The sequence below is a fragment of the Gobius niger genome (genome assembly GCF_951799975.1).
Source record: "Gobius niger genome assembly, chromosome: 1".
In the NCBI taxonomy this organism is placed as follows: Eukaryota; Metazoa; Chordata; class Actinopteri; order Gobiiformes; family Gobiidae; genus Gobius; species Gobius niger.
In genome coordinates, this window is record NC_136852.1 from 59882092 (window position 1) to 60003987 (window position 121896).

At 40.6% G+C, this 121896-nt stretch overlaps 7 protein-coding genes across 9 annotated transcripts; 3 read left to right on the forward strand and 4 right to left on the reverse strand.

Moving 5' to 3' along the window:
* The first annotated feature begins 9869 nt into the window (after nt 1–9869).
* LOC306967992 (homeobox protein orthopedia B-like) lies at nt 9870–13142 on the forward strand. Of its 2 annotated transcripts, none has more exons than XM_079563219.1 (3): nt 9870–10050; nt 10252–10637; nt 11783–13141. In XM_079563219.1, exons 1-3 carry the CDS (start codon nt 9975–9977, stop codon nt 12278–12280), a joined length of 960 nt encoding a protein of 319 aa, XP_079419345.1. In that variant the 5' UTR covers nt 9870–9974; the 3' UTR covers nt 12281–13141. The 2 variants fall into 2 exon arrangements, with proteins under 2 accessions (XP_079419345.1, XP_079419346.1); XM_079563220.1 differs by having other exon boundaries at nt 9891–10011; nt 11783–13142.
* Nucleotides 13143–24272: 11130 nt separating this feature from the next.
* On the forward strand, nt 24273–28868 carry LOC306980428 (corticotropin-releasing factor-binding protein-like). Its single transcript, XM_079579796.1, has 7 exons — nt 24273–24388; nt 24465–24552; nt 25084–25241; nt 25921–26131; nt 27088–27242; nt 28170–28290; nt 28434–28868. The coding sequence occupies exons 1-7, from the start codon at nt 24305–24307 to the stop codon at nt 28586–28588; spliced, it is 972 nt and encodes a 323-aa protein (XP_079435922.1). The 5' UTR covers nt 24273–24304; the 3' UTR covers nt 28589–28868.
* A 7957-nt stretch (nt 28869–36825) lies between these two features.
* On the reverse strand, nt 36826–40028 carry LOC306967405 (creatine kinase U-type, mitochondrial-like). Of its 2 annotated transcripts, XM_079562419.1 has the most exons (9): nt 39586–40028; nt 39304–39502; nt 38941–39036; nt 38651–38872; nt 38479–38564; nt 38149–38272; nt 37950–38084; nt 37763–37888; nt 36826–37438 (listed from the first exon to the last, which is right to left on the reverse strand). In XM_079562419.1, exons 1-9 carry the CDS (start codon nt 39828–39830, stop codon nt 37322–37324), a joined length of 1350 nt encoding a protein of 449 aa, XP_079418545.1. In that variant the 5' UTR covers nt 39831–40028; the 3' UTR covers nt 36826–37321. The 2 variants fall into 2 exon arrangements, with proteins under 2 accessions (XP_079418545.1, XP_079418544.1); XM_079562418.1 differs by lacking the exon at nt 36826–37438 and having other exon boundaries at nt 37478–37888.
* A 1450-nt stretch (nt 40029–41478) lies between these two features.
* Nucleotides 41479–81266, reverse strand: LOC306967325 (ras-specific guanine nucleotide-releasing factor 2). Its single transcript, XM_079562308.1, has 28 exons — nt 80576–81266; nt 69997–70103; nt 66727–66874; nt 62500–62589; nt 62294–62430; nt 60096–60212; nt 59905–59984; nt 56544–56737; nt 56352–56461; nt 56174–56292; nt 55702–55862; nt 54826–54892; nt 54324–54457; nt 53920–54002; nt 53440–53688; nt 51391–51881; nt 50343–50468; nt 49380–49469; nt 49164–49270; nt 46882–46994; nt 46743–46803; nt 46013–46116; nt 45657–45741; nt 45377–45574; nt 44299–44378; nt 43450–43567; nt 43299–43367; nt 41479–43148 (listed from the first exon to the last, which is right to left on the reverse strand). The coding sequence occupies exons 1-28, from the start codon at nt 80849–80851 to the stop codon at nt 43056–43058; spliced, it is 3807 nt and encodes a 1268-aa protein (XP_079418434.1). The 5' UTR covers nt 80852–81266; the 3' UTR covers nt 41479–43055.
* A 2111-nt stretch (nt 81267–83377) lies between these two features.
* msh3 (mutS homolog 3 (E. coli)) lies at nt 83378–109117 on the reverse strand. Its single transcript, XM_079560794.1, has 23 exons — nt 108905–109117; nt 108536–108820; nt 108253–108465; nt 108021–108137; nt 107830–107947; nt 107584–107720; nt 106145–106311; nt 103982–104091; nt 103345–103459; nt 103170–103254; nt 102440–102549; nt 101947–102079; nt 99244–99431; nt 98993–99161; nt 98848–98912; nt 98544–98660; nt 98303–98410; nt 97559–97673; nt 96671–96828; nt 90358–90544; nt 85122–85251; nt 84883–85048; nt 83378–83639 (listed from the first exon to the last, which is right to left on the reverse strand). Exons 1-23 carry the CDS (start codon nt 109031–109033, stop codon nt 83516–83518), a joined length of 3246 nt encoding a protein of 1081 aa, XP_079416920.1. The 5' UTR covers nt 109034–109117; the 3' UTR covers nt 83378–83515.
* A 4096-nt stretch (nt 109118–113213) lies between these two features.
* On the reverse strand, nt 113214–118461 carry LOC306980102 (myogenesis-regulating glycosidase-like). Its single transcript, XM_079579342.1, has 6 exons — nt 118388–118461; nt 116777–117142; nt 115963–116494; nt 114972–115776; nt 114654–114769; nt 113214–114416 (listed from the first exon to the last, which is right to left on the reverse strand). Exons 2-6 carry the CDS (start codon nt 117043–117045, stop codon nt 114069–114071), a joined length of 2070 nt encoding a protein of 689 aa, XP_079435468.1. The 5' UTR covers nt 117046–117142; nt 118388–118461; the 3' UTR covers nt 113214–114068.
* Nucleotides 118462–118830: 369 nt separating this feature from the next.
* izumo1 (izumo sperm-oocyte fusion 1) lies at nt 118831–121424 on the forward strand. Its single transcript, XM_079573023.1, has 9 exons — nt 118831–119043; nt 119510–119581; nt 119651–119731; nt 119800–119820; nt 119907–119996; nt 120177–120304; nt 120384–120525; nt 120955–121114; nt 121215–121424. The coding sequence occupies exons 1-9, from the start codon at nt 118842–118844 to the stop codon at nt 121276–121278; spliced, it is 960 nt and encodes a 319-aa protein (XP_079429149.1). The 5' UTR covers nt 118831–118841; the 3' UTR covers nt 121279–121424.
* Nucleotides 121425–121896: the final 472 nt, after the last annotated feature.

Consider the following 121896-nt stretch of genomic DNA (forward strand, 5'->3'; position numbering starts at 1 on the left):
TGTATTTAGTTTGACTCCCAGAGTGCAGTGACTGCATGTGTGCCGGAGTGTGCCGGTGTGAGGGGTGTGTGAGGGGGTAGAGCAGCCAGCTGGGCTGAGGGGTAATAAAGAAGGAGAATCAATAGGCCATGCAGTAGAGCCAAGGTGCTGCCATTTATCACAGCGCCTCTCTGACTTCCATCATTCATCATGCCCAATGAGGCAGCAAATAGGAAAATGACTATTTGTATCAAACACATCTGCACTCATCCACCGAGGTATTTTATTCCCATTAACTCCAAGAGTAGAATAGGCCAGTTTCAGTGGTGCTGCCTCTATGTTCGCCAGTGTTTATGTGTGTGTGAGATTGTATTTGTTCAGCCTTGTACCTGCACAGTCATTGGAAACACGCTCAGGCTACTGTTGTTCTTTTCCTCGGAAAAAACAAACAAACAATGCTGTCCTGATGCTCGCTCTGTTTGGCTGTTTTATCTCACCAGTCAACTCCTGCTACAGAAAAATTCCAACACAGTAGATTTAATAAAAACACACCATTTTAGCTGTTTAGGAGTTCTTTACACATTGCTAATTGCCCACACACATGCAAACTTTTTTTGTTAGATGAAAACATGTTTGCAGTCTGTTTTGATAATAAAAATGTATAAACTCCATCAAATTATGTTAAGAGACTGTAAAGTCACAATAAATACTTCATTATCAAGATGTTGTCAACTTCAGATCTTTACCACTGTTTTGGTCTGATTGTTTGAGCTGGAGGATTTAGCCTATTATGCACGTTTAGTGCCTAAAGCCGAAGAAACCTATCAAGACTCGAGGAGAACTTGCAAACTCCTCTCAGACAGGCACACACAGTCTGGAAATCAAACCCGAGTCTTCCTTATTGTGAGGCAGGAGTACTAACCAGCAACAACTCAACCACTTGCTTATGTTTATTTATTTAAGTTAATGAAGACATGCCTGACCATAAACATATTACCTCTCTACGCTCTGTACAGAGGTACCGTACGGAGGGACCGAGTCTCTCAGCCATTGACATTCCAAGTCCTACTGCTGTTTTGTCATCATCACTGTAAGTTTTGTGTTCTTTGCAGATAATAGTTAGAAGAGATCAAGATCGTCTAAAAAAATAGTCTAGTGAATACAAACTTAGACAATTTTAGGCACATCCTTAAAATGTCAAGCTGAAAAGTCTGTGCAGGGGCTAAAAATGAAACTTTCACAAGATTGTAAATAATGTGTGGCGCACAAACCTCCTATATTGGATGGCAAGGACTTGATGGCTTCAAACCTTGAAACTTTTCTTAATGTAAAATACGGAAAGTATTGCAGGTATTTTTTACACACACACTGACTTGCTAATTTGGTTGCATATATTTTTATCACACAATAAAACAAACTGCGGTGCATAAGGTTGGTCCTATTGAAGCGCAACTTTTAGATTTAAACCTAAAGCTTACACATTTTATCATTATTTTGCTGGTTAATGCTTTACACCTCGGACAGCTTGTTAAATGCACTGCTCCTGTTTTCTCCTCTAAAAGCGAGAGCCGGTGCAGATAATGGCTGTAGGAGTCGTTACATTAAGCTTGCCTTTCATTTTCATCTATAAATTAGGCCGACACAGCTCTGCCCAGGGGCTGAAGTGTATATCTGCTGGCTCTAGTGCTATGGGCTGTAGAGGGGTGGACTATGCTCATTATGCTCTAATATCCCATGAAAGAGCGAAATCATTATGCACTGGTTTTATGAGCTGCCCGCTTCCACATTTTTTTTTGTTAGATGTTCATAAATTGTTCAGGTGAGTGTGTTGGCCTCTTTTTAGTCTTTGTTTTAAGGACAAGTAAACCGTATACAAGTTCACTTAACATCTATCTGGAAGATGTCCATCAGGGCCTGCACATGTTTTATGCAAACCAGGACACTTTGCTCCGATAATTAAGACTCAGCCTCAGTTTACATTGTTGTATAAATCGGCTTCTAGGTGGCGAATGGGGTTAATATGATTTTCTACTGAGTGTCATATCACTACTAATAGGACAAATTTGTAAAATTACCTTCTTTATTACCAATTACACAGAACACTTAGTTTTTTTCAATATCATCTAGGACACTGCCATAATGTATAATTAAGTCTCTCACACCAATCTAAAGCTATTTAATACAAATTTAATAACAAAATCAAAGGTTTCTTGATAAAACATATCCACATATTTATTGGCTAACTGGTGTGAATTGAGCAAGATAATAGATCAGTGAAAGAGCAAATATGGCTTCTGTCATAGAGCTGCGAACAGTGCTGTAAAAATGTTATGCTTATGTTACTCTTTTATACTCATTTAAGTGCGCGTTGCCTCACAATGATTCCCCCCCATATCCCGGCTCTCCCAAGTGCACGCATAAAGACGTGCCCGCGCTCTGGGAAAGTCACCCAGCGTAAGAGGTCGGCTTCACATTCATAAAATTCATAGAATTTTTCACAAACGAGTGAACACAATTTCTTACCAATTTTCCCATTATGCAAATATGCAAAATATCAAATCTGGCGCAATTAGAGGAAGCCACTGCTTCAAATTTGCCGCTTTGAGCCGTAATTGCAGAAACCTTCAAATAATTACGCAACTAATTGGAAATATTTTTGACAGATACAACAAATTGTCCCCACAAATTACATTTCATTCGCTGAAGCTGCGTGCCCCACGAGGTCTCATTTTTGCTACATAATGAAGGGAAGTGGAAGCTTGTTATCGCATTTGAGCATTACGTAGCTTTGTAATGTGGAATGATCAAATAAATTAAGCTGAAATTCATACATATTTCTCTAATCCCCTTCAAAGGCACTTTATTGGGGCAGGAAGTGTGGTTTTGCTGATTTAGCCGCGCCATAATAACGCGCAGTTTCAGAGAGGCAACCCCCGGGGGGACGCACGCTTTAGGACGTCACCTTCAGAGCTGCACGCGGTGTGCACACATCCGGGCCTCTCTTTGACCACGTCCTCCTCGTGACCCCCTCCAAGGTCAGCGGACTGTCTGCGGCCCTTCTCCTGAGCCGCTGTGTGCACACGCGCGCGCGCACACGGCTCAGAAACGCTGAGTTCTGAGCTGCGCATGAGCTTCCAGATATCTCCATTGTTTCTCTTCGCGGACGGGTCGGGCACAAACGCACAGACACCAGGCCAGACCGGACTCTTTCATTGTGTGTTATGTAAGACTGCACTATTCAGGTCATTGTTGAATTTGACATGGTCACTGTGGGATGGGGTGGTTCATAAACGTGCCTGTGCATCTTATCAATTCTTGGTGAGCTGCTCTCGTGCTCATTTACCAATAGATGTTTGAAATCGACATATTTTCATGTTATTTATTCAATTAGCCAAGTCTTACCACAAGCTTACCGAAAGTTGTAACATTTTTGAATACAGCCTTTGTTTATTTTGTCGCATTGCTTTAAGGTGTTTGTTTCCCCAAAGTCGATTAAAGACACGCTCACTTTTCTCTGATCAAAACTTTTTTCTTTTTCTTTTTCTTTCTTTCTTTTTCTTTCTGTTGGGAAATAAAATCCCCCTTCAGCTCTATGGCAGAACTTGGTTTAAACAAAACGTGCTTACACTACACACAGACCCTGTTATTTATGGACCCAAATATCACTGTTGTATGTCCAGCAGGTCTGATTGATGAGCAGACAGATCGGGATCCAGAGGGACAGGATGTGGCTCCAACTACAGGACAGTCACGTGCGCTCGGTGGCTGTCACTGCACCGCAAATCCATCCTTCCAGCGCCACATTCCCAGCACCACAGTCTGTCCAGCGCACTGTAAAAAAAAAAACACACGATATCCTGATGATATCAAATGGCTGGAGTTAAGCTATTTCGCCATAATTCTGACTTGCAAAAGTAAAAAAAAAAAAAAAGAAAAATGCAAAAAATGTTTTTCCTCATTTTAACTGCAAAAAGGCATCCATTCAAGATCAGCTATTTCAAGAAAGTGTTGCTTTTAATGAATAGATTCGTTTTTGTACTGTAGAAATCAGCTGGAATGTGGAACAGTTCTCACAAACGCGCCATTTTTTTTTTTTACATGTTTGGTGCGTGTGCATGAGGCGCATTGTACCAATTAGTTGACAGTGTTCGTGCACATTTTTCGCTTCCTGCATCCACATATCATTAGGCTATACGCTGTCCACTCGCATATCCTATCCGTGCCAACTCGCACCAACAATCGTCTCGAGTAAGGCAAGCCTGTAATCATGATCGGCTGCACATCACGCTCTACCTGCGGATAGAACCTTCAGCACCACGGACAGCGCCTCGGCCCCACTCGGCGGTTTCCTGGTGCTGAAGGACAGCGCCATTAACTCGCCCACTCCCTGAATCTCAAAAGCCAACATCTAATGGCGACAATTAGAGGCAATATTTTCCCACGGAGGCTGACAGACGTTACTTGTAAGTCTCTTTTCGTGCGCGTGCCGCCACTCTCATTACACGCGCTGATTAAAGCATAGATTAGCCAGCAGTGGCCCCTTGCGCTTCTCACCACCGGCGCGCTCAATATCAATTAGCGGCTGCGCCAAAAGCGGCGTGTCCACAGTGGTCCCGAGTCGGGTTTAAGCCGATTCACCGTCAAACCGATAATAGTGACTATCAGAAGAGGAGATCACATAGGCCAATAGACAAAACCCATATAGGGGTACACGCTACGGAAAGGGTGATTTAAGCCGAATCACATATCCCTTTAACTAAGGCGGAAGATCTCTGCGGGCCACTGCGTTTTAAGCCATGGGGAGAGCACACGCCTTCCTCTTGGTCCTCCCATGCAAAAACGTTGACCTTTTGAACTCGCGAATACACCCATGATAAAGTAAACTCTCGGTCCCATGAGCGAGCGCTAAATGAAGTTCCCCTTGCCTTTTCCGCGGCTCTCGAACAGGCAGCCTGTCCAATTAAAAGTGGCCATTGATTATAGATAGCTGCTCGTCTGTATAAGGCAGGCGAGGTTGGGTGTTTCGCCTCTGCCAATACAGGCCTGGAGAGCGCGCGCTAACCAGAGCTGACACGAGCATATCAAATGCGGACTGGGTTAATTCGCGCGCACTTGGCCCCTGTGTTTGCTTCTACCTGCCCAGCTTAAATGCTCATCATCTGTGTGCTTCCAGCGCCTGCCGACGAGCCTAGGGGAGATTGTGTGTATAGGCTATATTGGCAATGTCTTTTTAATATTAATTTGAAAGCTTTCAGAAATATTAAAGTCACATCCATCTGTAAGACCTACCATGACATGTAATTAAGCATTTAAAAGCATTTAAAACGGACAAAAAAAGAGATCTGAGATTGTATCATCGTATGGTTATGGTTGTTGGTTGGTTGTTGGTTATGGTTGTTGTATAAGCCTATAAATCGTCACCCATTAGTTTTTTTTTTTCTCCTTGCACCCCAGACCCGAAATCCTGTCCCGGTGTGCAGCTAAATAAAAGCTGAGAATCACAGTTGGTTAATAGCATGAAGAGATGACAGCACTAATTTGTATGTGTGGAAATAGGCTCGTGGCTCATAGTTATCCCCTGTTATCGTGTGTGAAAGCCCCTGAACCTAATTCCAATTGTTCCCTCGCCTATTTTCCAGCGAGCTGCTTTTCCATTTACTCTGGGAAAACACGGTGGCAGGTTCATTTAAAAGCGCGCGCTCCACCCTCGCCATAAGCGCTGCAGCCGAGGAGGAGCGCAAATTAAGAGCAGGGCCCGTTTCATCACGAGCCCCATGCGCGGAGGGTGGGACAGACACACGGCTTTACCTTAGCATATGTTAACTATTACAACGCGGAGTGATGGAACACAACGGGATCACCGCTAATTGACGTAAAAGATGACAAAGCGTCGCCGAGTTAGTGAGAAAGTGTTGCGTATTATGCCGTATCAGCCCCGTAATGCGACTGATTAATGAAAGATCGGCCCCTACTCACTCAACTGATCCGGTGAAAAATGACTTTTGTGTTGTCTTTCCGACAAGCCGGCAACCACGGCCGGAAAAGACTATTAGCTGGAATCATTATCAATAGCCATATTTTCAAACTCTATTATGGCAATCAGGCTTGAATTTATTCAATAGATTTAGTTCATTTGGCTGTAATTGATAAATAATCAAAATTTATCAATGTACTTGCACACATTTCACTAACAATCAGGGAAAACTGGCCCATTTACCAGCTGACTTGGTCCAAATTAGAGCTAAATTGATGATCAATTAATCTTGGGAGGGTAGAATGGTGTTCAGCAGGAAGCGGCAGCAATGTGTGGAATGGGAGGGGACGAACAACGTAAAAAGGATGGATGAGTGTCAAAGCCAGGTGTTTTGTGCTGCACATCTATATGTCTGTTTTGGAGATGTGAATACAACTTACTCCACGAGTGAGAGCAAATAAAAAGTCATGGACAGTCGTACGAGCGAGGCTAAACCCGAGGCGTGAGGCAGCTTTACTCTGGATTGGATAAGAACCACAAAAGATACAGTTAATGTGCTCGATTCAATAACAACAATCTATGAAATTATATAAATAGGCCTAAATGCACTTCAAATAAAAAAAAAGGCCTTTGAAACGTAATCCTGTAAATCAACAAACAGTTGTTTCACATGGTGAAAGAGATTAGAGAGTTAATTTATTTATTTTTAGAAATTCTGAAATTAACAGTCATGTTCATGACGGAAAAAAAAACAAGTGGTTCAGCAATTTGCATATTGCAAAGAGCAATGTTGAACATCAGTGTGCGCATTTGCAAAGGAAATCAACGCCTATCAAAGGTTTTAGGAGAATGTATCAGAGAATGAGAGATTGCTCCTTTACTAAGTCATGGTGCTTAAATAATTCGTGCTGTATTGTGAGTGTGTGAATGAATGTACTTTTGAAATATATTGGTACACATAATGTGTAGTAGTGTGATGAAATAAATGGTAATACCATGAATACAGACAGTGGCCTGAGCAGTGTCTGCGACTCACTGGCACCTGTAATATAGCACTCATTACCTCCAATGATGCATTACAGCCTCATAATGACAGAGCCACTTTAATGGGGCTAACTAATGAGCAGACTTAAGAAAGAACATATTCTAACAGCTGGAGCAGAACTGGAGGGGAAGTCAAGGTGCCAGAGAGGAGAAGAGATTATCCACAAGACACTGTTTTCTCCAGAGAAATACATATTCCCCATTGATTTAATAAAAAAAAGAACATTTAACAAAACATATTACATTGAACATGAATAATCCAGAGCTATGGCTGAATCCTATAATGTGGTAACTCCCAATAGCTTGGCACATTGTGTAATAAGAGGCTTAGGGCATGGGTCTTATTACATTGCTTGCCTCCATAGGAAACACTTCATTTTACACTACCCTTGTTTCATTGTGCCTGCCAAACTTAGTACAATGTATTGTGCTATATAACAATGCATAATAACTTGCACCTATGGGTTAGATACATAATGAAATAATGTATATTAGTAGTTGGGTGGGAAAGTGTAAGACCCTAACCTTAAGTCCGAACTCTTAGGGTCTTATTGCATTATGGAAATACTACTACTAATACACATTATTCCATTGTGTATGTGGGTAAAAGTTATTACACGTTGTTACAAAGTAGATGACATTGTACTACATTTAGTTAAGTACATTGTATAAAGGTAGTGTAAAAAATAAAGTGTGACCCAACATTAATTTTTACGTCCATTAAATCGTTTCGTGCACTGTATTAATTAATGTTGACTTTGTAGCAGTTTATCAGAGCTCACACTTCTAAATTCTAACTTTTCTTTTCTTTCTTTCTTTTTTTTTTTTTTTTTTAAAGATAGACCTATTTTACGCACCTTCAATCACTGGCAACAGAACACAGGCGTTCAATGGGACATAGGTGCAAGCTAGTTCCTCAGCCCCTTCTGCTCACCCTGTGATTCTCATTGCCAATTTAATAAGCTTTTACTGGTACCATTGCACGCACGCGCACTCACGCTGCCACCACATAGCACTATCCGTGACGCACCCCTCTGCTACCCCATTAAGGAAATGGCCCTTGTTTGCTTATTATTTTATTTGAGACCATAATTAAAGCGTTGCGCAGCACATCACGCAGTGGCGAGAAGCGCACGCAGAGCAGGCGCATAATCAGGCCGTGATATGAGCGCGAGCGCAGCAGCGGCAACTGACCCGTGCGTGCGTCACTGGGCCACTGACACTATTCCTCCCCATTGGTTTCTTGCATTGTACCATCTGCCACAGATGGATCTTCGTATACCTAAAACGACGGATTGCCTTCTTCATTGCTCCGACTGTAGCTTCCGTTGGCTGTTTCCCCCCTTCCATTTGTTTGTTGACATTTTGTATATTCGGTTATAATATGGAGGAGTGCCTTGTGAAACAGATTTAACGCAGTTTGATTACTAAAAACCGCGAAAAGAGTGGACACGGAATTCTTGATCTCTGAAATTGCTCTACAAAATTGCATTTGTTTTTTGTGCGCTTCCATTAAAAGTGTCTCCTCGCGTGTAAACAGGCGATGCGCTGCATTAACCCGAAAGGATTGTGCGTGAGAGCTATTTTACAGGGACAAGATTGATGTGGTCCACTTAGAAGGTTGAATGAGACATAGAACAATTCAGCGTTTCTTTTTTCAGCAGGAAACGAAGACAGCCTCCCCTTGGGTTAGAGAATCACACCCAAACACATAGCTACATTAACCCTGTTGGTGGCTCATGTACACCTTCAAACCAAAGTTGAACTTTTTAATCGACTTAACGTCCTCCTTGTGTGTCCGTTTGTGGCTATGTTCAGTTCGGTTCTCCCAGAGGCATGAGTAAGCCCTTGGCTCTTTGGGGTAGTATTTAATGTGGGGTAACCCATAGAGATGATGAAATAGTGACCCCAGTGGTTCTCAAACTTTTCACTCCAAGTACCACCTCATAAGATATTTGACCTTCCAAGCACCTGGCCTGCTTCAAGATCAAATCAGGACTAAAATACACCTAACTTAAATGGATAACCAAAGCATAAGTTAAATGTATTTTTTTTTAAATAGAGTGTCCAATACAATTGCAAAGGACGCTGCATATATGAAGAAGCCTACTGCCGTAACACAATTTGTGGCCCACTGCTGTGTGGTCTGTCTGACATCTGGCAGCAGCGAGCTCCGATCGGCTCACCCTGGATACGCACTGATCAATGTCTAATTGTATAATAGACCTACTGATTGTACGCTGCTACTGGGGCGCAATCGTTTAGCTGTGTGATTTTGTTGCACCTAACAGGCCTGAATACCATTAATTGCTTGGGCACTTAAAGGTCGATGGCAGTTAAAGCACCGATCACTAACATGACTCGGTCATCCATCTGTATTCGTTTATTATTGTTACTTATTTTTGTTTCTTCATCAGGTTTACTGTCTTTGAGACGCTGGCTTTTGGGCCATGTAAGTCATGCGTCACATGGAATTCCCTAAAAAAGTGATAAAACCAAATTAACATTGAAATAAAGGTTTAATTTGCAATCGAAGTAGGATCAATTTATGTGTTTGCAAACAACGTCAATACAAATACAGAGATGTTATACAAAGAACAATTTAACCATGAAACGACAATAAATCAGAGGATGGAATAGCACAGCTTTAAATTCAATTGTAGCGCTTCGTTCATGCGCGTGATGGCGTGTGCCTGCACTTTGAGTTGCATAGAGGGGCGAGTGTATAACATGCGGAGGAGGGGGCTCACGTCTCTGACTTTCGTGAGGCTGCACTCTGATTGGCTCTTATTTGAGGAAGCGCAACACTCTTTGAACTAATAAGCGCCTCCCCGTCGCTCTAAAGGACATTATAATGCAACGGACCCCCTTTTTAACCACAAACCGAATTTTCCTTCATTTAGAGCATATATATTTTGTAAATTGCTTCAAAGTTGCAGTGTAGCTTTTGAAACGGTTCACCCTGGAGCGTTACGCTATGCTTTCTCATGCCGACCTCCTGGATGCTCGGCTCGGTGAGTTATCAGCTCTAAACACCGGCCCTAAACTCCACTGTAAGATTTCAACTTCTTGTTTCATATTTCAATTGATTGTTACTATTTGTTGTTAATGATGTTTGTGTCTAACTGCTATAGCTTTAGTGGGATTTTGTTTAGCAAATAAAGCTGATGATAAATATATGGTTTGCCTCTAACCAGCTTTTCCTTGAAAGCGTTTAAAGGGCGTGCGTTTCACTGTGCTGCTCTCCTTCTCAGGGATGAAGGATGCCGCAGAGCTGCTGGGACACAGAGAACCGCTCAAGTGTCGGCTGGGGGTGTCAGAGCCAGGCCACCCGGGAGACATGGTCCCTGGAACGGACGCTGTGGAAGGCACCACAATGCTCCCCAGCGAAGACATTGCCACGGTGGGCTCCAATTCGGGGAACCTGACTGTCAATGGAAAGGAGCAAGAAAAACAGGCGCCACCGCCGCAGAGCTCCAGCCAATCTGCCAGCCAACAGAAACAGAAGCGGCACCGGACTCGCTTCACCCCCGCACAGCTCAACGAGCTGGAGCGCAGCTTCGCCAAGACGCACTACCCTGATATTTTTATGCGCGAGGAGCTGGCTCTGCGCATCGGCCTTACTGAGTCCCGTGTCCAGGTAAGCCGCACATCATACTTATAATGCAATGCATTCATCTTTCATATGGTAGCAAACGAAGAAAAAAAATAAGACATGGTTTAGTTTGCAAATTATGAGGACTCACCCTAAAAAGGGAGCCTAAAAAATAAACAAAAAATCACACAAAACATACTCCCTGTATGTTTTGTGTGAAAAATGTAAAACTGCAATTATATGTGGCTTCATTTTTTATAAGAAAAATAATTCTCTTGCTCTTTTTATCAACTAATTTAAAGAACTTGTAAAATGTAGCGTCTAATAACTTAAATTCGAGGTATAGCAAAGTTATTTTCTTTAAATAAAACAAAGTAAATAAAAGCCCATATATCTGTCAGTGCGATTTTAAAATGAGTCAAATCATCTTTTCACAACATCAGGCTGCGGACTGAATGCGCCTAGTCTTGAATCTCTCATGAGCCGCTGATGTGACATTGATGCAAATGATTTCATTGAAAGCAATCAAAGCTACGCGACCATTAGTCACATTCACAAAAGCTGCTGTTGCTGGGATTGTGAAGAAAAGGGCAGTCAGTTTTAGAGGACTGGATGTTAGTAAACACTGAGCAGCTCGGAGTGCGCGTGAAGGACCGCGTGTATCCCGCTCTTGTTCTAAAAAAAAAAGCTCCATCAGCGACGTCTTAATAGGACTCCAGAATATATTGTACTTTTTTTTAATGGAATGAGAAATTGCATTTTCTTTCCATGGGTGTAATGGCTTTGCGACGTTTCACGGATGGCTGAACGAAATGAGAGCGAGATCTCACTTTTAATACAGGCACTGTTCACAGCCTCCCGTGCGCATTAATCACACTCGTCGTGAAATCTCTATAAAAGCTCGATGGCTGCGCGTGTTGGTATTTCTATTGAGCGTGCTCATGGTTTTATTGTACTACACATTAGTAGCCTATATACACGTTATTTTTTTGCGTATTTCAAATGACGGTGTTTTATAGCCTGTCGGAAACATTTGAATCACGAGGTTACACATTTACAAACACGAGCATACCAAATTGAAATGATCTGTGCGTATGCTTAATATTTAGACTCGAAATGTAACAATAATTTGTTCCTGTGAATATCAGTTGACGTAGGACGTGAACGTTCAACTTGTGTTTGTTTTGCAGGTGTGGTTTCAGAACAGACGTGCGAAGTGGAAGAAGCGGAAGAAGACTACCAATGTGTTCCGCGCGCCAGGCACGTTGTTACCTACACCAGGCTTGCCCCAGTTTTCAGCTGCCGCAATGGAGAACAGCTTGTGCTCGTTCCACGCAAATGACTCCCGTTGGGCAACGGGCATGCCGGGCGTATCCCAGCTGCAGTTGCCGCCAGCACTGGGCCGTCAACCCTCCATGGCACAGTCTCTGTCCCAGTGCAGCTTAGGCCCTGGCCCTCCACCTAATATGGGCCTGTCCAACGGTCTATCCTCAAACGGCTCAGGCTTGCAGTCCCATCTCTATCAGTCACATTTCCCTGGCATGTCGGCGTCTCTTTCTGGCCCCACAAACGTCTCGGGATCACCACAGCTGTGCAGCTCCCCGGACAGTGACATGTGGAGAGGGACGAGCATCGCGTCATTGCGGCGCAAAGCACTGGAGCACACAGTATCTATGAGCTTTACTTAGTGACTCCTTAAGTCTCCATGACCCGGTTCTCTTCTGCTTCTGGACGTTCATGAGAGAGAACACGGCCTAAAACCATCAAAACTGACGCACGGACTGAAGCAGCTGTGGTTTGGGGCTCTTAATCTTGTAATTCAAATGGATTTTAACAATTACTGATGATGAATACTATTGTAATGACATAGACTATAGGCCGTTTTTGCGAAGAGCCAAACAGTCGTTGTATTTACGTTTTTGGTGCGTCATGACGCACACAAGTTGTTGTGTTCAGGTGAAGTTGTGTTATGTCAAACGGTTTCTTATGATGGTGACTGTAGGTTACATACTGCACACGCTCCACCAGCCGTGCACGTGAAATGTATGCTCTGGTTATTTGGACGAAGTCAGCCGAGGGGCGCGTCTCAAGAATGAAAAAAATAAATTGAGCAATGAGCGTCCGTGGCCTGCGGTATGTGCGGATGTTGTGTGTACATAAGACATTCTGACTGTGTTCCTCTGGTCTTTTTGTGACATGTTTAACTTATTGTATGTGCTATTATTGAGACATTTCCTAAATGTTTGTTCTCATATCAAAATGCACCACTGACGGGTTTGTACAAATTTAAAATGGCAAACAATAAAAGTAATTTTCAAGATTGTCAAATCGAGAATGATTTTTCTGCACGTTTGTGACAGCTTGATGGTAAACTCTGTCGAGCTTAGTTCCCAGTTTTATTAAAGACCAAACTGAGCCAACACCAATTGCCTGACCAGCGCACGGCCCTCCTCACTCCACGAGAGGCGTGCTTTAAATTCACATAACAGGGGTCATCGTGTCTCACCTTTATCAACACACAATATGCATTTGGAGAGTTTTATTATTTTCATATTGGTTGTCCTGAATGTCAAAAATAAGGGCTGGCATTACAACAATGTAAAGACAAGGACTATATTAAAAAAAGTCAATAACTTAAAATGAATCCTCTATAGGCCCGAACTTTCATCATAGCCAACAACTGTCTCGTCAAAATACAATAATTAGTGAGATCTTGATGGTTGTTCTTGTTTCCATTGTGTGTAAGCTGCACCATTTTTTGACCTCTTGCACAGACCAATTGTAGAAATAAACATGCTCAATTGGAAATAGATTTGAACGTATATTTTATAGCATTCTCAACTACGCAAAAACTATGGTTGGTGTATTGGCCAAAATCCCGTTCAAAGCGCAGCCTTACAATTTTCCATTATGAAAGTGAGCGTCCCTCGCTGTCTGTGTCAAAGATTATAAGTGTCAACTTGAGGCTGAAATCACAGCAGCTCGGATTAATCAGCGTGTTAACCTCATCTCGTTGTCAGCGCGAGGCCAATTTATGGTCACGCAATGGTAATTGATGAGATACGGCTTAGAGCAAGCAGCTCGGCTGCCTGTAAACTTATAATTAGACTTTCTGTAACAAAGCAGCGGGTTAAACAAAGAATTAATCACAATTAACAAAAGTGTATTACTTTTCTCATATTAAACAGTCGGCTCCCACCTTTATTAGCAGAAAATGTTTGCAGTAATTTACTGAATTATTGAAAATACCAGCCTAAGTCGAGACCCAGGAATAATTCATTTATTCCTCACAGTTTTCTCAGCCTTTACGAGCCCCGTGTTTCTGTTGTACCCAATTAGCCAGAGAGAATGCAATTGCAAAACAGAAAATCTATTTCTGATAAGTTTCTGGCTACAGATGCACAGGGTCAGTCGCATAGTTAATGATCACGCGCCAAAAGCCACATACATTATTTTTTATAAACAAAATGAGAAATCACATGTGAAAGTTATTGCTGAATACGACGATAGTTATTTAGCTTGTAGGTCGTATAAAAAGTTGTATTATTATTATTTATTTATTATTATTATTATTACTATGATTATTATGATTATTATGATTATTATGAAAATGTTTAACCTGTAGGCCTAGCTAATGGAGATTTTGATGAAAGTAATGCTGATTTTGTGACATCTCAGAGAATCCATAAACATTAACGGAGAGTTTAAAACAATTTGGCCAATAAGCGCGCTCGTGACAGTCTTGTATAGGCCTACTGCAGTGCAGCCTATACCTCACCTGTCTCTGTAAGTCGTTTTACCCACCACATTCTGCCCAGTGCTGCTGACTGTGTCCTGGGCTGCAGTAACAGATGTGAAATCACATTACCCAAACGCTGCAATTAGTTTCACTCGCTTGTGGGTTAATGAGTTTGTGGAAATGTGCGACCCATTCCTCATTAGGTAATTTCTCATGCACTGACGAGAGAAGGAAAGAGACACATGGATGGAAAACTCTGTAGTTCTTTCTACAGTCAAATGCATGCGTCCATATGTAAGGGGTGCACCTGGACAATTTGGCCATGCAGTAGAAGGCTTGCAGAACATGTACCTGAAGTAAACGTGAAATTCCAACACTCAGCCCTGTTTAGATGGTGCGATGTTGTCAGTCATTAGTGAGGCTTGTGCTTCAGTGTTGTCTGTGAGGCCAGTGAATAAGGCCCAGGGCAGACCTCTGTCAAGACACAGTGGGGAAGTACAAAGGAACCAATTAGCAATCAATTAGCGACATGTTTGTGTCCTGCACCCTTTACGAGCGGGGACTTGAGAGCAGGTTACCACTGAGCATGTCCCATTGAACACACCAGCTGCTAACCCCACACATGCTTGTCTCTGAATCAGGGTAGCCCTGTGATACTGTACTTTCAACCGGATATATGTAACATTCCTGCTTGAAATGTGGGGGAGAAATGATGATTTAGTTTATTTTGAAGAAATTAGAAAGAGGACCTGTTTTTGTTGCTACACAAACACAATGGATGTTTTTGATTAGGCTCAGGCCACCCTGACAAGAAAAGTCTAATAACTTCAAGCACGTTTAATACATTTGAAAACCTAAACAAATATGTGATTGAACACAATGTATGACAACACCAGGCAACATTAGCATTCAATGGATTCTTATTTTATTATTTTGTGGCATATTTCATGTTCTGATTAAGCATTTTAACATGATGTGGGTATTTCTATAATACAGTCTGTGTTTGTATAACGTTTTATTTATGATATGGAGGGTAGTGCATATCAAATCAACAATAGGCACTTGGGCTAATTTATAGTTTGGTTTGATTCTGCTCTTTCTGCTCTGTTATATGACAAAATGTATTGCCATCCATTCTCTTAAAAGGTATCAAATAAGCAAATATCTTGCTGATGCTTAAAACAGTGTAACGTGTGATACCAGTGGTCAGCTCTTATAACCATATAAGTGATTCCAGCACAACGTTTTGTTTGTTTGTGTTCCTTTTCCGCAATAGTTGAGTAAAGAAAGTGTATTTGGAGCACACACACTACAACACTGAAAGATTGAAAGAAAGCACAAGCACAGTGACATCTGGAGGAGAAGTACCAAGAGAAGCCAGCGATGCCTCTCATGATAACAAGTCTGCATCTCAACCAGCTCCATCCATCATCATCAGGACCAACATCTGCTCTGAGCCTCTGCCCCCTTAAATCTCTCCCTAGCCCACCTGCACCCCACACCCCCTCGCTCTCCCTCTTCTGCACTTCTGTACCCTCCTTTTCCTTCCATTCTTCCTATAGCACTCCTTCTCACCCACATCCCCGCGCAACAATCCCTGACTCACATCCAAAGTAGCTCCATTACAATCAGTGGCATGTGTGTGTGTGCGTAGATTTGTTTTGCTTGCAACCATCCTTAAAATCAATATTTAATGATGATGTTATCAGTGCTTTTATGTGTAATTTAGCCCAAGTGTCAGTATGAATGAGACACTGTCAGCTTTATGGCGTCGAACATTTATTTTCTGTTAATGGCTGCTCCTGCTGCTACACAAAGCGAAGCCCAGTGGAAGTTTGATGGATCTGTCTATTTGATCTGCTCATGCATGCATACACAGCCATGCTGGAATAGACTGCATATTCCCATATTTCATCAAGTATAAACTTTTAGATAGGATTGTACAGCATGTGATGGAGACTTTAGAGTAGCTTTATTAGTGTTGATGCAAACAACAAACAAACAAATGGACAAACAACTTGCTTACACATATCATTTTCAGAAGTACTTTAGCTATTTCAGGTGACACTAGGGTCACTTTTTTTTTTAACTTTCTTTTTATTGTTTTTAAGTTTTGAACAATACAAACATGGGACACTTGGGATATTAAAGTAAAACTTTACCGACAAAATGGTTTTAACAATGTGAAGTTGAAGTGAAAATTGTCCATTTCTCCCATTTTTCTTGACACTGTTCTTCTTGAGTCCTCAGTCTATGGGTCAAAATCTCCATCTCCAAAATTCCTTTCACAATTTGTAGCCAGTCTTTACTTGTTGGTGGTTCCATTCTGTACCATTTTTTGGTAATAGCCTTTTTACAAGCTACTAACAGTATTTTCAGTAAATATTTATCTTTTTTTTTTCCACATTACCCTCCATAAAATAACCAAAATATAACAGCAAACATGTTTTAGGGATTATATAGCCCAATATCTTCACAATTGTTGAATATACATCTTCCCAAAATGATATGAGTTTTGGACATAACCAGAAAATGTGTGCATGATTTACATTGACCTCTCCACATTCTCTCCAACAAGGTTGAACCCTGGATACATATTTGGCTGTAATTTTAGAAGTGATAAAAAATCTAATTATATTTTTCCAGCAATGTTCCCTCCAAATTCTCGAAGAGGTAGTTGATTGTTGTATTCTCCAGATATATATCCATTGCTCTTCTGAGACAGCAAATCCTAGTTCTTTTTCCCATTTCTCTTTTATGTCCAAAGTGTTACAAGCCCTTCTCCCCAGCAAGTGCTTGTAAATAGAAGATATAGTTCTATATTTTTTAGAATGGTATATTCCGACAATCATTTTAATAAGATCATTATTATTGTGTTCGACAATGTGTTTTATTTTCTTACCATAAAAGTCCCTTAATTGTAGGTACCTGAAGTGGTCTTGATTTGTTAAGGCATACTCCTGCTTTAATTCTTGAAAACTTTTAAAGTAGCCATCCTTAATCAATACGCACCAAGCTGTTATCCCTTTGTTAACCCATTGTTTAAATATCAGATCCTGAGTATCTGGAGTTAATTTTTTATTATAAGCAGGCCACTGAAGTATAGGGAGTTCTTTTTCGAGTATGTATTTCCGTATTACACTTAGCCACATTCGTAACGTAAAACGGGTCACTGTATCTACTTGGTTAAGCATATTCTTTATTGTATCAGTATCTGCAATAATACTTCATCTGTAATTTTCAACCTTTTTAATATCAATTAGAGATAATTTCATTAAGGCAATAGTGATGTATTGAAGTGAGGTGTTCTTGCACCAAGTTTAGAAAGAATTCAGTCCACTTTATACCTGCTTTAACTCCTTTTAAGTTTGATCTGGATTTAAGTTTAAGTTTTAGGCCTGGTGGTATTTGGAAGGTCAAATGTTTTGCTTGGAGGTAGTTAAGCTTGAAAAGAGAGAATCATTGTTTTGGAGTAGACAAACCACTGTTGGTTTATGTTTCAGTCATTTTACAATATTCAGTATTGGTTCAGTATTGGATATTTGGAATCAATACCCAATATCGTGTTTTTCATTATTGGCTTCAATATCCGATACCAGTATTGGATCGGTGCATCAAACATAATTGAATAAATACATACATTTTTAGAAATGGAAAATTGTTGCTGAAGTGGTGATACTGAATGGCCTTGAAAGATTGTGAGAGTGACTGTGTGCATGAAAAATAATGTGTCAAAAACCTAAATTCTTGAGTTGTAATTTTCTGCCTTGTGCACAGTGACATGTTTGGATGGGACGGCAGATTAATCTTAATTGTATATGTGAATATCCAACTTTTTACATACCCAGTATGAAACATTTGCAGTGAAACTGTTTTTTTTCTCTCTCTCAAATCTACTGCAATTACTTTTCCAGCTCTAGAGGTGCTGGCCAACACTGTTGAGAGGCAATAATCATGATAGTTTTCTCAGTCATTTTTCTCCCAATAACAAGCCATTTTTAATCCAATTAGAAGCAGTAGCGTGAGAGGCATAATACCACAGCCCCTGGGACAGATGAGAGAATATGCAGGACATTTATCCCGACAGTCAATATTGAATTTCTCACCAAGCAGCTGTGCCTGACATTCTGTACCTCTGCACCGTGATCCGTCCTGATTAGAGCAGCTTTTCTACTTTATCAACATTCATTATGGGAGCTGCTCATGCACAACCACAAAAGCAGCAAAGTCAGACCTGTCACATATGTGCATATATATATATATATATATATATATATATATATATATATATATATATATATATATATATATATATATATATATATATATATGGTAGTTTTTCTTATGCAAAAAGCATAAGTTCCTGTAAATTCCTGTGCTGTCTTGCAAGAACATCCAAGTGCGTCCTATGCGCAGCTTGCAGGCAGATGAGACACTTTCCCTCCAGTATTTTTAAATAACATGCTGCTTTCATCCTGAAGTAAATTTTGACCAAGTTTCCTGTAGCTCACACATCCCCAAAACATCAGTGATCCGTCTCTGTGTTTCACTGTAGGAATGGTGCGCTGTTCATCACAGGCCTTGTTGACTCCCTTCCAAATGAATGCCAAAAAGTTACATTTTGGTTTCATCATTCCAAATGACTTTGTTTCAGAAATATTGATGCTTGTCTCTGTGCTGTTTGGCATATTGTAAGTGGATACTTTGGAGCATTTACGAAGTAATGGCTTTCCATCAAGTGCCTCTATATTGTGCATCATGAAACAGCTACACCACTTTTTTTTAGGGAGTCCTGTATTTCAGCTGAAGTTATTTATTTATATTTCTTTGCATCCACAATTTTCCTGCAACTTGTTCCTTTTGTTGGTCGCCGTGGTTTAGTTTAAACAGAATCCTGCATTTTCCACTTAGAGTATAAACACTGCTGATTGATACTCTCTGTACCGTGGATAACTTTTTTTATAACCCCTTCCCATTTTATACAGTTCAAACTATCTTTTCTCGCAGATCCTTTGATAATTCATTTGTTTCCTCATGACTCAGAAGCCAGAAACAGCAGTGCAGCACTGGTTGAAAGATGCAAGGTGTCAGGAGCCCAAAAACTCAGGTCACAGGTGAGGATGCTTCACCTTTAGTAGCCATTCAAACCCGTTTGTGTCACATTGTGGGCATATTATCAGGCCAAGATCACCATCAATCAAACAATCAATCAAACTTCATTCATTAAGCGCTTTTCATACAAAAATGTATTACAAAACAGAATAAAAGATAAATAAATACATTTACACAACCAGGGTATGTAAACCTTTGATCAGAATAGTTTTGGCAGTTTCATTTGTCATTATGATTTAAAAAGAGCAAGCTCAGTTGTTTGACTATAAATGTCTTCACACAACCACTAACTATGAGTGGAAAAAAACAAAATACCTCTTTTCCTAAAGGTGAACCAATAAATTGAACAAAAGCACCGTTTTAAATCGCATAAGTCTAACGCACACCAAAGCGCAACACTGCCATCGCGTGGGCACTTTGTGTCTGTGTGGAACTGTATAATATCCATGTGTATGCATTATTCTCCTTTTTATTCATACACGAGACAGATGATCAATAGATTTGATTCCATCTCGGTTTTCCCTTAATGAAATGTGTCTGTTATCCTAGTAGAGAGTGCTACAATTATGCCCCATCAGAATAAAGCTAATAAACTAGAAACTGTATGAAAAAGAGCCTTCTGTTTATAGCTGCTTGGTCAATACATTTATGCAGTGCACTGAATCAGTGTCATTGAGTGCATTGATTAAGTGCGTTAATCAATGTTTTTTTATAGAGGCCAGGACACAGTGTAGGCTGAATGATGAAAATCACATTTAAAACGGGTCAAAGGCCCACCCACCTAAAACTGCTTTTACTCAAGCTACATAAATTATGATTAGTTCAACAGCTTTTCTTTGCAAAGTTTAAGGTGTTGTTTTGTGACATATGCCCACACACAAGATACACGTAAACATAACTTCTTAGTGTTTGGAAATACTTTATTGTACTTAACCAACTTGGAGTGAAAAGCTCAGTTTGTGCATTAAAGAAAATGTCTCTATAAATGTGTGTGAAATCCGTGTCTGTTCACGCATTAGATCATGTTGGCTTGTTGATTCTTCATCTTGTCTATTCATAAAAAGCTGATTCAGCTTGTGCCTGTACAATTGGTCTGTGCAAGAGGTCAGAAAATGATGTGCTTGATTGGAACCTAAATCTGACTTGGAAGGTAATTAAAAGTAGAGTGTGTTATCCATCGCTCCTCATTAATATATTTGAATTAGGCACATTCTGGGGGGAGACGTGGGAGAAAATCTATGCCGCTTTTACGCTCATCTCTCTTTGTCAGCTCGGCCCAAACGGGGAGTGTCGGCTCATTATCCCCCGCAGGAGATGAATGGGTCGGTCAGTCAGTGCACGGGGCTCTGCGATGCTGGACGAGAGCTCTGGCAGCCCTCTCTTTCTCCTCTCACCTACAGCACGAGTGAGTGTCTAAAAGGCGGTAAACACACGCAAACACTCGCGATAGTGTACGTGCTCGTGGGGAGCAGGTGTCAACACTGGCTAAACAGATGAAGACGATGGACACAGGCGGCACTCACTTCCCGTGGCTGATACTAGTAACCAGCACGTGCATACAAAAAGCACATCAGTGTCTGACTCCGGATTAGCAATAGTCTATATCCGGGATACGTAGTTTTAAAGACTAACACAAATCATATATTGGCATTTGTTTTCAGTCTTTTCCAAAACAGACACCGAACCTTTGAAACAATACAGTGGTGAATTGTTCTGATCCAAAACAGGTTACATTTTGTTTTAGTAGTTTTTTTCCTTCACCGCCAGAGGGAGCTCACAATCTGATTTCAAATTGACCACAGATTCAAATAGTGAACTGAAGCTTACATGGATCAAGCCTATATATATATATATATATATATATATATATATATATATATATATATATATATATATATATATATATGAGAAAATACTGTGCTATCTATAATAAAATGGTTGTTTTATTATTATGCAACCAAAAGAGAGAGATAAAAAGCAAAATATAGCATTGCTTTTACCTGAAGAAGATGTAGACTATAATCTTATTTTGTCTTTATTCAACCTATTGAGAGACAAGGTTTCAAGGAGTCCTGCGTAGTGGGCAGTGGATTAGATTAGATATTCTTTTTCTATTCTATTCTATTGCTGGGTTTCAGGTGACATTACAGTGTTCTAAAGGCCTATAATCCTATAATATTTAATAAGATGGGGGGTTTGTACAGAGAGACATTGACGTTCATACATTTTCTTTTTAGATACGACTTGTGAAAGTGTGATGCAGTTAATAGGGAAAACTGGCTCCTGCCCCCCACTGGGTCCTGTGACATCATCACATTCTAGACCCTGAAAACAACCAATTCTATTCTATGTAAAGTTCACTGCATTACATGTGCAAATGTGGTAAACCGTTACTGAACTAATCCCCTTCGACATCTTGCGCCGAGCATTGGTCTTAACAAATCTAACGCAGCTTGAATAGGTCATAATTATTGTTAGCCCTCATCAGTCGAGGAGGTTGTTCAAATGAATATAGCGCAGCCCATTCAGAAGTGTGGCCTTTTTGCATATGACGTCACAGGCCTGCATCATGTGGGAGAAGTGTCCGCAGTCATTACCTCGAGCACATCTCACAGCCAGCATTGAGCGCAGCCTCTCCACATGGCTCCAGATCGATGAGAGCGGGCGCAGGTGATCAGAAGCAGCATCATCACGGCCAGCTGCAGCGCGTGACCTTTCACTGGGGCACCTCGGACATCAATTATTAGCATCTTTGTAATGAATACACAGCAAACAACATTACATCACAGCAGCGCACCTCCACAAGCACGGTTTCCTCAATTAGAGCAGCTCCACGAGAGACTAACAAACCTCATTCAACACATTCATTCATGAGGTTTATACAACAGTTATGCACATGGCTGGAAAATACATTCAGAACATAAGTAAATAATGATACAGAGGCAATCAGACTAGTAGTAATATGGTGGATGAAGTGTCTTGGACCTGGGTTTTTGAATAGCTGACCTTGGGATCTGGGGTCAAATGCTCCAAACAACTGAGCCACTGTTGTAGTCCTCCCATCCCAAAGCCCGCCTGGTGATGTCTTGTCTGACTCTCTTTTACAAATGATGTGTTGTGCTGCTCACTTAACAACATGCACAATCTTAAAATGCTCACACTCACGTTGCAAAACTTTAAAGAACGGCCCAATCGGCCCCTCGGCTTTATAAAACAGGATGGGTGAAAAAGGGTGAGACATTTGGCATAATGTGAGAGCCGGACCTCGATCCCATGGCACCGAGGTTGAAGCAGGGTTCTTTGTATATGGCTTAAACCTCTTGTCTACCGGATGTGCCAGACTTGTATTGTTTTCATGATAAAGACTTGATTCATCATGAGGATCTACTTTGTTTAAACAACTGTTTTATATTATTCAATATTCAATATTATACCTTTTTTTTTATATATATTATTATTATGTTGGATCTACATTAAAACATTAGAACTTAGCTATAACAAAACCCAATCCTGTATCAGTTGTTGATCTCGAACTTTTTACAGCAAGCACCACCTCACCACCATACTCTCAGACCAAGATCAAATCAGGACTAAACCAGGTCTAAAAACTGCAAAATATAGATCTAAATTGGACTGAGTTATATCTAAACTGAGTGTAGACCAAGCAGAAGACACTTATTATACTGAAGTAAGTAATTAAGTTAGTAAATGAAAATATCACCCGAAGAATCCCAAGTACCAGTGGTACATCTACCACAGTTTGATGACATTACAGTATATTACAGATGATCAGACATGCCCGCACCATGAAACCTGTAGAGTAAAGATACAAAGATAAAGCTACAGTTCCATACAGACCCTTTCCCTACCTCTCCTCTATCCTCATTCCTAATTGATTGCAGATAAGTTCATAACAGCTGGTGTAGCCAGTCTGGCTGCATGTTTTTAATCATAGACCGCTTTTATGCATAATTATGATGTAAATCAATGTGAAATATTCAGAATACAGTAGTATGATTGGACAAAGTAACGGAATACGGTACAAAATACACTTTAAGGCACATATTCAGTATTCTGTAACTAAATACAATTGCAAAATGTTCTTCCAAACACTGGTAGGTATTTCACCTGTTATAACCTACTTTTGGTAAATGTGACAAAAATGCTATTAGACCTTCAACTATCAAGGTATGTAGGGGAGAGCTGCCATCCTCATGACATCACACTTTAGGAGTTGAGTTCTTCTTGAGCAGGATCACTCACATATGAATGAAACAAAACAGATCCAGCGAAGCTTTACAATATATAACGTAACTCAAAGAAATGTAAAATGGGCCTCATTTTCCACTGGTGTAGACCAGTGGAGTGTGTAAGAGGTCAGTTCAAGCAGCATGGGTGAAAAAGTGACAGACTTGTGTGATAAGAGTTTTAGCAAGAATGTAAAAAACAGATTGTTATGAGGCAACACATGCATATGTCATACAGCAGCACATAGTTATTGAAGAGAGTACCACTATCATAATGGCATGATAGTTCACTTGTCCCCACAAAACTGGACGTTGATATTTATTAATCTATGCACATGCTTAAAGATCAACTAGAGTATGAGCCTAAACAAAACAGAACGCATTGTGCATAGTGTAGAGCACACTTTATGACGGTTAGGGAATAACTTATGTGTCCAAATGTTTGATCCAGATTCATGTACGGTTCGGTTGAGGAGCCTGGAGCTGGCGCGTCTTTGTTACGCTCATATGCGCTGGCTCGGTGCCTCTCGTTGACCCTGTGATGCGGCCTGCCACAGCGCGGCTATAAAAGCCGCAGCTCCCAGGCTGCGCTGTATTCTCCTCAAACTCACTTCATGATGATGGTAGCTCCGCGCGCACAGCTGCTCCTCTTCCTCGTGTCCCTCTCGTCACGGACGGGTCTCAGCCGATACATAGAGGTAAGGCTTGGCCACGTGACGGTATAGCATCCTGTCATTTAAGTAGGGTAAACTTTGCGCTGATGTTACTCCGCAGGAAAACGATGCCTCTGACGGACTGTACTCCTTGTTGAATCTGGAGCAGAAAAGGGGAGGAGAGGATTTTATTTTTCGTCGACCTCTCAGTAAGTGGTTTAATTTAACAGCTGATTGTGATTAACACAAACATGTTATTTAACGGGCTAGAAACTGGTGTCTGAACTAATACAACTTTTAGAAATGTAATGGGCCGATCTATAAAGCAAACATGGGTGTTACATTTGCGTATTAGGCCTATTCTTAACCTCAAAGTACTGCAGCTTGATTGAACTTTGTGTTTTTGTTGGTTTTGTGAAAGTATGTTTTTAATTAATTTTATTGACTCTTCATCTGACTGAGATAACACTTTTTGCCAACACAACCTACAAACAAAAACCCAGGAGACACTTAAAAATGTGCAAACGCTCTGTTACAGATAGAAGTTCTAATTTAGAGTTGTTTTGCTCCTGAGTTTAAGTCATGTTGATGAAAAAACAAGTTGCTTCAGATTTTTGTTTACATTTAGAATTGAAATTTTGGATTAATTATCAAATATTGTTTTCCCCTCATACAGGACAGATGTAATTTGTGGTCTTCCGTGCTATGAGTGAGAGTGTTATCTCTATTATGTCTTGCAGGGTGCTTGGACATGCTGGCCACTGAAGGCTCCTTCACCTTCATGGCGTCCCATCCACAGCTGGCGTGTGCCACCTTTTTGATTGCTGAGCCCAGTGAGGTCATCAGTCTGGAGCTGTCTGACGTCAACATTGACTGCAGTGCCGGAGACTTCATTAAGGTCACACAAAACACCCCCACACCAGCTTCCCAAATTGGTCTTTATCACAGTCAGAGGAAGCCTGAAGTTATTCCTGTTTCACTGATATGTTGCCGATCGTGTCTAAGGCAGTGTTTTAGGCATGACTTCCCTCTGCATTAGTTTATGACTCAGGGTCAGAGTGGGACGAAAAGTCTTTGCGATGAGGCCAAGTTTGTGTGGGTTCAACAAGTGCCATAAGGTGTTTGGTTTGTTTTTTACCACAAAACCGGAAACAGGTCTCTGAAATGTGGGATGTTCTTAAAACTCAAACTCATCAACCACGCTCTGGGCATCTTCATTCAGCAGGGAAACCATGGCGCATCGTTTCTCCTGAACCACTAATACTTCAAAGATTACCAGTGTATTTATAGAAGAGAATTTGCATGGATTTAGGATGGTTTTATTTCAGAGTGTCTAAGAGCCCTGCGCAGATGATGATGCTGTAAATCTGGAATTCACTTTACATTTTACATTTGGGTTTCTCTCCAAAATTGCTCAAGTGTATCACCCCAGGAGTTTTCTTAAATGGTTGCTTTGTTTTTTTCTATTTCAGTATGTAAGATGTTGTATTTCAAAAGGACACTATAGTAGAAAAACATGTGGCATTCATTATTTAAACAGTGCATAATGTAAAGACGTGTATTCTACTCCCGGTTAGATGTTTGATGGCTGGGTGCTGAAAGGGGAGAAGTTCCCGAGCAGTCAGGACCACCTTCTGCCCTCACACCAGCGCTACACAGACTACTGTGCGTCCAGCGCAGCCGGCTCTGCTGCCCGCTCCTCTCAGAACGTCGCCATGGTCTTCTTCCGTATCCAAGGGGCCGACAGTGGCTTCACCCTCACCGTGAAAAAACTGCACAACCCTTTCCGTAAGTCCTGTTTTTTTTTTACACCAGAGTTTGATTTACGGAAAACTCTGATAAACATGCACCGAGGACATGGCCAAAGTGAGGTGTACATTGAGTTTAGTGTTTAGAGCGTGCTGGAGGTCGTGTGCGCGCATGTGTATCCTTCCTGAACATTTGCGCTTGGCCAAGCATTAATCAAGGCCCAGGGCGACAGCAGGAGATTGAATGAGAGGCATGCACCTGTTTTCCAGCTGCCTGACAAACATGGTGTGAACACTGTGTCAAGCAACGTAACAATCAGAGCAGACACAGAAGACTGGCACAAACACCAAGTCTGAATGGGCTGTGTATAAGTAAGCAGTATAAATCACTTTGTATCTGTCCGCAAGCAGCAGCTGCCCTCTGGCCCCTCTGCTGTGGCGTCATATGTTTCATTTGCGTCATAAGCTCAATAAGAAGCAAACAGGACAGACTACTTCAGTATGTTCTCTTTATCCATTACACAGAGACACACATCTTTAATGCACAAAGAGCAAATTATCACAAATTGATGTTTGCAGTTTTCTTCAAAGGATTATTATGTTAAAATAAGCTGTTTGAGAGTAGTGTGTTTTGCTTACTTGGTATGCACACTCCATAAGAAAATGTTGTTGATATCTTCAGCGTGCCATAATAAAACTGGAGCTTAGTAATAGCCTCATTGAGTGATTGGCATTTCAGTCACAACTGACAAAATGACAACCTCGTGAATAATGTCTTGTTTCAGTCAGTGTAACTAAAGAGCTTTCAGTTCACATTCCATTATTTCCATTTCTTCATTGTCTAAAGTGAAATTGGATTTTCATGCTTAGTGCTAATTGTGCCTCCCCGACAGTCACTTCTGATCAGGTCTAATCTGTACCGCTGGGTGTCAATAATGAGTTTGTGGGGTGAAGGGAAGTGTTAATTTGACGTGGGTTGTCCTTGTGTGTGTGCAGCTTGTAACATCATGTCTCAGAGTCCAGAGGGCAGCTTCACCATGGTGATGCCACATCAGCGCAGGAACTGCAGCTTCTCCATCATCTACCCTGTGGAGATCCGATTGACAGAGCTCAGCTTGGGGCAGGCCAAAAGCAATGAGCTCATCCCACAAGTGAGACACTCACGTGCACAGGCACAGATGTGTCCATTCAGTCAGCGCTGCACAGACACTTGCACACGCATTGCGCACATACAGAGAGATGTGCTCAATACTAGCCATTTTGACTAAGAGGATTCAGCAGAATGTCCAGTATTTATGAATATTAATAGTATAAGCGCTCACTTTAGCACTTACACAGACACCTTTTTATTATTATTCCATTATAAAACTCTGTGGAGGATATCTTAAAATATATTTCTGTGCTGCATAGAGGTCATGGTTAAAGACACAGACACATGTGTGGCGCAGAACAATATGAAGTGTTGATAAACCAGGGAGAAGAAAGAGTCCTGGCAGTGACTCTGACATTCGCTGCCAGACTCTGACATTATGATAAAGTGCCCTAACACAGCCAAATACAACAGGCTGACATTTCCTCTCAAATGTTAGGGGCAGGTATCCAAGGGATCCAAGCCAAGTGTCAGAACAAAATGTGTGTGTTATCCAATTCAAAGCAAATGTGCTATAATCTACAAGAAAAGGGTAAACCCTCTCTTCACGGTGTCTGTGGGCAGTACATATTACTGCTGTGCATACATTTATGTTAGCGCAGTGTGTAGGTGGAGGCTAACTGAGAATTAAGGCACTTCAAACACCACCTTCTTACAATATCTTTATTGTGAGAAAAACGGCTTAATTGGATTATGGTGAGATTATCTTTTTCATTATTATAGCAAATCGTAGTAATAGACATGCATGGCTGCAGGGGTACAGTAATGATGCCAGAGGGAACAACTGCAGACACATTTTTACTAAATCGTGGCATTTAGCACTAGTTGACTGGGTTCTACACATTACTGGAATCATCTGTGTTCCAGCCGTAGTTGGAAAGAAAATAGTAAACAGTGTCTCTGACAAAGGATTGTGTGATGTGTGCAGCGGCAGGTCTGGTCAGCCTGCTCAGGGTCAGGCGACTATGTGGAGCTGTTGGGGGGAAACGGAGTGGACACTTCCCATATGTTTCCTGTGGCTGACCTCTGCTTCTCCCTCAGTGGACTTGGTAAGTTTTAATGCATATGTGCAGTGCATTTATATAGACAAAGCTATACAACGTGAAGACAGAGGTGATATATTTCCCACTGCCAATCAGTATTTTAATAGAAGCGTCCCAGTCAGTCAAAAGTGTTTCTCTTTCTGTTTCAGCTCAGATGAAGATTGGCTGTGATAACTCAGTGGTGCGACTGGTGTCCAGTGGTAACTACGTAAACCGTGTCTCATTCCAGTATCGGCTTCTGGAACAAAACGAGCTGCCCAAAGCTGCGGAGAACAGCCTGGACAACTTCTGCTCTGTGGAGTGAGGGCGCTCTGCGCACACACACTGACTTTGTATTTGGTTTTTCAGCGTGTAAACACCGACTTCATTTTGAATTCACATGCATTCAACAAACAGCATACAGTTTCTTTGCCTGCATTTACGATATCAAAATGTGTTGTGTAAGTTATATTTATTCACAGTTATTTTATTATACCTTGTTACTTAATCAAGTATTTTCTGTTGTTTTATAAAAAGTACATTGCCTTCAAAGCCAATCTGTACAAGACATGTATTATTCTCATTTCAGCTGTCACCTCTGTTTATAATATTATGACAATTAAAAATAAACACTCGCATGTTAAAGCACAATTCCTGTGATTTTAAAAATGCCTTTTGGAGCAGCATGTTATGTTTCGGGTAAAGTGAAGAATATTTTTGGCAATATGCAATGACATACTGTAATTATAGCAAATTGAATGAGCAAAATTGAAACAATTGAGGCTAAAATTGTATCCAGATTGTTTTGAAGATGTTGCTCTGTGGTGGTTCTGGTTCTGGTTTCCTCAGCAACACACTGCAAATGTAAGTGCCTTGCAACCACAGTTTTACAACTAAATTCAGTGATATGCAACCAATCAAATAATCTTAATTACAAGTGAAAATATAATTGTCTGTTGTGAGCATGTGACGCAGATACCACTGTGACGCACATACTGTATTTGCCTTTTTTTCTCATAATCCCATCATAATCCCTTGTTGCATTAAAAATAGCCTCAAGGTCGTTAATAAATTCACGACAATAATTGAAACATGCAGTGATTAACAGGTTTACACAGCTCTCTTGTTACTGGTCACCCCTCTCTCTCTGCAACAGGAGAGCTCTGAATGAACGCAGCTCTTAATGGGATTACAGCCTCAGTGCTTTTATTCAGCTCGACATATTTCTAAATGCGTCTTGCTTTTGATCTCCTCTTTACATGGAATTAATCTCAAACCTGCTCAACCGCAATGATTCAGTTAAGCAGCGGATGTCTATTCACTCCACGCAGTGCAATGTTCTGTTCCGCAACATGAAATATCTATGAGGCCATCGCAGCGACTACATTTGAGAATAGTTTGTTTGTGTTCTAAATTACATGGCTGTTCTCTGTAGTATGCGCGCTTTGGATTTGTGAGAAGCCAAACGTGAAACGCTTATTTAAAGAGACTAGATGGAAGTTGTCTTTTTTTTTTTTTACTCCCCACTGCCACCTCAGGTCTTACGTGTAACTGCAGTCTCTTTGTTAAAGAAAATGTTCTTACCTGAGCTTAGACCAGTTAATGCGTAACTGTCTGGTCTTTATGTGTGCGCTCAGTCACGCAAAAAGACCAAAGATGTTGTTAGCATTTAGCCTCTCCTCCTCTCCTCCATGGACCCACACAGTAATAGGCCACTATTTACTTTAAGCTCGTGCATGGCGATGGACATACAGTGGGTTGCATAAGTATCTGTCCCCTTTAACTTTTTGACATTTTGTCTCACTATGGACCATAAACATAAATAATGATTTTTTTTATTTTTTATTTTGTAGATAAAAAACTGAAAAGTGGGATGTGCCGGTCCCCCTTTTCTTTTAGTGCAACCAATTGCCTTCAGAAGTTGAATGAAGATTTCTGATTGATCACATGGTGACCCAATGACTAAATAGAGTCTACCTGTGTGTAATCTAATGTCAGTTCAAATACAGCTGCTCTGTGATGTCTCAGAGGTCTGTTAAGAGACTATTGGGGAGCAGACAGCATCATGAAGTCCAAGAACATACCAGACAGGTCCGGGACTTATTGAGTTATTAAGTTATTGAGAAGTATAAAGCAGGGTTAGGTTATAAAAAACATTTCCAAAGCTTTGAACATCTCTCAAAGTACAGTTAATTACACCATCCAGGAATGGAAAGAGTATGACATCACTGCAAACCTATCAAGACCCGACCGTCCTCCTAAACTCACTGACCAAACAAGGATGGCACTGACCAGAGCTGTTACCAAGAAGCCTGATGACCCTGGATGAACTGCAGAGAGCTACAGCTCAGGTGGGGGAAACTGTCCACAGAACAACTATTAGTCGTACACTACACAAATATGGCCTTTATGGCAGAGTGGCGAGAACAAGCCATTTTTGAAAGAAAATCATAAGAAGTCCCATTTGGAGCCACATGGAGGCCACATGGTGGCTTTTTTGTTTTGTTTTTTATTCCGTCTAGTCTCTTTAACATAGGCCCCCGACTACTCTTCCAACATCTAAAATTGCACCCTTCATGGGTCAATACAAAACACATGTATAAACCATCATTATTATTTATCTGCATCAATGAACCTTTTCTCTTGACCTTTAGCTGCCAACAACACGTCATCATCACATCATCACGTCTTGGAGAACTTATGTGCGGTGGCCATCAGACAGAACATAAAAAACAAATTTGCTTCCAAGCAGAACTACACAATAGAGTATATTCAGTTCATCCATTTTAACATGCGTTTGATCTTTTATAAACTACTTTTCTGGACTCTGTGGAGATGATTTAAAGAAGCACGTTTGCATGAGATAAAAGTCCAGCTTTGATCATTGTTGTACAAATGGAAAAGGATTGATCACTGTGCCTCACAGAAAGCTGGTTGTGGGAAACCTACGCAGACATGGGGAGAACATGAAAACTCCAACACAGAAAAGCCCAGTATAGGTGGGAATCAAACCTGGGACCTTCTTGCTATGAAGCACAAGTGCCAACCGCTGTGCCACCGTGCCACCATTACGTTGCATGCTTTAGGAACATTAGTTACACTGGTTTATCTCATCAGTACGCCAAGCATGTTAATCTTGAGCATTATTTATAGAGTGTCTCTACATAAGTACAACTCAAAGTACTTTATGCAGTAATTGCAATCAATAAACATTTAATTTATTTATTTATCAGGACAATGTACAGTTACATCATGCTCGTGAGCAAATATGCTTGTACCAGACTAATAATAATAATTTCCATCTGTAGTCCGAGAGGAGAAGCAGAATTACAATGTGAATATATACAGTGTAAATAATCATTCAGTTATCATCATCATCATCATCATCATCACATCACCATCACCATCACCATCACATCACATAGCATCACATCCATACCACAGGCTATGACACATCATTCCTTTTCATGTTCATAAATTAGACTACAGTTATCACATGTGGTCATCATGTATACAGTCACACAGCAAGGCAATGCTCTCAAACCTTACCTTACCAAAATCTAAAATATCCTGTCCTGGTAAAAGAACTTATGAGCAGCAATTGGTCTTTACGTTGCATTTTAAGCTGTACAGTGAATCTAATTAATTTACTCATGAACCATGCTTTCACTTCTTTGGTGAAAGCCCTGCGATCATCAAAGCTCAATAGTTCAGTGGGGAGCTCTTTCCCCACTGAAATCCATGTATAAACAAGTTGGAAGAAACATAGTCATGAAAATACCAATAATTGGTCTCAAAGTGAAGATTTCCAGGTAATGAGTGTCTTAATTGGGAAACATAGCATAGTGTAGAAGGAAAACCACCAGCAGACCAGAATAAGCTGATCTCAGGGGCCTGCAGAGGTCATACAGGGCTCATACAGGGCTCAATTAAGAGACTTATGAACCATTAGTCCTGACCAGGGTCCTTGCTCAAGATCTGAAAATGATTCCCAGGCACTGCTCCTGACTGAGAGCTCCACTGGAAAGAAAGAAGAAAGAAAGAAACATTACAGAGAACAAGTTTTCACTGGGGAACAATAAAGTCTGTCAAATTGTCTTTTCAGGTTAATAATATTGGAAACTAGCGGATTGTGACATAAGTCGATGAAGCAATGAGAGAGCTTGTGTTTTGGACTTACTTCTAATAAACATACAGTGTAACCTTAGCTGACATTAGAATCATTTCCAAACGTTTTCATTGGTGTGGCTCAGAGGTGGGGGACTTAGGGTGGCACCAGGACTGGAACAAGACTGCGGCCTGATACTGGATTTAAATTGAGAACACTTAGACTTCTGCATTCTAGCACTTAAGTTAGTTCTCATTTGAGGCCAACTCTCTATATATTACTTATTGCTTGGTGATATAGGCCCCCTCCGAAATAAATCCCTCCTTCCTTCTCCCACAAGCTTCCACCAAGTCCTCGGTGAAGGCCCCTTCAGAAGTTCCTTCAGTCGAGCACTTGTAGCGGGGTTTTCAGACGGACTTTCCCTCATTCCACGGAACAGACACACCTCTTTTCCTGGACAGTACAGCCCACTTATGTCACAAGATTAATTGAATTGAATTTATCCTTACTTTTTCCTACTAAAAATGCATCATATATACTAGCTTCTTCAAACTGGCAAGTGAGGCCTTTTCCACTGCCAAGAAAATCATATCAAATCACATCACAGCTCTATTTTATGTTAACAAATGTTTATATGGCTGTAAAATTCAAATTCAATTTTGACCCTTCTAAATAAGAGTGAAGAAGGAAGGAGGAATTGGTTTTGGAAAGGGTCTGTCACGCACACGCCTCAGCAGAGGGCATGGGCACCTTAAGGCTTTAAAGCTTGTATGATGCTATTATGTTCTTATTGCCACACCTTTATGTTGATTTTATACTTGACAGTTTCGGCTTCCTCAGAGGTTGTCACGTGGTGTTGCTGTGACGTGTCTGGTCAGCTCATTGAAACCGATTGGCTCTGTCTTCCTGCTTGTAATATTAGGCTGACAGCGCCATTTGCAGTCCGACCTCTTTAGAACTGTGTCCCAGGTGTGGTAAAGTTGGTATGCCCCCTCGTCCCGGTTCACAGTCTGCGGGGCGTGCTTTCGAATCTCGATGGCTTCTCTGATCCAACGGTGGTACTTGTTGCTCTCGGTACCGATAACATGGGCATTGTCCCAATCCATGAGGTGGTTCTCCCTCTTGCAGTGGTCTGATATGAAAGACTTCAGCTGTTCTTGTTATGCTTGTCGTCTGGTGGCTCGTGTGCACGCTTTTGATGTTTCCATATCACATTCTATGCTCTTTCTTCCTGATGTTGATGTTGAACGCTCTACCGGTTTCTCCCACGTATGATTTCTTCCTCTGAGAAAGGCCACAGTTACGAAATCAACATAGAGATCTGGCTATAAGAACGTAAAAGCGTCATCACGAGGAGACCTATTGAACTGAATTGGACTATTTAAAGTTAGCAATATTTTAAAAACTGAGCTAAAACTATTTTTTGCAGCACAAACTATGAGGGGTCAGGTTTACAATGGTCGTAGGAAGAGAAAGGAATCGGTTTCAGAAAGGGCTCAGCCTCTTTGGGTGGGGTGGTGCCTGGAGTGGCCAATCAGATTCCAGGGGTGGTCGATGCAAAAACAATAACAAACTTTCAACTCAAATGTTGACCATGGTTTAAAACATGGATCTGCAGTCAGTCTGTTTTGTTGTTTTAAATGTGATGTAAATTTTATATTCAGATGCTTAAGACATGTACATTTTTATATCAGCAGCTTGCCCTGAACCAACAGATCATAACTAATTTAAATATTTCAAGAGACAAGTTTGTAAATGCACCACAATATCACCATGCACCCAGTTTTACTAGTCATGTTTGATCTAATAAACTCAGCGTTTGATATGCTGCACCGCAAATTATGTTTTTATCAGTGTCAATTCACCTTTATTTGTGTTAAGTCATGAGTCACACAGATTAAAAGTGTTGAATGCCACAATCACTAAAGGGCTCTTTAATGATTGTGGCCAGATACAAACACTGACAGTGGAACATACAATAGCGCAGCAGACTGCAGCACACCCAAGTTGTAAGCCAAACCACAGATGTTGATTTGCTGTTGTATAAGCAGCTCTTGATTTATAGCCATTTAGGTGTGGTTTTTATCATGTTTGCATTTCTCCAGTTGTTACATTTTTCAGTATTTAACAACAGCAGCAACAACAACATTTTTTTTTTTAGCCTTTATTTAACCAGGTTAGTCCCATAGAGATCTTAGATGTCTTTTACAAGAGAGACCTGGCCAAGATGGGCAGCAACAAGGTTTCCATACATTAAAAAAACATACACAACATTAGTTAAAACATTGACACACAGATGATCTGAACTGAATTGACATAACAAGAGACTTGAAACTATTTCAAGAAATAAGGTCCATGATTTCTAAGTCTTTCTGCTGTAAGTTCCATGTAAACGGGGCCGAACAGCTGAAAGCAGTCTTTCCCCACAAACAAAACTCAGTATTATAGCCAAAATACTCAAGAGAAATATGCAGCAAAATAACAGTTTGTGTATCAGGCTGGGACATTATATTTCCTCTCTGGTGCCCTCTACTGATCAACTTTAGCTACTACAAAAAAGTGGCGTTAAAATCGTAAAATTTACATATAGTTTATGATACAGTTACAGTACAGAAATACCAACAATATACATTTAATGTCCCTACCTGATTTTTTCTTTTTAAGAAAGATTTAAAATCTTGCCACAAAAGAATCAAAGCCATGAACATTTTAGGACAACAGCTACATATTAATTTGTTTCACAGCGCACTGGCTGTTGCCAGTCAGTGCAGAATGCTTTTTTTTAATGTCAGATATGTGTTATGGCAATAGCCATAATGGGAAATCCTAACAACAGAGGGGAGTATATCCCATAATGCTGTGCCCCGTTACACAGGTCTCCAGAGCAGCAGCTCACTCCCACAGAAAAGACATTGTTGCAAATATCACTCCTCATGCACTCTTTGGTGATCAGGTTATCTGCAACTGAAAAAGAAATGAAAACATTTAGTAAAAAAAAAAAAGTCAAGTCACAATATTGTTAGGATAAGGCAGTTAAAGGTACATTACACAACTTTTTATGTGAAAAGAAAAGTTGATATTTGTGCAGGTTGAAGGTTTTCACTACTGACAGATCCTCTCACCAGAAAACCTACAAAACAACTGATCCTAGAGCATTGTAGAGACCACTGTGATTGAAAGTAAAGGCCCCATGCTGACCCCTCATACAGCCGCTCGGTCACTACAAAGTCAAATACACACTAATATCAAGTCTTTTCTTTCCGCATAAAAAGTTGCATAATGTACCTTTAAATAAGTGTTAATGTTAGGCTTTTTTGAGTGAAATTATCTCTTTATCTTATCTTTATCTTTTTCTGTTGACACTTTTTAATGACGAAAGCCCTCCCGAGATTCAGAATCAATTGCCAATGAACTTACCTATTGAAGTGCCACAACGGTCATAATGACGAGGACAGTTCCATATCTGAGTACAGGAGCCGGGGTTCACGCTAAAACATGTATAACACTGCAAACCCATGGCTAAAATGGAAGTAGAATTCAAGCACACAACATAAAAAACTGAACATAAATATTTTGAAATGTTTTAGTAGGCCTACTTACCCCCGGACAGGGTCAGGAATATTATAGCTAGAATTACACACAGCCTCATGTTAAATCGCTTAGGCACAGCTCCAGACATACTACAAAAGACTGAACTGGTGTGACATAAAGTGATCTCTGTGTTTATATAGACTTTTGCTGCTGGCTTTGTGTCCTTCAAGTGGTCAGTGTGCACAGCAGGTGTGTCCAATAGAAATCACTCACATCTCCTTTCATGGGCTTCATTCTCCCTCAATTCATCACAGGTTTCATTTTTTGAAGTAGAGCCTACACAATCTTTTTATTGAAGTGTGATTGCGCAAGAATTCTCTTATGTCGGGAAAAGTGTTCACACCTTACACTGACCTGTTACTCAATGCTGCTATTGCTAGACCTGTTGCTTTTTTTTATTTTTATTATTTGTCTCCAGCATAATCCAGTGCAAATCTGTGACATGTTCAGTTACTAATAGGCTAAGAAACAAAGAACAAGGTTTTAGTCTCGATCCTGACCACCACTGAGCAACAAGAATGTCACAAATAATTCACCACCACCACAAAGTAGAGCTATCGTGAATGGCAGCTATGGCCAAACAGTGGATAAACATCTGTACATATGTTTTTTTTGTTTTATTCTTAATTCCTAATTCCTAATACTGTGATGTGAACTTTTGTCATAATTTACTAAAATGGAGGTTCAGTGCATAGGTTTGCTTATCTGAAGCTTCCAGCTTAATTTTAAATTGAGTGTACACTGTGAAAAGACCCACAGTCTTGGAATGAAAATATCAACCATATTAGTGACACGAAATGAGTTTAAGCGCACGGTACAAGGTTTTCACTTTATTGTGGATAAAACCAGGTATAGGAGCCTGATAACCAGTTTCTGCATCCTGCACCTTAAAATGAAAAGACATGTCATAGCATAAACTTATATATAAAGAATACTATCTACCAGACCAGTTGCAGCAGCAGAGGTTCAGACCTGGGTTGTGACATTATGATCTAATAAAGTTGCATCAATCTGATTAACCCTGGTTTGGCCCTAATAGCAGTCTGTCTGAGGAAAAGGCTTGCAGTCAATCCCAGGTCTGCTCCCGCAGTTTGCTGAAGTAATGGCTCAAGTACACAAGGCTTCTTTGCCCTTATTACTGTAATGAATGATAATAATCTATCTTCATATGTAATGCCTTCCATATATTTCTATTTATATCTCAATAAGTAGCAATTTAAAGACGACTATGAGTTTGGTTTTATTGGTTTCAGACAAAGACCACTATGGCAGGTTACATTGCAGTAAATGCTATTCAGTATCTTAAGACCAACTACAGCAGAGAGCAGTTGGAGTGAGTGTGATCCAAATAATCCCAGATCACTTCCTAAACTGGGAAAGTGGGGCAGGGATCTTGATGTCTTGTCCTCTCTCCAGCCTCTTCTCACATTCAATCAAGTAGTTTACGCCATCAACAACTAACTGTACCAGTTCCACCTGCAAACACAGTTACAATGTCATAATAACATAACCAGCTCAAAAACTGTTCTTTGAGGTTTGTACAAATGAAGAAATAGAGCACAATTCTTTGTTGGTAGTACTTGAGCGTTGTTGACCCTTGAATTGTAGTTACTCTTGCTGATCGCAGACAGATTAGCGATAAGGCGCATTGTGGCTACTTCACAGTAAGGGTCATTTGAGAGCAGAGGAGAGATTAAAAACCAGCAGGGGGCAGAGTTTGTCACAGCCTAGGCCTGTTGACTTGTCTATTCTCTCTGTGCTCTCATGTGCTCTTCTCTGCCGCTTTACGGAACATCGTACCTCAGATCGGCCCAGGCGGTCCAGGTTGGAAATGTCGACAGTGTCTCCAGTGGCCGCTGTGTCCACACCTCCAGTGCCCCGTTTCTGTAGCCTGAGGTTTTCCAAGATCTTCTTGAAACGAGGGTCCTAATCAACCATTTTTATAATTAAATGTATGAACAATAATAAATAATTATAACTTCTTTACCTTGCAGAGCATTGGGAGACGGATGTGTACTCCCGCCCTGAGCCCTGTACCCAGATTAGAGGGGCAGGTGAGAATGTAACCCAGGCGCTCGTTCCACATAAACTCCCAGCCCCGCTCTTGGATCAGATGCTCCACCTGCAGCAAGCACCATGTGACTACAAAGATAACCTACAGAGGAATTGATTATAGGAGAACAAACCTCCTTAAGACCTCTGCAGAAGCGCTCAAACACACTCTTCATGTTCCCTCCTTTCTCCATGGAGATGATCCGAGTGTGGTCCTCCTCATTGATCCAGATCAGAAAGTTCTTTGCATTGTTATGCCTGAAACAAAAACAGCCAAAAGTTAAATGATAATAATATAAATAAGAAAATAAGAAACATTTATATGTCAGCCAATGGGGGAATTGTGTGGTAATCTTGTAACAGTAAAATGCATTAAAAAAGCAGCAAACCATACATACTGATGTGTTTTCAAATAACATTTTCTTATTGATATTAAAACATCTGCTCGACGAGACCAGACTCACCAGATCCCTCGAGCATCAGGCCAGTCTCTGGCCATGCCTGCTGATGTGAGCAGAGGGGACACAGGTTTGTCAAAGAGAAAGTGCTCCTATAATGTGAAGGACATCAAGAAATCATTCAGTATATCACTCGGCCCAACCAGTTATAGTCAGACACCATCACTGATGAACATACATCAATGAGCTGCTGCTGCTCTCGCTCAGTCATTTCTCCAAGGCTGTAGTAACGTCCTGCAAGGTCTCCCTTCAGACCAGACAGTGCGTTCACCGTCACACGCTCCACTTCGCGGCGCTCTGAGCGGCTGCAGGCCGGGGGCAGGCTCAGGCCGCGAATGCTGCGGCCAGTGCGCACACGGGACGACAGCACATAGCGTTCATCAAACATGCCTGAGGTCAGCTGTAGAGAGGAATAGTCTGTGAACCTGTGTCCTGCAAATGTAATGAACTCAAAACTCTGTATCAAACCTTGCTTGCATCCAGGTCAGTGGGGTGTTTCATAGTCCGAGGGTCATAGCCATTGTGTCTGTCTTTAATGACCGGGTCAAAGAGCTCTGCAAATACCTGTATAAAGTAATAAAAACATACATTTTAACTAAATAAGAATCAATGGCTTGTATTACAGTGTAGGATGATGCAGGTACAAGGCATCACCACTCTTGCCCAATACCCTTGACAGAAAGCTGTATCACCTCTGAGCCTTATCGGTGCTTCTGCACACGGATAAGACTTTGTCCTTATTCAGACAAATAAAAATCATTTTGTGAGAATGAAAGATTCCTTGAATCCTAGAATTCCATCTCATAAAGCTCCCTACAGTGTAAACTCTACCTCATAGCTCTCCTCATCTCCCGCCACCATGCCCACAGTCTTGATAAAGGGGTGTCCTGGGTTGTCCACTCCGGTCTGGATACATTGGTCCAGAGTCCAGTTGTTTGGGGTCACCATGTCCCTCAGATGGGCGTACATTTTGGGTGTCAGGGCTGATGCCATACAATTGTTGTGCTTCCTCAGGTCCGGAAAATCAGCGCTGCACATCAACAATAGGTGCTTAAATATTCATCTTCCTATGACTACAGTGGTGCTACACCGTGAGTCTATACTGGGACACACCTGGGCGGGTAGAGCCTCCTTCTCTCAGCAGCAGCTGCAGAACTGCTTTCAGTGAACATGTACCCAGACGCCAGAGCTCCAGCTCCCACACTGGCCAACATTAACGCAGTGTTTCGGCCTGACATCACGCGAGTGAATGGGTTTGCCATGGTTACAGTGGGATGAGTATTTCCTGTGGAAAAAAGGGAAGGTGAGCTATCTTCTGCTGTAATCCAGCAGGAGTGTGATGGAAAGGTAATTAGCATAAGTGGTTCAGTTGGCAAGAGCGTTCGTTCATGGATCCAAAGGTCAATGGATGAAATCCCTTTGCTTAGGTATGAATGCGGTGTGTGAGTGGATGACTGGTCGTGGTCAGAGGGATAGTGGGCAGCCTCACCATCCTCAGTCTACCCTAAGATAGCTGTTGCTACAATAGCAGCTTACCACCTCCAAGTATAGTGTGAAAGAATAATTGACTTTAGAGAAACTTGTCAACTCAACCTCAAGCTCAAACTCAAGTGCAATACAGAGTAATATTCACGTAATAGCTGAAAATGTCAAGCAACTCCTTACAGCACTAAAAAACAAATGTATTCACTTGGATGAAACAGATTTTCATTTTATTTTAAATAATAACAACACTAATTGTAAAGCTGTATCAATCAGGAGCACATATGGAAAGAGATTATTACTAAAACAGTCTGCCTTCTTATTGGTCACCTGTCCATTGGGTGACTTAAAGAGTTGTCTTACTATCATACCCTGAGTTCAAGTGGCTTTGTAAATATTACTTGACTATGGCAGAAGTAGCTTGTGTTTTAGCTCGTGGTCGAGCTATATAATATTGGCCAGACTTTGTAGTTAGACCTGCCATAAAGTCCATGCACATGCTGCACTTGAGTTTGGTTTTCACTGCACTTGATGTTCTCTTCGGTCACTTCGAAAGACAAATGTCATTATCTAAGTTGCTTTGGAAGTTTTCCTTTTCTTAGGGTGAGATGAAAGTGAAAACGGTATCAGAAATGCAGGCAGAAGTGTAAGTAAAGCTATATCACTCACCTGTTTGAAGCCGTCCACAGAAAGCGCACGGAGACCGCAGCAGACTCAGAGGAAGTGTCCACAGACGTGGATTAGTCTCTCACACGGTCAATTATTCTAAATCCTCTTAATGCCAATCAGCATGTCTGTATTCCCCTTAAGCTACACCCATACCAAATATACTGTGTAGGTGCTATATCCGTCCAACTAAACGTGCTATAGTTAATTCAGGCAGTTCATGGGTCGAGACAGAAGCAGCAGGGTGCCTGGATAGGCCTAGTGTGCCACTATACAGCAATGAGCTCATAATAAAACATGCAGTAAGATACATATCAAGTTTAGTAATTACAGTACATTACTTTTTATTAACCTATTATTATTTTAATATACGTGCTATATGTTTCCTTTGCTGATATGTGTTAGGCCCATTTGTCTCTGAAGGCAGCCTTAACATGTCTACTATTGTACATTTGACATCCATCTGCTGTTTTCGTGTTCCACTCAGAGTCGTCATCAGCCCCTAGTGCGAAACAAAATGTGTCCATCGGCCCACAAGCAGCAGTGGCACCGAGCCCTCACAGCGCCGTCATCACCTCCAAACTGCCCCCTCTCGCACTCACTATCTGCCCCTCATGCTCAAGCCGCCTCTTCACAGCATATGGGGCCTAATAGAATATGCATTGTTGTTATCATGCATTGCAATCAATAGCCTATAATGAAGACCATAGACTCCAAAGCTGATCAGCTACCAGCAGGGGGCGCGCTAGACTAGATGTTGTGTCACAGCATTCTCTGTACTACAAAGCACACACACATATTTCACGGAAAAAATAACAGTTCCCCACAAAGGCATAAGGCATGTTGAGTTTATTTCCCCTGCTCCAAAATAAAAATGTAATCACTTAAATAAACAAATAAATAACGCACATTCAACAGATGTTATACAGTACAAACAAAGCATTTTGTAAACGTAACAGACATGATGTTGAGTACACACTGTGAAAGCAACAATTCACATTATTCTCCTCTAAGCCTGGGTACATGGTTTGATTTAGAACAGTACTCTGAGGAAATCATGCTAAAGCTTCAGGCATTTAATAGGGGATGAAAGCTACAGAGGCGAGGAAAGAATAGAGCAGAGTCCAGGCACACATGCACAACATGCCACAGGTGTGTGCATGCAGGACAAGTAAAATCTATCAAATATTTCAAATGCTACATATTTCTCAATGTTCAAAACAGCTTTTTTTATTTTAAGATTGTTATTCAACAAGTGTCTTGCCATAAAAGTAACTGGGATGCAAAATTCAACCTAAACACAAAAAGATAAAAGCAATCAATATAGGCAGTGCAACATTTTCACCACTTACAAAAGGAGCATAATAATAACAGTAATCTTCACTTTAGCAAAGCTACATGTGAAGAAGTGAAGGACTGGTCCAAATTAAGCCTAGTCCTCTTCACTGATCACACTGTGCCGCACGAAAACTACACAATGAACTGACTAAACACCAGAGGAATATTGGTTGCTGTGTTTCACTGAATAGACACTAACATGCTACTGGTACCTATGGCCTGTTTAACTGTGTCATTAACGAAAGGCTTCTACCGAAATTACAACTAAGAGCGTACAATTTAGATGGGGTAGTGGATTCTAAAGGTGTGTTGCAAAGTAAAATGTTTATACTGCACAATTTGAAGGCACAAAAATGTATTATATTAAACATCATTCACATGGACATTACTTTTTTTTTTTTAACTGAGCATTCTTAGGTAAAAACAAATCAGACTGTTTCACTTTTTTTCTTATTATCTGTTTGAATGTCACAGAAGCATATCCAACATCAAGGGTGCAGTAGAGGCATAGACCTTTCTGAGTGTGAGGCGTGTAAACTCAGGGTCAGGATGAAGGCCATTTCCACGGTAATATCTTGAGCTCAAATCATGCGAGTTCATCTAAGAGCATCATGAAAACAAGCGTGTTGGGACTCTGAGGTCGTGAAACAGAAAAGCACAGGCAGCAGAACACAGACTACAGACACTATCCAAAACTGCTCTGGCACGCAATCTGTATACGCTACATCTCTGAAAAATCCATAGTGTTGATCAATTCACACCCTGCGCTCAGCCTCTCCAGCTCTCTCTGACAGGCCTTTTCCACCAATCACACGCTGCGCCTGAGAATGATGAGAGCACAGCAGCATGTCATTAGCTCCAAACCATTTACCAGTGCAATAGCATCAGTCACTTTTCCCTTCTCAAAGTGTCATGGCTCTGAAACTCCTTACTCAGCCCAGATCTCAAAAACACCAGTCTCTCATAATGTCCCGTGCACAAAGCCGTCATTACTTTTCATTGCTCTTTCGTCTGCACCGATGAGATGATATGGGCGTGTTGCCGTAGGGTCTTTGTTCGGTCGGCGCTCAACTGGCCAATAACAGCCCCCCCCTCGGTCAAGCTGGAAGCCTGGGCTCGATCTTCAGAGAGAGGTCATACAGCGTGTCTTCATCCATGATCAAAGTCTTATCCAGCAGGTACTGGGTTACCTGCAGAGAAACAAAGAGTCGTATCCTCCGCTTCAGCCTGCTGTATGAATATTGTATGCTGTTTCTGATTTTCAAAGCACTCTTAGAATATTATTAGAATATTAGAACCAAATAATCCTGTTATTTATTCTACTTAATGTAAACAGGTACCTTGACCTGGTGCTCTATTCTGTAAGGAGTCTGCTGAAACTGTCGAATCTCTCTTATGATGTGGGAGATCTGGGGAGAGGAAGCGGATAGTTCTAAGTTATGTTATATATGACAGCATTTTTTTTTTTGCCGTTCAAGTTTGTTTGCATACCATTCTCATCTTGGAGAAGTTGACAAGCCCCTCTTCAGTGAAGTTGGGTGTCCCCTCTTCAATAAAGGCCAGGTCTGTCAAATACATTCCCAGATATGGCACACAGGGAGGGTTGCAGCTGAGAAGACACGGCCAGTATCAGTACAGACACAGTATTGCATTTGGTCAGACTTGACGAGCTAACATTCATTCCGGTGTACCATCAAAACACACTACTTGTCCATTGGCACTGCTTCTCGTTGCTGTGCATGTGCAGAACTATCAAGTCATTTTACATTCAGCCATCGAGTTCCGCTTTTTCGACATATAACATAATTTCATACATTTAACTGTCGAGCTAGGCTGTCTATTCTACATGTAATTAGTAAATGACGTAGCTGCTAAAACAATTTACCTTTAAATATCTGTCTGTTGATGATATAGACTAGAAGCAGGAGCGTTTAATTGTAATAAAAGTTGCACACGAAAGAGTCTTCTGCTCTTTAGTTTACGTAATATTATGCAAGACAAGTTAAAAGGACTATACAGAGTTTAAAAATGTTAAAATTAAATATTTTCCTCCCTCTACATGTTTCAACAATGTCCTAAGGTGTAGAATGAGCCCAGACCTGTTCACCACAACTGCCTCTAAAACCCTGCACTGTCACTCAAAAAGGTGTTAATTCGTGCTGTCATGCACAAGCTTAATATAGACGCTTATATAGACGCTTAATATAGACACGCTAACTTGCATCTAGTCCCGTTAACAAGCTGTTAATAGCTTGTTTATAACGAGAAACAAAGACATGTGCACATGCGCATTGATACTGTAGTGCAGCTCGACGTTACAACGGCAATAATATGCTTTACTTTTTCAGCGTTTCCCTCAGGTTTTTGAAGCGGCCCTCGGATGACACCGTCTTCTGCAGTTTGTCCATTAGTGCTTTAGTCTAAGAGAACACAGGAAAATATACACTTTTAATCTACTGTGGTTATGGATTTACAAAACATGCTATTGTGTGATTAGATGCTTTGATTGTAACTCAATCAAATCTATTCTGTCAAATATGCCTTTTTAATTTATTGTTTCTTCCAAGGCTTGCCAAAGCTGGAATAGTCACTCTGTGTGGGTTGGAGAATATGCCACTGTTTCTACTTTAAAGGAACAGGCCACCCTTTTTACCTACTGAGATATGTTCTTACCTGAGCTTAGACGAGTTGATACATACCTGTCTGGTCTTTGTGTGCACAACGACCAAAGAAGTTATTAGCATTTGGCCCATCATATTCCTATAACAGGGGTGAAGTTGGAAGCTAACACGCTCTTCCACGGGCATGCACAAAGACCAGACAGTTACGCATCAACTCATCTAAGCTCAGGTAAGAACATATGTCAGAATGGAAAAACAGTGGCCAGTTCCTTTAAAAACAACTTCAAAATGGTTGATAGCCAATGAATTATGTATTGATGTATAAAGTGTGTCAATGCTAGTTTTAATTAAGACCATGACCAATGAAATGTCAGCATTCTGGTGATCATTTGCTGTGCCTTTTATGATTCTTATTGATGTATTTAATGTTTTTATTACTTACACTGAGGACTGCGGATGGAAATTAACTTTAAAATAAATCCAGTTTATTTACACTGAAATCTGTGTTTTGCTATGTTCATGCATATTTTAGTACTCCCGCATATTTAGTCTTCTTCACAAGAGCTCAAAATGCTAACCCCCGCCTGCTGATGTCAGGACGTGGTGGCTTTGTGCTTTTGAAGTCGAGACTGCTGCAACAAACTCATTCAGATTGCTCCAGTGTTTCAATTGTTTCTCAATATGAAGCATATCGATCGAGCTGGCAGATGTGTTTTAACCTGATTTAAACTGCTACACTCGAGAACTTGAGCAGATTTCCATGACTTGCCTCGACATTTATATGAAGCATACAGTACCTGCTTACTGACTTTGGCCCAGGTTTTCTTCAGGCGGTAAATGGCACTGCGGTTAAGTGCAGAGGTGATCTCCAGAACCCCGTTGTAGTTGTTGAGACAGCGGCAAATGTCGGCCACAGCCACCCACTTCTCTATGGAGCTGGCCCGGGAGCCGACGTCAGTGTGGGTCATGATCTGAGAAGCCACCAGGTTGCTCATCTATACATGCAGAAAACAACAAAGGGCTCACAGAAAAGGTAAAGTAAGAAAGCGTAAGAGAAAATGCGGTCCACATGCTCACATCATTAAAGTGTTTGCTAGTCTTCATGATGTAAGGCGTGCGCTCAGTCTTATCGACTTTCATCCAGCCCTGGCCCAGGAACTCTCTGTAGATGAGAAAGAGAACCATGTTAAACATTGATAACATTTGCAGGGTCTGATGTTCTCAATGTGGCCTCTCAAATGCTAATGCTCCAAGACGTGGTGAAAATAAACATAATGAATCTTGTCCTTTACAAATGAACTTGACTAAATTGACTTGGGGTTTGCAAATGTCACAATTCCAACAGCTCATAGAAAATATATGTATATACTGTCTTAGAAATTTCCAACTCAAAGAAGATGTGCTGCCTATAGAAGAAAAATGAGGAGACTGACTCATAGGGGATGCTTCTGAAGACAATATGGTCCAACAGAGTGATCTGCTCAGCTAGCTCCATTGCTGACAGAGACTCGAAGCACTCAACCTTTGGACAGTCCGCCTAGACACACAAAGGCAGAGAGTATATACTAACAACCAAGCATGGCATGAATCACTTAGAGGCAGCTCAAACCGCGGCTCAGGCCTGTTTAGCAAGAGGGTTATAAATATCTAATTTAAGACACTATGATAAATGGTTTGTGACAACTGACCATCGCTGTGGGGTCAGGAGACTGCGACAATTTGGACACAGAGAATATTTTCTCTTGTATGTTTTTTTAGATTTTTGTGTCAGTATCAAAAGCATCACAGCAGATTATTACAGGTTAAAGTATGATGTTATGTCATCAGAGCAACTGTTGTTTTAAAGGCCGGATAAACAAACAAAACTCCTAATGCTCAGCCAGCGCGGGCAATGCTTTTTACAACGTGTAATTGAGAAAAACAAACACATTTTTTTTAACCCTCATGTTTGGGAAACATGCTAGTGATGTCCCACTCCCAGCAGAGTTATGAGTCAGGTCTGAGACCAGAGTAAAGATGTATATTTGCTATGGTATTTTTTGCCAAGAAAAAGACCCATAACAATGTACACAGTATGGCTTTACAATACTTATGTTCCATTTATATCATTAACTAACTATTGGTTGAGTTTTATTTTGCATGCACAAAGGGAAAGACTCTCACCATCTGTAAAATGTCCTCAATCTTTAGCTGCACCTCCTCCATCTCGTCCTGAGAAAGGCCACTGAAAGAGCAGTATAGAATTAAGTCTTTTAATCTTTGTGTCGAAATGTATTTCTTATTGCTATTGTGTGCACTGTACCTCAGAATGTTAGCAGTGGCTTTCCTCTCCTGAGGCAGCAGGTCTGGGTCTCGAAGAACCTCTTCCAAGAGGCAAACCACAGACATCTTCAACTCTGCGTTCATCTCAAAGTCCTAACACAAAATAGACCCCAATATTAACACAGGGTCCACACCAATAAATGGTGGCCCAAAAGTAGGCTCAGTTATATATTATATTATATGGTGAAATGTCAACATGCATGTGCTCCAGTTTCTCCTACCACTAAAAACATGAATGCGCATGTGTTTGAGAGTGGGGGACAATGGACGGAAACAGTGTGGTGTGTTTACATTCACAGTTCCATTTTCTATGCACAGCCAGGGGCCAGAGGGTGTCTAGTTTGGGAACCTCAGGATCTCATCTCTGCTGTTTGCAGATGATATGTTGGCATCATCAAATCAAGGCCTACAGCGTGCGCTGGGACACTTTACAGCCGGCTTAGAATGGACAACACCTCCAAATCCGAGGCCACCTCCTGGTCGGTGGAGAGTGAGGAGAGTGAGGAATGCATGATGGCTGACTGCACCCTTAGAGATATGGTGAGAAGATCAGTCACATGGGAGGAGCTTGGAGTAGGGCTGTAACTCCTTCATGTCGAGAGGGCTAAGCTGAGGTGGCTTGAGCATCTGTTTAGGATGCATCCTGGTCACCACCATCAGGAGATGCATGTCCCATTGGGAAAAGGCCCCCAGGAAGACCCAGGACCTGCTGGAGGGACCATGTCTCTGGCCTGGGGCGACCTCGGGACGTCCCCCAGAACAGCTAAAGGAGCTGTGTGTCATTAGGGAAGTTTGGGCATCTCTGCTCAGACTTCTGCCTCTGCAACCCGGCTCAGGATGAAGCAGAAGAAAATGGATGGATGTTAATCATTTGTAAGCACATGTATGTGTTGCCGTAGTAACACTGACTTCACACCGACCTTGTGTCTGGGTTTCAATGGGCTAATTCAACATATTTTTTTCCTAAATATTTTTATAGTAAGATGGTTGAATATAGACATTTCAATTGGGAAAACATAAATAAAAGAAATTAATAAAATTATCATGAGAAGAAAGAGTTTATATGAGTTATTGAGAAAAACGGACAATCTCAATTTATTTTTATTATAGAGCTGTGTGTGTCTAGCCTGGCTAATGCCAGACTAAAATCACAAGTGATATTTGGTCTGGGGACCACCAATTCATTTTCTCGTAGGAGAGGTGTGGTTTACAATCGTCCATAGCTGTTTATTGGGCGCAACGAATGTCTATCATGCATCTGCACGTAGCCACAGCCAATCGCATCATCGTATCTGATGACGTATGATGTACCCGCTGTAAACTTTCGAGCTAAACTATTTAGAACACGGCCTAAAACTTGATCAAAAAATAGCGTCGCGTCTGCTGCTGTCATGTTTGATCCATAAATAAACTTTTTTTTAAAAATCCGTAAATAAACTACAAGCTTCCGTATATCGAATAGCTCGTCATCATCTTGCCGTCCCTCCTCGTTCTGTGATTGGTTTCCAAATCCATGCGAAAATTTCGGCCATGGTCCCCAGCCTGCTGTGCGGTTCGAAATGATTCGAGCGCACACAGCAGTCTAGCGTTAGCCAGGTTAATGTGTGTCCAGAATGCTTTACAAATGTTTCAGAAATGATGGATTAGTATGTAGTTATTATAGTGTCACTGAATCCAGTTCAGTGGTTCAAATCAATAATAAAAAAAACTGTCCATTACATATTGTACCATAAATCTAATGAGCCCACTGGCTCCTGAATTTGCATAGAGCCGCTTAGATAAAATCACTTGCTTTTACATTAAGTCTTTTTTCTGCTCCCTTTGCACTCCTTTCAAAGGTTGGTTTAACAAGCTCTTTGTTCCTCAAGTGAGTGGGTGCACGTATTTGCGCCATGGCCTTTTTGAGTGTTAATAGGCCAATTAAAGTGGACCTGTCAACACAGTGTTTTGAAAAATTGAAGAAAGCGCATAAATCTGATCAATACAGTTGGACTATAGTAGCAGCGCCCCTGGACAGAAGTCAGGCAATTATCTCCTTGTTCAATTCATTAAAGGCAACACTGGCCGTTTAGTACAGCTGGGAGGTAGCTGTACTCTTTGGCACTGGGCAGTAATTGTGTGTGTGTGCGCAATCAGGAATCTAGAGCGGCAGAGCAAGAAGAAAGGCTTTCTAATGAGACCACAGCCCTCCTCTCTCTCTGTCTCTCTCTCTCAGATATATGGTACAGTGCATACAGTAGAGGGAGAAGGCTGGACACCGACCTGTGAGTGCTTGGAAACCCAGTGGCGCAGCACATTGAGGACTCTGTTAGTCGCAGCTCGGCGGATGATGAACTCTTTATCACACGTCCTTTCAGAGTTTGTAAATACTGTAAGGAATATGAATGGGGGAAAAAAGTGATAAGTGACTTTCTGATGGTACAAATGTAAAGTGCAGTTCAACAAATAACACAATGTTTTTATTTAATTGTGGCTGACCTGGTGGAGTCCCATGTCCCGCGGCAGCTGTGGCAATAGCAAAGGCCGATGCTGGAGACACTGAGTGGCGGGAGTTTTCTGCTGACTGGACTGTAAAACCATTAAAAAAAAACATTATCAGCAACTGCACAAATTGATACCCATAATAAGGCCAACTTAAAAGAACTATATCAGAGCAGAAACTAACGATAATAACTGTGCATAGCTGGAGGTCTTCCCAATCGTAGCTACACTGCATAAATGACATTCTAATTATCACTTACAATTCAGCACCAAAATAGACCCAATTAGTCACACCATGAACTGCACTAGACCAGTGTTGCACCACCAACACATTTACAGCTCATTCTTTGAGGCTTGTATCATAAAAGGATCTCTGGTGACTGCTAGTCCATTTCTTAAACTCGCTTGGTCAGCGGGAACTGTGTTGTAATGGGGAGCAAGATTGTTATGAGAAAAAATCGATGTGTAGAAAAGTCCGACTAGAAACTGTGGAGATGGAATCAGAATCAGAATCGAACCATGGCATCACATCTTTGTGACTACAACTAGTATTTTAGTTGGAGCTAAGACTTCTGCATAACATGTGTAAACGCTTGTAGAGCCGTGTTGTCTCTGGTTCTGTTGATTCATGTAATAGAACAATCACAAAATGTTGCAATCCTGATGAAAACAATAATGAAAAAGTTCACTCCCTGGTTACTTAAATTGCTATTTTTATGTGAGCTGATATTCTAGTGGTTAGGGCTGCTGCACATGTGGAAGAACATGGTTATGTCCATAGCGTCATGGGTTTAGGTCCAGGCTTCGACTGTTTGCAAGATGTCTCTACCTGCTCTTTGTCCCCTTTCACCCTGCGCTGTCTATTTTTTATTAAGGTTTTCTACGTTGTTACTATGTGCTGGTCCAGAAAATCACAGTGCACCCCTGACTCAGATAATACTGCTCTGTGTGTAATCTTACCTCCTGGCTGGCGGTAGCGGAGGTGGCGAGGCGTGGAAGGGGAGCGGCATGGAGACATGTCTCCTGCTTCACTGCTCTGCGGGGACTCAGGGAGGATTTTCTCCAGTGACACAGACTCCAGCACCGCTATAGCACAGATCAAGGACAAGAGTAATGATTATGCTATTGCATGCTTCACTGAAGCCATCCTATATCTGCACTACAGCACACAGGCAAACATCTTTATTCACTCAATTTAAAGAACGTTTTTTCAAAATCTAAATATTGGAGAAAAAAAGAGTGAACTTTGCTAAAGGGTATTCTCAAATCACTGTAGCTATTAGAAGAATACAGTGATCATACATGGACTCCAAATGCTATTCTTGAATCAAACCTAAAATTTTATGGCACTTGAGAGTGCCCCAAATGCAACACTTGCTTATGACCCAAATTAAATCAAAGTTTCTTGTCTGCCCGTATGCACAAATACAATAATAAACACTTTTTTGCAGTAAGACATGTACAATGGCTGGTAGAATAAAGAGCAGGAGGATGTAGAGGAGGTTAGGTGCAAATACGTAGCTCTAATGGCTCTGTTTTACTGACTGCTACTGAAGCGCACACACCGCTGTTCTGTGTGTTGGTACAAGTAATGAAGGTCTAACACTGGCCTGTCCTCGATGTGCAGCTTGAGATGGACAGTGTAGAAAGGCGGCATAACTGTGTGATCTGAACAGGACCTCATCATAGTGGACTGAGAGCAGCAGCACAGAGAGATAATGATGTCCTCTGAGGCTGTTTGCTGGGAATACTGTTAATGTACTGGGTTAACAAATCGACTACGATTGCAAAGTGCTATGGGGGAATTAAAAATGCATTGCTTTTGCACTTTAGGTTGAAAAGGGGTTTATGGATTTTTTATGTATGGCATATGACTTAACCCTTTCTCTCTGTTACACGAAAATACGTACAACAAAATATTTGTATGCATTTTGTCACATCAAACAGCATCATAATACCATAACGTGGGTAAATACTTTTCTTTTTACAAGGAAATCTGCAAGCTTACTTCTACGGATGCTGCGACGCAGTTTGCCACCAAAGGGGTCGACCCTGGGCACTTCATCACCCTCTGCACTGGGGCTAGTGCTCTGGTCTGGAGAGGATGGTGAGGGAGGGGCTTGGTCATGGGGCAGCCTGCCGTTGCTATGGGGAGGGGAAGTGGAGGTGGATGGAGGGGGAGAGACAGCACTAAGAGTGGGCGTCTGGGGCGTGGGCGTCTGAGGAGTGCAGGCGGAAGTGGGACTGCTGGCTGCGGACTGTGAACTGTTGTAGTTTACAGCTGAGTTGGACAAAGGGCTGGTCAGGTCTAGGCCTCCCACCTTCGGTGTGATCGGAGAGTGGAGAGACAGCTTACGCATTCGCACAGGGGATGAGGTATGGGACGAAATGGACAGAGGAGGCGGGGAGGAGAACTTGCGGCAAAGACGAGGCGATTTATCATTGACGTGGTCCCCACCTCTGTTGTTTTGACTGGTGGCAAAGAACAACTCCAAAGACCTGAAAAGGGAAATAATGACGACCTTTAAATACTGTTGCCATTTTGTGCATGAAGGAAGTTGTTAGTTAGTGACACTTTCTATACCATACCTGTAATTAGATAATCATTAAGTTTCTGTGTCACATGAAAAAACATGTGATAATATTACTTAGTAAACATTCATGCTTTTCCTCCAACTTTTAGTGCAGGGGCGTCCACACTTTTCTTTGCTGAGGGCCACATACAGAAAAATATACAAACAACTGGACCACACTCAGTAGAGGTCAGATATATAACTTCACCTCTATTGTATTAAAGTTAGCAAATTCAATAAAATGTAAATGTATGCTTTTTAATTGAATAAAAAAAAAAACAGCATTCATCACAGCTTTCTATTAATGGATTTTCATGTATTTTATATTCAATAAAAGCAAAAAATGAATAAAAAAAAAAAAAGTTCTTTGAATTTGTTGCGGGCCAATAAAAAGTAGGCCACCGGCCGCAGTTGGTCCGCGGGCTGTAGTTTGGACACCCCTGCTTTAGTGCAACAAAATCTCTAATGTTTCCACTTTATGTGTATACATGCAGTAGTCATACAAAAGCAGAGAAATATTTAATGTTTGATACAATCATACAATAATTAAATAAAGTGGGAAAGAGACTTTGCGGAAAGAAACATTGAGGGCCCAGAGAAATATCAATATGCATGTCACACAGGAAAAAATGGATGGGAACATAAAGAGCATTGATTGTGTGATGACCAGCCGAGAAAGTATCAATGTAGCCATAAGTTCCTGGATAAAGACTTCTAATCTTTCTACCGCCGAGAGAGCTAACATTGTAACTATTCTACAGTGCACAATATGAATTCATGCATCAGGGACAGGAAAGAGAGCAAAGAGAGAGAGTGTTACTTAGACTGGTCGATGGTTATCTTCTTGATCCGGGTGCTGTAGTCGGGACAGATGGATGAGATGGACAGACGGTCAAATGAGTGATACTGCGTTCTGTAGCTGCGGGAACATGAGGATGAACCATATAAACACGGTGCATGAGACACTCAGAGACTATTGACATGAACACACACACTGTGATTAACATGTGAAATGAAGAAAACAGATAACAGTGTTTATGTCTGAGGGTGACACAGGCTGGAAAAAATAATCACTTAGCATTGGGATCGTAATGCACTCCTTATGAACGACTGGATAAACAGAACAGAAGTTGAAGCGCGAGCTGCCAACTTCAAGGCTTGAGTGCATGCATCAGGCATTTAAGTTGTAGTGGTTTCTAACAATAAATGGCTCTGCACCACTTTTAAACCAGGGTTGGACAGAATGAGTGGCCTGACTCCTCTGATTGCAGAACATCTATTTTGTGCATACTGTCCATATTGTTCAGATTTATATTCAGTACATCTCGATGACTAGTCTAAATGTAAACACTAAACTTTGTACTGAGGTTTGTGTCTTCTCACTGCTGACTTTATGAAGGATTGTGATGATGAGTATGATCCTGCTGAAAGAAAGTTTAAGAATCATGTTCCCTTTGCCTGTTAGAGGAGTGTAAAGTAATGACCTGATGGGAATAGAGGAGAAGGGCTTCTTGTAGATATCCGCCAGCTTGTCCATGACCACAGCAGCAGTGGTGAAGATTCTGTACGTGTGCAGGAAGGTGTTGAGGAAGTCGATGGACAGGAAGCGCAGGTCTGTGAGCCTCTCGAGGAGGCGCTCCACACTGGCGTATCGGATCTGCGGGACCTTGCAGGAGTTGAGCGTCTTACTGAAGCAAATGTCAACATCATCTTTATGGAGACGGACATCGGATCTAATAAATCATGTACACACATACAGACACAAGCAAGCATGGGTGACTGTCGGGCAGGAAAGTATAAGAACATATCAGAGCAAAAGAGTATTTAAAAGAGCAAAACAAGTGATTCAATTTCTGAAAAATAATAAGTGCAAAAATATATACAAAATTACAGTAAATTCACTAATAAAAAAAGGTTGAACAATGTGAACTTAACGTGCTTGGCATGAATACACACAAACTTACTTGATCATATGAGGCACAGTAACTTTGGAATTCTCTTCAAACACACTTGTCATCAAGCCATTACAACGAATGTTATCAATGCACTGCAAGACAATAAGGGAAAACATTATCCCAGTGTTAATTGAAGCTGCAGAGTTTACTTAACAGTGACTAATAATTAGACGGCTCTTTATCTGACTGTTATGTTTGGTTCACACTTGACTTTGTGGATTAACATGATTTGCCAATTGTTATGACACAGACATTTTGTGTATTTTAAACAAGATGCAGTCAGAGAGCTTACCCACTACGGTGTTTTCCAAACACCACGCCTCGCAATGCCCAAAGGAGCTTCTATTTGTAGCTTCTTGCTATCGCATGTTGTCTGGGTCTACGTAAGTGTGAGTGGGTGGGACAGGTATTACCTGGCTAATGTCACTGGTCCATGCAGCCTTTTCTTGCTGTGATGGTGCCAGGAGAACCACAGTGAACGAAGGCAAGTCTGGAGGCTCTATAACAAGTTTAAAGTCCAGCTGACCAAATCCCTGGCAAGCTTTGGCTGAAATATTGAACACATTAAAAGAGCACTGTTACCTTTTGCAACAAGTGAAATGGAAAAGCAAAGAAAGAAGAAGATGAAAACACACACAGGTTAATTATGTTGACCGCTAATTTCCATTTTCTGTCTCTGTGGAAAAATAATGTGTGAGAAGTGAATGTTTCAGTGTTGGGTGAGTGCGTGTGAATTACTGTGAGGCGTGCTCCATTTAATTCCTGAAGCAATAGAAAATTAATGGAGCGGTAATGTCAAAATGCATCTGATATTTAGAGAGAGGCAATTTGTGGACAGTCATTGTGTGACATCTAATTAACCTCGATAAAAGGTAAAGTCTAAATGAGCATGTAGCTTTGGAGGTGCAGACTTACTCTCCTCTTCACTGGCATCTGGCTCCTCGATCAGAGTGCAGTCAATCAGGGACAACACACCACCTTGCTGCGGAGTCATATAAGATGCTTATACACTGAACACATTGAAATTGCCATAACAAAATGTAAAGTAGCCTGTGTGTGTTATGTAGTGTACACTATTGCATCATTTATAGTTAGTTTACTTAATGGCAAGTGAATGAAGAGATATGATGTGGAGGTTTTAAAAAAATTGAAGTTCTGAGTTTGGAGCAAAGTAATTTAGAACTGTTAATTATTTATCTTTACCTAAAATAGATACAAGATACACATTTCTTGTGTCTAAGTGCAAGCACTTTGACTCAATAAATGTATTTGTGGTAAGACAGCAGTAACCAAATCCTTGTAGTAGCACATTGGTATTAAAAAAGGACAGAAAGGTTACAAAGAGCAAAAAAGTGGCCTCCTGGAAGTAGCTTAATGCTGTATGTGCCAGAACTATGTTGGATATTTTTCGAGTAAATGTAAACATACAATAAACATTACAGCATACCTTTCTGATGTTATATGTTTAATTTTGCCAAAGTTTACACAAAGACTTAATTGAAGAAACAATAGTTAATTATGAATTAGGATAAGTTCATCCACTTTTGAGTAACCTGTTGGCAATGACCTATTTTCTTGTGTAACACCACAAGTCCAACCGGCACCGTCTTAAGCCCTTTTAGAAAAGTGTCCATGTGACTGAAAATGCAAGTGTTGAATAGTCTGAACACATGAACAACGCATTGCTGAATGTTTGATTTAATTGAGAGCAAAATAACTAAATGTTGAGCGTGTTCAAACAAATAATTGCTAATTAGGCGGCTGCTGTGTGGTGTTGCTGAGGTTTCTCACCTTGAGCAGGTGCAGCTTTCCTCCGGAGCTGCGTGTGCAGATGAGGAAGTGCTTGGTGAAGAGAAAGCACTGTCGCTCTCCTTCCTTTTTCAGGGACAGCGAGCCCAGACGAACTTTACTGAGTTTTCCTCTCTCGACCGAGGGCAGCTGGATCAGTGAGCCTGTACCGGATTATGTTTTATTCCATTAAGCCGACACTAAGCTGAGGCATGTGCACGCACTGTTTACAGCCATTGACATGTGTGTTCGCCAGAAATTTAACATTGTGACATATTTAAAGAGATTATGAGGAGCGTACATATAGTGAGGGCAAACAGTCTGCCTAAAGTTGTAAAGATCTTTCTCTACTTTGGTGCCGTATGTGGTGCATGCATGTTCTTTAATTGTTCATTCTTTTCAAGGTGAATCTTGCATCAGATATGCTTCAGAGGTTAACTAATGATCTAACTACGAGGATAAATGAGACACTCACCCTGTCTCACAAAAGTCTGACTCGTGTCCAGCAGAATGTCACAGCCCTCTACAATCATCCGCTCTATAGCCAAGTTCTTCCTGATGTTCTCTGTGTCGCTGACCTCATCGTGCATCACCCTAAAAATACATGCATATTACACGTACGGTCCATATATGAAGAGGTTTATGAGCCATACCTTGATAATTCTTCCAGCTTGGATTTGGCAAACTCGAGACTTTTCCGCTCCACATGTTCATGAGGTGTGTGTGCCAGTAGTTCATGCAGAGTGATGATGTAGCGGGGGATCTAAGGGGGGAATAAAGGCATATGTTGTTCTTTTCTTTTAAACAAGACATTGATGCCACTGTTATACATTTGTTTTACTGACTTGGAACATAGGGTAGGTGAGGAAAGTCTCCAGCATGCGGCCTTCACATGCAGCATTGGACTCGTACTGTTTGAGGAGCTTGTCGAAGTCGCGGTTCTGTTTGCAGTTGGCCAGGACCTGCAGGCTGTACTGGTGGTTACGCACAAACTCCTGGTATATGTTCAGCATGGGCAGCAGGATGTCAAACAGATCAGCTGGAAAGACACATTGAGAGTCAAGGTGGTGGTTCTGTTATTCTGTTGAGGTCACCATAAAGAACCAATATAGTCAGTGATAAAGTTATTAAAACACTGTACAAAAACATGGAAGAAGTTTATCCCCATTGTGCTGCTGTACAGGTGGAAATTTCAAAGATTTTCACTTTAGTATTGTTCACAGCAAATATTTCACTTAATACATAATTTGGCTGAACAACTTTTACTTGTATTGGAGTAATATTTTTGAGCAGCAGTATCTGTGCTGTTACTCAAGTAATGAGATCTTTTCAACTACCGTGCTTTGACCACCACAAAGAATATGACTACCTGAATATAGAGGAAGTGATGTCACAGCATAGCAACAGCAGCAACAGAAGCCAAATGAGTGGCATTATGTCTGCATTGTTATATTGTTGTGCAGAACTTCAGTGCAGAACTTCGTCCGTTCATTAAGAGAATGGGTGATAATGTTCGCTGCTAAAATCTGATGTTTAGTAGATTGATATGTGTATAATGTCCAATGTTCATTTGCACCAACAAGTCAACACTGCACCGTTTCTCTCAGCGACCTAAAATCGGCTTTGTATTCATGTAGTAATTGATTTTATCTAGACATTCCCAGTCCTTTGATAACTCATAGGAGAGAAGGAACGGGCATAATTCATGGCGGCGCCCACGCAAACATTCGGAATAAAGTGAATACTCTCTGTATCAGGCTTGCCTAAACAGCGGCCCTCAGACCAGTTTTTGTTGGCCCTTGGACGTTTTGCTGCGGTGGCATTCAGTGCCAGGCACTATTGTTTTTACAACAAATTTGAGACATTTATATACCTGTGCATCCAGCAGTTTAGTGTGAAACAGAGCCTGAGTAAACCTGTGGCTGCGTGGTTAAAACCTTTTTACTTGTAGTTTCACTACTTTGACCTCCGCATGTGGCTCTCTGTGCTGCACTTTGACCACCGCCTGTGGCTCTCTGTGCTGCATACACTTTGATCCCAGCTCCATATGAATGAATTATTACCACCACAGAGCCCAGACCTTAAAGCAGACCTAACTTGTTTACCTTGATAGATCCTAGTCCCTCTGGGGGTAATACAAGTGTTAATGGGATGATTGGGGGGTCGTTCATCTCCCCCTGGTGTCTCTGGCCATAAAACCACAATTGCAAATTCCCTGCCTCTGGGTCGGAGCCACATTGGATGTACAATATCGCTCTTGCCCTTTGTCTTTTCTGTCAGCGTCGTATTTGCTCTCACGAACAATTAATGAGTAAAAAACCATAACAAGCTACAACACCTGCAGTGGTGCTTATGGCCTCTAGGGGCATCAGTTACTTATGCCATTTTTGGATTATAACAGAGAAGACCTTGCAAAGTGACTTTCCCAACATGACTACAAGATCTAGGTGACAGCATTAATGCAACATTGGCCGTGAATAAATTGTGTTTGACAGGTAGATAAAACAGTTGGTCTATCCACATCCAAATATAAAATATAATATATTTTACATATATATGGTGGTTCACTTGAGTATGAAGATATGGTTGAAAGGATCAAATCAACATACTCAAAGACCCAAGAATCAACAGGCGAAGAACTAATCATGCCGTCTTTCGCATTTGTGAGGCGCATTACAACTGAACGGCTGTAAAATCTGATGGTGGAACAATTTTCTGTGAAAGGGTTCCTGGCGCCACTGCATGAAATGTATGAGCAGCTGGCACCCCGTGTGCCAATCTAAAATCATTTATTTCACAAGAAATAAAGGACATTCATTCATCTTCTTAACACAGTAACATTGAGTTTTATAATTCTTTTTCATCAAAATTGCAACAATAAATGCTTGAATTCCATTTTGAACTATCACTGTGCACTATCGGCTCTGTGTTTCTTAAAAAGCTTGAAATAGGACACAGTAACTATCCACTCATGCTGAGATTTGAGATAATTAAAAATCCTCCTCGTTCAAATTGTCAAAAGTAATTTACTGCCTCTGAGCTGTGGTCTCCTTGGTGATGTTTGTCTGACAAGAGGTTTCTGGGAGGTGAAATTATGGGCTGCCTTCTGGCCCAGCCACTCATTGTCTGTCGGACAATGTGCGTGTGCAGTGCAGACAGAGATAGGCAAATGACTCAGTGTGCGAATGGTGCAGTGACGTGTGTGCCATTTCACCACAGACCATGACCTTGATCTACCAGCTTCGGAAAAGGATGGGTGCACTTTGGGGAACTGGATTATCACAGTCTTTGAAAGAAACATTTTTTTTTACCACTTATTAATGCTTGTTAGTTATTGTGGAGGTAATTTACCAAGCATTTGCTCTTGTGCAAAATGAGTAGCACTTGCAAAAGGGGAAGAGCAGCAGAGTAATTTACACATTATTCTAGTCACGCAGCATTCTCTCATTTACATATCAGATTTGGGGCCCTAAAATGACCCCTAGGTCTTCAAACTTACCATGTTATAAGCTTTTAAGCTCCTTTCAACTGACTAACAATTGTTCATGTGTGACTTAAAAATCAAACTCTCTTGCAGATGCGTGACATCAACAATTTGTTTTTAAAAAGAGAAGCCTTTTGGATTTATAATCTCGACATAAAAGCCCAAAAGGTCTCAATGAACAAATATATGATAATATGATATTTTTGTGGGGTTACACACTGCTCCACCGCTTCCTTAGATGTACCAGTTCACACCTCTATTTCTTTTGCCATATAGACATTATGTGCTTGATAATAATGCAAAATATTTTAAAGATCCGTCTTCTAATAATGTCGGGTCATGTGACCTCTCTGATCACATGACACAATCAGGTGTGTCAGACCTGTTTTTAAAGTAAATTGGTGAGCGTATAGTTGTGCTGATCTATTTTGATTTTTTCCATTGACTTAAAAATGTTACCTCTTTTTTAACTGCAAATAATTTACCCCAGAAATTGCAGCAAATGTATCTATAAATCAGACCAAACCTTCACCAATACAGCAGTTAAAAGTCTACCACTGAATTCTGCAATTGCAACAACACGATATGTCCAAGTTTCAAACAATTAATTAAAAAGCAAACAGTTTACCTCTTCATTTTTTAAAAGTCCTACAATTGGCGTCCATTTGAAACCCATGAATATGTGACATTAATGTTTGGAGAAAGACAGAGCCTCTGTTTACCCAGCACTAGGGTGGGCCAGTTGGCGATCCTGGCCTTGAGTCCTTGGTGAAAGATCTCGTGGAGGAACATGATGGTCTCACTGCAGACACAGAGCAAGCACATGTCAGAAACACTGTGTCAGAGGAGCTACACCTGCACTCAGTCCACACTACCTGCCTGAGTTACAGCAGTAAAAGCATTAGAGAAACACCTGTTGAGGAAAATGCTGCTGACGTCGTCGTGGTTGATGGGAGGTTTCTTGGAGCTCGCGGCCATCCTCAACGGCCTGAGGAAACAGTTGACCAGGATGTAGAGCTGATGCACGTATCTGCAAAAGGACATTTCAAACATGTAGTTCAGTAGCAGGTGACACAAACCACAGCACAAAGACGACCTGGTGGGCAAGTCACTATTATGGTATAGTAGATACTTTAAATAACAATGATCAGCGATATTTGGACAAACCATATGAAGAGTACTTAAAGGGTCTATACGGAGTTTAAACATGTTAAAACTAAGTACTTTCCTCCCCCTACATGTTCCACCTATGTCCTTATGTGTAGAATGAGCCCAGACCTATTCACTACAACTGCCTTTAAAATCCTGCACTGTCACTCAAAACGTTGTAGCTTCGGGTCTGAAGTGTCGTCATGCACGAGCGGCACGGTAGCGCAGCGTTTAGTGCTCACTTCACAGCTAGAAGGTCCGGGTTCGATTCCCAACTGGACCGGCCTTTCTGTGTGGAGTTTGCATGTTCTCCCCGTGTCTGTGTAGGTTTCCTCCGGGTACTCCGGTTTCCCCTACCGCTAAAAACATGCACAATAGGCCAGGATGAATGATATGTGTAAGTGAATGTATGGTGGTGGTCAGAGGGTCCGTTGGCGCAGACGTGTGTAGTCGCGAAAGCGCTTCTGACAGTCACCCCCAGGGGAACTGAAGCTACATCACCGAGAATGGAGTGATGTAAAGCGCTTTGTGACCATGTCTGTGAAAGGCGCTATATAAATAAAGATTTTCTTCTTCTTCTTCTTCTTAATACAGAGATTGCAGTTATGCGCAAGACCTGAGGTGGCAGTAGTGAGCATAAAATGACCAACTTGCATCTAGTCTCTTTAACGCATTATGCAACTTTTTATGCGAAAAAAAGAAAGCTGATTTCTGTGAGTATTTGGCCTTGTATTGACTCAGCCGCTGTATTGTAGTTACCTAGTCACCTTTACTTTCCATCATTTAGGCCTCTTTTTGAAAGTTTTCAGGAGAGAGGGTCCGACATCAGTGAAAACCTTCCAAACAATTGATCCTGGACAGTCCTAGAAACCACTGGGAGGAGAAGTAAAGGTGCCATACAGCTCCTGGTTCACTACAAGGTTAAATACGCACAAATCTCAACTTTTTTCCCCCATAAGAAGTTGCATAATGCACCTTTAACTCATATAAATATCGCACTTTAGGTGGTTCAGAAAACCAGTGAGTATGTGACCATCGTTTGCCTCCCGTAGTGCAGCTGCAGCACTTCTCCTTCATAGAGTTGATCAGGTTGTTGATTGTGGCCTGTGGAATGAGTATGCTGGGATGTTTTCAGCTTCTATTAATTGTGGCCTTGCAATAACATCAACTATAACATCAGCAAACCGCTCACCCACATGACTCCACACACACTGCCTGAACAGTGAAAACCGGGGTTCATCTGTGAAGAGAACATCTCTCCATCATGCCATACACCATTAAATGTGAGCATTTGCCCACTTGAAGTTAGTCACATCGCCGAGCTGCAGTCAGGTCGAGACACCGGTGAGGACGATGAGCAGCAGAAGAGCTTCCCTGAGATGGTTCGTGACAGTTTGTGCAGAGATTCTTTGATTATGCAAACGGATCGTTGCAGCAGTTGTCCGGGTGGCTGGTCTCAGACGATCTTGGTGAACATGCTGGATGTGGAGGTCCTGGCTCTCTGAAATGCCTTTGGAGACGGCTTTATGGTAGAGAAATGAACATTCACTGCACTGGCAACAGCTCTGGTGGGCATTCCTGCAGTCAGTATGCCAGTTGCACACTCCGACATCTGTGGCATTGTGCTGTGCGTGAAACTGACCATTTAAGAATTGACTTTTATTGTAGACAGCCAAAGGAACACCTGTGCTATAATCATGTGGTCTAATGAGCATCTTGATATACCAAACCTTTATATGACAAAAGTGAAGTGCTCACGAACACAGATTTAGACAGATTTATGAACAATATTTGTGAGAAATGGCTCGATTGTGTACAAAAGGTTTTATATCTTTGAGTTCACCCCATGTCAAATGAGAGCAAAAACAAAAATGTTGCATTTAAATTTTTGTTAAGTGTATTTGAATGACTTCTTTAAGTTTAATAAAATAGTCATATTAAATGTTTGGCTACATAACATACTCTGTCTCTGCCTCCACCATGTTGAAGACAATCTGGTTCCTCTTCCTCATGCTCTCAGCGTGAGGAGAGCAGATATAGTCCTGGACAATGATCTTCCACTTCCTTCGGCAGAGCCATCCCCGCATGAAACTTTGCACCTGAGCACAAAACATCTTTATTAAAACAAGAACTAACGCTTGTCATAATACACTACAAAGTGTGTTTACCTTTTTGATCTTTTTGATATCTGGGTCTTCATTGTTCTGAGGGACGTGATACGGACGCATCCGTTCCTTAGTTTTGTTCAAAGCTATGATCTGCAACGACATCCAGTACGTTGTTAAAGTAAAAGGAGTATAATTTTAGCACTAAAATGTTCCTGGAGGCAGCACATTTCCATTCACCGGTTGTTATCTGCTTTTTCAGTGGGCTCTGAACGCTAATCGCATTTCTACGGATAACTTACTATTGCATGCACACAGAAATTCAACTGGATATTCATGATCCCTGGATGATACCAATCCTTTATGGAATTACAATTGCATGGCTTTCATCCAGACAGTATCAGTGGGGTATGGATAGGTCTCAATGTACAATTGCAGCTGGTGACAGAATAAGCACGCTCCTGAAACAAATTTCAGGACACAAAAACTTTTGAAGGAAAAAAAACCTTGTGAGACTTGGTAGCAGCATCAAAATAGAGCCTCTTCTGTTTGTTGGACATCACATGATCAACTGTAAATGTGGGCTGAATACCATGTGACTGAGTAGTCCTGGTGTAAACACTTATTTGTTTACACCAGTGGTTCTCCAAATTTTCTCCCCAAATGCCACCTCAGAAAATATTCCACCTCAAAATACCTCCAATCTCAAATCAAGACAAAACAATCTAAAAAAGGGTCTAAAATAAACATTGGACTACATTCGGTGTAAACTGGGTGTAAACAAAACCTAATTTAAAAGCATAACTAATTGAAATTATGTGGAATTAAAATGTGAAAAGTCAACAATTGCATATGACCTGAAGAAGCCCTAGTACCACACAATACAGAGCTACTCCAAAGAATTGTCAGAGCGTTACTTGTTTTTTTGGGACCATAATTATTTCCACCATATTTGCTAAGTTGGATAAAGGTTTTTGACTTTAAATGTAAATAAGCAGTGAAAATACCTCCTTTCTCTGCAGATAATGGGTCGTACTTGACAACACAAAGCCTACAAAGTGGCTTCACTGATTGGGGTTATTATTTTTTCCATAGCTATAAATGAGATTGCTTCTGTGGGGACTATTCATCACAGGTGGGAACACACAAAATGTAAGCTACATACTTTCATCTTAATTTTCCTCACAGTGCGGCAATAGCTGGTAAGTGTTTGCGGTCAGAGAAGCTATTTTAATTATTCATGGACGCAGAGCTGCACATGCAAAAAAAAACAAATAATGGGGCCATGTTTTAATGAGAAAGAGCACTGGCTTCACAGCAGCTCTCAAAGCCTTTCTTTTTATTTTATCATTTTCAGTGGCATCGCACGAGCAGATGCAGACTCTCAAAACAGCCAGCGTCAAACTACACGGCAATGATGTGATCACAGCGTGGAACTGAGACGCACTTGTTGCTTCTGGGTAGACACAAAACAAAAGCTTCGTAAACCATTTGACAAGACATTTTCCCCCTAATGCAAAAACAAGCTCTTCTGCAAGCTGTTTTTGCCAAGTTCTTATTACACAGATGATGAGAGACATTTCTGCATAACAACGTCAGCAGCTGGGCCAATGAACAAATAACTTGCACCTGGGGACGGCTGTTATGCAAACAGTCCATTTTATTTGAGAACCTAGAATTTTATCACCCCAATGATTCAGTTTTATAGTTCAGCAAATGATGATGTACGCGTTCATATCAGAAATCGATTGTCACTTTGTTAGGCTACTCCCTCCAACCAATTCCAGTAGTTTTTATTTTCTAACTTCCTCAAATCACCCATTATGTGTATGTACAGTATAATGTGTATGTAGTTGGTAAGGCTGCAGGGGGCAGAAACTACTACTACTACTACTACTATTACTGCAAAAAATCACATACATTTTCGAACCAGTGTGAAAAGCATTTATACATAAGGAAATCATATGGAATATTTTATAGGGCATTACATAACCTGAATATTTATAATATTGCATACAGTGGGAACGAGATACATACACAATATAAAAAAAGATACATATGCTTTTTTCTCAGTGTCTGACATGAAACCAGAAATCACAATATTATTAGAACTTTCAAAATTATTTCTATTTGCTAAATGTCAGAAGAATGAGAGATATCATTTTTTATAGAATTTTTTTGTGTGGTTATTTTCTACAAAGGCAGAAGTTTACACACACTAAGATTACTATATCTTTAAACAATTTGGGAAAGCCCAGATGACTTTAATTTCACAAGTCTGGTTCATCCTTGGGTGCAATTTTAACAACTATACGCAGGTTTAAAAAAGATGGAAATGTCCAGCCATCATATAGGTCAGAAAGAAGGCGGGTTCTGTGTCCCAGTGATGAACGTGTTGTGGTCTGATGTGAATATCAACCCAAGAACAAATGCAAAAGACCTGGTGAACATGCTGAACCTGGTAAGAGTTTGTCATTATCCAGAGTGAAACAAGTACTGTACTGACATGGGCTGAGAGGGAACTCTGCCAGGAAGAAGCCCTTACTTCAAAAGAAACATGATAAACCTAGATTGGAGTTTGCAAACGCACACAAGGATAAAGGCTTACATTTTTGGAGACATAAATGTTTGGCCATAATGACCATCGTCACATTTGGGGGAAAAAGGGGGAATCCTGCAAGCCTGAGAACAACATCCCAACTGTGAAATACGGGGGTGGCAGCATCATGCTGTGGGGTTGTTTTGCTGCGGGAGGGACTGGTGCACTTCACAAAATAGATGATATCATGAAGAAAGAACAATATGTGGAAATATTGGAGCAACATCTTAAGACATCAGCTAGGAACTTAAAGCTTGGGCGCTGATGGGTCTTCCAAAAGGACAATGACCCAAAGCAAAGTGGCTTAAGGATAACAAAGTCTATGTTTTGAAGTGGTCATTACAAAGTCCAGATCTCAATCCAGTTGAAAATGCATGGGCATAGGTGAAAAGGCATAGGCACACAAGGTGGCCTACAAATGTGGCTCAGTTACACCAGTTCTGTTTGGAGGAATGGACCAAAACTCCTGCCAACTATTGTGAGGAGATTGTTGAAGGATATTCAAAACATTTGACCCAAGATATACAGTTTAAGGCATAGGTGTCAAACTCTGGCCCGCGGGCCAAATTTGGCCCGCAATGTAATTGTATTTGGCCCGCAAGGCTATACCAAATGACTACTCTATTAAGTTTTATATTGAATAGTAATGAGTGTTGCTTGTTCCATATTCAATGTTAAAGCAAATCTTGTTTGGGTCCATATTAAAAGGTTCATTTGTTCAATGGTGACACCCCTGGTTTAAGGCAATGTGACCAAATATTAATGAAATGTATGTAAACTTTTGGCTTTGTAAAAAAGTTAAATCAAACCGTGTAGAAAATTGTATCTCTCATTCTTCTGGCATTTAGCAAATACAAATAATTTGGATAAGTCTAATAGACCTAAAAAGTAAAAGTTAATTCTGGTTTTATGTCAGATAGTGGGGGAAAAAATGTAGTTTTTTTTTTTTAGTGTATGTAAACATCTGGTTCCCACTGTATATTTGCTCTGAGTGTTTGCTGAATGCCTTTCTCTACTAACTAAGCTACATGTACACATTATCAACATAATGTTAAAGTTAATACTGGTGAAAAAACCCAACATTATCTAATTCCATTGATTAGCATTCTTGTTTTTTATTAGCGTAGGATTGTGCTAAAATTGTGTACGGATTCAGGAAGCCAAAGGAAGAACAGTGTGATGTTTTAGCCGATTGTCTGTTCTGTTTCTGGAAAGCAGTGGGCTTCTCCCACGCACAGTCACTGCTTACTCCCACTCACCATTTTTACAGAGAACACACAGGCGCACAAACCCATAGGCTTATGACATCTTTCACCAGAATCAGCGTTTAGAGAGACAAGAAAAACATTAGCATTTTACAGCACAACAATCTTTAACTAAGCCTTACAGAGTACACGATGCATATTTAAACCTTCACTTTTGACACTTTGTCAACTCACACAAATGCAACAAAATGAAGTCAAAGTAATAAATAATTAATATTAAGTGGTTAATGTCTTTGCGCTGACCCTGGTTTATGCGCCATGGCATTTCATATTCACAATCTTCAAACATGTTCTTTTTGTCCTGGAGACGCAACGGGCACCAGCTGATGTCCACTGGGTAACAAAAGATATGCAAATGTAGGTGTATGATGCAAATACATGGTGTTCTGGTGAAATGAAAATGCAGGGATTGTGTGCAGCGTGTACCTCAGATTTAAGCCTTTCGATCTCTGTGTCCTGGTCCTCTAACTGGGTGCGCAGCTGATTGGCCGCTACCTTCTCGGTCTCCACAATCTGAACGAGGTGGATGTACTTCTGCATCAGCACCTCGCGCTCAATGATGATGTCAGAGTAACTGGAAAGTGCAAACAAATCACAAGAATGAAAGTAACATTATGCATTGTAAAGACTGACCCATAGATTTGATTTTAAGAGCAACTCGAAGGGCTCACCAGTATATGGTGAAAGCAAATTCGTAATAGTAGTAACTATAGCTCCATCACACTCACTTAAACATCAGTGGGGCCACAATATAGAGTGAGTAGCTACCAATATCGTAACATTTCTGAGGATATGAAACGGGACCAGCACATCTCCACTGTGGTTAGGCAGAAAGCGGCTACACCATCTCTGTATAACTGAGGCAGTTTAACATCTCAGCAAGGCTGCAGACGAGCTTCTCCTGCTCTACAGTGGAGTCGGTCCTCTATCTGCCTGTGTGGTCCGGGATCACCACAGAGAGGGACAAGAAAGCGCTCAGGAGGGTGGTGCGATGTGTTGAGCGCATCACAAGGACATCTCTGCTTCACCCCGAGGAGCTGTACCGGAGGGGCTGTAAGAGGAGAGCTCAGCGGATCATGGCAGACATTTACCATCCCCACCATGATCTGTTCCAGTGCTTTCCCTCAGGAACGAGGATTTGCTCTTTTAGGGCAAATGCTGAAAGAAACAAAAAGAGCTTCTTTCCCCAGACCATACGCCTCATATGAACACCACGGAGTTGTAGGTTTTCTTGCTAGGTTTACATTTGATTTTAAGAGCAATATGAAGGGCTCACAAGTAGATGGTGAAAGCAAGTTAGCAGTGGTGGAAAGTAATAACGTAAAAAGTACAAATTATAAGCAAGTACATTTTATGATGAATACTTTTACTTACACTAATATTTGGAGCCTGTATCTGTACTTTGAACTCGACTACATTTTTAAAATTGTGTTAAAAGTAGAAGTACTTTATTTTCAGAGTGACCTCGCTACGATGAACTGGTTTAGTCCCAGTTTAAAGTTGGGTAAGTGGTTTACTCATGTTTAGATGTGGTTTAGACCTGGTTTAGTTCCTGTTTTTGACCCGGTTAAGTTCCTGTTTTTGACCCGGTTAAGTTCCTGTTTTTGACCTGAGTTAGTGGTTTACTCGTTTAGACCTGGTTTCAAATGATTTAAAAATCCTGCACATTACTCTCTTAAATACTTTTACCGTTTAAAAGGTAAATGTATTTTACCTTTTAAAAGGTAAAATATCGCATATGTAATGCAATGCAATGCATACGTTTACTTAAGTACAAACATCAGATACTTTTACTTTTACTGAAGTATTTTTTGGTCCTGTATCTGCATTGTTACTTAAGTAAGAATATTGAGTACTTTTTCCACCACTGCAAGTTAGTAATAGTACACTGCTCACAAAAACTTAGGGCACACTCAAAAAACACATCCTAGATGTCAATCAATTCGATTTTTCGGATGAAAATCTTTATTCATAGTGTAGGGCAATGTTTTGAGAACAAAATAACATAAGAATGATAAATGGAAATCAAATTCTCAGCCCCTGGAGGTCTGGATCCAAAATTATAGTCAAAATCAAAGTGACAAATCAGGTCACTGGTTGATCCAAATTCTGTAGAAATTCCTCAAAACGAGTCTGTATCATCCTCAGTAGTGTGTGTGGCCTCCACGTGCCTGAATGCACTCCCTACAACGCCTGGGCATGCTCCTGATGAGACCACGGATGTCCTCCTGAGGGATCTCCTCCCAGACCTGGATTAGAGCATCAGTCAGCTCCTGGACAGTCTGTGGTGCGACGTGGCGTTGATGGATGGACCGAGACATGATGTCCCAAATGTGCTCTATTGGATTTAAGTCTGGGGAACGGGCAGGCCAGTCCATAACATCAATACCTTCATCATGCAGGAACTGCTGACACACTCTTGCCACATGTGGCCTGGCATTATCAGGCATCAGAAGGAACCCAGGACCCACAGCACCAGCATATGGTCTTACAATAGGTCTGAGGATCTCATCCCGGTACCCAATGCCAGTCAGGGAACCTCTGGCTAGCACATGGAGGGCTGTGCGGCCCTCCAATGAAATGCCTCCTCAGACCATCACTGACCCACCACCAAACCGGTCATGCTGGATGATGTTGCAGCAGCAGAACGTTCTCCAGGGCGTCTCCAGACACTGTCACGTCTGTCACATGTGCTCAGGGTGAACCTGCTCTCATCCGTGAAGAGCACAGGGCACCATTGGTCAATCTGCCAATCGCTGTGTTCTCGGGCAAATGCCAATCGGGCTGCACGGTGTTGGGCAGTAAGCACCGGCCCAACTTGTGGACGTCGGGCCCTCATACCACCCTCATGGAGTCGGTTTCTGACCGTTTGAGTACCAACATGCACATTTGTGGACCTCTGGAGGTCATTTTGTAGGGCTCGGGCAGTGCTTCTCCTGTTTCTCCGTGCAAAAATGAGCAGATAGCAGTCCTGCTGCTGGGTTGTTGACCTCGGTCGCCCCCCCCCAGGTCTCCTGGTGTACTGGCCTGTCTCCTGGTATCTCCTCCATGCTCTGGACACTGCGCTGGGAGACACAGCAAACCTTCTTGCCACAGCACGAATGGACGTGCCATTTGGATGAGCATCACTCCCTGAGCAGCTTCTGTGGGTTGTAGATGCCTCCTCATGATACCTCTAGTGGTGAGAACACTGGACAAATGCAAAAGTGTTCCAAAAATACGGTCCAAAGGATGAAGACAGGGAAATGGTCTGTGGTCACCACCTGCAAAACCATTCCTTTTTTGGAGTGATCTTGCTAATTGCCTCTCATTTCCACCTGTTGTCTGTTTAAATTTGACTGACTTGGAGTTACATTGTGTTTTTTGAGTGTGCCCTAAGTTTTTGTGAGCAGTGTAGTAACTATAACTCTCTTAAACATCAATGGGGCCACATTTGCTATTTAAAATTGCCCAGCTATGGCTGAATACAGGTCCTTGTCATTTCTCTACATGTTATTAAATCTGTATTTACACTGTATGTGATAAGTAAAGTAAAAATATCTGCAATATGACGGTAAATTATACCGAACATTTCTTTGCTACACTTCATCCCAATTTCATCTATGCGCTTTTTAAAGGATGTTGTGAACCTACATTGGGCCACAGTGGGTCTGAGTTCACATAATTTGCTGAGCAGCTTGATGCCGTGTTATTTACCTGGCTTGCTGTATAGCCTCCACCCATTCATCGCACTCATTCTCCTCCTCTGTCCGGAGCTCCAGGGGCTTCTGACCATCATGTCCAAAAAGGATCTGGAAGTAGTGCTGTACAAATCACACACACACACACACACACACAAAAAAAACATTAATTTTGAACGGCTCACGTACATATGCATTAAACATCTTATTATTGCCAGATATCTACTTTCAAATCAGATTGTCAAAGCCTGTTGCTGACTGTCTTTCTGAGCGAAACACCTGCTATTTCCGTGTACAATTAGTGTTTCAAGTTATCACCTCTGACCGTGGGATGTCACGTCGTATAAAGCAAAACACTGGCTGAGTTACTACAGTTTATCTGACATTTGACGAGGGTGGATTTGAAAGTTTTGTAGAACATAAAACAAGCGTGCCCACAAAGAGACGGAGACAGGAGGGGGGACTGTGGGCGGCTCAAAGACACATGACAGTCGTTAAAATAAGGTCTTATCTGAGGCTTCCTTTTCCATCAGCCATTATCCCCTCCATCAATTATGCTGGTCTGTTCCTGGCGACTGACTTCTCCACAAGTGAGTACAAATGTGGGCAACATAACAGCTACCTACGCACAGGTTATCAAGTGTTGGAAAATAATTCAATTTGAGCATTTCTGCCCAGTTTTTTGATTGTTGAAAGAGACATGTCAACTTGTCCCGAAACACTGGTCTAATTGGTTTTGGTTTTACATCTACCTGATTAATGACATGGTAACAGCACTATAACCTAAGAGTAGATACTTTCAATACTTCTTCCACCTCGTTTTTGTGTGGTGATGGGGGCTTGTATTCATACCACCATGTCCTGGGGCACTGGGTTAAAGCGGAGCTCCTATTCAGGGAACAACACATACATGGACTGTGGAGTTTTCAGCAGCGCACTCCGCCTCCTCCGCCGCTCTTTGGCTTTGGCATCCTCGTATCTCTGTGTAAGTCACCCCCCCCCCCTCCCCATTGCTCTCCTCTGTACGTGTCTGCTTCAGTGGATTCTGTCAAGCCCTCCAAACGATAGCCCTATAGCCTGCAGGACGGGACCAGGAACCCGCCGCTGTCCCAAAGCTTTTAAGTGATTTCCATTGAGCGCCCTGTGATGTGAAAACCCCTGACATGAGCGAAGCGCTGTGTTTACATAATAATCTTGAACCAAGTTTCCAAATTGTGTCATCAGCATGTACAGGGTTTAGTTTCCATGGTGAGAGAAAGTGTGACACTTCCGTTGTCTCCGGCACTATACGCTTTCATCAGCATCATATTGGCGTCGGCGCATCCTGCTGCTTCACAAATTAAAGGAAATAGTCCTGTAATTAGGTGAAGATGTTACAGAACAAGAGAGGAGCTGTTACCCACCGCAGTCAGAACTATTAGGCCATTTAACAAGATGAGAGATGAGCCTAGCGGTGTCAGGTCCCAAATTACAACCAGAGGAAGCTTTTCGGCAAATCAAAACATGTTCGAATCTAAAACAACCCAATGCCAGTGACTGCTTTCTGATAAGGTTTAAGACACAATGATTATGTTTCTTTTTCTGATTTTTAATCTGGACGAATGTAGCACAGAAAGCGATAAGTGCGATCATTGCACTACAGAGTAATGTCTTAAACTAAAACAGGCAACGGTCAAAGCACAACTTGATTTCTGACAATATGCAATGCCACGTCAGATCTAGTTACAACTTGATCTAATTTGCCTGTAATATCATGTGTTTTCTAGTTCAATGCACCAAGGTCACGATGCCACACAAAGCATCCTTATTTTATGTGCTAGCGCAAGGAATTACTTTTGCCTCGTTGTGTTCAGCTACAGAGTTGTACACTTCATCTGAACATTTCACTATGTTACGCCTGTGTGCTTTGGTGCATGGGAAGAAAGACAATGTGTGGATGAATGATTTAACAAGTTGTACTAACATGGTTCAAGACACATGCTCACGATGAAGACAACAACATAAAAAAAAAAGCCAGCTTTGCTTCCGAATACTTCTCCCAGTCCCTGGTTTTGGCAGCATTAGAATACAGATACATTGGCTGAAGTACAAATTGGTGCTGATAATAGATTCATGTGGCCAATTGAATCAATACATCATTAGCCAAGCTCACCTCCATCATGGACAACACCTCCCACCCACTGCACGGGACTGTAGAAGAGCTGTGCAGCTCTCTCAGTGGCAGACTGAGACACCCTCAGTGCAGGACGGAGCGCTGCCGCAAAGCCTTCATCCCCACTGCTGTCAGACTGTACAATAAGACTGTAAAGTAACATGTGCAATAATCTCTGCATCAGCTGTACTTTATTAACTCTGAGTGATCTTCTTGAACGCCGACTGTAACAAGTAGATTTCTCCTTTGTGAGATCAATAAAGGTTTATCTTATCTTATCTTATCTTATCTTATCTTATCTTATCTTATTGGATCAGCTCTCTTTTACAAGTGCCACAAATCTAAAGTATCAAAGGTCGATCTGAACAGACAGGTCTTTAGCATGGCCTTAATCAGTGAGTTTGGGCCTTGGACCGCTGGGCTGGTGAGGGTCAGGATGTCACACAGGTAACAAGGCCATGGATTGAACTGAAAAGCAGGATTTTGAACTGAATTCCAAACTGAACCAGGAGCCAACAGAGGAAGTAAACAATCGAAGTCAAGCGGTCATGTTTACGGGTGTTAATGACGAGCCCAGCAGCTGTTTTCAGTACGTGGTGTAAAGAGGCTTGATAAAGGCCGGTATTCAAGGCATTGCAATAGTCCTGACGTGAAGTGATGAAGATTTGGATGGAGATTTTTGTTTTACTTTAGCTGGTAAGCAAAGCTGAAAAAGCGTTGCCTTGACCATGGAATCAATATGTTAAATTGCTTTTAAAGGTCACTCCTGGACTCCAGATGGTCTGGACAAGTAGAGTGAATGCCAAAATATGCAGTAATTATTGCATAGTATCACTGTGAAGTTCAATCTCTCGGATTCTGTCAAGACTAATGCCTAGGATTGAGCAAAACTTAATTTAAGAATGATCTCAGCTGAAATACATACATCCATTATTTATGGAAACAATTAAACTTTCCTTCTTAGTCTTTCTTTAGTAACCAGGGTTGGGAATCCAGTTTATGCCCTTCCTTGTACTATTTCAGTCTCAACCTTAGTTACCACCATTTCTAATACGCATCATCTTGGATTATAATATACAGCACAGCGGCTTAGTGGTTCACACTCTCCCCTCACAGCAGAGGGTCCCTGGTTCAATTCCCGTGCAGGCCTTTCTGTGTGGAGTTTGCATGTTTCTCTCCCCGTGTCTGTTTCCTCCGGGTGCTCCTGTTTCCCCTATCAACCAAAAACATGCACAGAAGGTGAATCCTCCAGTCAGTTGGTTCTGACCATTAGCCTGGCTCCCCATCTGGAGATGGGTCCCCGGGCGCTGCTCTGCCGTCGCCCACTGCTCCTTACGGGTTGCCACAGCGGCATCAAAGGATGTGTCAAATGCAGGGGACAATAAAGTATACCTTAACTTAACCTTAACTATGATTTTCCAGAGAAGCCAACTTGTTTACTTGTTTTTAGGGCACTGGGGTTTAATGTCCAAGTGAGAGGTTTGATGTCCGTATTGCCCTACACACTGTTATCCAGAACTAAGACAAACACAACTCGGCCTGAGACCTTTGTGACTTGAAATTATATAATATAGAGTCTCTCACAACAACAATTATGATGGTTATGCAACAATAGCCCCCCTTCCCATTGCACTGTATTATTTCCAAATTAATTGCAGTCACATTTGCACAAAATGAAGACAAGTGAGCATAACAGGAGCTGTGTAAAGTTGTTGACAAAGTGTGAGAAGTGAACAGGAGTGGGGAGTGGGTTTTCCACCCACCAGTGTTCTGTATTAGATCCACCAGCAGCATCTCATCCTCTGTTCTCAGCTCTGCCTCAATTCCTCCGGGCTTCCACTGTGCTTTTGAGAAGAATGTTGCTTTAGAAAATGCTCCAAGGACAAAAAGAAAGCATCAACCACTGCTACCATGAATACAGGAGCATGTACACTATTACCAGAATCGATCTATGTTGACTTACGTAACTGAGTATGTAATTTTTCTGAGAACTATAAGGCAGATTGCATTAAAGCAACACTTGTGCTAAAGTCAGTCTTTAAAGTGTCTGTCTCTAAACTCGCGTGATGCCCCAAAGCAGCAATGATACTATTATTTACCATATTTGCAACACAATGTGGTTTGGTTGCAACATTTTGGGGCGCAAAAGAAAAGAAACAGAAACAGAAAAGCCAATCATAATTTTGATTAGAATGTACATTTTCAAGAAAAGACAGTCCTGGACCAAGGGACAAAGGGACCTGATTTTTCTGCTAACAAACAATAATACTTTCTCTTTTCTTTTTTTAACCGTAACTATGGATCATGTGTCCGCACTTGTGTCCTTTATAAAGACTGAATGAAAATGAGTGAATGAATGAATAAAGTGTGTGTACTCGTGTGCAATGGTTAGTTGTGGTCCAGCCTTACCTAACGCATTTCAAACATCTCAATTCAATGAGATCATAAACTCGTTTCACAAACTTCTGTCACCGTAATGAAAACAGCATCAGCTGAGTTTATGACCAATAAAAAAGCTTTATGATTAAATGGAGATAAAAGTCTTTTTCACCAAAGTTGGCTTATACAATACACTGAAGGTCAAAATTTTAAAAACAACATGTAGGTGCTTTAAGGTTAACAACCAGATTATTACAATTATTCACTGCAAAGGTCTGTGCGGTGTGTGCTTTCAGATGTGGGGTATTTATTGAGAACACAAATGTAAATTTGCTCAAAAGTTGAAATGTCCATGATTTTTAAAGACCAATTAACGTTTGCTTCAGCAGAATGTTGTGGCTGATTGTTTGTGTCTGCAAACCAACACCTCCCTGCTGCTTCTTTAATGCTTATCATGCTGTTTTCTTTCTGAAGAAACTGTTGTGTAATAGATCTTTTACTGATATATTTTACAGACTTACAAAGTTAGTTATGTAACAACAAATAGCATAGAAAACAGTGTATAACAGCCGTATCAGCTTCCTCTCCGCACACATGTATACTTCATCGTTTGGAGATTAAACTGGCTTGCTCTACAAAGTCACAGCTGTCCTCCCACTCAGCAAAACACAATATGTATCGAGCATCTAACCCCTTCCCTATTGTACCTGCAGTTTCTTTGTTGCTGTTTTGAGGAGGGATATGGTCTCAGACCTTAGAAGATACTGGAGTTTGCTCTATGACTCCCACAACGCGAGAGAGCAGCCAGTGAATGCTCCATAAATCTATTTTACTAGTTGTGAGAATTGCCTCTTTACAACCCGCAAGCCAGCGTGCTCAGGCAACAACAAACACACATTAGGCTTATGATAACCCTATTGGGTGTTTTTGAAGGAATCGACCAGCAGGATTTTCAGCTGTGGCTGTAAGGGAGGACAATAGAAAGATCTTACAATAGTTCTGCTACAGACTGTTTAATGGTGTTACTGGATTTGATCAGTTCTTTGTGGTGATGGGATAACTAGCTCTGTGAAGGGAGTCAAGTCTTTTGGGCAGGGGCTTCTGGCTCGTGGGTAAAGGCCCAGAGTAGTGACGTTCCCTCAAAAAGCCTGTTAATTGTTTGAAATCATGTTTTAAAAAATGGGACACCGAAATGATTTGTATTCAGGGCACAGTGCTACACCTCTGCCTTTGGGATCCATTCATTCTGAAACACTGAAAAGACTAACTAGTCACAATAACTGGGAACAAATTGCTGAGCGGCGCTTGTTTTGACTCATATCATCTAAATAGAGCTGTTCTTTCACCATTAGAAAGACATGCAAATTAGGATCTGGTACTTTTTATTGAACGCCCTGAAGAAACCCACTGGTCGAAATGCATTGGTGTGGCCATGAATTAAATAAAGGACTTTTACTGTAGGTCAGTGCTGGGATCCTCTCCTTTGTATATAAATCTTGTGCCACATAGGACATAAACAGGTAGCGTCTGCCTTACCAAAAATTATTTTGGGGAAAAAGCTTTCACTTACAGTATGTTTTCCCTGCTCTGTTGTGATGCTGTTTCTTTTGTTTGTTCAGTGACACATAAGTAAAATGGAGGCGAAAGATGTAGAAGATGTAGAAATTTGAACTGTTTTATTTTGTATTTATGTTTCATGTTCATAAGAGACAAAACTATGAACTATCTTGAGATAGTATTTTTATTGATTAAAATACAAGTCCTTTCTATTGGACAAAACAGGCACTTTCCCTGCAGCCATCTTCACCATCATTCTGTGACAAAAATAGGAATGGCCACCAGCTGTCTAATTGGATATCAGACAATGGTGCTTTTCAGTTGAGCTAAAACATTCTCTTTAATAAAGCAAAATGTAAGTCAGACACCAGCAGGTGCATGTTCAAATAGAGATTGCGAAATTGCAAAGAAATTATGCACATCAAGGTAGTGAAAAAGCTATATATTTTTGAAACATGACCAAACAACAACACGTGACCAAAATGAAAGTCTTAATTTCAGTTTATTACACAAATACATGTTCTAAAAGCCTCTAATGCAAGTGTTGAAAATGAAAGTTGTTCACGTAGCATAATCCATATTGTTTGTCGAGTTATTGTTATGCCTATAACTATTATATACTATATAAAAATCAATACAGTACATTCCTCACAGACAGTTGTTTTTGGCACAAAGCCTATTATCAAAACCATCAATTTATCTACAGTCATTTTTGTTCAAGCACAGTTATTTATTGGGTAACATCAGAGTGGATCTTAATTGTGAAATGTAAAGTGTAATCAATTGTCATTACAGTCAACCAGCTCTGCTAAACCAGTTAAGTGTGTAAGACGTCCTCTTCTCTTTCCTCCAGTGATAGTGTCAACAAGCAGCACAGCTGGGAAATACACATGTGCTCACTACTGTACACTCAGCAGTTACTCAAACAAACCAGGATTTGTTTATTTTTTGAATCTTTAATTATTTGACCTTTATTTAACCAGGTGAAATGTCTGAGAACAAATTGTCATCTACAAATGTGACCCGGGAGCTGCTGCAGCTTTGTGTCGAATGTAAATAATCACTAAATATACTGGATCTATGTCAATGCAAGACCTATTTACTAAACTAAATTCCTGAATGTACTTATTGTGTGGGGAAAATCATTCAAATAATGTATACTAAATTTTAAAATGATATTTTAGAGTTTTTGCTTATGGAGCAATCTTTGCTAGGCCTGAATGATCCCGCCATACTTGGAAGCTAAGCAGGGAACCATTTGGTAACACCAGGAAGCCTGGGTGAATGTAGTGTGTGAGTGAGTAATTCCGTCAGTCTACCCCAGGGCAGCTGTGGCTACAGCTAATAGCTAATAGTAGCTTACCACCACCAAGTATGGAGTGAATGAATAATGCAATGTAAAACATGTTGAAGTGTTCAAAGAGCTATATAAAACCAGTGCATAATTATTAATAATATTATTATTACTTGTTCAAATCTCATATTTGGCTGCTTTTCGTCAACATCTCCAAGAAGATGAACTGGACACGTCCCACTCCCAATAAAGTTACAATCAGGTCTAAGGAGAGGTGAGCCGCTCACAGCACAGACACTTGTTTGCTCATGTTTAAGTATTTTGCAGCATTAAAATGATCTGTAATCAAATAAATGCTTGTATTTTATTCTGTTTATTGGGTGAAATGTTACTTGGTGTGGCTTTAAGCGATATTACAGTAAATACCAAGAGCTCTGATCTGCATCATTGGTCTTCAGCCATCCGGTTCTTCAGGAAATCATAATTTGTTGAGTGAAAAAAAAGTTATTATACTGCTACATATGTGCAGGCCTTATACACAAGCTATCACTAGTGCCAGGGGACAGTCACTGTGGAAACCTTTTAGAATTGTCTCTCCACAAACTGTCTGTCTGTGTCTGTCTAAACACAAAAGAGAGTAGAAAGAGGCCAAGAGGCAGACAGCGCAAGTTATTTCAGGTTGGGTATTTCTGTAGTTGTTGTTAGATGTGATAAAGCAGCTGTATGGTCATACAAATCTGATCAAACAAAAGCCTAAGTGTTTACATTCCCATGGCAGAACATGCTTCCATCACGTATGGAAAAATAGCTCTTGTTCAGATGCAAACTCCTAAACAAGTAGGCCTATATCAGTGTCTTCTTTTAACCGAGCAGTCCATGTACACAGGATAGAGCCATGGGCAGATTGAAAATAACCCTAATTAAACATCACAGCTGTAGTGTGAGCCAAAGACAGATGGGTCTGAGGCATTCTGTGAGGAGGACTAAGGCCTTACAAATGCAGATGCATCCACAATATTATTCATTATAACACAACATGAGTCTGCTGGACTTAATTCAGAGCAGACAGCAGCAAAATTATATTATTATTTCAAGTATTAACATGGACATCATCAGGAGGCTACTCTATCAATGATCACTTTAATCATTTGCTCCAGGGTTAGACTTTTCTCGACAGACCTTCACTAATGGGAGGGGAGATAGACGCTCTGTAATTTATCTATTGGTTTATGTAGTCGGGACAGTGCGGAGACATGCATGTTAACACACCACGCCGGATTGTAGCCTCGGGCCAATTTTCATCTGTCGTTCCCCACTCACACTCTCAAACACACCCTGGTTCATCCTGGCCTATTGTACATGTCATTAGTGGTAGGGGAAACCGGAGTACCCGGAGGAAACCTACGCAGACACGGGGAGAACATGCAAACCCCACACAGAAAGGCCCCGTCCCAGGTGGGAAACGAACCCGGGACCTTCTTGCTGTGAAGCAAAAGCACTAATCGCTATGCTACAGTGCAATGTTGTACACTCATACAGTATAACATTTTTCTGCATAATAATTCCTTTTTTGTTAATCAATCTCTTTTTTACATGAGTTTGTGATGCCACAGGAACAAAAACTGAAAACACGTTGTACAGTGTTTTTATTGTGCACATGTTACGCAGCTGCGCCTTCACAACGAGCCCAGGGCACATTTTCTCTTACAGGACAATAAACTTTGCTGTATCTTAACAAAACAAATAAATAAATAAAAAAAATATGTTTTATTATTTCTTGAATGAATTACAGCAACAGGCCTATTTGTAGAATATAAAAGCTTTAGGGCCGATGATAAGAACTTTTAAGACGGAAATAAATCAGCCTGTCACAAAGTCAACATGCCAAGTCATTGACGTTCATGAATTTGTTCTCATTCATCTATAAGTAAAAGTGTCTAGAAATACACTACAATAAAACAAAGTTTGTGGCACTTATATTGTTGTACCTCCTGAATCTGAAGCCCTGAGCAGCCCTGGTGCAGCACACACACCGCCTGGACAAATGGTGATACAAATGTTTCCTAGCAACAACAAGTATGTTAAAGCAACAACAAGCAACTTCCAGGTCCACATCAGAAAAACATTTCTCAATATATTAGCCTGTCAACCAACAGCATGTGGAATACAATTACAGAGGTCAAATAAGCAATTAATCTTTTCAATAAATACATTTCTACAGGTGCTACTGATAGATCATTTTCCTCCAGATGTTGGTAATGATTGCTTCGAGACACTTTTTGCATGCCTTGTTCTGAGAATTTATTTTTGGCACATTCTTTACAAATCATTAGGGTTCCATGATTGTTTACTTTCTATTGATATTAAGTCTGGTGTATTTTTGATTTTTTCTTTCCATTCAGCAGTTTTCTCAGATGTCATTTTGAGGGTTTCTTTAGTTGTGTATTTGAGAACAGTCGCTACCCTATATATATATATATGATATATATAAACACACATTTTGGTCTCAGCTGACCAGACTTTACTCTCCTATTTCACAGCCATGTAAAAACGTGCAGCAAACTTTAAAGGGGTTGAATCAACCTTTTCATCAACAATCCAGTCATGTGTGGTGCACAGGCTATGTGCGTAGCTTTTCTTGCCTATAGGCCAACTTCCAGTCTAATTCCAGTCTTTCTGGAGCTCTAGACACCTCTTGTGATGATACTTTTCCCTATTTTGTCTGAAATCATGAGTAGAGCACTGAAGAAATGTCTATAAAACACAACTGCTGACAATAATGGTGACATGTTCAATTCTATTTTAATGACGTTTAAAAATGTTATCTGCCTTTCACAATGGGGATATTCCTAAACTTAACAATTTGACTTGGTATGGTCACTACACAAATATAGGTTTCTCTAAAACAACACGAAAAGAGAACTCCAGTTTAGAGAGACGTTAAAGAGCCATATTCTATTGTCGCAAATCAACTCCATCCTTCTCCCGCTTGTAGGGCTACAGCTGAATCACCTGTGGATTCTCGGGGCTGAGAAGACGGTGGTGCAGCGTCAGAGCTGAAATTGATCACCAGGCTGAACACGTCACTGAATCAGTATTTGTCATTTTATAAACACACATATTTCACACAAACAGCCCGACCGTTTGGTTACAAATTATGCGGGACGAGAGTCGTGCATATTAGTGACATTCCTCATGTGTGGTAAACCTCACCTGTTTGTCCAATAACTCTTTTCCTGTCGTGGACATTTTGGGTGCCGGGACGCGCTCGCAGGTGCATCCCTCCAAAAGGTAAATCCCGGACGGTCGGGCGCTCTGCTCACTTTCAAAGTAGAAAAGAAGGTTTTGGTAAAGAGAAAAAAACTTTTCATGCCAGCGACTGTTCTCTGTCGTTTTCTTGCTCAAGTAGCCACGCTTGGTTCCCTCTTTACGCGCCACCACAGACAGAAACAGCGCGTGGCCTTCGTTGTAACGAACGCTCTTCTGCATCTCGCTTTGCGCAAGAGGAAAAAAAGACCGTGCCAGAGCTTGGTTCCCTCAGCGTGAATCCATGTTCACTGGTATCTTTTGGAAACTTTTTCCAGCAGGAAACGCTAATCTCAGCGGTGCCATGGCGCACGCAAAAGTTGCTCCATTTTTTCCACTGGAACTGATAGTAGCAGTGATGTCCGTCTGCAGCGCGCTCTACACGGACCCCATCATGCCAATTGCGTAAACGCTTTCTAAACAGATGAAAATACCCAGAGGCGTAGCCACACGAGAAAGCTATTGTGGATACAGTGCCACGAACATGTACCCAGTGGAGAACTCGTCCTAATCGGCTTTCACCAGGGTTAAGTCTCGTGCGCGCACAAACACGTCATGGCACTGCTCCCTCGCACTCCTCGGTGATGCTCTCCTCCGAGCCCTCCTGGAGCAGAAGGGCGGAGCGTTTGTGCTAAACGTTATGGATGCAGCTGCGTTTTGGATTTAACACACCAACGCCAACAACTTTTTTTTTTTAAAAAGCAGTTTTTCAGTAAGCAATAATGTGACATGAGTTTATTTTTCTCTGAATTAAAATTAGGCTACAGATACAAAAATGAAACCCAATTGTTGTCATATAGAGCATATTATATATATATATGTGCTATTTATATATAGCATATATATATATAACTTGTTTTTTATACATTTTGCAACTTTCTTCAGTTTGTTTAATTCTTTGCTTTAAATGTAGTTTATAATAAATAAATGCAATATATATATATATATATATATATATATATACACAGTGCTGTCCAGCCATTGACTTTACCAATGGCTTTTTGATATCCGTCACTTCAGTTATGTTTCGGTGGTACATCCCGTGTAGGGGCTTGTCCTCCCATGACAGAACCTCCAGAACCTCATCTTCTGTTCCCCATTGTCCAAGTACATCCTTGATGTACTTTGTGTCTTAACATCTGTGGTCTGTATCTCATTCTTTGGTCAACTTATTATTCCTGCAGGGTATTAGATTATTGGCAGGGCGTAGCAGTTTATTGCCCGGGATTTGTTCTTGCCTCTTCGATGCTGCAATTTGCTTGTGGTATTCCGAGGTACTTATCCTCAATGTCTGCTACTGTTCCTTCTGGGAGTGAGACCTCATCCGAATGACATCCCAGTGTCTGCACTGTAGATCTAGGTGGTATGGATCAGTGAGTCGATGTCTCGCTACTTCTTAGCATACAGCTCGTCATCCAAGTAGAGGTGATGACTGATGGTGGCTCCGTTCCTGAGTCAGTATCCATAGCCAGTCTTGTTGATTAACTTATTTTTATCTATTTTATCTATTTTATACCTTTCTTCAGTTTGTTTAGTCCTTTGCTTTAAATGTAATCTATGAAGTTGTTTTCTTCTTTTACATTTGGCTGAGGGGGTTCAGATCTACGCACAACAGCAGTGGGGACAGTTGGTGCCACATTGGACGGAGACTTATAAGTCAATGGAAAGCCTGGCCTCAAGAACACTGATTCACTCATATCATAAACTGTAGCCTACTTAGCCTCAAGGCCTATGTCTAACTTCTGGTCCCTGACCCACAGTTTGAGAACCATTGTTTTAAAATAAACTAAAACTGCACCTTGTATTTGTGATCAAAGCTTCTTCTATTTAGTCTGAATATGATTAGGCTATCTTCAAACCATCCACATTCACAGAACTGTGGTTATGAATAAAGTAGGTTACCAAGCTGCGCTCCTTTTAGTCAAACCCAAACAGCCTACAACCACTTTACTCACTTCTATCAAACAAACCACTGTCCAGATCTGACAGTCCTCTTTTAAATCACGTCCTCTGCTGTGAAGAGTGAGTTTTACTTTCTAGTTGATGCGACCCGTTCAAGATTTTGGTGAAGAGGAAGAAACAGAGAAAGACGGAATGCTTGGCTTGTGCGACAGACAGACAGAGGTGCGAGGCCGTACCATTTGTGTGGAGTGGGGGCACTTTAAAAGCAGTTCTATGTAACTTGTTTACCTTATTAAATCCTTTTCGTAGTCCCTCTGGGGGTAATACAAGTGTTGATGGGATGCTTGGGGGGTTCTTTCGTCTTCCCCTGGTGTCTTTGGCTAGAAAACCATGCTTGCAACTTTCCCTGCTCCGACCTGGAGCCCCAATACACATTAATGGAATCAAGAAAGCAGAAGCTAACAGGCTAATAGTCAAGGCTAACTGTGGGCTACAGCCAAGTTTGAGTGACAAAAAATATCTCCATTGTGTAATTGGGTTATGGCACAATATCCCTCTCTCTCTTTGTCTTTTCTGTCAGCGCAGTATTTACTCTCACGGACAATTAATGAGTAGAAAAAACGCAACATACTACGACACCTGCAGTGGCCCTTGTGGCCTCCAGGGGCATGAGTTACTTCGTTCTGCTTTAAATGGACAAAAATGAATGTAAATTAATGTGTGTCCCGGTACATATATACACACACAGTATATGATGAACAGGTGAAAATGTAATAATTTTCAGAACCATGAGACTGTTCATACATGTTTATTTGTTTGTACATGTGGAAAAGTGAGACATAACTCATCATTAATCTGAGCTGAACCATATGTTACATGGCAAGAGGGCCAACACCATTTAAAAATCTTCCTTCCAAATCTATCAGAGTCTATACTAACCAAGCTTCAAGAAGAAAGTTCCGGGTTAGTGTTGCGCTTGTCGGCGGCAGAGTGGTTCAACATCTGCCACTCCATCAGTGCAGATTTGTCAGAAATTTTCCAGAAATCTGTGAGAATGTTCTTTTTCTTCCTAGAAAACAAGATAATACTTTTAGAGTAGTGTTAATTAAACTCTTGTAAGCTCAAATGAGTCAGTGCAGGTCCGGAGGGAGGCTTATATGTGCCTTTAACCTAATCTTTTCTGTGCGCCTTTATTGGACTAAGCATGGCCTCACTCTGAGGACAAACATTTCATATAGGGGGATTAGAGTGATGGTGTGTGGAGGACAGGTATTTCATATGGTGAGGATTACTGACTAAAAGACAGCTCTCATCCTCCCTTCAGGTCTCCTCTTACAACTTTAATATTTGTTTAAGGGTCAATGTACAGAAACATTGCACTCAGAGAGACAAATGTACAGCACCAGATAGCTCATTTCCATCTGTAGATATTAGGCCAATATTTACAAAACATCTCCCGAGTAGTAGTTCAGTAGACAGAATAAAGATATTTTGCAAAATATAGCATAGATATAGAGCAACATGTGGTTTCATTCCTGCGCTTTTTGAATAACCAAGGACTGTCAAATAATTTGGGGGATATAGACACTGTTCAAATAGAATTCATGTTTGAGTAATGTGAATCTTTTTTTCATTGTCCCTGTAGATGGTGCTTGTGTCACAGTTGTTGAAATTTACTGGCTACAAGCCCTACTGGGGGTCTAACTGCATAGTTACAAAGGTGTCTTCGAAGCAGGAGTAGCTCTATGATGTTTTTTTCTCACAGTGAGGTACAGGGTTTTCGCGGGGCATTAGGAACCACTGCGGGTCATTGAATGAAGTGTGCCGAAAGCAAGGCCTTGAATGTGTTTAAGAAGCATTGAAATGGATTTAAACTGGCAGTTAATCTGAATTTGTTGAAGAGTTGTGACACTGCTCAACAACTTTTGTGGGTTGTGGTTTAGGGCATGTTGAGCTGTAGTTTTGGCCACATTTTTATTTATTTATTTTCCTTTTTTTTCTGCTGAAGGACCGCCTGTTTTGTCCGGTTGGCTTTCCTGTGTTTCATGAAATGTTTGTAAATCTTCAGAGGTAAATTATGTGCCTATGGGGCACTGAAGTATGGTGTTTGGGCATTGAAATTGGCAATAAAATAAATGTGTATTGTATAAACCCTGAGGTAAAGGGGCTTGGAGACCCCGGTATGGACCCTGCGTGTACTCATTTTGTTTAAATAAATAACAAGACAAGATAAACATAACTGTATTGATTATTTGTGAGAACATATACAAATGAGGTGCGTAACAGAATAAGTATGCCAGTGGTTGTCATACCTCTTGTTATGGACCATATTCTCCAACTCGCGAGCCTTATGAGCTGCTCTCTGCAGAATAGAATCAGGAATGTCCGCCAGCCGTGCCACATTCAAGCCATAACTCCGCTCTGCAGCTCCTCCAGTTAACTGATACAGGAAGGTGATGAACTCGGGATGAACATCATCTAGTACAGAAAGTCTCATCAGAATAAAGCAACTGGACCACAAACCCATTTAACACTCATTGCATACACTTACTATCAGCAAGGGCAACATCTGGTTCATTTAGCAGGAAAGCCATGTGGCAGTTGAAGACATGTTGAGGATGCAGCCGCTCCAGTTCACTCAGAAGAAGGTAGTGCGTCACAAACAATGTAAAGGACTTAACCTAAAAACAGGGAAACATTTTGAAGACTGTACACAGGCAGTCAGATGTTCATATTCACTTTTGATTTGTTTGGGGACACCTATAATGTCTGCTCTTGCTCTGATTTTCACCCACTCCCCACGCACTTGTAGCCTGGCTATCGCCAGACAAAATATCACAAGTTATGTTTAGTCTGGGGACCACCAATTCATTTTCTCATAGGAGAGGTGTGGTTTACGATCGTTCATAGCCGTTTATTGAACACTAAGGATGTCTATTATATGTGTCTGCACGTAGCCATAGCCAATCGTATCATTGTATCAGATGACGTATGGCGTACCCACTAATTTTCGAGCTAAACTATTTAGAACACAGACTAAAGCTTGATCGAAAGATGGCGTTGTGTCTGTTGCTGTCATGTTAGATCCATAAATATATATTTTTTTTTTTAAACTGTAACTTGGCCCATTATGGTAACAGACTAGTCAACTGGCACTAGTCGACCACAATTTAGATGAGTCGAGTAGTCGTATGTTGAGCTCTCTCTCCCTCCTTGCCTAATTTTAGCATTAATCATGGCGAAAACTGCCACTCATATAGTTTCGCCTGCATAGTCACTTGCGCACATATTCAGCCGATATGAGTGAGCTGAAGACAGGACAGGAAAGCTAATTTACTTCAGACCTTGGATGTACAAGGAAGATGATCCTACAGTACAAAGGAGTGCAGAGGAGGCCAGGAGGAGAGCGAGACAAATGGAGGAGGAGAGAGGGGAGAGGACGTGGATCTATGTAATGTTTCTGGAGGTGCAGGTCACACTGAGCATCGCCTAAAAATTAAGTTAAAAATGGAAATTTGACCCTTTATTTAACGTTTGTGGACATTCATTAGGACGTTCCTCTGGGGAACCTATTGCACCTGTTTTTAGTGACAAGAGCACGAACCGCTGCACCACCGTGCCGCCCAATAAGCCACTACTATATTGTATATTAACTTAGAAAAAAAGCTGGCAAAACTGGCTTGCATGTGAGCCTATTATTACATGACGGATTTGGACGTGGACTTGATGTACTCCATGTAAATGAGGCATTGTTCCTCTGCTCTTAATATGATGAGTCGACTCGACTTCCACTATCTTGTAGACCTCGAAAAAATCGTTAATGCTCTAATCTGAATGCAATCTTGTTGTACAATTGTACAAAGACAATTAAACCACTAACTTACTTATTAGGGTCATCTTCAACAGACCCTATGCATGGTAGGTCAGAGTGTGTTGCTTGATTGATGAGTAGGTGATAAACGGCTCAACAACTCCACATGGTTCTCATATAGCATCTTTAAAATATATTTACATAAATAGGACACTCTTGTAAAAGACACTTTTGATCTCAAAGAGATTTTTGTTTGAAGGTTTGAATAAAATATTTGGCACTTGAAGAATGGGTTAAATCAGTATCTATTTTTGACAATAAAATGCATAAGTCAATGAAAAGTTAAAAGGCCATGTCTTATTTATTCTGTTTTGTTCCAGATCAGACCCGCCGAGATACTCTCGTGAGAGACACTCTCGCCATGGAGGACATACATAGCCTCAATCAGTGCTGTCCACCTCCACTGTGGCTCGAGCACAAGCGTGCAGACCAGCTCACATAACACTGTGATTAAGGGCTAATGGAAATCATTTGCATACCACCCAAGGACGCACTAAAAGCCTTGTTCATGCAATTAAGATAATGACAATTAGTCAATCATTGGCATGGCATCAATCTTTTTGGTTATGATAGACACACCTCCGCTTCACAGTTGGCACGATTGTTAATTTGATCTTTTTTATTTTTATGTCGGGCCAAAAGCTAAAGTTGTTCAAAATTAAAGGTGCATTATGCAACTTTTATGTGAAAAAGACATTTATATGTGTGTGTAATTGACCTTGTAATGACCCAGCGGCCGTATGAGTGGTCAGCATGGCACCTCTATTTTCAATCACGGTGACCTATACAACTCTCCAGGATCAATTGGTTTGTAGGTTTTCTGGTGAGAGCAGTCAGCAGTGAAAACCTCCTAAACAATTGACCCTGGACCATCCTAAAAACCACTGTGACTCGCCTGTTGGCGCATACTGGGGCACATGACAGACGCAGACCCGGTCTGAGAACGAGACAAAACAATTAAGCTCAAGTAGAGAATATTTAAACGCTGCAGGAGAGTTAGAGCACAGTAGAATGATGTTCAGATGTCAATGAGGGGACACAGAAGGAAAATGAATGGGAGCATCACCCACCACAGCCCAATGCTAATGTCAAGCCCTGATGTCAACCCTCTAGTGCAAGGCCAAAGATATACATGCTTTATTCAATTGGACTTTGCAATTACATGTGTATAATGCATGTGTCCTGTGGAGGTTTTAAAAACCTTTGACAGGGTTATTTTGTCTCTTTTCTCAGCTCTGCTTCTCTCCATCTACATCAAGGTTGACTCTTTGAGAGCTGTTATAAAACTTGTCTGCATTCTTAACTTCTCTCAGGTGAGTGTTGGGAGCATTGAAACTGTGTGTTACTATAACAACCAAGTCAGAGGAGGAGCAGTGGTGTACATGAGGAGGAGGAGGAGGATGGGCATGCACTGACCAGCAGATTTTTAACTGCAGCGTTCTTTGAAACCCTCTCCATTAATAGCAATGGTTTTCTGACAAATCAATATTGTGATGCAACAGATCCTTGGAAATCTTCCAAATCATGTTCTGCTCAGTCTACCATCATTTTCAGTTAACATTTCAAAAATAAATCCCAACACAGAGAGCAAATCATTGCATGTCTGACCACTTAAGCAAGATAAAACATAAAAAAAAACTCAAAAGGTAATCAATGTCTTGAATAGGGCTGGGTGCCATTACATTTCCTTAGACACCAGTACTTTAATGACACCAATCCTGTATAATAGTTTAGTCTATTGGTTTATTTGGTAGGGAGTGCATGTTAATGAACAAGCCACACCAGATTGTAGCCTTAAGCTAATTACCATCCGTCATCCCCCATGCGCACTTTCAAACACACTGTCATTAATCCTGGCCTATTGGACATGTTTTTAGTGGTAGGGGATACCGGAGTGAAAACTCCACAAAGAAAGACCCCGTCCAGGTGGGAATCGAACCCGGACCTTTTAGCTCCTGTCTAACAATGTGTTTGATACTTTCCAGTCAGGCTTTAGGCCCCACCACAGCACTGAGACAGCTCTGATCAAGGTGACAAATGATATCCGCATGAACACCAACGCAGGTAAGGTCTCAGTTTTAGTTCTGCTGGACCTGAGTGCTGCCTTTGACACAGTGGACCACGGGATCTTACTTCACAGGTTAGAAAACTGGGTGGGAATCTCTGGTACTGCTCTAAACTGGTTTAAGTCCTATCTCGAGGACAGGACGTACTTTGTTGAAATTGGCAACTGTGTCTCAGACAAAATTGCCATGACCTGTGGAGTCCCCCAGGGGTCAATCTTGGGACCCCTCTTATTCAACTTGTACATGCTTCCATTGGGTCAGCTAATAAACAGCAACAATGTGTCGTACCACAACTATGCAGATGACACTCAAATCTACGTGTCACTGACGGCTGGTGAACATGGGCCTGTAGATACTCTCTGTCACTGCATCCAACAGATCAGTTTGTGGATGCAAAACAACTTTCTCCAACTAAACTCAGACAAAACTGAGATCATTGTTTTTGGCCCACAGGCACAAAGACAAAGTGTTGTCAGTCACCTTGAGTCTCTCTCTCTAAAACCAAAAAATCAGGTTAAAAATCTAGGAGTAATCATGGACTCAGACCTGAACTTAAACAGCCACATCAAAGCAATAACATCAGCAGCTTTTTACCATCTGAAAAACATTGCTAAGATCAGAGGAATAGTGTCAAAACCAGACTTAGAGAGACTTATCCATGCATTTGTCTCCAGCAGGTTAGACTACTGTAACGGCCTACTCACTGGCCTCTCTAAACGAGCTATCAGACAGCTACAGTACATCCAGAACGCTGCTGCTCGAGTCCTGACAAGAACCAGGAAATACGACCATATTAGTCCAGTGCTCCGGTCTCTGCACTGGCTTCCTGTCACTCAGAGAATAGACTTTAAAACAGCTCTGCTTGTGTACAAGTCTTTTCATGGTTTAGCTCCAAAGTACATCTCTGACATGTTAGAGCCGTATGAACCATCTCGGGCCCTGAGAACTTCAGGGAGGGGTCTCCTGGTGGTTCCCAGAGTCAATAATAAACACGGTGAGGCTGCGTTTCAGTTTCATGCAGCTAAAACCTGGAACAGTCTTCACGAGGATGTGAGACAGGCCTCAACTCTGACAATGTTCAAATCCAGGCTGAAAACAGTTCTTTTTACCAATGCATATGACTGAAAGTATTTTATCTGCACTCTCGCCTTTTACTGTAATTGATTAATTTTATGTTGATGTTTTTATTGATTCTATTTGTTTTCTTGTATTTATGCAACTGTGAAGCACTTTGAATTGCCTTGTGTATGAATTGTGCTCTACAAATAAACTTGCCTTGCCTTGCCTTGCCTTAGCTGTGAAGCACAAGCACTAACCGCTGCGCTACCGTGCATTCCATACTTTTTCCGATACCTATACTAAAATATTTGTCTTCAAGAACCATGAAACCGATAACAACAACAATAAAGTAAATCTATTCGATTGTACTTTGTATTATTGTTTGTTCATCTTGAACAGCAAGGGGGGGTCTGGACACCCAAGGGGGTCGTGAGACAAATTTTGGGGGTTGCTAGATCTTCGATAAATAAAATAATTTTTTTCTTAGCATATAATATCATATTTTATTGTAGCATGTGTGTCCTATTTTACCAGAGTGTCATTATTTGTTATGCTTTTTCCTTTGTTTTTTTTAAAGAATTATGAGGTTAATGTCCCCATTTCTTAAGGTGTGACCCGGGCAGGGATCACGAACCCCTTTAACTGTTATAATGAGGTCGCGACTGTAAAAAGGTTGAGAACGAATGGTTTAACGGTACACAGGCCTAGTCTTGAACTGCTCCAAGTATTATTATTTTTTTAAGAAAATACGGGCAGATGGGTATAGTTCACACAACCATTAGGAGACTTACTTGTGTGATGAAGTATTCCAGTGTAGCATAAGCAATAGCCATCCCGTCATGAGTGCTGGTCCCTCGTCCCAACTCATCTAGAATCACCATTGAGCGCTCAGTCGCGTGGAAGATAATGTCAGAAGCTTCACTCAGCTCCTGCATGAAAGTACTGCGGCCACTGTAGATGCAGTCTGATGCCCCCATTCTAGATTACAGTCAGACCAAAGAAGAAAATATATTTTTATTAGGTTGATGGGGAAAATGGAGGTTACAGAAGGAATCCCACCATGCAAGGGCACTTGCTATCTCCACTGCAACAGTTGACTAAAATTAAGTGTGACAAATCATCCCCACCTAAAGCAGTTTTTTAAAGCTAGTAACTGATAATCAACAGGTTCTCTCACCTACATTCGTACTGATGGTTTTATACATAGTGCCTGCCAGTCAGATGTACCGCATGTGTAACCATGGTCACGCCTCAAGCTACATGAGGATGAATGTAGGACATGCTAGTGCATATCATTATCCAATTTATAGCATTGTGAGAAACTGCATGTTAGAGCTGGGAAAATGGAGGAAAAACACATAAAGGTATCTGTATTCTCAAGGCGATTATTCAATTGAGAGCAAAATGAGCACAAAGACTCTGATCTAAATACTAACAAAATCCCACCCTCTGTCTCCAGTCAAGTACAAGTTGGAGATTTTGAGTAAGTTAAGGCTGGCTTATACTCCAATTCTACACTTAAGTTGCTGCTTAGCCCGGTGGCACACCCGTGTCTGAAGCACTGTGGAAGTACTGATTACATGTATGCTCTAAAAAGTCACAAGGTGTCTCCCTACCTTCAATGCTTTCTCACTAAATAACTCCTTTCTCATTCAGGCATTATATGGTCAAGATGCTGTACCCCAGTTTGGATGAGGATGAAATATTGTCACAACGTGAATGCAGAGAAGAGGGCGAATGGCTCAGTGCCACGTCACGACAATAGCCCGCAGCTCAGCACAGCTTGTTGGACTACCCGGCTTTGGAGTTCATGCTCAGAGCTTTTAAATGGGGTGTGTCCACATATACCGAGACTATGCAACTTTAAAGCACATGCTACATTTAATTTAAGGTCTGTCACATTTAAGTGATTGACCCTAAAATAAAATAATCTCAGTAAGGCAGTCTTTTAGGTCCCCTATTCTTATGCTGTGTTCCAGGCAACTGGTAACTCGTAGATTTCCGACCTATGCTTAGGAAAAATGCCATGGAACGCACAAAGTGGTAATTACAGCATGTAAACTCGGAGATGATCAGAGTGGTGCGACTTCAGATACAAGACGAAGAACGCAATGGTGGACCCCAGCTGTTTTGTTTACATACGAGTTTATTCAGTTTGAATGCTCTGAGGTCGCAAGTCGTAATTATCAAGTGAGAAAAATCCCAGATACCAATTGCCTGGAAGCAGCATAAGTAATTATCTTCCTAATGAGCTTGCTGTAGAAACAAATCTACAGTTTTGATGGCTACAAGGCTACAAAAGTGCACATTGTTTTAATCTTGAAAACATTTATTAAACAATCCAATAACCTTCTCAAAATCAAACAATTTCTGCTAGAAATTTAGTTCCTGAATCTTGACATTTACCAATTCTCTATCCCAGGTTTTCTACATAATGCTACATGTGTTGGCTGGTGTTTGGACTTATGTATAACATACTGTACCTGGAGATTTATTCTCTCCATTGTTGATTAAAACAGAATTTAGAAAAGATTGCCTTGTTACTGTGGGGATTTCAAACACCTGTGCACTTTCCCGTGTAACCGCAAATGTGTGTGATCTTGTGGGACACAGTCAGATTCAGCCTGTGAAGAAGCTAGATGCAAAGAAAACCCAGTTGGTTCAATTGCTGGGACTCATAGTACACTGTAGGTAATGATACAGAGTATGACAGGAGTTTATATATGATGTAAGCAGAATAATCATTGCTGAAGTCAATTAAGCGTCCTTTTCAAAACAGTTTTACATTGAGCAGCTTCCTGTAGCTGTTTCCATAACAACCATGACGAGATGCAAGAATGTGCTACAAAACCTTCAGGTCTCAATAGCAATAGAAAAACATAAAACATTATAAAAGTGAGCTATCAGGAAGAGCTGAAATGATGCTATCATAGAGAGCTAGCAGTAAAATATTGCAATTAAGTTGGAGCCTGTGTCGAAGCAGTTTACACACTATTCATTTGGGATTCATTGATAAGCAATAATGTGAATCAGTTCAGACAGAACATCCCATCAGACATCTAAGCACCATCAAACCCACACCTGCTCGCCATAGAGTGATTACTAATACTCTAAAGAAATCATTTTTATTGCCCTTCTACCAAATATGATTTGGCACTTGGCAGATATGAGAGCAATTGATGAAATGAAAAATCATACTGTAATTGATACATTTATTTATAATAACTCAATGTCAATTTTCCATTAATAGTTATAGTTTTGTAGCTATCCCACTATTTGAATACTATTTGAGAACTCTGACACTGCTGACTTCTTTTTTCCGTTGCTACAATTTACAGCTGTGTTTTGTTTTTGCACATTATCATACTTTAAGGTTTCAGATCATCAAACTTAAAAAAAAAAAAAAAAAAAATTGCTCAAAGGCAACCCAAGTAAATACAAAATGCTCTTTCAAAATCATTTATTAATTAAGGGGGATAATCAAAATCTATTTGAAAAAGTAATTGCCCCCTGAACCCGATAACTGATCGTGCCATCCTTGGCAGCATAAAAAATATATATCATATTACAACTTTCTTTGGTGTAGAAGAAAGCATGTAGAATGGCAGCTTAAAGGAACAGGCCACTGTTTTTCCATACTGAGATTTCTAAAAATTGGCATCCGATATCCAGCTGTACTTTTCTTGACGTCACCAAATGGCAACAAGCATCATTTTGATGACCTGAAAGAAGAAGAAGAAGAAGAAGATGGCGGCACGGTAGCGCAGCGGTTAGCGCTCTCGCTTCACAGCTAGAAGGTCCGGGTTCGATTCCCACCAGGACAGGGCCTTTCTGTGTGGAGTTTGCATGTTCTCCCCGTGTCTGCGTAGGTTTCCTCCGGGTACTCCGGTTTCCCCTACCACTAAAAACATGCACAATAGGCCAGGATGAATGATGTGTGTGAGTGAATGTATGGTGGTGTCAGAGTGTCCGTTGGCGCAGACATGTGTAGTCGCGAAAGCGCCTCTGACAGTCTCCCCCAGGGGAAACTGAAGCTACAAACGTAGTTTACACCACCGAGTATGGAGTGAATGTACAATTGTCTCATGTAAAGCGCTTTGTGACTATATGTCTGTGAAAGGCGCTATATAAATAAAGATCTTCTTCTTCTTCTTAAAGTTTTGTTAACTATTGGATTTTGACAACAGTTGAAGTTTTATGATGGTGGTGTGGTTCTGTTTAAGTTGTAGGTTTTGTTTTCCTATAAGGACCAATTAGGGTAGATATAGAGAATGGTTACCCCCTCTTCAAGCTCTGTTTTATTGTTTTGTGTTGTTTTCTTTTTTCTATTGTGTTTTAAATTGTTTTTCGGGGGGTTTTGGGGCAAGTCCAGAACCACATTGATATTGTGGAGATTTTCTATCACGAGCGCGAACATGGAAATGTGATGTCAAGCCTTCATTTTATTTTTTATCAATCCCACAGAAAATACTTTTTGTGAAAGAAGTGTATAGACTCATTTGCTGTCTGCAGATATCGGTCGATTTACTACTAAGATCCATCATTGCTAGTTCTTCAGGCACAACAAAATCAAAAGGTGTCTTGGTGGTTTGTAAACGCAATCTAAAATTTACTTTGGTTGATTCATGGTCAGATAAAAAGGGGCGAATTGCTATAGCTAATATATGCTATAGTTACTATATACATAAATTGTGTATTGCTCTGGTTTCTGCTTACGCTCCAAATATACAGTATATAAGCCAAATTTCTACCATCTTTTGACTCAATCTTTCATTGATATGGTGGATTATCAAATTATTTTTGGAGCAGTGTGGGATAACAATATGGATTGAAACGAGGGAACAACATTTAGCTTCTAAGGCATTGCAGCAATGGGTTTCATGTTGTTGAAATGTTCATGTAAGCACAGATGCTCACCCTTAAGAAAGAAGAAAGAAATAAGTGGATCATACACTTTTACGCAGGTGCTCTTCAAGGATCCAGGTCCAAAAATTGATGCTTGAGAAGAAGGTGATCTGGGGCACTCTGACTTAAATAAAAATCCTTTATTATAACTGGGACACCACTTTACCGATGCGTTTCGACCATGTCCCAGTTATAATAAAGGATTTTTATTTAAGTCATAGTGCCTCGGATCACCTTCTTCTCATGCCTTTCTTTGACTCTTTATTACAGAAAAAATATAGAAAATACAAAATACATAGAAGTTAGTCAAAAAATAAATTAATAAAATTTTAAGGTACCGATCAGAATTTATTATGTAAAAGATGAGACAGACATTTTTTCAGTCTGGTAGGCCTGTCAACTATGGGGCTTAAGACTGATGAGCATGTTTGAGATATTTTTTATGTTAGAACAGAAGATGGGGTTATTCATTCGGATTCTAAAATTGTGAACTCCACGTTCACTCTTCCTTTTATGAATCGCTCTATAGTTCAGAGAACCTTTGTGTTCAATAAGCATGTAAAACATTTCTTGAGTCTGTAGAATTACCCCATCTCTCTCACAATGAGTCAAATGAGTTGGAGCAGGACATCACATTGACAGAGTGTGAGTTGGCACTTAAGGAGATGAACAAGAGTAAATCTCCGGGGGGCGGATGGTATACCTCCAGAGGTGTACCGCACATTCTGGTCACTACTTGGACCATTATTGTTAAATATGATTAGGTTTCGGTCTTGGCAGGGGGCTTCCATTGGGATGTAAATGTATCCCTAAATTAGTGCACTGTGATCAAACTGGATTTGTGACCTCAAGGGCTTCTGACAATGTTCGAAGGCTTAAACATGTAATTGATAAAGTTGAAGGTACAAAGTCACATGGGGCTGTACTGTCCTTGGAAGCAATGAAGGCCTTCAGCCGTTTGGAGTGACAAAACTTTGACAAAACTCCTCCCAAAATTGGTCTTGATTTAGACAGGTGGTCTAAAATTAAAAACTCACTTCGCAGTCACGTAATAATTAAAATGATAATCAGTTTGATGATACCACTTGCTCCTCCCTGTCAATACTGAAGCTGAGATCTGCTACAAAATATGTTGTTAATGGGGAAAAAAACAAAAACAATGCAGTGTCAAAAAAAAGATGAAGGTCTGTCACTTCCAGGCTTTAAGCTTTACAGCTGGGCATTTACACTTAGACCAGTTTTGCTGCGGGAGGGACTGGTGCACTTCACAAAATAGATGACATCATGAAGAAAGAACAATATGTGACATCAACCACAAAGTCAAAGCTTGGGCGCAGATGGGTCTTCCAAATGGACAATTCCCGATCAATATGGCCAATACTGGTTACAAAGTGGCTTAAGGACAGCAAAGTCAATGTTTTGAAGAGGTCATCACAAAGTCCCGATCTCAGTCCAGTTGAAAATGTAAGGCAAAATGTAAAAGGCATGTGCACGCAAGGTGGCCTACAAATTTGGCTCAGTTACACCAGTTCTGTTTGGAGGAATGGACCAAAATCCCTGCCAACTATTGTGAGAAGCTTGTGGAAGGAAATCCAAAACGTTTGACCCAAGTTCTACTGTTTAAAGTCAATTCTACCAAATAAAAATTAAATGTATGTAAACCTTTGGTTTTGTAAAAGGTAATAAAAAAAAATGGGTAGAAAATTCTATCACTCATTATTCTGGAATTTGACAAATGAAATAATATTTAAAATTCTAATTGACCTAAAAAAAACAACAACATCTGGTTCTCACTGTGTGTGTGTTTGTGTAGTCAGGAAAGGGGCAAATACTTAACGGGGTGGTATAGCATGAGAAAAGGGCAGAAACATGCTGTACATACAAGTCTCTGCCTCCCACTGGGATAATGTTTAAGAACATGCTTAGCACACAAAAAGACAATTCCACACATCTGCCAGCCATTAGGACTAATCACTTTGTGCACTGCACCCTACATTTGTTTGTTGCTCACTTTGCTCATTTGTGTCCAAGGCTATAACTACATTGAATCTACGGCTGCTCCACTCGTAAAGACTCACAAAGGCTAAGGTTATAGCTATAGCTACTGTTAAATATGCAACTTTTGTGATGTTTGGACAAATAAAAAATGTCAAAACAATCAATAATAGTTCATAAAAAGTAAGGTGGGTGTGTTTTCACCTGGTGTAAATGCCATCGAGGAGACCCAGTTGTGCTTCAGAGGCTGGGACGTAGGAGCCCATCTGTGCCATGATGCAGATGAGGGCCACCTGCCGGATGTAGGAGCTCTTGCCTCCCATGTTCGGACCAGTGATAATCATGACTCTCCTGCCATCACCCTGGCGAAGAAAGAGGCAGACAAAACGTGTCACACATGCAAGGCACATGGGAAGAAAACGCAGCAAAGATATTTGCAGTCTGTCGTGCACGTCTGAGGCAGTGGGCGGATTTAAAATTTGGCTCATGCATCTATGTGCAAGATCACCCTACACCCACTTCATAATTGAGCACAGAAGAGTGGATGACGTTGTGTTGTGTATTTATTCTAATTATTCGTTAGATGGGACAATGGTGGTGGTAAATTCTGTATTGAAGGTGCACTTTTTAAGTAAAAAGCGAGTAGTGCGTATTTGACCTTTCAGTGACCCAGCGGATGTATGGGTGGTTAGCCTTTGCTTTCCGTCCTGGTGGCGCCTATGATGCTTTAGGATAACATTTTTTGATTCCGTTTTTTTGGTAGGTTTTTGGAATGGAAAGCATAGTAACCATGGATACGGTTCTATCAGCAGTGAAAACCTAAAAAACAATTGATCCTCGGCATCCTACAGGCGATCAGGATGGTAAGCAAAGGCGCTACGCTAACCACCCAAGCATCCGGTGCACTATAATGTTGTTGGTTTTTATATATTTTTATTTTTCATTTAACTTTTGCATTTACTCAATTGTGTTAAAAACAAAGCAGTCAACTACCCTTTCTGCCACAACCAGCCTCGTACAACAAAAAACATATATATCTATTAAGACATGTCTTTCAATGCTTGTGTGAAGATGTGGCATATTATTCTGTACCTGAAGTTTGGTGTCATTGGGCACATACTGGTTTTGCTCTCCCATTAATAGGTCTATGATGGGATGTCTACCATCGCGAATCATAATCTGCTGCTCACCGCTCCTGACCACAGGCCTGCAAGAAAAAGCTGAAAATGTACATACAAAACCAGAAGAGTTTCACAAAGCAAAAGAATGCATACATTGTTTGTAAGTGCGTTCTGTGGAATGAGGCCCCCGAGCAACATTAAACACTAGCCAAGGTAGGTAAGTTTAGAATTTAGGAAAATAAATTGCAGAGACACCAGAACAGCAAAAACAATTGTTTGTCAGAGCATAAATATTGAAACACATCAGTAAAATACAAGAAAGTTGTGATAAAAGTGTTTACGGCAATTCATTACAGTTCATTACATTGGGGGTTTAAAGTATTTCAATTATAGATTTTTAGACAATATTTCACAGAACTTGACAGAACCCAGTCAAGATGTACAAAACAAGGTAGAGCATGGGAGTGCATTTTTCACATGTGCCAAAGCCAACAAGGCACAGTGCTGTATGTAAGTGATTTCTTCGCATTGTATCCAAACAATCTGCAAAGCTGGAGCACTCTCCCACTCACAGCCTGTCTGAGACGACAGGACGTGACATAGGACGCACCCACACATGCACATGCACATGCACGCAAGCGAACAAGAACACACACCACACACACACACACACACACACACACCGAAATGTATGGTCATCCTATGAGGACATCACCTGCAGAAGTTCCCTTGCTTTGCCACCTCAGCCAATGAAAAGAGACAGTCCACGGTTGCTAGGTGACTAATAGCTCTTTTTATAGTATGATAGTGCTCCCCAAACGCGCTGAGGAAAGAGAGGGAAATACAGAGTGTAAATGATGAAAGCGGCACATGTTTAATTCATACTATAACTGAAACTAACACTAACTGAGTACAACTAACATGTCTATACAAAGTTATGGGAATGTGCATTATACTCAAGGAATCTGATCCATTCACAATGGCAATCCAACTGCAGCTGCTCCCTGAGCTGCTGCAGCTTCTTGTAGTGCTCCACAAGGAAAGAGGAGTGATATCTGACTATGGTCTTTGTGCTGTCAGGAAGACAAAGAAACAGGTACATAAAAGTCAGACAAAGTTCGAAATAAGTCAGCATCACTAGTATCAATATTTTCATTTATATAAAGATGGTTCACTTATAACACTGCACAGAAAGCGTGTGACATCAAGAAACTCTTTCTAATGAGATTTATTGTTCTCAGCAACCAATAACTTTCTTGCCTGCTGACAATTGTCCAGTCATGGGGTACTGAGGAGAGCTGAGACTGCTTCACTTCAATCAGAAACTGAAAACGGCAGACAACAAAAACAATGAGAAGAGCAATCTACTGCATGTAATCTAGACAAGTTAAAAGAAGTCTCCAACCTCTTGCCCTGACACAGTCTTGTAGCAGAGAGAGGGGTTCTTCAGCACCATTCGGACTTCATGAATATGATCTTGGATCTCATTGAGGACTACCTGGATCTGCTCTTTCCTCTTCTGCAGCAGCGGGAAATCAGTCAAATCTGTGAACAATTCTGTTTTGTTTCCCAATCTGCAAAATTATTTATAATTTTACAAAATTATTTAAATGATAAAATAAAACAAGACATTTACATTTATTATATCTAGCTTACCTAGCAGCATTCTCACTTAGCACCTTGACAACATGATGAACCGGTGTCAGCAGGTCAGGAGTGTCCAGCAGGAGGCTCCGCAGCAGTGGAGAGGTTACCTGAGACTGGATGGCTGGTAGCAGGGCCTCCATTCTGAGTCCGAGTTTTGACAGTGCACTAGTGACGAGGTAGAACTCCTGTGTGGAGCACTGGGGAAACAGCAGACTGCTAATAGAATACTGCATTTTACAATATCACAGGTGACATTTTGTATGATTGCTATTAAGCAGTATATTTGAATTTGCATGTACACAATGGAGAATCCAAAAAAATGGTACTTGTAACTGAAAAAAAAAATGGTTGCAGCATCCAAAGCCGAGCCGTGCCTGGAGTGACAGACTGTACATTTCAGACGTTGTTCCATTAAGTTAGCGCATTGCCTTTTTTGTTGAATCGTAACTATATTATACTCACAAAAACAGGCCATGGTTGTGTGTTACGTGGATCACCCACAAAAGCGATTATCAAAAGTAAGACTCCATTTAGAAAAAAAGAGGAAATGTGCATATTTTTAAATGTTCCCACTTGCTAAAGAAAAAGTGACAAAAGTGAAAAAAAAAGGAACTCTAAACCTACCGCTGTGCAAATTGCAAAGAAGACAGCAGGAAAGAAAAAAATCTTGCATTTTCTTTTCATACAATGCTGGCACATGGATAAACATTTTGTCTTGTTTATATGAGTCACATGTGGGAACACAATAGTCATAAACGATTTATCAAAAGCAAAATAATGCCTTTGAAGAAAGAAAATATAATTGAATCCTCAAGTTTTAGCTCATTAAACTTTAATATTCACAGTAAAAAAATATAATAAATAATTGTATGTAATTATATAAAAGGTGGGTCCTGGTACAAGAGAAAAAGTCTTGGAAGATGCATGACACTAATGAATCTGACTCTACCATTAAAAAGGCATATTTCAGACTATTTTGTTTTGAGTCGCTATACATATGGGAGCATAAGTCGCAAAGTGGTGCCCTGAGGTAGGCTGAGGGTGAAGTGGCTACAATTCTGCACCTTCAAAGACATAACCACTGCCGCTACACATTCATATAGGCACAGCTAAAGGCCCTTCCCAGAGACATGACAACAGGAACAACCTTGCACTGTGGGATTTACATCCTGAATTTACTGATTACAATGCTGCCATAGTCACCAGATTTACAACGTCACTGTCAATGCAAAGGCTTGGATAAATGTCCATGCAATATAGCAGTGGTCATTTGAACGATAATGGCCAATCAATACAACCACAGGCACAGCAACTGGTGGTTATATCGACCTATACTGCTTTCACCTATGTCGCTCTAGAGCACCAGCTCATAAAAGGTTAATGAGGACACCGCTGACATGCTTTATGGCATTAATCACATACTGTGGATATAATGCTTGTGTCCAGCCGCGACCATGCCCTTTTATGAAGCCAAACAGACAGCCGCAGACCCTTCCTGCAATTTAGCCAATAATCCACTACAAAGCCCCTTTTACCCACAGACATCAACATGACAATTAAGCTCAGGGCCTGTGTGTGTGTGTTCAGTGCCATTTGAGGATTTTCATCTTGACGAAATATGAAAGGAAACATAAAACAAGGGTTCAAGCACCTGTCTGAGGCCCGCTGAAATACACACAAAGTTGGTACAAAGACTGGTGACATTTTCAACATGGCTCCAGAGGGAAATGAGATTGTGTCAGACAATCAGGTAAGTGCCACAGAGGTGACTGCTCCCTGTTGTTAATCAAAGAGCGCACAAAGAAAGGAGCGCTGCAAATGGTAAGCTTTCATTTTGACACAAAAAGCCTAAGCCATATGTCACAGTCGTCAAAATTGTGCTTTTTATTTTATCGAACATTTTCCTACCCATCATGTCTTTCTTAATTGATTGATTTCTTCATTTTTATCTTTATGCTCTGTAAACTCATCATCTCTCACGCCAACAACTACACTGTTCTGTAATTGTCAGACTAAGGAAGTAATTCATCCATTTAAGACCAAGCCAATGCCACATTATTTGGTCAATGGAAAAAATAAAACAATTAGACATCCCAAAATGTATTCAAATTTGCTCAGTTTACTCTATAGCAGGGATCTCCAACCAGTAGTTTGGGAGCAACCAGTAGCTCGCCAGGCCTTTCTAGGTAGCTCTAGAAAAAACTTTCTACATCTCTATATGCATGATAACTGAACTTTTAGATGCATTTTCTGTTTGTTCTGAACATGCTGAACACAATCTGTGAACAGTTGGGTCAATATTGTAAAGTATAAGCATTAAACTCAAGTCATTTTCTTTGAAATTCTATCTTGGCAACTAATTCTCTAGGGTGTAGTCGACCTAAGTCGCATTTTAGACAAGTGTTGTCGAAGCACGTGTAGCTCTCCGATGTTCGGGTTGTGTAAAAGTAGCTCACCAGGTAAAAAAGGTTGGAGACCCCTGCTCTATACTATGTTAATAAATGTATTGGGCAAATCATTAAGCAATACCCTAGTCCTAAACCAAAAAAACACACATTCTGTACTTGTTATACCTGATTCTTTATGTATCCGTATCAATATTAGTGTATCCTTAATCAAAACTACTGTAAATAGGAAAATGGGAAATGGGTGTGCCTTTAGACACTGAGACTGTGCCATAAATTAGTCATTGCCTTATACGTCACGTCTTACCTTTCTGTGATAAATGCTGCAAATGCCTCTTTCGAAATCAGGCAAATGCCACAGCAGCGATTTGAGAGATGTTAATGTGACAGAGTCGGACTCCAGAGTTTCCTGCACGGCATCCAGTCTGTCTGAGATGGACCTATGATAAACCAAATTAATAAAGCTAAATATGAAAAAAGAGAAGAAACGCATAATATGTTCGATGCATGGATTGTATGGTTTTGTACTGGAGAAGTAAGATTTTTTTTAATAGAAATTGTGAAAATGAAATGGAAATCTAGTATATCCAGTTAGTGATGATATTATCTGCAGATTCTATTTCATTCATTTCATTTTGAGTAATTCAAGTACATGGGCAATTTTGTTCATTCTTCAGACTATAAGGCAGAAGATTCAGAGACGTGGGCATCATCACAGAATATAAAGTGAGTGATTACAATGACAGGGCTTTTATGCATTGCATGTGTAAAAATATATACATATATGGTCGCTCACTCACTGTGGGTCCGTAAGTGGCTGGCTCACCCACTTCCTCATCAGTCGTCTTCCAAACGCAGTACGAGTGTGGTCCAGCACCCACAGCAGACTGCCCTTCATCGCCCCATCTGTCTGCATTAACAAATGCACACTTTTATGCTTTGTAAATGTCATTTCAGACCCCAAAATTGTGACATAAAGGTGTAAGAGTCAGGAAACTCTGAGCAAAAAGGCTCCATTGTTTTCTGAGTCAGTTAGCTGTCTCTCAACAACTCTTAAAAAGTTTTATTTGGTTCGCATTTGACCTTTTTGTGACTTAAAGGCTGTATGAGTTGTCAGCGTGGCGCCTTTCCGTTCAATCACAGCGGTCTCTATGACGCTCCAGGATCAATTGCTTAAGAGTTTCTGGTAGGTTTTCAATGCCGCCATGCTAAGCATGCACACAGCCATTGGGTCAAAATAATTTATGCACAATTATCAAGTTTGTACTGTTGGTCATTTTATACTCACTACTGCCACCTCAGGTCTTACATGTAACGGCACCTTGTATTTTAAGCTCGTGCATGATAGTTCAGACCTGATTTAACATTAGGACATTGCTGGAACATGTAGGGAGAGGAAAATACGTAATTTTAACATTTTTAAACTCTGTATAGTCCCTTTAAGTATAACATCTTAAATGAAGAACTAAACTTCCAAAAGCTCTCTGGTTTTGATGTTTGTCCAGATCGTATGTATTGTGTTACCCCCACCGAGTTTCTGAGGATCTCCAGGTTCCTGATGGTGGCAGCACCAAGTGTCATAGCTTCAGATTTAGACAGAAGGCGCTGAAATGAACTACATCAAGGGACATACAAAAAGAGAAACAATAGCAGTCACAAAGTTGTAAAAGGCACTTACGGTATAACTTTTTTTTTGTAAACCCACCATTGACTTCTGAGCACTCTCTCCAAGTTGAATTCTTTGAGGTATTGGATGAGCGGCCCCAGACAGCAGATTACTGGGCTCTCAAAGGCTGCTACACTTGAAAGAGAGTGAGAATCTAGAGAGACCAGACAAACAATTGTCACATTTTTGAGCCTAGGCTACTCTGGGTTATCCAACACAACAATATTTTACTGATGGAGACAAACATCTTCTAAGGCAAATCAAAATGTTTCTCAAAACAAGACAGAATTCTTAATTGGTTTTAGATCTGATCTGAACTGAACTCCACACCAAGTCAACAAGCCTTAATCTTTAATTCATAAATCAGGCGTATCAATATCAATAGCACTTCATGTCCAATTTGCTTCAACTATCAATACAAAGTAGAAAATATTGCAGCTTTAAACTAAATAGAACTCCAGACAGAGTAAGTTTAATGTCGTTTAAATCCTGACTACCACCGCCGGCCTGCACAGACCGTCTCATACTGTTTTTGATTAAGTACTTGGTGTGAGAAGTAAGGTCAACATCGTGTCGCAAGTACTTTCAGATCTTTACAGCTTAGCTTTCATTAATGAATAATCAAATACATTGTGTAATTGTTGAGATATTCTAAAACCTTTGCACAGACTTGTACCTTTATCCTGGCTCTGGGTGTAAAACTTAGTGACTGTGTCCATTGCGGTGGCGAACTCAAAGAGTGCACTGTCTCTTGTCTCGAGCCGAGCACGGTCATCGGCTTGGGGGCTAAGAGGAGATCACAGGACAGCGTTCATAAGCAAAAAGACAACTAATAATATTGAACACATTGAGAACATTTGCCACCGTATGTTTTCCTTACTTGTCCCTATCTCTCTGAAACATCTCTCTCAGGCTCCATTCAATCGCCCATTCACAAGATGCAATGCTGTTTTCAAGGACTTGCTTTGTCTGCTCTGTTGTTGCCAAGGCAACCACTGCAAACACATGGTTTTGGTTCACAGTCCTAAAGCTTTATCTTTCCTCTCCTCACCCTTTGCCAACAGCCTTATCTTGCATTAAAAAAACCTTTCTCCACATTAGGAGGAGCAGGAGTTGCAAATATCAACAATAAATAGCCAGTATGTTTTGCCAGAAGTACAGGAGCAATTAATCATTTTACAAATCAGTAATGAGCTGGTTGTCAGTATTCCAAAAAGTATGTAACCTACTGAAGAGACATTTTTGTACACTATAATAGCTCATGAGAGAGACCTGTGAGTTGTATTTGTTTCTATCATTTGAAAGTAACATTGATAACACTGAAATAAATAAACTTCCATTTCATTCCACTGATAGTCAATCAGTTTAAACCTTAAAAACCTTAGGAGAGGCCATCCAGACACAAAGCACAAAAATGATTCACAAGAGATTAACAAATTAAAAAATTTGCATCATGTACATAATATAAAGTCAACAAGTTTTATTACTTTATTCCCATCACACAGTCACAGGGAGTGTGGCTTCGACTGCACCTTTCTACTACAGCCACAGTGGGACTCATTACCGATTTCTCCCGAGACCCACATGTGCCCCGTTGCCAGGGTCCATATCACCAGACCACCCCAGAGACATGAAAACTATAGCCTTCACAAGCAGCAAAAAATGCTGATGTACATTTAACCCTTATGTCACTCTTTAGATGACTAACATCATGCATTTTAAAAAAGAAAGGTATACAGTGAGTCTATTTCAAAGCCACAACCACCACATTGTTATCGAGTAATCAGAATGAATAAATAAATAAATTAAATAAATAAATATCGCACCCAGAAAATCTCTTGTGATTTGTAATAGTGCCATGTTGTATGTGTTGTGACTCATCTTGAGCCTGAACACATAAAACTGCAATACATTTGGACTGTACACTGAGACTATGTTTGATGAAAAAACATGGAGTAAGATAAATATGAGTTAAGAGTCTGCTCTGCTGCTTTTCTGCTGAGGGGGGGACACAAACAGCACTATCAAAAACATAATACTCCTCATTCCTTTCTTTAAAAGCTTAATTTTCCCACCACAAGGCAATCGCAGGCCCCCTCCAGAGTAGCCCAGCCCACTGGAGCGAACACGCTGTGCAGACCGTTAGTGCGGATGCGCTCAATGGGAGGCAGCAGATTTCAGGAATGTGTCATTTACTGTGTGTGCCGTTTTATTCTGAAAGTTTGTCTTGACAATTTTCAGCATTTGGTTTTAGTTAAAGTAGTACAATATGTCCTAAAGCTAAAATCCAAGGAGTTCCAAGGATATATATTGCTCAATATATTGTAAAAGAAAAGTGTAAATAAGGCAGGTAGAGCATTTTTAATAAAGTGAGTGAGGGGCATAAAGAAGACTTTCTTTTAGCTTATCTGATCTATCTTGTCTTCCCTTGAAAGCTGGTTGGTTTGTTAAAAATTATGTAATATTATGAATTCCAACTTTTGTGTTTAATTGTGCCACACTTGGGCTTATAGGTGCACCCCAGTAGGTAGTTGCTTGTGCCTGTTATTGATATTTATTCCAAATCTGTCTTTGGAGAATATCTGTCATTGTCTTTGGAGAATTCCTGTCATCCTCACCAACAGATGTGCCACATAAATTGTTTAAAAGCAGTCGATTGGACTGGTGTATAGAGTTGCGGATGCATCGGCTCATTCAAAAAGAAAAAACTTGCATTATGCATTTTCAGTTCTTTAGTTTATGTATTTATATATCATATAATTGACTCATTACATTTTCAGCAGATTGGGACAGTGTGAATGTGCAGATACTGTCACCTGGAGGCCGGACGGAGTATTACCTGGCTGAGGTGATGCTGTGTAGCAGTTTGAGCGTGAGCTCTGAAAGATCAGAAGGCACAATAATCTCAACAGGGTTTATTTTCAGGACTCTGGTCTCTAGCTCAGAGCGAGACGAGCTGTCACAAAAACTATCCAGCAAGACGTCCCCGGTGCTGGGCTGCACTGCCTGAAAAAAAATACAAACAATTTCATTAAAAAAAGGGTGTCTACGTATTTTGGTGGCCCTCAGGCTTCTTATTGAATTGGCGTAACTCAGAGATGCTACTTTTAACTGTTTTTAATTCTATACAATTCTAATATCAAAATATAACCGTAAAGTGGCGATTATCGGCCCTTGCTGAGCTAGCTGAGTCAGCTATGGCGCCCTTTGTCTCCCTCAATCTTAGAATACTGTGTTATTTTTTCTACTGCCTTTATGTTTCTTTCAGGAGTCGTTTTTCAATTTTATAATGTAATATTACGGCAATTGCAGAGATTTTGTTTTTTATTGAGTTATTCTTTTAGAAGGGGTTGCTAACACGCCCTCAGCCCCTGACAAAGTGAAAAGGTGTTCGGCTCAGAGAAAAATTTGTATGAATTTGAATGAATATGTGCAAATTGAAGCATATTTCAGTATGTTCAAATATCAAAACTTTACTTTACGTGAATAAAATAGCTGATTCCCGCTGAACTTCACTTTGGCCGGGTCCTATCTCGTGTCTCTAATGTAAAAAAAAAAGGTTTGTCGGAACAGGTTTGAGTTTTAGGTCAATGTTCACTAGGTGAAAATTGCAATGGCGTGAAAAAAAGAAAGAATAATATTCCCATACAAAAACAGTGTATCCGCTTTCGGACACATTGTTTCTGTATGTTTTCGGAAAGTGCTTGCACATTCTTCCTCATGGTAGGCGTCCTGGGTCACTGATGGGCACTTCTCTCAGTTGCCCATTGACTTTAATGGGCTCTGTACAAAAACAGTGTTGATTTTTGCATTATATTGCGTCTGTGCTCAATTTGTCTTTGTGTATTTGGACTGCTGTCCAATTACAATGCAAAATTTTCCTATAGATGTGTATGCGCATGAAACGTGCACGACAACAGTGTATTAGTGTATGTTTGAGGCGAGGCCAGCACTTTGCCCTCCACGCACTTTGGGGCACTGCGATTTAAGAGCCCCTTCACCAGCCCTGAGGCGCTCGGGCCTAAAAATTACATTTTATTTCATTGCCATTTATGCTCTGAGCCTAAATAAAAGTCTACACCCAGTAGAATTTACAGCATTGACCACCACCTGTGACCCAATTTAAAGGCTGTAGTGATCCATAACACAATTGTCACAATCCAATTAATTATTTTTCAAAACAGATCAAACCTAAACACACATGTGTGTGTCTTCACATAAACACCAATCAGAACAATTTACCATCATTACTATCTCTAATAATTAAAACAGACTCACCACCAGGCCAACAGTGAGCTGTTTGTGTTGTTTGTCCCAGTTCTCACTGATGCACAGTAGGAAGCTGTGTGGAGGGTCCATGCCAATGTCATCACAACTTTGCTGTATGTCTTCAAACCTACACACTGGGTTGACATCTAAAAAGAAAATGTGTGAATTTTGTTGAATTTTAAGAAACTTCCTGTTTTACCACAAGCGTAAAGCAGCAGTATTGTGAGTAGAAACACTTTGAAAACATAGACAAACCTTCTCCCACTAAAGTGGACTTTGTGAATAGAGCAGAGAGCTCTCGTGTGAACAGAGCATTCTTATTGGATCCTGAAGCCTTGATCGCAGAAGTCTCAGTTTGCTTCACTACACCGACCTAAAAAAGAGCAGAGCAATACCGAATGTACAACTAAACTGCGAAGCCTTCATTTTTCTACTTCTAAGAGTACCTTGTAACCATGTGCCACAAGTCGTCTGACATGTACAAAAAGGCGATGTGTAGGAATGCAGCATGTCATAAAGTTATGATCAGAATAGCAGCTGATGCTGAGAATCCTTGCAGCAATCTGTAAAGAGAATTGTTTCTAAACTGTATAGAAATCATAATTTAAAATGCTCTGAAAACAAAGGGCAAAGAAAAAAAAGGTACTGTATTGATTTATAACTGTAACAAAGACTTGCCTCTGCATCTTCTCCAAAGAATCTGTACTTGTAGCCACACTCGATGGCTAACAGGACATCTCGATGACGCTGCTTTAGGTCGATCACCTGCTGTTCCAGAGGGGTGTAAACACTCTTCGGTCGTCTGGAAGGTGAAGCACTGTCAGATTGAGGACAAACCTCTGCACCTTTTCTTTCTTGACCAACTTTAGCAAACTGAGAAAAAGAGAACCCCTGCAAACACACAGCATAAACTCATGCCTTTTAAAATTCAATATTGTAGTGTGTATTTCTGCACCAGTACCAAGCATCCTATGGTGGCCACATCCGTTTCTTTTTTATCGGTTAGTGTTTTGCTTTTTTCATGAACTTGTGATCCTGAAGTTTCATTATCCTTCTGAATGTCATTATGATCAGCATAATCTGCTTGGCAGGAGAAAGCTCTCAGTTTTCCCAGGGTACTTGTGCATACACCTCTATTAGTGGTCAAAGAAGCAGAATCTTTTGGCTCTTCTTGCTCTCTGAAGGACGCTTTGGACCGTTTTATTGGACGTCCTGGGTCATCATTGTTGCCATCGTGGCGTTTGTGCTGCAGGATGAAAAGTAAGCTTATTGACGGCCATGCACAACATTTGGTTGCAACGTGCTTGTGGACAGGATAGGTTTTACACACCTTGTTTTTAAAAGCCAGCGGGTTGGATTCATTTTGTTTATCCTTGCATGCAGTGGTCCGGCTTAGTGATCCAAAATAGGCGCTGATGGTATTCTGAGCGTTGCAGGTCTTTTTCACAGACTTTGGCATGTTTTATCCTACCCTTTTACTACAAACATACCGAACAACGTAGGTGTGCTGTCACAGCAGAGCTGCAAATTTAAAGTAAAATACTTTGCAGCTTGCCTGGTTCGCCAGAGCGTAAACCGTATGCGTAAACTACACCGACGTGTGTGCTGACGTAATCAACCATTCTTCTTCTTGGAACTGGTATAACTGTCGGTGTGCATTATCGCCAACTTCTGCTTTGGTGCGGTACTGGAAATAGCAAGATAATAGTTTTTTTTGCACTGACTAGATCTGAAAGGGTCAACAGTATCGTAGTGCTTACTTGACAATGACAACTCTTCAACAAAATATGTGCATGGGAAGGTGTTTTATACTATAGGCAAGTTTTCTTGGCGGAGGGACAATTGTCTTTATTGTAAATAGACCAAGGGCCGAAGCCACTGATTATTAGCCCAAAGTAAAGCACAACACTGGACACATGACCATCTTAAATGAGATAAACTACTTCTATGTTGAATTTGAGTCGGTTTGAACTAATCCAAGATAGAAAAATGCTAGTGCCAATGGAAGAAGAATAAAATCCACTTGAAATCAGTTGTGTTTCACTTGAAATGACACAAAATAATCTAAATTAAGAGAATAACTACTACTAGAGGTTTTATCTCATCTATGACCAGACCAAATCAACTCAAACCTTAGGTTTAATCTCTTAATTCAAGTAGATTCGTCATTTCTTTCTTTAAAATGATTATTCTTTTTCCAGTGTTGTACATAATATATGACCTAATTGGGTGTATTGACCGTATTTCTACCTTTTTTCTCCCATTTAACTCTTATAATGTTAAAAGTACTCTCTGATTTGTGTGTTAATGCTTCTCAAAATCATCTTGCGGGCCAGAGGTTCTGTGCTGAAGGGCCGGATTTGGCCCTCGAGCCTGACGTTGCCTACCCTTGCTGTAGGCCTGTGTTATCCTCGGTGAATAGTATTTGTATTTTGATGGGATTCAATCATTTATTTTATAATGATTCATTAATTTTTCATGACTTATAATGATTGATGTATTTTTATTTTTTTGGAATATGTTTAATATGTTTGTGTTTATGCCACAGTAGTGCAGGCAGGCAGACATTGGGCCGTCGTAGTTTTTCAAGTGTCATATTGCACATAATATTATAGAAATACTTAGTGCAGGGAGAGACGGGCAGCCATCAGGGTAAGACTCAGCGTGCTGTATTAGAATTGTAATTGAATAGGGAATAAGCCTACATTTCTGGTCTGATTTATCTAATTGTTTATTGTCTTCCTTTCCAATAAACAAGCACGCCAACAATTTGTAGGCTAATATATACATACATTTTACCAAATAAACTCAAATCAGTTCATATCATGTCACTGTTTTTTAATTTAAACAATAGTGACTGACAACTGACTACTTTCTAAATGTTTACAGTATGTACCCTATTTACTTTACAGTCTTTTTACTTTATTTATCCTGGGTTCTGCTTTTGTACGAAACATAGGATATAGATTAAAGGCTTTAGTTCACGACACGAGTGTTGTTTGAAATGTGTACTTTAACTTTGTGTGTTAATTTCTACAGTTTGTGCCTTTAAGTGGATAAAGGCAGTCTGACTTATTCCGGTCACATAGGGAGAGGGAATGTGGTGGGGCGGTCTGAAAGAACAAGTGGAACTGAAAGTGGGCCAGAGTTCTTTGTGACCTCTGCTTTATTTCCTTCTTGTCACCAGAGTTGAGGATGGAGATTTTCAGAGCATTGTTTTTCCTCCTAAATCTTTCTTTTGGTAAGAATTTGCTTACATTTTTAATATAATTTTTCTTTCTTAAAAAACTTGATGAACAAAGAGTTTTCTATTTGGGTCAATAGAGAAGCAAGCTGTGGCACAGTTCTAGTTGGTTCTTTTAAAGATATATGCACGTACAGTTTACTTTATTTACCACTGCTTCACCAAAATGATGTTACTTAAGGTGAACTGGCTTCAAAAAGATTCTAAATTTTAAAAATGTTGTTTGATTTAGAACTGTGAATAAGTGCTTTTAAAGAGGTCATATAACCGAGCCTTTTTAAAGAAGTTCAATATATACTGACTCAAATTGACTCAAATTGTTCTTCGTCTTTTCTTTTTTACAGCTTGTGGTTTAAGATGCTACACATGCACCTTAACCGAGCCAAGATCCTGCACAGACACCAAGTCTTGTCCTGTTATTTTCAACCGATGCTTCTCTTTAAGAGCAGAAGGTGAGCTCCACTCTCTTGTTTTTGTTTGCTAGTTTCTGAAGAAATGGTAAGACTGGCTGATCCATCTTTTGCAGGGTATGACATGGTTACAAAGGGATGCCAGACCAGTGTTGCATGTATTAGTGCCATAGAATGCTGTGAAGGAGATCTCTGCAACAGTGCCATAAATTCCAAGGGGCCAAGCTTCCTTGTGTTCTTACTCTCAGCATGTGCCATGTCATTCTTCATTTAAGATTCCATTAAAATATACCAACTTGTTTATTAGTGCATGGGTGACCTTTCAATTATTTTATACAGATGAAAACAAATTATAAGTACATTTTATAATTGTTCTGCAATGTCTCAACTGCAAGGTGTTTTATTCAAAGCCTCCTCTTATCAGTTGAGGGAAAAATAAATAATTTCTTGTCACGTCACATGTGGTGTAATAAGGGGGTATTTCTTAAATGAACTTAAGAAAATTAAATTAATCAAGAAAAACATTTTACGCCACCTCACAGAGGATGAATAAAGATGCTAAAGATCTTTGGTGAAAAATTAATTGAAAAAAATAAAAATATTTAGGCAAAATCATCTGTTTTATATTCTTCACATGAACTCTTATGTGACTTTTTACTTCTTCTTTTACCAACATGCTCTGTTGAGCAAGAGGCAATGAGTATTTTAAGAGGACGTGTCAGACATTTTCCATTTACATCAGCATTTGATCACCTCCTGTTTGACCTGACTGTCATGCTGATGATGCTCATCAAAGTTTTGTTTATCTTTTTGGTCTTGCCTACAGGTGAGTTTTAAATGCATATTATTTATATTACATAATTGCATAATTAACATGGTCTACTTAACTTTACCATAGTGTGGATAAATGGATAGAATTCATTTATTCTGCCCGATCCCATCAGATCTTGGAAGCTCAGCAGCGAAGGACCTGGTCAGTACTTCGATGGGAGACCATTTGGGAAACATCAGGAAGCCTGGGTGAATGTAGTGCGAGTCACTGGTTGGTGGTGGTTGGTGGAGCCGATGGCGCAGATTGACAGCCTCACTACCGTCAGTCTACCACTGGGGCAGTTGTGGCTACATATAGCATACCATCACCGAGTTTGGTGTGAATGAATAATGCATGAAATTGTAAAGCGACTTTGAGCATCAGGAAAAGCGCTAGACTAATGCATTATTTTTATTATATTATATTATATTGTTTCATGTTTGTAAAATGGGAGTCCCATGTACATTTCCATAGCTAACTCCTACCATATTTATAATTTACTGTATTTGAGAAGGTAACTGTACTACAGTTACAGTATTCTACTTTTTGCACCATGCATTACTGTTCTGTCTAGAATCAAGCTAGCATCAGAGAAAACGTTAAAGTGCTTTACATGTAATTTTTTTCCACCCGCTGTGGGTGGAAAAAAATTACATGTAAAGCACTGAAGCCCTGAAGTGCTTCTCATGGCCACCTGCTGAATCGGGATTATGCACAAGGACTATTGAGTGTAACCCCCAACTGTTTGACCTAGTAACAATGGTAGAGGTGAGCAGGAGGATGACACTGGGGCCAGTCTATGTGAAGCCATTGCACGAATCTCCATTGCAGCAGGAGATGACAACAATAAGAAGTCCCACATCAAGTCACAGCTCAAGTGACACAGTACATTGGGCAGGGAAACGTGCCTTCAACCTCAGAGAAGCAACTGTGAATTATCTGAGATTTGAATCACCAAATGAAAGAGACCTGTTCAAGTCTACTTAAATAGTCAAGTTCAGAATGTTTGAAAAACACTCATCTACACACATGTAGTGTAAATAAACTATTGGTTACCAGATTTTATTTTTATTGGATGGTTTAAAGGATTTTAACCACAACCTTTAATTTATTTTGTCATGCTTTTCTTTTGTCACAAGCAAGAAAGCTGTAATTATTTTTGCATAGCAACTCATGATGTAGAAATTACAGGTGATGGATGGAATATCATTTTACTTCAGAAGCATTGCTTCTCCAAAGTTGTGATGCACTCATTGTTGGAGACAAACGATTATATTTATCAAATTAACACAAATTTACAACCAATAAACATAATTTTGAAGAGGATTCTTACATTGAAACTTTATCATGTGCATTTCATACCAGGGTTATACTAAAGCCAAAGCCAGGTTACTGTTTCACAGCATACATTTACAATTATTTTTATTTGGCACCTTCACCGTGGCATACAATATTGCATTCTTAGTCATGAAAAAGGCAGGATTGGATGGCACATAATATGGCATCTTCAGTTATACAAAATAGGCGTAAAGTGTCAAGAACATACAATAATTGTGACTTCTTGTTCCCTTTTTAAAAGAGTGAATAGTAATTAATAAACACTAATGTCAGTGCAGTTTCATTTAAAGCCTAAATTCCTAAATTTAATGAAGGTTCTTGAACACTGTCACCATAAAATTGTAGGCACACCCGTCATATGGCTTCACTTGCAACGAATAGCAGACCATTCAAGTCACCTAATATCACACAAGACATACATAAGGCTGTGTTAGCTAAAGGCTACTTCATACAGTAGAATATTCATTGGACGGAAGAATGACGACTGCAACATTCTGAGTTGTTGTGAAAGGCACAAGGAAAAAATAAGCCTTTTACTTGCTAATGGAAAAAAAAGATTTTTGCTTTGATCCATGTGAATCTACCCATGTTGTCAATATAATAATCACCTTTAACGTTCTCCGTTTCTTTCCGTTTACATGTGCAAAAATTGTGAGCAGGTTTTACAGCATTTGTTTTAGGCCGAATATCTTCAGTGGACCCATGTAAAGTATGCCACCTCATCCAGGTCCACAGGGTAGTCTGTGAGGTACATGGGGCCTTTATCAAAATGTTCGCCCTTGTAGCTTCTCCACCTTCCAGCTGGCAGGTAGATGTCTCTTTCCTGTTTTCCAGGCTCCAGCACTGGAGCTACCATTAAATCATCTCCAATCAGAAACTGGGAGTCAATCTTGAAGGCAGCCTCGTCGTCATTGGCGATCCACCACAGCGGCCTTATAATAGGGTCCCCCGTGTCAAGAACCTCCCCTGCCAGTTCCAGCACCCTTGGAGCCACCAGTGTCTCATGGAGCTGCGTGAATTTCTGTGCTATTTCCACTACCTGCAAGCACAATTTGCACGAGGTCATTCTTACAAAGTTGCAGTATGTACAGTGTCAATAAAGTACACAAAAAATGTATTGGTCGATTAAGATAGCAAAAAAAAAACAACATATTTAACTTGTAATTTCCTTATTTATAAGACAGTTCATAAAAATCAATTGAAAAGACTATGACAAATTAAATGTGCTGGTGCCATTTAAAAATCTATTATGAAGATGCATTTTTTATAGTCTCACCTCTTTGTCATATTCCCAGGGTGGAATTGAAAATTGCATTGCAGGCATGAAAGCAGACAATTCCAACCATCTTATGTATAGTTCTCTGTCAGGGAGACCGCTATTACCACTGACACCTGAAAAAAAGACTTTGATTAGATAAGAAACTCAGTTCAATAACAATCTATATTTTGCATATAAAGTTTGCTTGGGATAAATACGCCATGGGGGAAATAATATAACCTTAATATGGGTTGGGCTGTGTACACATAAAATGTATGCTTTCAAGTATGAAACATGAAACAAATAAGATTAATTGACAAATAATATTTTCAATACCTTCAGTGCGGTTTGGATAGGCATTCCCTCCGATCATATCAGGCAACACAAACTGGTATCCAAGGATGCCGATGGTTAAAACTGTTGGAATGATGGACTTAAGTCCCAACTCGTAGCCCCACACCGAATCTCTGTCAATGATTCTGAAGAAGCAGGAGATGTTCTGACTTTGGTACCCCACTCGCAGCTCAGCACGCTCACTGAAAGGTATAGCCATCTCTGTGTAGCGGCGGGTAAAGGTCGAAGGGTCGGACAGCGGGACCAGGGTGCTAAACTGGCGTGGAAGATAGCTTGTTTCACCAGCATCAAACTTAAATGAGGCAATTTCATAACGATCTTTAAGCAAACGAAGATGTGAGGAGTACCACTCACGGGTTTCTATGTTAGTAAAGTCCAAAATGCCTCCAATACCATTCCACCATCGGACCAGGGCAGGAAGTTCTCCTCCAGGCTCCCGTACAAAAAACCCTTTCTCCACAGCAGTGCCAAAATTTATAGAATCATAATTTATAAAAGGGTGGGTCCACAGTGACACCTGAAACCCAGCCTCTCTGAGAGTGTCGAACATACCAGTGGCATTTGGAAACTTTTGTGGGTCAAAGTCAAACTCGCCATAATCAGCAGTGTAACGATCATCAAGCTCAAGATGTGAACACGCAAAGCCGTACTTCGTGATGTCAGAGGCGAACTGAAGGAGTTTGTCCTGTGTGATGGCGGATTTGTGAAGAGCCCAAGTGGACCACACTGGGTGCTTGAATACTTCAGTAGATGGGACCTTTATTGGTTTTGGAAAATACCTACGTACCTGTGGGGAGTGTACACAGTTAATTACATTTAAATCACAAAACTTCAATTCAGCCAAATCTCGACAAAGTACAAATATATGAAAAGACATATTTTCAAACTGTATTGTGGCACAACTACCAGTACTGTATATACTTAACATAAATGCAAAAACAAATAATAGTATCTACGATTATTGATACCTCACCATTAATTTATGAATCGATGCGACATCTGATCCCACACAAACTCTGTAGCTGAGTTCAGGAAAAGCTGGGTGGCCCTCCCCTGGTCTGAATGGAGAATCAAAGTAACGCGCCTGAAACCTCAGGGTTCTGTCTTCCTCTGACCATCCCAAATGAAACGGCACAGAGTCGTTGATCTTGATGGCCGTTGCATTTGATGAAAGCCAGTAACGTTCCAAAATCCCTCCGAAAGAATTTCTCTTGGAGTAAACATCGCTCGTGATGAAGGGATGTGGTTCCTCCTCACCGTGGATCTTTATGGGCCAGTGTTGCGTTGCCAGCTCTGCCCCTCCATACCAATGAGAGGCATTACAGCCCATAGCATGTTCAACAAAGGCTTTATCTTCTAGCTCCTCCCAGCGTACGCGGTAGCACATCACTGTATCTTTGGGTCGAACTGTCTGTACAAAAAAGTTGAGCTTACCAGAGTTTGAACGAGTGCATTTCAGAATATTTTTGTCTTTTGAGCATGAATCCAAATCCAGGATGCCAGACCTGAAATGTTTTGGACAAATAAAAAATAAGTTTAGTTTTAAATAGTTTTCTTATCATTCATAATCCGACAGCATTAAGCTACTTATGACATGACTAAATAGCTATGCCGTTCCAAGGTCTTTATTGCTTTCAATTTCCAATTATTTATTCACACATAGTGGACAGACAATTCAAGAGTGGATGGATGAATTTAACTTTTACAGTGACTTTAACCTAAGCTTTAATAAGTGTCATTAGGGCAAAGCTGTCACTTTGTATTTTGGAAAGTAAAATCTCACATACCTAAATGCCATAGTGAAAATGACAGCTCCCGCCTGATTACGGATAATGAAGCCATCTTTATTCAGATCCAACAGCTCAGTCTTCAGCAGCTGAGCTTTGCGAAGAGACGCTGAGTAATAACACCAGGCGACCACAGCAGCCAGCACCAGCACACAGCCCAGCATCCCCGCCATGACCATTGGTCGCCCATCATAACCACGTTTCTTCTTCAGTGGCGAACCACCATCTAACTGTGGTTCCCCAGGTGCCACTGGGACGATCTGATACATGCTGAGCTGTAAGCACTTCACGTTTGCAGATTTACAAGGAATGTGCGTGCCATAAAATTATGGGATCTTGTGTAGAGAAGACTTCATTATTCCAGATCTAAAGGGAAATGGCAGATTAAATACAATATTAATAAAGGTCAACACATTATTTGAACAATAAATAACATAAAACCAGTGTTAATTTTGTCAACAAAAATATTTAGTCTTAATTTTAGTCAAAGTGATATTTGATGATGATTTTTGATGACTAAAATTGGACTAAAACTAAATTAAAAGTTTTTCATGACACTAAAACTATGACTAAAATGTCGAGATATTTATAATAAGATGAAATATAAATGAAAAGGAGACACTAAAATCATCCACACTTCTAATGACAGTCCGAAAGAGCCTCAGATCATGCAAATTCTCTGCCAAAGGAGCAGCTCTGTGCTTTGTTTATGTGGGAGACGCTCCATGAAGCAGAGGACCTGGAATAAATATGATTATAATGAATATTATAAATGCAAAGTCGACTAAATTTGTCATCAATTTAGTCGACTAAATTTACTTGCAATTTTAGTCTAGACTAAAACTAGACTAAAATTGAAGATATTTTGTTGACTAAATCTCGACCAAAATTGAATTACATTTTCGTCAAAAGACAAAGACTAACACTAAATTAAAATATGTTGTCAAAATTAACACTGCATAAAACAGTGTGTAAGACTGTGTGCTGGGCTTAAATCCTGCTGCTTTACTGTCCACTAGCACCGTGTCCGTGTGCACCACGTACGGAGACTGCAAAAGGTATAATATAGTTAATAGCAGACAGCCAGAGTTTGTAACCACACCAACCTTGATAATAACACAGGCAATAATACCATAAAAACAGGCTATCATAGAGTACACATATTATAATAGTCCTCTTTCAGAACTTGCGTAAAGAACCTGGATGACACAATCTACGCTGTGCAATCTTATATTAACATTAGTTATATTATCTGCCAATTTAACAACACTTTAACCAGGCAAAAACATAAAGAGTTATTTTTAATAGTGGCTATTGGCCATTATTACAGCTTTACTAATACATCATTATCAGAGCAACACATAAGGGCAGGCACTTTTTATGTGCTCAACTACATCCTAAAGTGACTTAACTACAGCTTGACTTACATGTAGCTGCCTGCTCTGTCTGTGACAGTCTGCGACAGGGGGATTGTTGTCGTTTCGCTACCCACTCCAACCAGTCTAGCTGGTTCTCCTGACTATTATGCGTCACATTGTTGCTGTTATACATACATACTAGTTCAGTAGTACATTTAAGAGAATGTAATAGATAGTATTTCAGAAGTCCTACCTTCCCCTGCACCTGACTTTGCGGGTCCAGCTCCAGCTCGATCCAGTAGTTGAGCTCTGAGCACTGAAGTCCACTGCGCAGAATCTGCACAAAGTTTCAAAGTCCCGTCTTTCACAATAAAAGCCCGAAAAGGTTTGGTCTTTGTACAAGCTTTCATTCTTCAACAAACTTCTGAAGAAGAAAAAATGCACTAGATCAACGTCTTTTTTATTTATTATTATTATTTTTCATAAATTAGCGTCAGAAAAATTAGCAGGTAAAATATGATGTTTTTATATTGGTCAGGCTGGGCGGGCTGGGTGCAAGGGTGGGTGTAAAGTCAAGGCAAACCACATGTGGCAAATCAAGTAACGAACACTGTTTCCATAGTGACTTGTAGCTACTGTTTAATTAACTTTAACTGCTACCAGCAAACTTCTTTTCCACCACCAGGCGACAGCAAAGGGCTTCACTAATGCTTGTGACGCTGTTGTTTGTTGTGTTCGTAGTGCCTGAAGTGAGGCCCTGTCTTCAGTGTGAGCGCCGTGTTAAAGTGATGTTTGAGGATTTTGTCCTCTCTGAACCTGATGTGCTCAAACAGATTGAGCTCCAAAAAATTGTTGACCATGCTCTAGTGACCTACAGAGAGACAAGTGAGAGTCGCATGGGGGTCATAGGTAAGATAACTGTAATAAGTCATTTATTACATAATAGGTCATTATAGCCCAATTAGATTCAGCAAGTGTACACGTAGACCTCGATAATTGCATTTAACTAGTTACAGTAGTACAGTAGGCCAGGGGTAGGCAAGTTTGTGTTATGGAGGGCTGATTTTCTTCATATCCACAATTGTAGCTCAAAGTAAAGCACATTTTTTTTCTACAAATATAAGTTTTGCACATAATATATGGCCTTATGTGGTGTTTTGTGAATGTGTAAATATTGACAGTATTTTTCACATTTTCGAGTCCTTTTCACCCATTTGGTCTCTGATTTATGAATTCATGTTTCTTCAAAATTGTCTTGGGGGACAAAGGTTTTATGCTGGAGGGCCGAATTTGACCCCCGGGCCTGACGTTTCCTACCTCTGCAGCAGGCCTATAGTGTTATGTCTTGTTAATTTGTGCATTGCTTGATTTTCAGACCTTACCACTCTCTACAGAGCTCGAACAGAGTACCAGAGTGAATTTGACAGGTTCTTGACAATGACCACTGGTAAGATAGTTGCTCTCTGGTTGTTCTTTGAATATTCACCAGAGGCTATACATATTGTGTTGATTGAAGGATCAACAACTGAGGCCATTCAAATTATGGAAAAAGGACGGGAAATATTAGAGAATCATTTGGACACCTTTATCCCTAATGGTAAAGATTAGAGCTCATTGAAAACAACAATGCATTATTTTAAATTAATTTATTGTCTCCTTTCACAGGACTTTGCCCGAACCAATGTGGTGAATTTGCAGCATTTAATTTATGCTTTCACATCTTTCTATTTGTCTCGTTCCCTCAGTCACATTTAAATCTGTGTTTTTTTCAGGGCGCCTGATTCGAAGGGTTATGGATTGCACTTCCTGCCTGAACAGGGCATACACTTGCCCATCTCCCACTGGCCAACAGGACTGTGGAGGTACGTATTGTTCTAACATATTCACATATCTGCAAATGTGTGGGTGGTGGAGTGGTACATGAGTGGCCACATTAGAAAAATGTGCTCTTTACATTGCTGCTGGTTTCCCATGTGCCCATCTAACAAAACCCTTGGAAAAGTAATTTTATCAAGAATGTAGCAGCGATCTGTATTTCCTAGAGTACCCAGTGCATGCAGAGGAGGGAGATCAGGCAGTGCTGAACTGTTTTCTCCCATGGCATCGCTTTATGTTAGGAAAACCAGAGTACCACTACTCTTGGGCTCCAGGCGTGCCATCAAGTAAAAAGGTGACTAACAATGAAAAGCATGCAAAATTCTTATTTCACATTTTAAACTAACAATACATTGTATTTACAGCTGGAAAAGAGCGACTTCAAAGTGTTAGTAGTGACTGAGGATTCGTCTGTGGTTTTAAATCAGCTGCATGTGGAAGAGAGTGGAACTTATCAGTGTTTATTCCAAAACCGAACAGGAACAGTGTTTTACAAAGTCACTTTCTTACTTTCAGGTAAAGGGTTTTTTGTTTTTTTGTTTTTTTTTAAGGAAAGATTTTTGAATAATATTTCATCTTTCAGGGGGAATTTTAATTTTAGGGCATTTTTTACCTAAAACCTATTTACTTTCATATACATACAACAGTGGAGTTTGGTTTTCATTAGACGAGTATAAATTTCACAATAAATAAAGATAATGCAGTCAATAATACATTTAATATCTTTAGAACTGCTTATCCTAATTTCACATCTATGCATTAATAATTAGAATTTTTAATCTCTTTTTAACTTTTGTTTTTTAGTCTCTTGGGACCTACAGAGTCAAGTGATCCACACATTTATAGGGCTAAAATTAAAAACATGTGCTATTAAAATCCAGTTCATTATGGCTTCCTGCATTATGTCAAGCTGTGTTCCTGTTTTTTAATGATTCCCTTCCGTAGTCACTGCTTTGCCAACACAAAGTCCCCGACCTGTGCTCACTCTCCCACCGCTTCAGTACGGAAGCACATCTCTGAAGTGGAGGGAGGCTCTGGTGCCAGTCGTAGCTGTTGTGATGGCTTGCTGTCTGGCAACAAGTTTAGGCCTTGCTGTTCTTCACAGGTAAGTGAGAGTGGGTGAGGGGGCACACGGAAAAGATGTTTTTCAATCACAGCAGCTTGAAATAATGTTAAAAAATGTCTACACCTCTTTATATCTTTAGAGAAATGTGGAAGAGACGTAAAGTGAAAACAATGCGAGATGAAAATCTACAGCACAACATGTAAAATATATGATTGTAAATAAATATGATGTCAAGTGAATCTCTATGGTCTGTGTGTGTGGGGGTGCCAAGTTGTTTTGTTAGACTTGGCATATGCCCTGCATAAAATCTTCTGAAATGTAGAAGAGGTTAGCTTAATACAGTTTTAAGTTAAATGTGAAAAGGGTAAGTAAACAATGAAATACACACAGTATCTCCTGAATGATATTGTATTCCCACATGTAAGTGTGAGGAATGACAGATAATCAAAATTTTGGATTACAGTGGTCACAACGATACGTGGGAGACAATCATAGATTAGACCTGCAGCTGCGCCTCATAGTGGGACACCAGGGTCTGCTTCTCCCCTGCCATCGCTTTTATTGGTGAGGTTTTATATTCACAATTGGTTCTTCTAATTTGATTTTTTTCCTACTCAAAGAAATCATTTATTAACAGGCCCCGCTGGACACATCCACAACTGTTCAAGTCAGTTACTTATTTTTTTTCTTACATAGAAATAATTTTGAAAATTCGTATTGACCTACAATAAAAAGGAAAAGTTAATTCTGGTTTCATGTCAGGCACTGAGGGAAAAAATGCATGTGTGTCTTTTTATATAGTGTATATAAACATCTGGTTT

What these genes read in the sequence shown, in the direction of transcription:
- LOC306980428 (XM_079579796.1), top strand. Translation starts at nt 24,305, where the DNA reads ATGATGATGGTAGCTCCGCGCGCACAGCTGCTCCTCTTCCTCGTGTCC. An exon ending in GCAATGAGCTCATCCCACAA is followed by an intron (nt 27,243 to 28,169) that starts GTGAGACACTCA and finishes TGATGTGTGCAG; the next exon opens with CGGCAGGTCTGGTCAGCCTG. An exon ending in CTTCTCCCTCAGTGGACTTG is followed by an intron (nt 28,291 to 28,433) that starts GTAAGTTTTAAT and finishes TTTCTGTTTCAG; the next exon opens with CTCAGATGAAGATTGGCTGT.
- LOC306967992 (XM_079563219.1), top strand. Translation starts at nt 9,975, where the DNA reads ATGCTTTCTCATGCCGACCTCCTGGATGCTCGGCTCGGTGAGTTATCA. An exon ending in CACCGGCCCTAAACTCCACT is followed by an intron (nt 10,051 to 10,251) that starts GTAAGATTTCAA and finishes TCTCCTTCTCAG; the next exon opens with GGATGAAGGATGCCGCAGAG. An exon ending in TTACTGAGTCCCGTGTCCAG is followed by an intron (nt 10,638 to 11,782) that starts GTAAGCCGCACA and finishes TTTGTTTTGCAG; the next exon opens with GTGTGGTTTCAGAACAGACG.
- LOC306967405 (XM_079562418.1), bottom strand. Translation starts at nt 39,830, where the DNA reads ATGCTAATTACCTTTCCATCACACTCCTGCTGGATTACAGCAGAAGAT. An exon ending in GAGATGAGGAGAGCTATGAG is followed by an intron (nt 39,037 to 39,303) that starts GTAGAGTTTACA and finishes TACTTTATACAG; the next exon opens with GTATTTGCAGAGCTCTTTGA. An exon ending in CTGACCTGGATGCAAGCAAG is followed by an intron (nt 38,873 to 38,940) that starts GTTTGATACAGA and finishes TCCTCTCTACAG; the next exon opens with CTGACCTCAGGCATGTTTGA.
- LOC306980102 (XM_079579342.1), bottom strand. Translation starts at nt 117,045, where the DNA reads ATGTATCAGATCGTCCCAGTGGCACCTGGGGAACCACAGTTAGATGGT. An exon ending in ATTTTCACTATGGCATTTAG is followed by an intron (nt 116,495 to 116,776) that starts GTATGTGAGATT and finishes AAAACATTTCAG; the next exon opens with GTCTGGCATCCTGGATTTGG. An exon ending in CCTGGGAATATGACAAAGAG is followed by an intron (nt 114,417 to 114,653) that starts GTGAGACTATAA and finishes TTGTGCTTGCAG; the next exon opens with GTAGTGGAAATAGCACAGAA.
- LOC306967325 (XM_079562308.1), bottom strand. Translation starts at nt 80,851, where the DNA reads ATGCAGAAGAGCGTTCGTTACAACGAAGGCCACGCGCTGTTTCTGTCT. An exon ending in TCACCTACCCTATGTTCCAA is followed by an intron (nt 56,462 to 56,543) that starts GTCAGTAAAACA and finishes TTCCCCCCTTAG; the next exon opens with ATCCCCCGCTACATCATCAC. An exon ending in GAATAGAGCACCAGGTCAAG is followed by an intron (nt 43,149 to 43,298) that starts GTACCTGTTTAC and finishes GTTTCTCTGCAG; the next exon opens with GTAACCCAGTACCTGCTGGA.
- msh3 (XM_079560794.1), bottom strand. Translation starts at nt 109,033, where the DNA reads ATGCCAAAGTCTGTGAAAAAGACCTGCAACGCTCAGAATACCATCAGC. An exon ending in GTCCACTTTAGTGGGAGAAG is followed by an intron (nt 107,721 to 107,829) that starts GTTTGTCTATGT and finishes TTTTCTTTTTAG; the next exon opens with ATGTCAACCCAGTGTGTAGG. An exon ending in AGAGTGCTCAGAAGTCAATG is followed by an intron (nt 103,255 to 103,344) that starts GTGGGTTTACAA and finishes CCCTTGATGTAG; the next exon opens with TTCATTTCAGCGCCTTCTGT.
- izumo1 (XM_079573023.1), top strand. Translation starts at nt 118,842, where the DNA reads ATGCTTGTGACGCTGTTGTTTGTTGTGTTCGTAGTGCCTGAAGTGAGG. An exon ending in GGACACCTTTATCCCTAATG is followed by an intron (nt 119,732 to 119,799) that starts GTAAAGATTAGA and finishes CTCCTTTCACAG; the next exon opens with GACTTTGCCCGAACCAATGT. An exon ending in TGGCCAACAGGACTGTGGAG is followed by an intron (nt 119,997 to 120,176) that starts GTACGTATTGTT and finishes TGTATTTCCTAG; the next exon opens with AGTACCCAGTGCATGCAGAG.